Source organism: Peromyscus maniculatus, chromosome 8 (assembly GCF_049852395.1).
Source record: "Peromyscus maniculatus bairdii isolate BWxNUB_F1_BW_parent chromosome 8, HU_Pman_BW_mat_3.1, whole genome shotgun sequence".
Classification (NCBI taxonomy): domain Eukaryota; kingdom Metazoa; phylum Chordata; class Mammalia; order Rodentia; family Cricetidae; genus Peromyscus; species Peromyscus maniculatus.
Genome location: NC_134859.1, coordinates 10,466,762 through 10,576,933, shown reverse-complemented (window position 1 = coordinate 10,576,933; position 110,172 = coordinate 10,466,762). Strand labels below are relative to the sequence as shown.

The 110,172-nt window shown below is 50.2% G+C and overlaps 5 protein-coding genes across 31 annotated transcripts; 3 read left to right on the top strand and 2 right to left on the bottom strand.

Moving 5' to 3' along the window:
• Window positions 1–2,332: 2,332 nt before the first annotated feature.
• On the bottom strand, window positions 2,333–8,040 carry Ubald1 (UBA like domain containing 1). The gene is made up of 3 exons (XM_006984683.4): window positions 7,811–8,040; window positions 3,894–3,953; window positions 2,333–3,421 (listed from the first exon to the last, which is right to left on the bottom strand). The coding sequence occupies exons 1-3, from the start codon at window positions 7,928–7,930 to the stop codon at window positions 3,071–3,073; spliced, it is 531 nt and encodes a 176-aa protein (XP_006984745.1). The 5' UTR covers window positions 7,931–8,040; the 3' UTR covers window positions 2,333–3,070.
• Window positions 8,041–13,940: 5,900 nt separating this feature from the next.
• Window positions 13,941–67,759, top strand: Mgrn1 (mahogunin ring finger 1). 8 transcript variants are annotated; one of them, XM_006984681.4, is made up of 18 exons: window positions 13,946–14,157; window positions 34,554–34,672; window positions 37,458–37,546; window positions 38,105–38,251; window positions 40,711–40,828; window positions 46,166–46,232; window positions 46,546–46,595; window positions 48,431–48,478; window positions 49,754–49,822; window positions 51,797–51,956; window positions 54,024–54,133; window positions 56,032–56,097; window positions 57,532–57,758; window positions 60,367–60,490; window positions 60,812–60,854; window positions 61,993–62,091; window positions 64,044–64,088; window positions 66,344–67,759. In XM_006984681.4, exons 1-17 carry the CDS (start codon window positions 14,070–14,072, stop codon window positions 64,082–64,084), a joined length of 1,665 nt encoding a protein of 554 aa, XP_006984743.1. In that variant the 5' UTR covers window positions 13,946–14,069; the 3' UTR covers window positions 64,085–64,088; window positions 66,344–67,759. The 8 variants fall into 8 exon arrangements, with proteins under 8 accessions (XP_006984741.1, XP_006984742.1, XP_006984743.1 ...); XM_016003208.3 differs by having other exon boundaries at window positions 13,948–14,157; window positions 34,551–34,672; XM_006984679.4 differs by lacking the exon at window positions 64,044–64,088 and having other exon boundaries at window positions 13,941–14,157.
• Window positions 67,760–67,904: 145 nt separating this feature from the next.
• Nudt16l1 (nudix hydrolase 16 like 1) lies at window positions 67,905–70,399 on the top strand. 3 transcript variants are annotated; one of them, XM_006984678.4, is made up of 3 exons: window positions 67,905–68,695; window positions 68,777–69,037; window positions 69,577–70,399. In XM_006984678.4, exons 1-3 carry the CDS (start codon window positions 68,270–68,272, stop codon window positions 69,796–69,798), a joined length of 909 nt encoding a protein of 302 aa, XP_006984740.3. In that variant the 5' UTR covers window positions 67,905–68,269; the 3' UTR covers window positions 69,799–70,399. The 3 variants fall into 3 exon arrangements, 2 of the variants coding, with proteins under 2 accessions (XP_006984740.3, XP_015858702.2); XR_001579246.3 differs by having other exon boundaries at window positions 68,130–68,695; window positions 68,777–69,154; window positions 69,577–69,693; XM_016003216.3 differs by having other exon boundaries at window positions 68,130–68,695; window positions 68,777–69,113; window positions 69,577–69,716.
• A 353-nt stretch (window positions 70,400–70,752) lies between these two features.
• On the bottom strand, window positions 70,753–94,088 carry Anks3 (ankyrin repeat and sterile alpha motif domain containing 3). Of its 13 annotated transcripts, none has more exons than XM_016003196.3 (17): window positions 93,960–94,088; window positions 90,555–90,726; window positions 87,639–87,837; window positions 87,311–87,432; window positions 84,890–84,971; window positions 83,569–83,704; window positions 78,953–79,108; window positions 77,121–77,258; window positions 76,596–76,705; window positions 76,216–76,383; window positions 74,955–75,079; window positions 72,808–72,949; window positions 72,289–72,461; window positions 71,902–71,987; window positions 71,489–71,572; window positions 71,196–71,279; window positions 70,753–71,105 (listed from the first exon to the last, which is right to left on the bottom strand). In XM_016003196.3, the coding sequence occupies exons 2-17, from the start codon at window positions 90,722–90,724 to the stop codon at window positions 71,089–71,091; spliced, it is 1,992 nt and encodes a 663-aa protein (XP_015858682.2). In that variant the 5' UTR covers window positions 90,725–90,726; window positions 93,960–94,088; the 3' UTR covers window positions 70,753–71,088. The 13 variants fall into 13 exon arrangements, with proteins under 13 accessions (XP_015858682.2, XP_006984739.2, XP_015858691.2 ...); XM_006984677.4 differs by having other exon boundaries at window positions 71,196–71,284; window positions 93,960–94,066; XM_016003205.3 differs by lacking the exon at window positions 90,555–90,726.
• On the top strand, window positions 94,062–109,581 carry Dnaaf8 (dynein axonemal assembly factor 8). 6 transcript variants are annotated; one of them, XM_076577934.1, is made up of 10 exons: window positions 94,231–94,372; window positions 95,999–96,158; window positions 97,112–97,255; window positions 98,887–98,937; window positions 99,115–99,369; window positions 101,931–102,048; window positions 104,632–104,773; window positions 106,122–106,229; window positions 106,460–106,543; window positions 108,261–109,581. In XM_076577934.1, the coding sequence occupies exons 2-10, from the start codon at window positions 96,051–96,053 to the stop codon at window positions 108,640–108,642; spliced, it is 1,392 nt and encodes a 463-aa protein (XP_076434049.1). In that variant the 5' UTR covers window positions 94,231–94,372; window positions 95,999–96,050; the 3' UTR covers window positions 108,643–109,581. The 6 variants fall into 6 exon arrangements, with proteins under 6 accessions (XP_015858696.2, XP_015858698.2, XP_076434049.1 ...); XM_042283597.2 differs by lacking the exon at window positions 94,231–94,372 and adding an exon at window positions 94,414–94,632; XM_076577935.1 differs by lacking the exon at window positions 94,231–94,372 and adding an exon at window positions 94,419–94,846.
• Window positions 109,582–110,172: the final 591 nt, after the last annotated feature.

The following is a 110,172-nucleotide window of genomic DNA, read 5'->3' as shown; positions in this document are numbered from 1 at the left end:
CGAGACAGGGTTTCTCTTGTGTAGCTTTGCGCCTTTCCTGGATCTCACTTGGTAGCCCAGGCTGGCCTCGAACTCACAGAGATCCACCTGGCTCTGCCTCCCGAGTGCTGGGATTAAAGGCGTGCGCCACCACCGCCCGGCTGCAAATGGCATTTTTAAAGAGAGGAATAAAATGAGTCATTTGGGCAAGCGGGACATGAGCTCTAACAGGGTGGGTTTTGTTGTTATTCTGAGACTGGGAGGTTGTCTGTATCCCAGGCTTGCTTTCAGAGGATGACCTTGAATTTCTGGTCCTCCTGTTTACACATTCTAGAGCTGGGAGATTACGGATGTGTGCTATCATGCCACAGAGTTTATATGCAGGGCCAGGGGTCACAAGCAGGGCCTCATGTATGCCAGGCAAGCACAAGCCCACAGGCCGGTTTTCCTGTTGCTCAGGCTGCTCCTAGGAAGCGCTTGAGAGGTAGCACTACCAAGGATGGCTTAGGCCTTCTCTGAACACAGATCATTGTTGGTCTTCTGCTTCTCAAGCTTCCTGGTGCGGGTTCAGCTACTGGAGGGTCCAGGGGCTTTGTGCTGTTACAAGGTATCACCACCCATACCTAGCTCTCCCGAGTTAGTCCTGCTCACTCTGAGTTGTTCAGACCAGACCAGACCAGCCCTGGAAGTACAGCTGGAGGGGCTTGTGCTTCCACCAGAAGTGAGGTCCTAGGTCCCAGCTCTAGCCCTGTCGCAAGGGTCCCACCTGCAGAAGGGCTCCAGCATACAAATTCAGTATCAGCCTAGGACTCTCATCCAGGGCAGTACTAGGAAGGCTGGAACCAAGGATGTTTGGCAAACACTTAAAATGGGTAAAATGGCTTTTATCTGTAATCTCAGAATTTAGGGAGTCCAAGGCTAGCCTGAACCACACAGCAAGACCCTGCCTCAAAACAAAACCACACACAAGTTTGGAGATCAGGAGTCTGGTAGCTGTGTGCTTAGCTGCTTCATCAGAACCACCTGGTAGAGGGAGCGGTCTATTTTTAGTAACAGCTTTGAAATATAATTGGCACACCAGAAAGCTCACCTTTTCCAAGTGTAAACTGAATAGCTTTTAGTGTAGGCAGAGGGATCATTGTTGTCTACCTGCTACTCTACCCAGCACTGATACAGATGGGCAGGGAAGGCTGGGGTCTGTTTTAAGCTAGGCAGCTAGGCATGTGAACCATGTGACTAGCAGCCACCATCCCCAGAGAGGACGTCAGCAGTGTCTACAACAGAGGGTTTTGATCACCACAATTGGGATGGGTGCTGCTTGATCTAGTGGGCAGGCTTCCAGAATGCTGGGCGTCACACTGCATAATAGGACAGCCCTCACTGTGGGGACACTGTCTGCCCAGATACTAACAGTGCTGAGGCTAGATGCCTTTATGGATGTAACCACTTGAGATCCCCAGGCCCAACTCTCAGCAGCCTCCACAAACAGCTAGGCCCCTGTCAGCCTCAGTTCCTATTAGATTTCTTATGGGGGTACTTCTTAAAACTTCAGTGTTAGCCAGGTGGTGGTTGCACACACCTTGGAGGCAGAGGCGGGTTGAGGTCTTGAGTTCCAGGACATCCAGGGCTATACAGAGAAACCCTGTCTTGAAAAACAAAATGAAACCACCTCTCAGTCTATTTAGTAACAGGGGCTCCTGGTAGAATCTGACTTGGGGTGCGGGCCGGACACTGAGGCCCTCTGTATCAACAAGCTCCAGGGCGATGCCGCTGCCCACTTTGCCATGAACACTATTTTAAGCAGGGCAAGAGTGGCCCACCACAGACCACCCAGGGGCAGCTGAGCACTTAAAATCTGACACTAGACCATGAGGGGCATCATAACACAGCCCACATGGCAGGTGACCCCAAAATAGATCCTTTAGGAACAATTTCCTACCATCCCTGAGTAGAAGATCTGTAGAGTGGAACTCAGGGGCCAACACACCTTCCTTCCTCTCCTGCCTCACTCTCTCCCTCCAGACAGGCGTCCAGGTTGGTACGAGAGCCCCACCATGCCCTAGAGTTGGTGGCTAGGCTAAGGGTCCAAGGAAATCCATGTGAAATCCAGTCAGACAGGTGTAAGACCCACTCATTTCATCAGGAAAAGGGGTAAGAGGTGAGACTCTGGAAATAAAGGCTAAGAAATTTAACAGGGAAAGCCTCTGGTGGGCACGATGATTCCAGACCCCGTAGACAGGACAGCAGACAGTGGTGTGGAGCTAGGGGAGTGGGGTGGCCTATGTTCAGCTTAGCATCTCCTTCCAGCGCCAGCCAGCAACACCTAGGATATATATGAGGCAGAGCCTGGTGGTAGGTTGGAATTCTGTTCTCTTTTGTTAAAAGGGGGATAGGAAATGAAGATCAGGTACCCCTGGGCTCTGGGGAAGAGGCATGCAGGGAATCCCAGCAGGCAGGCGCTGGGGTATGGGTAGAAGAGTCCTGGAGTTTCCCATAATCCTTTGCAGGAAACAGCAATGCTGGCAGATAAGGAGGTGGAGTGAGGCAGGGCCCTTGGGAAGAGGGGATGTCGGGCCAAGGGGCTTGGGGCTCACTCTAACATGCAAAGTCCAGCTGCCCCATAAACTAGGCTGCTTTTGAAGAGCGACATACGTATAAATACATAGACACAGCTACACGCACACATGCGGAGAAGGCTCTGCATTCCCAAGGGTGGGGATCTAGGCCTATCGGCCCCAAGACAGGAGTCAGCCACGTCTCCTCCACCAAGTGATTCTCTGAAACACTCCAGGTGGTGGGGCCAGGCAGGTGAGTCTTCATTGGGATGGCTGCTTGGTCTCCAAGGCGCTGCCCACCAGGCACCCAAGGCACTTTTGAATCAAATCCATGCGAGCTGGGGTGCCTGCGCTGTGAACTTGCGTGCGTGCAGCTGTGCATGCTGGCACAAGACTGCCTGGCTAGAGTCCAGTCTCTCCCCTCCAGGGCTCTGGGGTGTGTGGGTGCAGACAGAGGAAGGGTGAAGGGGCCCACAGAGACATCCTCTCCCCCACCCCACGGGGCCCTGGCCTCCGGGAGGGGGGAGGGGCCTCCCTTATCTCTCTGCCTCCATGGCAGGGTGGGCCCTTGGTTCTGAGGTGGCCTGTTGGGGGGCCAGAGGAGGCCAGTCTGAAGCCGGGGAAGGGGGTGCCGTAGTCCAGAGGGGCGGCTGCGGCTGGTGGTGCTGTGGGCCTCCGGGGGGCGAGGCTGCAGTTGGCCAGCCGGGTGTCGCAAAGCTGCCAGTGGCGTGGGGGAAGTGCGGTGGGGGTGATGTGGCCGACGTGGCCATTGGGCTGCCGCTGCTGCCACCACCGTGGAAGCTTTCAGAGGCCTTGAGACGGGAGAACATGGTGAGGGCGTCAGGGAAGTTGGGGGGCGTGGCAGGGGTGTTGGCGGGAGTGCACATCTGTGGGGGAAGAAATGACAGACGGAGGACTGAGCATCCCTTCTAGTAGGGCCTTGGCTGCCTCTAAAACCCAGGAGTTATTGGGAGTCACGTGGGCTCCGTGGCCCCAGTTGGCCCACCACCCAGCGAATAGATGACAGCAAAAGGCATCAAGATGGGTCGGTCTGGCTTCAGAGACCATACCACCTGGCACAATGCCTCCTGCCTTGGGCGTGAAGCTTCCCAGCCAGTGGTCAGCATGGCAGCCCTGGCAGACAGCCTGGCGGGAGCTGAGCACCAAGGGCCAGTGTTCTTTGGGTCCTAAGGGGCCCAGGCTGCCCACACTCCTGCAGACCTACCTCATGAAAGCCCTCCCCTCCCCAGGCCATGTACCAGCCTCCTCCACCTGAGGTGTAGCCAATAAGCTCGGCCTCCCCCTGCCCAGACGAGGAGCCGCCAGTGTTGCCGCTTTTGGGTCTCCGGGGACACTTACCATCTGGTGGTGGTGGCTGTAGGGGATGTTGGTCTCCTGGAAAAAGGCGCTGAGGGCTGTCTGCAGGGAGAAAGACTGGACTTACCCTCCAACCATCCCAGCGGGACAGGGTGAGCTAAGGTCAAGCAGTATGCTTGTGACCACCACCTGAGGAGGTGTCATGGAATTCACAGCAGTTTGGACAGGTGGTGGAGATCCTTATAACGTTGTTTGCCACCAGTCAGGTGCCTGTGGCTTACTGAACCCCTGCCCCTCACCCCAGCATTGTTTGAATTCTATTATGGCCTGGGTCTGTCACCCCAATCAATGGGTGGCAAACCCTCACACTTCTCTGAGCCTCAGTATCCTCATATGTGAGCCACGAACTCTTCATTTTTTTTTTTTTTTTTTTGGTTTTGAGACAGGGTTTCTCTGTGCAGCTTTGCGCCTTTCCTGGATCTCACTCTGTAGCCCAGGCTGGCCTCGAACTCACAGAGATCCGCCTGCCTCTGCCTCCCGAGTGCTGGGATTAAAGGCATGCGCCACCACCGCCCGGCTGAACTCTTCATTTTTCAAAACATGATTTTATTATTATTTTATTTATTTGGTTTGTTTGAGACAGGGTTTCTCTGTGTAGCTTTGAAGCCTGTCCTGGAACTTACTCTGTAGACCAGGCTGGCCTCAAACTCACAGAGATCCACCTGCCTCTGCTTCCTGAGTGCTGGGATTAAAAGTGTATGTCACCACCGCCCAGTTTAAATGATTTTATTTTTATTTTATGTATGTTGGTCTTTTGTCTGCATGTTGGATCCCCTGGAACTGGAGTTACAGATGATTGTGAGCTGTCATGTGGTTGCTGGGAATTAAACCTGGGTCCTCTGTAAGGGCAGCCAGTGTTCTTAATCGTTGAGCCATCTCTCCAGCCTGAGCCAGGTGACTCTTAAGGAATTATTCTTAGTCTACAGAGTGGAGACCTGCTTCTCAGTACAACTTCCCTCTCTAGAGGGATGTCTCTAACACTCAAAGCTAGAGAGCGACCCAGAAACTGAACCCACCACAAAACTGGAGACAGTTCCCGCGACAGCTTAAGGGACATCTCCCCAAGCCACTTGTCGGCTGTTCCACGCTACAGCCTCTCCAAGCAGGGCTCTATCAAAACAGGAACACTTTATGCACATTTGGGGGCGCACACCTTTGATCCCAGCACTCAGGAGGCAGAGGCAGGCAGATCTCTGAGTTCAAGGCCAGTTTAGGCTACGAAGTGAGTTCCAGGACAGCCAGGACTATTTCACAAAGAAGCCTTGTCTCAAACAAACAAATAAGAATAGGGACAATCCCAGAGGCCAAACTGGTATCACCCACTTTACAGACAGGAAAACTGAGGATGAAGTAACTTTCCTCTTTTTTTTGTTGTTTCTTGGTTTTTGAGACAGGGTTTCTCTGTGTAGCCCTAGCTGTTCTGGAACTAACTCTGTAGACCAGGCTGGCCTTGAACTCACAGAGATCCGCCTGCCTCTGCCTCCCCAGTTCTGGGATTAAAGGTGTGTGCCACCACAGCCCAGCGGAAGCAACTTTGTTAAAACTCCTGTCTGGTATGAGGCAGGAATAGGAGCAGAGCCCTGGACTGAGGCTCTAGGAAACTCTCACGCCTGACCAAAGAGTGCAGAGCAAAATGGACCCGGGGAGGGAGCTCCAAGGTGGCTTCAGGAAACCCAAAGGATGACGTCTGTACTGACCATGTCCTGTCTTGGGCCCCTTCAGGAAAAGAGGAAACTGGCTGCCCTTGTGACAGTGCTGGGTGAGGAAGGCTGTCAGTGGGTGAGGGGTCCCGAGGAGCCTGCCAAGTCCCAGCATTACTACACCTCAGCCGGGTAAGCCAGCAGGGCTCCAGGCAGGCCCTGTGCCGCCCCAACACACCCAGAAACCCAGCCTGACTCCCAGGACTTGCTCTTTTTTTTTTCTTCAAGTATATTCAAATGAACTATCCTGGGGATCTCCTACAGCAATGTCCCCAAACACTGAGTGGAGATGAACCCCGAGATACCCAAGAGCCCATGGCAGGGGCAGCTATCCTCCCCCTGCCCAGGACTCCAACTGTCCTCTAAAGGCCATTGTGAGTTCTCCATTGAGAAACATCTGCCCAGCTACACACAGGTCCCCTCCCCCACAGCCTCTGCCCCCATTAGCACCTGAGTCTCAGAATGTGACCCAGAAACGCTGCCTGGAGTATGCTCAAAATCAGGAGGGAGGGGGAGGGCTAACCATGAGGAACTCCTAGGCAGATGCCTCAGGTTAAGAGGGGGGTGTCTACACCTACTCTTCATTTTATAAATGGTGACAGGGTGACCGTGCAAAGGCAAGCGCACGGAGAACCAACCCCATGTCAGTCAGACTCTGTTTCCAGGCTGCAGGACGCCCCTCATCCCCATGGGGCCAGTGCTCCCTAATCTTTATAGCCATATTTTTCAGTCCATTCCTTCAAGCTTGAGGGACACACTGTTCCACACCGATCGATGGGCTAGGAGTCCTCCACACAGCCCATTTCCCATGGGACACCTGCCTGCCCAGCCTCAGGCAAGGAGGGAACCCCGAAAGCACAGGCACTGGGCTCCAGCAACTGCCATGAATGTGGTTTTACAAGTTTTACCACATCCAGCCCCAGAGACGGGGCAGATTAGGATTGTGGCAGAGGTAGGAGCAGGGCACTTCCCCGGGGTGGGGCTGCAGGGGGAGGGGCGGGAGGGAGACCATTCAGGCCTTAGAGGCGGATGACTCAAACACTGCTACCCTCAGGGGTGTGGAAACTGAGGCTAGAGGATGAAGCCTCCTGTCTCCTGCACAGGGACAATGGCCTGGAAGTCTGGTAGGAAGGAGGTTAGCAGAGCAAAGGCTTGCTTTACAGAGGTGGAAGGGAGGGCACGATTTTGATCCTACCCCTTACCAGGAAGCTAAGCCTTAGTCTGTTTCCTGGCTCTTCCCAGAGGCTTCTCTGGGATGGCTCCCATTGGAAAACCAGGTTCTGCGGTTTCCAACAGTACACAGACTGGCTCTCGCTGTGACTTCACACCTGTGAGGGACACAGCTTCAAGACGTCTGGCCTCATCTCTAGATGCCAGCGAGGAGGAGGAGGAGGTTTGAGTTAGAGGATAAGAGACATCTCAGTAACACAAAAGACTGGGCACACTACTACTCTACAGGCCAAGAAAAACCTGGGAGTAGCTGGGAGCCAGACTGGCATTCCGCCCCCTGTCTAGAATGCCCTAAAATTAGTGAACCGTATGCAGTACACCATCCCAAGGTACAGGGTTCTCTGTCAGGCCCGAGGACAGTCAGGCCTTCCTAAGGATCCCGCCCCAGTGACACCTTTGGAGTGGGTGGGGTACACATACACACATCCTAACAATCTAGTTTGAGGACCCTGAACACCACCCACACGCTCCGTGCCGTATGTGTACACACACCGCACCATACCCAGCATGGCCACCATCCGCAAACCGCCACCTATGCACACACACAAACATGACACACGGTCTCCGTACATCAGGCACGCTCTCGGGCCGGGCTGCGCGTCCACACACGCGCCCACATGCCCACAACCTTCGATGTGCCCTACTGACGCCCAAGCGCGGTGCGTGCGTAAATACAAATGCACATGTACGTGTGCGCACACGCCGCGAGGCGCCCACCGGGCACACCGACCCCGGGGCCGCTTGCTCGGAGCGACTCCACCTCCGGCCCGGCCCTGGACGTCCTCCAGGCGGTCGCCTGTTTCGCTTTCAGCCGTTACCGGGACAAAGGGGAGGGGTCCTCGTCCTGATCGCGGGGTCCCCGGGGCAGCCCCGTTTCCGGGGCTCGGGCCTGGCCGTCGGTGAAGCCCGCAGTCCGCACCCCGGCACGTGTCCACACCGCCCGCGCCCGGTCCCGGTCCCCCTACGCACCTCGAACTGCCAGTGGGCCGCCTGCAGCAGCTGCTTCGCCTGGTCGGCCGCACAGCCGGCCGTCAGCACGAACTGGTTGATCATCACCTGGTGTTTGAGCTCGTCCATGTTCACGGACATGGCGCCGCCGCGCAGCCCGCTCCGGCCTCCCTGCGCGCTCGCGCCTCGCCTCACGCGTCCACCATTAGCGAGCCGGCCCCGGCTAATACAAATATTTACTGTGCGCTCTGACTCACCGCGCCTCGCTGCCCGGCGGCCTGCGGAGCATGCTGGGAGGTGTAGTCCGCGACGCCCCCGCCGGACGGACCGGGGAGGAGACGGGACGCCCTTTCCCGGGCGGATCTCAGTGGGGCGCGCAGCTCCTGCCCCAGGCCGTGATGCCAAGTCTGGGACCGGGACCACAGCACAAGCGTGTCACGTCACGGGCTCCCAGAAGTCCTGCAGCCTGCTGTGCTTAGCATCAGCATCACAGTGTTAGTAGGCACTCTCTTAGGGGACTCTCCGAAAGCTCTGGCCCAACTCCACTGCCCTAGGCTGCAACGCTCCGAAAAGTCCCGAGACTTAGAAGGCGCTCGGTGAACCACAGCATCTGCCTTTCAAGGCGCTGCTTGAAGTCACCACCTCCAAGAAGCCTTCCGGGGCTCGCAGGGCAGCCTTGCCTGGCTCTCGGCCTGTCGCGCAGGAGGAGCGTCTGCAAAAAAAGACAGCCCCCGTGGAACTCTGGCCAGGCCAGCGTTCTCTGCAGCTTTGGAGTCCCTTTCCCTTCGGTTCCCACTGTCCCAAGCAAAAAAAAAAAGAAAAAGGAAAAAAAGAGAAGCCTCCGGAATCTTGCGGGCGCCAGGACCGCGCGGAGCACCTAGGAGAGCGGCCACGAACTGCCATTCCCAGAATGCCTCGGTTTATTTGCATCGTTCGGCCCCGGGTGACGTCACCTGAGTGAGGCCGCGGCGGCACCAATGGGCCGCCGCGGGGTGTTAGGACCTGGCCATATAAGGTAAACAAAGCTGGCCGGCCAATGAGGCGGCGGCGGGGGCGGGCGCGTCACGTGGCGTGGAGGCGGGGTCGGGAGCGGAGGGGTGGGGTGGGGTGTTGCAAGCCGTGTTTACAGCCCCGCACATGCCACTTCCGGCTGGCGTCGCGGGTGGGAGGGTGGCGGGCCGGAAGCGGGGGGGGGTCCCTCGGAGGCTGGGGGCGAGAGCTGGCGTTGTTCCCTGGGCTGAGTGACGCTGGTCGGTCCTTTGCTCTCCCCGGCCTGTGTGCGCTCCTGGCCCCGAGCTACGGTCCAACCCACCGGGACGGGGGCGTTAGGTCAGAAACCCCGAGAACAAATGCGGCGTTCATGACACCCACACTGCCCCGGGGAAGTAAGCGCAGGCCTTGGGAGCAGACTGCGCGCCACTCGGGCATTTTAAGGCACCTGATCCCTTGTTTTCTACCAGGACGGCTGTGGCTGTGAAGGTGTGGAGCCCAGTTGATGGCTGTGGAAGTTTATGAGCTCTACCTGGCTCTTCACGCCTTCTAGGGGCTCCCCCATGGGGGGGGGTTGGAGGAAGGGGAAGGCAGGTGGGCAGGGACTGAAAGGTCCGCAGGTTGGACAGTAAGGAAGAAAAAGAAGTCGGGACCCTGGGAAGACTCCAACACTTAGAGCTGGGAGTTTAGCTTATGGGTAGGTGCGGGACAAGAGTGTCTCCCTTTCTTAGGCATCTTTCCCATCTGTCCACAGGAAGTAGGATTTCAGCCCCTTTTCTGCCTTTTGAGGGTCATTCAGAGCAGTGATCTTTACAAAGCGATAGTACCAAAATATTTTTGCTTTTGCTGAGAACATGCCTTCATCTCTAGGAAGCGTCATGCATGTGTATTGTAGGCAAAGCCAGCATATAAGGAAAGTACGTGGCAGCGCTGCTTCCTTTGTTGCCATGGAGACTGCTACAAAGCCTGAAGGAAGGTGGGCAGGTTGTTAGCTAGACAGACCTGGATGGCATTTTTGACTGCTGTTTCCTCAAGTCCCTCTCTTGTGTGGGAGCTTTCCTAGCTGTGCTGTGTGGGATGGATGATTAGGAGGGGCCTAGCAAAGGGCCTGGTACTCTGTGTACCAGATCCGGCACGCATCCCTTTTCGAATACCGCGTTGGCCACTCTAGGGAGTGCTAGTCTCATTTTTATAGATAAGCAAACTTAAGGTGTATTTCAGCCTTACACTTGTGACATAGAGCTAGACGAAAACAGCAGCATCTTTCTGTTCAAAGATGTCGTGCACGCGTGTATGAACACACCCTTACCCTATCTAGGCATCTCAGTGACTTGATCAGTCCCCCCATTCCCAACACACACACCCCTACCCTATCTAGGCACCTCAGTGACTTCATCAGTCTAGAAAGAACTACTCAGTAGAAAGAACTACTGCGGACCTTACATCTGCAGAACAGAAAGAAAGGGCTGACAGGGGAAGGTCACCCTGCTCCAGCTTCCCCCAGCCAGCATGTCTTCAGCTGGCATTCACCTGGCTGAAGGGTGGGCTTTGGATTTTTTTTTAGTAGGCTGGAATGTGATCTGAGAACAGGGCTAGAAGTGTGTGTGAGGGAGAATAGGGCATTTCCGGGACCACCCTTCTCCTACCTGAGGGCCAGTGAAGTTGAGAACCTTCTCAGTTCCCAGAACTAGTCAATGGAGGATTGTTGCTTCCTCACGACTCCACAGGCTCCTGTATTCTGCCCTTTGGTCTCCGTTGCCTGACTCATCACTTGGCACTTAGTAACCACATGATAAGTGTTTGTTGAATAAAATTAGTCACTCAATATGTTGATAGTGGAGCTTATTTTCCAGCAGCGTGTGAATAAACAGCTGGAGGGGCTTTGAAGCACCTGAATTCAAATTCTAAGAATAATGTTTAATATGATGTCCCCTTGGTGAGACACCTGCCTTCCAGGCTCTTCAGTGAGAGTATCAGAGCCTTCAGGACTTTGCCTGTCCATGATCAAGGCGAGCAATAAACCCAATGCAGTGCGTGCATGTATGTGTGAGTCATATAACACATAGGAGATCCACACACACATGAGTGTCAGGAGATCCACCAGAAGGAACTTTTTTTTGAAGACTACACCAGTTAGTGTGTCTTAAGCTCCCTGGTCTAAGAGCTCAAGATATTTAAAGTAGGAAAGGTTTATCCCACCTCACAGTTGCAGGGGATGGTCCACTGTGGCAGAGAAGTCAAGGGTGGGAATTTGAAGCAGCTAGTCACATCACATCTACAGTCTGGAAAACAGGATCCAGGCTTACTCACCTCCATTTCATTTTATAGTTACTTATTGTGAGTTTATGTGGGTGTGTGGCTGCCATGGTGTAAGTGGAGCTCAAAAAAAATTCCTGGAGTCAGTTCTTGCCATGTGGATTCTAGGGATCGAACCCAGCCCCAATGGCAAGTCCCTTTACCTGTGGAGCTATCTCAGTGGCCCAGCCTTCTGTATTTTATACAATCTGGGATCCCACTGTTGACATCCTAAATGATCAGTACAGCTTAGGAAATGCTGCCACTCACAGGTGAGATTGTGTCTTCCTACATCAATTAATATAATCAAGACAGTCCCCCACCAACATGTCCAGGGGACCATCTCCCAGGTGACTGGAGACTGTCAGGTTGACAACTAACACTTGCTATCATACTGTTTGTCTACTGTGTGACTGGAGTACTGGAGTAGGGGCACTTGACTTGCACGAGCCACCGCCTTCTTCTTCTCCTCCTCCTCCTCCTCCTCTTCTTCTTCTCCTCCTCCTTCTTCTCCTTCTTTCTTCTTCTTCTCCTCCTCCTCCTTCTCCTTCTTCCTTCTTCTTCCTTCTTCTTCTTCCTCCTCCTCCTCCTCCTCCTTTTTCTTTCCTTCCTACTACTATTAGGAGTGAAAATAGAATTTATGCCAGAGAACGAAGTGAGAGAATATGTGTGGACCCCTTAGACAAGATGACAGCGTATAAAAAGTGTTTGGTCCTGGAGTTGGGTGTGGTTGTGCATACTCATATTCCAGCACTTAGAATCATGAATTGGAGACCAGTCTGGGCTACAGAGAGGCATTATCTGGAAAAAAACCAAAAAAGTAGATCTTATAGGGTAGGAAATGTGCTCAGGTTACGTTGAACACCTGGATTCTCTTCATTGTCATATATAGGTCATTTCATTTTGGCTTTCAAGATTCCTGGTGAAATTGAAACCCCAAGTAATTCAGATATCCTGGTGCAGTTGCACATGCAAGCTCAGTGACCCACACTGTCTGTGGGTTCACAGCCTCCTATGGATGGAATGGGATGCCTAGCAAGAGTGTGTTGCTATGCAGCTTTGCAGTGGCCGTCATACTTGAGGCAGGCAGTCATGGTTCCTCTGCAGCTTAAGTTGGTTGCAATAGGTACTATGGTCACAGAAATCATGGTGGAATATCTTCAATGCAGCCTGTGAGGTAGATGTATTGGAATTGCATCCTTGGTGCAATTGGATAATCAGGGCCTTGCTTCGATTAGTCCAGGCACATCTCCATTGTAGTCATCAGTGTGTTAAGCCTTGTGATTCTAAATGTGTTTACAAAGCAATTATGGTTTTCATTCCCAGCTGGTCGGTAGTGCTGATTTGCTGGTGTAGTGTTGAGTGAGTGTGAAGAAATTTGGAGATCTCTGGAGCAGCACCAGCCAAAGGATAACCAACAGCTTGATTCTTTAGGGATGAAGGAGGCTGCTGGGATGGGAGGCACAGTAGAGGTGGGTGGTGGAGCCTGCTCCTGAGGGACAAAGGCAGTCCAGCAGACAGATTGACTTTAGAGTCTGGAGCTTTGGTTCCTCATGTAAGAAGAGTTTCCCACCTAGGAAATGTAGCTTGTTAGGATGTTCGTTCATGCTCCTTAGTTGAACTTTGGAGGGCCCTCCGGTGTCCTGGAGGTTCTCTGCTAGTCTCAGCAACACTGTCTTGAGGGAAGTCTTGTCCTGGTAAATGGCAACCTTGAGCCTGACCTCCAATTGGACAGCTACTCACTCTATCTGCACTGGTTCCAGGGCTAGCCCTTCATCATTTGAATAGTATAGTATTCAATTATATGTGTTATATCTATTATTCCATCATCCAGCCATTTCCATCACCTCCTCACCCTGCTCTCAGCCTGTCTACTCTTGGTATCTGAGTGCTTTTGCTGCCTCCCTCCTCTGGCCACTTGTCTCTTGCCTTCACTCTGCTCCCTTCTTCAATGAGCTAGCCAAGGCCTATGCAGTTGACCTTCTCTGCAAGGGATTGTGGGAGAAACCGAGGACTTTGTGTTCAGCTGCAGTATATTTTAGTGTGGGCTATGGTGATTTTACCATCTGACACTTCACCTGCTGCTGCTATTCCTAGCTGCTCTAGTACAGCAGGTCCAAAGTTGGGAAGCACGTCTAAGAAACTGAGCTCCTTATCTGAAAATCACAAAAACAGATTTGTTGGCATCCTTACAGAAGTGTGTATGAGAGTCAAAAGCCAGGGCATAGCTTGTAAGTTGTAATGTTGCAATCAGTATCCTGATTCTTCTGAGCTTGCTTTACTTGCCGTCACCCTGCTTTGTGCCTCAGTTTCCCTGTGTGTAAAATGGGGAGAAGTGTGTCTTCTGTGGCTTCTGTAAAACTACGTAACCATTGTAAATGTCTTGACCGACAGTGATGACCTGGGTTTTTTTGGCCAAGGCCCAACCAAGTTCTGTATTGCTCTATGAGCTTGAGGTCACCCAGTTGCAGGCAGGTAAAAGGTGTTCCCTTTGCAGCCCAGGATGGGAGACGAGCCTCGGGAAGTGGGGAGACCCACTGTGGCATGTAGAGATTTTCAGACTGGGTTCGCGTGGGAGACGCTGGGGCTTCCGCAGGTTTCGAAACGTGGACAGCAAATGAAGGCACTGAGGCATTCCCGGGTCGACATCCAGCCCGGCCGCAGAGGTTAGCGTCGTCTGAGGGCGACACCCCCTCGCGGCCTGGGCCTCTTGGTTCCTCCCGCCGTGGCCGCTCACGTGAGGGGCATCCTGGGAAGCGTAGTGCGCAGGCGCCCCGTGGTCCGGCGCGCCGGGGGCCGGAGCGGACTCCATTTCCCCTGGAGCTGCGGGACGGGGCGGGGCGGGGCGCCAGGCCTAGGCCGGGGCGGCCGGGGGCGGGGGCTGAGGGGAGGTGCGGCCGCGGCGGTGGACGCGCGTCTGTGCGGCCTGGTCAGGGCCATGTCCGTGTGAGGACGCCGCAGCCGTCACCCCTTCGCTCTCGCGCCGGCCAGCGCCATGGGCTCCATCCTGAGTCGCCGCATCGCGGGCGTGGAGGACATCGACATTCAGGCCAACTCGGCCTATCGCTATCCCCCGAAGTCCGGTGAGCTTACGGGGGCGCGGACCGCGGGGCGCGGGCTGGCACGGGGGCTGGGGACACCAGGAGGCTTGGGAACCGGACGGCGAGCGCCCTGTCCCGCGGCGGGCCGTCCTCCGGTGCCCCTTCCCGGTACCTGTGGAGTCTGAGGCGTGGCGGCGGCCCTGGCTCTCCCGACTGGCCGCTGTCGCACCCTGTGCGGTCCCTTCCTGACTGGTGACCTTGGGCCAGTCCCTTTGCACAGCCTCAGTGTGCACCCGAGCTTGGCATCTCTGCGATCAGAGTGCATTGCGGTGAGGACTGCCTTACCCCCGGGGGTCGCCGGCTTTGGAGGCATGAAGACCGGCCCCGGATTGTGACAGCTCTTTGGGATTTGGACCAAGGCTGCTTCTCCTAGCGTGCGGGTGTGGGTCTTTGACCCAAGGAGATTATTATTATTATCGATAGGGAGCTCCTGGGTTCCCCTGGAGGACAGGATAGTAGTTGGAATGGTTGGAGAGGACTGCCGTACCCTCCCCTCTTGTTCAGGGCAGGCACTCGGGTAGATTATGGGAGCTGGAGGCAGAGCAGGGGACCAGCATCAGATGTGGGCTCCCAGAGGAGGCTTGCTTCTATTCTGTTTCCTTTTGTTTGTTTAAAATAAGGACAGGGTCGTCTTATGTAGCTCAGGCTGGCTCAAACTCATTATATAGCTGAGGGTGACATTGAACATCTGGTCCTCCTGCCTCTACCCTCCTAGTGCTGGGATTACAGGTGTGAACCATTTTGCTCGGTTTTATGAGATGCTGGAGACTTGAACTCAGGGCATTGTGCATGCTGGTCAAGCACTCTTATCAACTTAGTCACATTCCTAAACCTACTCCCCTCCCCCCTAAAAAAAAAGACAAAAGCCCTATTATGTAGCTCTGGATGGCCTGGTACTGTGTGGCTTCTGGTGCCGAGATGACAGGTGTGCCTCACCATACCCAGCAGTGTCTGTTGCCCTGAGGATGGATGATGTGGCTGGGCAGAACTTCAGCTGCATTTATTTCGGTAGAGTTTCCTGGTGGGGTAGAACTCTGAACATCCAATGGGCCTTTCGTTCCAGTCTTCTGAGTGTCCAGTGTGATGTTTGCTCTTCAGATGTTTTCAGACCAGTCAGGCCAGATTTCCTGTGTGGTCCAAAAGTATCTGCTTCCTTAGTTGGACAGCTTGTTAAACATTTCGAGCCATACTTCAAGACTTGTTTTGGCCTAGGGACGTGCATTTTAAGCCTATTTTTTTTTTTTTCTGGTATGTCTGATGTCCACTCAAGGTTGAGAAAGTACTCTGTTTATGTGAGGATCTGGGAACTGCCCCAGTGAAAGAAAAGGAAACGGGCAGTTAAGTGACACTTAGCATGGGATGGAGTCACTTGTTAGCTTTGGGAGACTCCATGCCAATGTGCATCTCAAGTACCGGCTGTAGCTCCCGAAGTTCCCTTGGAGACTTCAAGGCCTGATACCTGCATATCAATTTCCCCTTTTGTGAAATGGGTTGCTATTTTATAGTGCTAGACTCTTAAGAATTCTTCTGCAAACGTTAGCTACTATAACTGCTTCCAAGGTAACTAGGTGACTGACCCAGACCCTGACAGTGTTTGGCAGTGGTATAACAGTTATTGGAAAGCTAGCTTACTGTGGCACTTCCCCTCACCTGACACCTGAGCAGTCTTAATGTCCCTTTACTTAGGCCGTTGGATAAAACAACAATGCGTGGCATGTGCACGCACTACAGATTCGTTGTAGCAGGCATTTCTGATTGCTTAAGACACTCCTCCAACCTGGATCCATCCCAGAATATCCTAGCCAGCTGTGGCTAATCAGTTAGTGCTGGCACAGGAACTGAAATCCATTGGCCACCTGGGATTGGCTGGGCTGCCATTCGTATATTGCTGAGTTCTGGGCGTGCCCAATCCAAAGGTTTTAGTTTGGCATGTTTTTGGTGCTGGGGAGGGCACCTAGAGAGTGCTAGTTTGTTCCTTATCCTCTTTTTTTTTTTTTTTGTTTTTTGTTTTTTGTTTTTTGTTTTTTGTTTTTTGAGACAGGGTTTCTCTGTGTAGCGTTGCGCCTTTCCTGGAACTCGCTTTGGAGACCAGGCTGGCCTCGAACTCACAGAGATCCGCCTGCCTCTGCCTCCCGAGTGTGCCACCACCGCCCGGCCGTTCCTTATCCTTTTAGATAACCATATAGACAATGTGTCTTTCATTGTTCTTCTCCCTAGTTCTTCACTTAACATGGCAGCCTCAAGATCTTGGTGTATGAACTGGGGATGGCAAATATTGAACATTTAAAGGGCACTCTCATGAATTGTTCAACTTTATGAAATTGTTTTTTCAGGCTTCTGCCAATTTTCTTGATTATTTCAAGGAGATGAGTGCTAGTTTTCTGCCTTTCTTTCTCTCTCTCTCTCTCTCTCTCTCTCTCTCTCTCTCTCTCTCTCTCTCTCTCTCTTTTTGGTATTTTGATATAGGGTTTCTCTGTGTATCCCTGGCTGTCCTGGAACTCACTTGGTAGCCCAGGCTGGCTTCGAACTCACAGAGATCCCTCTGCCTCTGCCTCCTGAGTGCTGGGATTAGAGGTGTGCGTCACCACCGCAACAGGTACTCTTAACTGCTGAACCATCATTGGAGCCCAAGCAATTAAAAAAAATTATTAGATGTATTCATTTTTTTATTTTCTTTTTTTTTTTAAATAATTTATTTATTTTTATTTTATGTGCATTGGTGTTTTGCCTGCATGTATGTCTGTCTGAAGGTCCCCTGGAAATGGAGTTACAGACAGTTGTGAGCTGTCATATGGGTGCTAGGAATTGAACCCAGTTCCTCTGGAAGAGCAGTCAGTGCTCTTAACCGCTGAGCCATCTCTCCAGCCCCTCATTTTTTATTTTCTATGTGAATGTTTTGTCTGCATTTATGTGTGTGCACCATGTGAATGCTTGGTGCCTGAGAAGGCTAGAAGAGAGTGTTTGATCTCTTGGAACTGGAGCAAACCTCCATGTGGGGCTGGGAATTGAGCTCAGGTCCTCTGGAAGAGCAACAGGTGCCCCTAACCACTAAGCTATCTTTCCAGCTCCCCGAGTAATGTTTAACATTTCATGCGGTTCAGTTGTCTTAGGGAATTTTCATGTGCTGTCAACAATGCTGAACTTGAATTCAATAATACCTGCTTTGCTTCTGTACTGTTTGTTTTACCCTGAACAGCTTTGTTGAGGTATAACTTGTATACCATATAACTGATCCATTGTAAATATGAGTGGATTTTTAGTAAATGGGTAGAATTGCGCAATGACCATAATCAACTGTGACCTTTCTCACCCCAAAGTTACTTTGTGCCTGTTTGTAGTCAGTCTTAACAGTATAATCAGTGTTCAGTATTCTGTCTTTGCAATTTTCCTTTTCTGGACATTTCATATAAATGGAATCATACAATCTAGATGTATGTGTCATTGGCTTCTTTGACGTAACATAATGATTATGTCTTTTGGAAACTATTGCCCATCAGGTTGGCTTGGAATTTGCTGACTAGAACTCAGGATCCTCCTGCCTCAGTCTCAAGTTCTGGGATCCTTTCCCTTGAAGGATCAGCCCTGTGTGCTGAACATTCCAGGTTCCCCTAGTGCCTGTCTGTGAGCACAGTGATGTTTGTGCCACCTTCAACTGTGTCTTACAGCCTGGAATTCTCTATGTAGCTAGGCCTTGAAACTCACAAAGATCTGCCCGCCTTTGCTTTCTAGGTGCTGGGATTAATGTAATTTTATGTGTATGAGTGTTTTGTCTACATGCATGTCTGTGTACCACATGCCTGCCTGGTGCCCATGGAGGCCAGAAGAGGGTAGCCGATCCCTTGGAACTGGAGTTATGGACAGTTGTGAGCTACCATATGAGTGCTGGGAATCCAGGTCTTCTAGAAGAGCTGCCAGCTCTTTACTACTTCAATTTCTTTTTAGATTGAGTCATTTATGTCAACGTTTTGCCTACATGATGTGTGTACCACATGGGTGTCTGGTGCTCTTGGAAGTCGAAGACATGGGATCTTTGGGAACTGGAGTTAGGGATTGTTGAGCATAACAGTGTGGTCCTCTGCAAGAGCAGCAAGTGCCCTTAACTACTGGGTTCTCTCTCTAGCTCTTTGCTTTGTTGGATACTTTGTTTTTGTTTTCCAACACGTTTTACTCTGTAGGCCGTCTTGAACTAGTGTGTTGCCCACGAGGAAGTCCCTCGTGGACATCCTCCTGCTTCAGCTTCTCTCCTGCTGGGATTACAGATAGGAGTCACCACACCTGGCTCAGTTTAACAGTTAAAGGGAATAATGCTTTTGGATTTAATATTTAAGAAACTTTTGCCTAGCTTAAGATGACAGACTTTTGGGGGAGGGTGGCAGTAGGTTTGTGCATGTCATATGCATGTTTATAAATGTATGTGGGGGTTCTGTCCTTGTCTTCCTTGTTGCTCTCTGCTTGTGTATTGAGGCAGGATCTCTCACTTGAACCCAGAGCTGGACAAATTTGGCTGTTCAACTTGCTCTGGGTGTACCCTAACTGCCTCCTGAAGTTGGAATTAGAGGTGGGCCACTGTGCTCACCCAGCATTTACGTGGACACTAGAATACAAACTCTGGTCTTCATATTTGCCATGCAAACCCTTGGCCCACTGAGCCATTTCCCTAGTCCTCTCCTAATTTTTTCTAGTTTTAGTGTGACATCAGAGAATAACATGCTGGAGTTGGTTCTTACACTGTGTGCGTCCTGGGGTTGAATTCAGCTCATCAAACATGGTAGGAGTTTGAGCCATGCTGCCATGTCTTCATTTCATTAAAGACCACCCTCTTTCCATCAGAATGCCTTGGCATCTTTGTCAAAACTCAGTTTACCGTAAATGTGAGAGAGTTTATTTCTGGACAGCATGCTCTCCCTTCGCTTTGTAATTCTTTCCCAGTGTTTCTCAGCTGAGACAGTTTTGTCACCCCCCCCCTTACACACACACACACACACACACACACACACACACTCACACACTTCTGGGGCTTGTATCTGGCAGTGTCTGGAGATAGTTTGTCAAAGCGCAGGGTGTGTTTATGTTACTGGCATCTATCTAATGGCCCTCAAAACAAAGAATTTGGGGGTCCAAGAACCCACGGTGCTAAGGCTGGGAAAGCCTGGTCTGCTTAACACCAGTAGCAGCATATGGCTGATTAATGGAGGCCAGATAGGAACACAAGTTGTCTACAGTGGTTCTTTCTTAAAATGACTTGGGATCCTTTATATTGTCTGTAGAAATTGTATAGTTTGTCAATTTCTACAAAAGCAGTTGGATTTGGGTAGAGATTATGCATCCATTTGGGGAGAATAGCCATCTTTATGCTGCCTGGTTATACCCGTGAGTATAATAAATCAAGTCTTTTGTATGTGTGTGTAATTAAATTTTACCCCTGAGATAGGCCTTGTAACCCAGTTGGCCTCAAATTCATTATCCTCCTGCCTTAGACTTCTAGGGTTATAGATGTGTGCTGCCATGCCTGGCTTCCCGTCTATTTAAATCTTTAAACATCTTAGCTGAGGCCAGGTATGGTGACCTCTGACTATAATCCCAGCACTCTGGAGGTGCAAGCAGGAGGGTGTTCACAAGTTCGAGGCCGGCTTGGGTTGCACAGTGAGTTTGAGACTAGCCTGGGTTACGTGGTAAGACCCTGTCTCCCTTCCCACCCCCTAAAAGTCTTATCATTTTGTCTTTTTAAAATTTATTTATTTTTATTTTATGTGCATTGGTGTTTTGCCATGGATGTTGGGTCCTCTGGAACTGGAGTTACAGACAGGTGTGAGCTACTATGTGGGTGCTGGAAATTGAACCCGGGTCCTTTGGAAGAAAGTCAGTGTTCTTAACCATTGAGCCATCTCTCCAGCCCCTTGTATTTTTTTTTAAAGGTAACCTTAAAAGTAAGTGATACTTGTTTCTCTGGTCCAGGGATGATAAAAACTCCTTTGTTTACAAGTTAATTTTAATGAAAATTCTAGTTATTACTAAGTATGTAAGTACTAACACAATTTTTGCAGCTTGGGGAACACTGGTCTTGTCACATGGCCACAGTTGTCTGAGGACACTAAGGCATAGAAATGTAAGTGTTCGTCAGGGTTACATGGTGAGCTGATGCCAGGCCAGCCCTGGTTATACCTGTTTGCCCCCACTGCCTGTGTCTTCGTCTTAGGGTTACTATTGATGTGATAAAATACCACGACCAAAAGCAAGTTGGGGAGGAAAGGGTTTATTCGCCTTACACTTGTACATCATAGTCTACCATTGAAGGAAATGAGGACGGGAACTCAAACAGGGCAGGAACCTGGAGGCAGGAGCTGATGCAGGGGCCATGGAGCAGTGCTGCTCACTGGCTTGCTCCTCATAGTTTGCTCAGCCTGCTTCCTTATAGAACCCAGGACCAGGTCTCAGGATGGCACCACCCACAATGGGCTAGGCTCTCCCACATCATTCAGTAATTAAGAAAATGCTCTACAAGCTTGCCTACAGCCTGGTCTTATGGAGGCATTTTCTTAATTGAGGCTCTCTCCTCTCAGATGATTTAGCTTGTGTCAAGTGGACATAAAACTAACCAGTACAGCCTGCTTGTAAGGGACTTGGTAGCCACAGCACACCAGCCTTAGGTCCTGCAGCTCTTCTTGGCAAATTATATAGAGTATACAGAATGACCAAGCCAGGTTTGCAGATCTGTGATCTTACTGACAGGCCTGTGTGCCCTTTCTGCTATGGGGTGGAGAGGACAGGGTGACACAACAGTCCTGTTGTGTGTCCCTGGGGATTCCCTCTGAGGAAGTGAGTCACACAGGAACTCAGCTGAGGACACCCAAGTCTGGGAATACTTTAGGAAAAGTATGGGGTCTCTGGGACCCAGGGATCTGGTTCTGACACAGGTTCCCCCTTCTGTGAAGCCCCAGGACTTAGGTCAGTGTGGTAACAGTTGCTGTGAGGACTCTGCACTGAATTCATGTGCCTGCTTACTTGGAGCCTCCTCTCAGCGGCTTGCTAGTCAAACCCTGTTTCCTTCTTGCAAATGCAGAGAGAGGCACAGCCCATTTCCTCACACAAATGGCTGTCTCCAAGCTGAGGGCCAAAGCAGGTGTGGAGGCATTCTAACCACAGACGTAAATGACTGGCATGTGGAGCTGTCTGCCTTGCCCTACTATTTGAAGAAACCACAACATACCAGGTCACTCAAAAGAAGCAATGGAGGAGAGGTGGGGGATCACCTGTGACCTACCTGCTGGTGGTGTGTGAATTCCATTCATCACGGTAGCTGAGTAACCATATTCTCTTCCCTGTCACCAACCTGGAGACACTGGGGCAGTTTCTGTAACAGTGTCTCCATTTACCCAGAGAAGATGTTCCGAAGGAACACCTGGGCCTGGCATGTTGCAGGTAGTTTTGGAGCAGTTTACATCTTCATTTGATTGGAAATCTCCTGGGATGGATATAGACTAGGGACAGAAGGTGAAGTGAAGGAGGAGAGAGGAAAACCTTTATCTTGGGTGTACACTTGAAGCTTCCGGCCCATCTTGGTAGTTTGGGGAGGGGAGGAGTTCCAAGACCAGGGGAAGGGGAAGCTGCTCTCGGGCGGGCAGTAGAGGGAAGCTTAGGCTGTGGCTGAATAGGCGTACTTATCTGGAGTCCGTTTGACCGATGACAGGTCGACCCAAGTCGCAACTTGCTGTAAGAATTTTTTGTTTGCTTTTTTTGTTTTGTTTTGAGACAGGGTCTTCCTGTATAGCCCTGGCTATCCTGGAACTTGCTGTGTCGACCAGGCTGGCCTCTAACTCACAGAGATCCACCTGCCTCTGCTTCCTGAGTGCTGGGATTAAAGGTGTGCACCACCACTGGCTTGCTTATAAGAATTTTTTAAGTTTACAAAAAAAGATAAAAGTTTTAGATATATTAGCATAACTACTGTTTGTAATCTGTACTGAAATCCATGTTGTAGAAAAAGCAGTAGATTCATACCTTTGAGTCATAGCAAAAGCTATGGTTTTGGGTTTAATGTCCAGAGTGCTGGATATATAGATTGGATATATAGTTTCAGCATGCTGAGAAGCACCGTAAGTTTATACTTAGATAATAAACAAAGGAATTTTGGAATTTTGAACTTGTGGCTATGATAGTAAGTGCTTTACCAGGTCTAGATTAATAGGTTATCAGAACTCCATTGATTTTTGTTTGTTTGTTTGTTTTTTGTTTTTTGAGACAGGGTTTTTCTGTGTAAAAAAAGACTTCAAATGTTCAGAATTTCAATATCAATCAATGGAGTTCTAGCTAGAACTTACATAAACTTCAAACCATTTCTTTGCATCCAGTCATTTACTATGATACACAAGTGGTTGATCACTGACAGCAGTCATTGCAAAGCAAGTTCCGTTAATAAAGAAATAGTAAAAAGTTACATTGAAATCAGTTTATCTCTTTCAGAGTGAAGTCAGCAGGAGACCTAATGGCTCTAGAAAAGTGAGGCCTGATTTTACATAGGATAGGAGCTGACCAGGCAGCTGCAGCCTTGCAGGGAGGAGCTGGCTGCTTGCTGCTACCAAACTGATAGAGCTGCAGCCATCAACATCATCAGAGATCCGAGAAGATAAATTATAGCAGGAAGTATAATCCAAATGGCCTGTGTATGTATCAGTCACAACCTGGACAGTTACCCTAGGCTTCTCGTGGTAATCTCGATGGTTTCACTGGGGGCAGTTTGTAGGTCTTCAGCTGTCATACAGGACACCAATAAATCTTCAGCTGCCACACAAACAGCATGAGCCTGTAGTGGTCAGACCCAGAAGGTCCAGAGATTTTCCTATAGAGGAGGAACTTGGGAAAACTGACCTACATTAGCCAGCAGAGCAGAGCAGTCAACCCAACAGTGTCCACAGTTTGGGCAGGGCCCTGGCAGTTCTTTGCCCAGTGGTTAGCATTACCACAATCCAGGTGGAGTTGTCTGTGCCACACTGTCTTAGCAGACCTTAGGGTTGCTGTTAGGAGCTGGCATTCCCATGGGAAACTTCTTCATTAATCACTTTAAATGCCATATCCGGCATATCTCTGAGGAGTCTGAGGACCATCTATTAAGTGTATCTTATTTTAAACAAACTTTACTTGTTTTTAGTTACTTGCTTTTAGGCTTAACCTTGAAAACACGTACAGGAGACTAAATAAAGCTTGTCCCTGTAAAGGAATTACATTTGTACTTAGCATGACTATGAGCATAGTTCTGAGCACATTAAAGAATTTGATTTTTTTTTAAGCTGGGCGGCGGTGGTGGTGGTGGTGGTGGTGGTGGTGGTGGTGGTGGTGGTGGTGGTGGTGGTGGTGCACACACCTTTAATCCCAGCACTCAGGAGGCAGAGGCAGGCGGATTTCTGAGCTCGAGGTCAGCCTGGTCTATATAGTGACACCCAGGGCTACATAGTGAAATCCTGTTTTGAAAAACAAAAAAAACAAAAACTTTAAACCATAAAAAAAGTTTAAACCAGAAATGCAGTCCATACAGAGACTGGAAACTTCTGATTTAAAAAAAAAAAAAATAGTATACCATTACAGAATATCAGTTTTTTGTATGACTCAGTTTATTCAAGTAGTTAAAACTTAGCAAAATTACAAAGACAGAGAGACTAGACATATCTTCGAGTCAATTAATGTTGAGTAGATCTTGGGAATTTATAAACCTTATTTATTAAACATACCTTATTCATCAGACATATGTTCTTATTTAAATTTTCTAGAAGCCTGTATTGCACAGTTAACGAAGATGTAATAGTTAGCATACATCTCTTAAGTCAGTTTCTGTTAACCTGAGTAGACCTTTATAACCTTAGGAATTTATAAACCTTATTTATTAAACATAACTTACTCATCAAACATATGTTCCGTTTTTAAATTTTCTGGAAGCCTGGTGTTGAATACAGTTGGCAAAGACATAAATAGTAAGACATACATCTCTAAGTCATTATAACCTGAGCATATCTTTATAATCTTAAGAATTTATCATAATACAAAATCCATAGTAATTCAAAATATTTTGGAGACCGGCTTTTAGTTTAAAAGGAGACACAGTGATAAGCAGAGGACTCAATAGGACTGTGTTTCATAATTGTTGCTTTAGTTGGTTTATACCACACGGCCGTCTTAATTACAGTGCGTGTACTCTTTTTAACCTCAGTAAAGATGGCCGTGAGCCACATGGTCGCTTCTATCCTGATGAGGTCATCAGCCAAGATGGAGGTGAGCCACATGGTTGCTATTTAAAAACAGCTATTTTTCTTTGTTTTTTCTGAGACAGGGTTTCTTTGTGTAACAGCTCTGGCTGTCCTGGAATTTGTGCTGTAGACCAGGCTGGCTTCGAACTCACAGAGTTCCTCCTGCCTCTTTTTTTTTTTTTTTTTTTTTTGGCCGGTGGGGGTGGGGGGAGTTTTTTTTCTTTTTTTTTTTTTTTGTTTTTGCTTTTGAGACAGGGTTTCTCTGTCCTGGAACTCACTTTGTAGACCAGGTTGCTTCTTCTGCCTGCTTCTGCCTCCCGAGAGCTGGGATTAAAGGCGAGTGCCACCACACTGGCTTTTGTTTCAGATTTTTTTAACCATACCCAATGAACTTACAAATCCTAAGATCGTTTACAGCATGGTCTTAAGAGATGTTTGGAGAACAGAGAGCAAAGAATCTTAGAGGTAAAAGATTTTTAAGAGTGGAAAGTAGAGAAACCTTAGACTTAAGAGACTTTTAGAAGGGTAGAGCAGAGAAAGTTTAGATAGAAGATATTTGCAGATCATTTGTTTATGCAGTGGCAGGCGTTGTTACCATAGGAGAGAATCTGAAAATTGAGTGTGCCGTCTTTGGTCATCCAGTTGTACTGAGGTCAGGTCATTTTCAGTAAGACAGTGAGGCTTTGAAATCTGAGTCCGAGGAGGAAGAGAGAAGTGGTCACCTAAGGCCCGGGAGGTCTAAGGTGCAGTGGGACTTCCAGGAGGCAGCTGAGAGACAGAAGGCCAGGGTCACAGACAGGAGCTCCAGCTGAGGGTTAGGGTTACAAGGACTGAAGGAAGCTGTGGGACTGACCGCAGCTCCTGGGGAGGCGAGGAAGCTCCAGGAAGGAGCTGAGAGCAAAGGGAGCAGAGGGGTAAGTGTCACAGTGACAAGAATTTCAATCCAGGACATCCCCGAATGAACTGAGAGACTTGTCACAGAGAAGCGTCCCAAATCACAGAGGACAGATGTCCTTGTCCACATGATAGGGCCCAGGAGGGTGAAAGGAGCTTTCTGGCACACCAGTGTGGCTTTTGTAGTAACAGTGCACAAAGCAGGCAGCTCCAGGGTGACAGACACCTGGTAGAGGAGGAGAAATGAATGGTTAGAACATGGTGTTTTTGTTGTTGTTTTGGTTTTTTCGAGACAGGGTTTCTCTGTAGTTTTTTTTTTTTTTTTTAATTTTTGAAGATTTATTTATAACATATAATGTGTTCTGCCTGCATGTCTGCCTGCAGGCCAGAAGAGGGCACCAGATCTTGTTACAGATGGTTGTGAGCCACCATGTGGTTGCTGGGAATTGAACTCAGGACCTCTGGAAGAACAGTCAGTGCTCCTAACCTCTGAACCACCTCTCCAGCCCTCTCTGTGTAGTTTTGATGCCTGTCCTGGATCTTGCTCTGTAGACCAGGATGGCCTTGAACTCACAGAGATCTGCCTGGCTCGAATGGTTAGAACATGTAGAGGAGAAAACAGCCAGAGGTAGACTGGGAGAGGCTTTGGGGAAAGAGAGGTTTCCAACAGAAGGAGAGGAATAAGTGTCTTAGTAGAGAGATACCTATGAGGACATAGCAGGCCAGAGAGAAGGAGAGGTGCAGGTGATGGGCGCCCAAGGAGGGCGTAGCAGGCTCCAGGAGCCAGAGAGACACTTATGAATAGATAATGAGAGATGGTTGATAAGAGCAGGTGGAGGGAAGAAGTGGCTGAAGAGGCAGACACTAGAATTTGGTGGATGGCAGAAGCCAGCAGAAACAAGTGATCTATACTTATCTTAGGAGAGTCAAATTAGCAGCTTTGTTTAGTTAGGAGACTAAGTCCCTTGGAATGGGGCTCACATATGCTCCTCCTGGTTCAGCACCAAATAAAGGAAAATGAGGACATGACCTCTCCAAGGTATGGTTGAGGAGGTTTTTATTGTAGATTCAGGGAGAATTCAGCCAGAGGCATGGAATGAACTGAGCTGGAGGGTGGGGAGCGGGTGGGTGAGAGAGGAAGAGAAGAGAGGACCAGGAGTCAAGAGTGGAGGACCTAGAGAACCAGGAGATTGTGTGGCCAAAATGGCTGGGTTATATAGGAATCAGAAGCTGGGGAAAGGAAATGAAGCTGAGGGGCTGGAGAGGTTTAGGGTGGGAGGTGGGGATAAAAAGAGCCATTTGCTCTGAATTACTTTGGGACCTGACACTTGTTTCTGGGTTGTTTTGTTACTTGGGATGTTGAGTGTTTACCTCCATACCCTTGGTGTATCCTGCTGACTGCTTTCCATAAAGAACTAAAGAATTAGTCCATCTGCCCTGCACTCAGCCACCTCCTGTGCCCAGCAGCTAGGGCCATCCTGGAGGCTGTGGAAGCTTTTTCCAGAAAAGGCCTCTATAGGCTAAGCTTGTGTCGACACAGGAGCTAGAATCTTTGGTGGTCACTGCTGTGCTTAGCTTGATTTGCCATTGTTCTCCCTCCTCTGCACTTGGAGTGGGAGTGGGGAGACACGGGTATCCACAGGCAAACGCAGTGTGGGTAACATTACCAGAAGTGTTCTCACTTGCCAGAGCTTTCTCTGCATGTTCACCCCTGCCTGTCCTCAGGGTGTCCTGAGTGAGGCAAGGTGATGGCTGGGCCTCTTCTCTCTAGTCTGCAGATAAGTCAAGATTCCATCTAGGGTGACTTCCTTCATCCTGCCAGTCCTGGCAGACCTTCCTGTGGCAGGTCACATAAAGGTTTGAGCCCTAGAGGGGAGTAGACTGGGAAGCTCCGTGTAGAGCAGAGAGAGGTGCTGGTCTGTGCACACATACGGACTCAGCTCAGGGTTCAGTGAACGGGTGACTAGAGCGAGTTGGCTCTACCCTTGACAACTGGCAAGCTGTGGGGCTGCTGCTCTCACTGCCTCCCACTTAGCCTGGGGCTGGGGTGGCTTTCCTGAGAGCAGTGTTTTTCTAGGACCTATGATGTTCCGATCTTGCAGGTTGCCCCAGTTGCCTCATGGAGCTGGGTTTAGGGTCAGTATGTCAGCACTTTGTGAACTGGCAACACCTGTCCTTTGAGGGGTCAAGAAGAATTTTTATCAGGTACAATTAGTGTACTTTCCCATGTGTGACAACCACCTTTTTCCTGCCTTTCTTGCTCCCTTCTCACAGGGGGTGATGATTGAAACCACCCAGCAAGCTGACTCTCCCTCATTGGGCCTGAGGGGCTGCTGTGTTTCTTAGCGGATGCACACTAAGTGGCTTTGTCAGATCACTTTGCTTGGTGTGGTTGAAGGACAAGGACACAGGGGGACAGTAAGCATATCTCATTGGCTATATGACCTGAACTTGTGACCTCTCTGTGCCTCAGTTTCCTCTCTTGTCAAACACTGGACACAACATTCTCTGCCTTCCCTCATTTGGTGTGTGTTAAGCTCTAACTGAATAGGCCGTCATAGCAGAGATATGCTGTGATTCAGGGTGGCTTTGACAGTTGAGCAGCCTCTAGGTGGTTGAGGCTGACATCACTTGGGAGTTCAAGGCAGGTACAGCCTGTTGGACTAGAGGGCAGGTGGAAAGCTGAGTAAGTGGGTGGAGGGGAGCATAGGGCTAGGGCATAGGGCTAGAACATAGGGCTAGAGCATAGGGCTAGAGCATAGGGCTAGAGCATAGGGCTAGAACATAGGGCTAGAGCATAGGGCTAGAGCATAGGGCTAGAGCATAGGGCTAGAACATAGGGCTAGAACATAGGGCTAGAACATAGGGCTAGAACATAGGGCTAGAGCATAGGGCTAGAGCATAGGGCTAGAGCATAGGGCTAGGGCATAGGGCTAGAACATAGGGCTAGAGCATAGGGCTAGAACATAGGGCTACAGCATAGGGCTACAGCATAGGGCTAGAACATAGGGCTAGAGCATAGGGCTAGAGCATAGGGCTACAGCATAGGGCTACAGCATAGGGCTAGAGCATAGGGCTAGAGCATAGGGCTAGAGCATAGGGCTAGAGCATAGGGCTAGAGCATAGGGCTAGAACATAGGACTAGAACATAGGGCTAGGTCAGGGGAAGGCGCCACAGGACCAGGTGTAGTGGTGTTTATTCCACCGGGGGGGCGGGGGTGGAATATGAGGAGAAGGGATTGAACTGGAATCTTTGGAACCCATGAATCAGGAGTCCACACTCCTTAGACGTGAAGGTCTCAGGCAAGGTGAGAGGTACCTCACACCCAGATGCAGGGCCTCTGCCCTCATGCTCTGGAGGGTATTGGGTATTGAAGTACTGAGAGAAGGCCCTTCTGAGTAAGTTGCTTTCAGCCCAGGTCTGATTCGAAGGCTTAGTGGATTTGGTTGCAAATGTTTAAGGGTCTGGACCAGTGGTTCTCAACCCTTTGGGGTCAAACAACCCTTTCACATATCAGGATATCCTGCATATCAGATGTTTACAGTACAGTTCATAACAGTAGCAAAATTACAATTATGAAATAGCAACAAAAACAATTTTACGCTGGGCAGTGGTGGCGCACACCTTTAATCCCAGCACTTGGGAGGCAGAGCCAAGCAGATCTCTGTGAGTTTGAGGCCAGCCTGGCCTACAGAGGGAGTTCCAGAAAAGGCGCAAAGCTACTCAGAGAAACCCTGTCTCAAAAAAAAAAAACCAAAAAACAGAAAAAGGGGGTGGGGAGTGGGATTAGTTCAGTGATAGAGCGCTTGCCTAACAAGCGCAAGGCCCTGGGTTCAGTCCTCAGCTCCAGAAAATAAACAAACAAACAATTTTACAGTTTGGGGTCACCATGCAGTTACACATGAGGTACGGTTAGAGCTTAGGAAGGTTGAGAATCACTGGTCTAGAACAAGAACCTCTTACCTAGTCCCAGAGTCTCCTGATAAATTAGATTAAAACAGCAACAAGAACCAGAATGAATGGGTGAGAATCAGCAGTGTCGTTGGTTTTGCAAAGGGTATTGAGATTGTTTCCCACTTCCATGTCTTCTGACTTCTCTGAGATTTGTCAACAGGGTTTCCCGTGGATCCTTCCAGATCTTTTTTCTCAGCTCTCTCCAGGTTGCTCTGTGCTTTTCCTTTTTTTGTTTTTGAGTTGGTACTGCCCAGATTGTCCTAAATTCCTGGATGGGACTCCAGGACATGCTTTGCCTTTTCATTCTCTTTTTATCCTTTTTAAAAATTTTCCTTACATTTTATTAATTCATTTGTGGGTGTGTGCATATGCAATGATGGCAGTCAAAAGACTCTTCTTCTACCATCTGAGTCCTAAGAATAGAGCTCAGTCATCAGGCTTGGTGGCAAGTGGCTTTATCCATTGAGCTGTCTTCCCAGTGTCAGTCCAAAGGAAACTCCCATTTCCCTAAATTCCAAAAGGCAGAAGGGACAAATGGCTAGCTGTGACTATTAGCATACCAAAGCACATGCTGGCCTCTAGGCTCCCTCAGCATCTCAAGTACCTGTTACACATTTCAGAGTCCAGGCTAGCATCCAAGCTCTTCTCACCTCCTCCCCTACCCTGAACTTCCTCAGCTCATGGGCTTCCCTCCTTCCAGGTGCTCATTCTCCTTATAATCCTGCTATTTTGGCTGTGCTCACTCTTAGTTTCCTTCTGCTCTCTCACAGTCCCTTTTTCTATGTCCCTCTCTCTGTTCTGCTCTTCCTCCTCTCATGGCCAGGTTCATCCAGTCTGCTGCTCATATTCACATATTCAGTCTACTTTCTCTCTCTGCTCCAGACTCTTCCTGATGCCTCTGACTGTTCTCTCTCTCATATCTACACTAAAAATTTTCTTGTTAACAACACCACAAAGCAGTCATGTCCTCAGTTTTGTGGTGTGTGTGTGTGTGTGTGTGTGTGTGTGTGTGTGTGTGTGTGTGTGTGTGTTGGTGCAGAAGATGAGGAGATAAACCCCTGGTCTTGAGGTGCTAGGCAGATTCCTGCTGAGCTCCCTCTGCAGCCCAACAGATAGCATCTAATTGCTAGTTATTGTCTTCTTAATGGTTTTATTGGGACGTTACCCACATACCAAGTTCCTAAGTTTAGTTGGTGGTTTCTAGTGTATTCAGTTGTATGGTCATCACCATTATCTCACTCTAGATAGAAATTGGGTCATTCTGGGATATTATTATTATTATTATCATCATTATCATTATTATTATTATTATAGTTGTTGTTGTTGTTATATACTTTTGGGTTTTTTTGAGACAGGGTTTCTCTGTGTAGCCCTGGCTGTCCTGGAACTCACTTTGTAGACCAGGCTGGCCCTGCCTGCCGAGAGCTGGGATTAAAGGCGTGCATCGCCACTGCCTGGCATTCTGGGATATTATAATCACTGCTGTGACAGACATATTTTCCCATATCTCAGATCATTTGGAATTTTTGTTTTACCAGTTATGTTATTTGTAGGACAGTGACAGAGTATAAATAAAGTAAACTGTGTACCTTCTTACTTTATGCAGTTAATGGAAACCTAGAACTACAGGTCTTTGGAGCCTCCAATATAGGGTCCATTTGGACTGAAGACATTGTGGAAGGAAGTACAGCAAGGGGCAGGTGGGTGGTGGAGGCTGCAGTTTGAAGGGTGTGGGTGAAGGCCGAGCTCATGGGAAGAACTCCGTGAGCAAAGGGAACTGTACATACAGAGGTCTTGAGGTGTGAGTGGGGCTAAGAGTGTTATAGAGGAGAGCACGGGGCTGGCACTGGTGTGATGTGGTTAAAAACCATTGGAGGTGCTAGGATATGGGGAAGACTTTGTGGGTTAGTGGTAGTGTGGAGCCCGGAAGGTAGGAGATACTGGTGGCCTTGATCAGGTTAGTGACCACAGAAATTTCTTAGGAGTCCCTTTGTGGGAAGAACCAGTCTTCTCTGCCAATGTAACAGTAACTTCAGAGTTCAACACCTAGACTGTAGAGATGGCTCAGTGGTTAAGAGCATATACTGTTCTTCCTGAGGACCAGGTTTAATTCCCATCACTCATGTTAGGTGGTTCCAGGAGGGTCTGACACTTGGCTTCTACAGATACCTGCACATACTTACACACATACACATAATTAAAATAATAAAATTTAAGCCAGGCAGTGATGACATATGCTTTTAATCCCGATATTCAGGAGACAGGCAGATCTCTGAGTTGGAGTCCAGCCTGGTCTACAGATCAAGTTCCAGGATAGTCAGGAGTACATACAGAAACTCTGTCTCAAAAAACAAAAAGAGTTTAACAGCTTATAAGAATACTCAGGAGTCTGGGAACCACCTGGAGGTGGTTCTGCCTTGGATCTCTTGCAGGCTGCCATGGAGTTGAGGGCTGGCGGCTTGCACATGTCCTTCAGGTTAATATGGGTCATTAGCAGGATTCCCCACTCCTTGCCACAGGACCTTTCTATGGGCTAGCTGCTTGAATGTGCTCAAGTGTAACATCTGCCTTGCCTGGAGTCTTTGAAATCATACTCCACCACTTCCACAAGAGCTCCTGGTTATGTGCTCAGCCTTTTCTGTTTCCTCTGGGGTTCTATTGGAGGTCAGAACCCTTAAAGCCATCTTGGAGGCTGGCTCCTATACCAATTTTAGAGTCTGTGGCTTCACAATGTGGTTGTTTCTTAAAGGACCCCTGGAGGAAGTTGGAGCAGGAGGTTTCCCAGCCAGGTCCCTATATCCTGCTTGGGCTCTAGGGCATTTCAGCTCCCATGCTCATTGTGCCTTCTCTCAAGCCTTCCTTTCAGGCCGAGGCTACCCTTGCTGTGGAGTGTGCCCCAAATGAATAGGTATCGAAAGGGTACTTCAGTGTTGGGTTGGAGGTTCTGTGTGGTATCGGTATGCTTCCTTGCATCCAGTTGCATCTTCCTTATATTTCCCTGTTGCATCTCTTGCTGCCCAGCTAGTGCAGTGCCAGCCTATCAGAAGGATCTTAGCACAGGCGAGTTTCCTAGCAGCCATTCATTTGATGTACTGTGTATGTGAGGACAGACTAGGCTGTTTTGCAGTTGTTGGTCAAAGTCCCACTCCTCTGCTCCATGGTTCAGACTAGATGGATAGAGGTTGGCTAGGATTGAAGCCAAGGCCAGACATGATCAGAAACCACCTGTGCCTTGAGATTCTCTCCCCATAAGTGCTCATATATACCAGTGCTTTTCTGGTAGCAGGGCTGCGTGTGACTGCAGGTGATTTGGGAAGATGTCCTTGTACTTGTCTTTGTTGCAGTCATTCTCTTTATTGACAAAGCCACCATGGTATGTGTTTACTACAAAGACCCACCGCAGAGCAGAAAGCCAGGGCTTTGGTCCTTTTCTTGGACTTCACATGGCTTTGTTTAGTAGCTTTTCAGACATATCTTTTTGAGACCATTCTGTTTGTTCTCATATCTTGTTTTGTGTGTGTCCAAACAGGATCTAGGAGTACATGCAGCATGCTTTTCTGACTTCACTAGCACATATCATTCTACAGATGTGCAAGTCGTTCTGTTCCATGCCAGTGTGTGCAGGTCTTCAATGGAGCACTTGAGGCAATCGATAAAGCCCAGGGAGTATATCTTGAACTAGTTGTCACATTGTTGTTTGTTTGGCTGTAGCTGACTGTCTGGTACACACGGTAGGTTAGCACTAGAGTTGAGGTTAGGCCCTGCCTTCTGCTCCCATAGTCAGAGACAGCTGAGCTGGCTTCTTGGCTCTGGGCAAGAGCTGCCTAGCCTTATCTCCTGGGCCCTGATATACCTTACTGGCCTTGTCTGTTCCTACTGCAGCTGGGATTGTGATTCTCAGGAAAGTCACAGGTTCATGTTGGGTATTCCTGGAGCCCAAAATGCCCACTGGGACTCGTAAGAAGAACTTTTGGATTTAGGGGCCCAGAAGTTCCTGATGCTCATGAAGTTGAGGGATATATAGTCTGAACAGCCCTAACATCCATGGGTCCATGGTCACCTAGGCTTCTGCTTAGGTCATCTGTGCTGGAGAGTACTGGGGTGTGGTGGGCCAGCCTCAGGCTGGATGTCTGGGAGAGGCCTGGCTTCTGGTTTTCTTCAGGGGTATGTGTGCCCAATTCTTTCAACATCTGAAGAGTTTCATCTTTTTCCTCAGGAGAAATGAAAGCTTGGTGGTTTTTAATTTTTTTATTTTTAAGATATATTTATTCTATATTATGTGTATGAGTATTTTTGCCTACATGTATGTATATGCACCACATCCATGCCTGGTGCACACAGAGGCCAGAAGAGGGCATTGGATCTCTTAGACCTGGAGTAAGGGGTGGTTGTGAGTGCCATGTGGATGCTGGAAACCAAACTTGCTCCTCTTCAAGAGCAGCAAGTGTTCTTAACCACTGTGCCACGTTTCCTGAACTGTAAGTTTAGTGTGTTAAGTGTTCTGGGGTCTAGGTAGAAACCACTTAAAAGTTTCAGTACTTGTGAGAAAGAATCCAGATTAACATCAAATTTTAAACTTTGATCATCACTGATATTAGGTTCATGGGGCTCAGATTTGGAAGGCAGAGTACAGACAGTATGAGGGCAAGAATTATGCAAGGATTTCTGGAGAAACGATGACAAGTGACCATCAACAGTGACTTAAAACCACTGCTGTGTGTCCCCTCGCAATTCTGGAGGTCAGGAATCGGGAATTGAGATCTTGCTGGGCTGTGCTCCCAGTGAAGGCTTCAGGAGAATCCTTCCTTGCTGCTCTCTTGGCTTCTGGAGGATCCATCCTACCCCTGATCTGGTAGCTGCTTCCCTCCAGTCTCTGCTTGTATCTTCACCCACTTTCTTTCCTCCTGTACATCTGTGTCCAGATCTCCCACTTTCATACGTGTGTCATCACTGGGTGTAGAGTTTCCCTAGTCCACTGGGGTTTCATCATAACTAACCACACCAATAGAGAGCCCAGCTGTTTCCAAGCAAGGGTCCAGGGTAGAACTTGAACACGTCTTTTGCAGTTAGGAAAAGTATGGCTTAACTGACTCCTGGGCAGTGACGTTCAAATCCAGAATCTGCTGTCATCTGTGAGTAGGGAGAGGCAGGTTATAGAGCCAGTTGTTTATAGAAGGCTGGTGGAGAGCAGAACCAGAATAACATGAGCCACTTAGAATGGCTTCTTGGTTGTCCCCACAGAGTTGTGCTGAGCGCTGTGTTCTATGGACAAACATGTTTCCTTTTTTAAGCAGGAAACTACTTTGCTTCGCACTTTTTCATGGGAGGCGAGAAATTTGACACCCCCCATCCTGAAGGTTACCTCTTTGGAGAGAACATGGATCTGAACTTCCTGGGCAGTCGTCCAGTCCAGGTGGGTCTCAGCAGGGCTGGCACTTGTGGCTGGGGTGAGTAGTGGGAAGACTGTCTCAGTTGCTTCTGTACAGCTGTGAGGACGAGCAGGCACCAAGTTACCCCTGATCGGACAGAGTACCCAGCATCTGAGCAGAACTGGAAGTAAGCATGTGACTTGGAGTGTGTCCTGGGGCTGCCTCTGAGAGACAGTCAGTCAGGATTGAGTCACTGGGGGACAGAACAGCTATTATTGAGCTAGTGCATCCAGGCTGCACAAAGTTAGTGATTTCATTCTAAGCCTTTTGTATGAGCAGAAAGAACAGCCATATTCTGTGGAATGGTGGGAAACAGCCATGATCCCACCAATTGCCAAAGAAACACATATTTAAGCATATCTGTCCATTCTTTCACTACGCCTTTGGCAGCTAGTGTATGTCTAGGGCTTTCCTGTAGGAACTGAAGACTGAAGTCAGACCCTTTCCCCATTTCTCAGGCAGTAAGGATCATACAGAAGAAAAGACAGGAAAACAACAACAACAAAACAAAACAAAAGGAGGGACAGAAGAAGAAACAAAAAGTGGGAGGAAAAGATCCTACTGCAGAGCCCATGGCTGGGCTGAGTTGTGCTGCATGGAGAGGAGGAGCTGGAGTGGCCTAAGGCAGGCAGGCTCCCAGCAAGCAGTGGGTCTGCACGGTATGGGTCTGCAGGCTAGTTGGAGGGCAGTGAAATGGGTGAGCGGTTTATTAGGGCTCCCTAGAGAAACAGAAGGTCTAGAATGAATCTCTCTCTGTAGAAAGGAATTTGTTGGAATGATTTACAGGCTGTGTCCAGCTAATCCAACAATGTCTGGCTGTGAATGGAAAGTCCAAGAATCCAGTAGTTACTCAGTCCACAAGGCTGCATGTCTCAGCTGGTCTTCAGTATATGCCGAATCCTGAAGAAGTAAGCTCTAATGCCAGAGGGTATGCTTCTTGTTTTAGTTAGGGTTACTATTGCTGTGATGGAACACCATGGCCAAAAGCAATTTGGGGAGGAAAGGGTTTATTTGGCTTACATATCCTGAATTATAGTCCATTGAGAAAAGCCAAGGCAGGAACTCAAACAGAGTAGAACCTGGAGGCAGGAGCTCATGCAGAGGCTGTGGAGGAGAGCTGCTTAACTGGCTTGCCCCTCATGGCTCACTCAGCCTGCTTTCTTACAGAATCCATCCTACAGTGTGCTGGGCACTTCCACATTATTGCTAATTAAGAAAATGCCCTACAGGCTTGTCTACAGTTCAGTCTTCCTGAGACGTTTTCTCCATTGAGGCTCCCTCCTCTCTGATGACTCCAGCTTGTGTCGAGTGGACACAAACTAGACAGCACACCTCCTGTGAGTTAGAATCAAGGTGCTCAAATGGACCTTTCAGTAAGCTTTCAGGAGGTGAGGGAGGCTCAGCCCAGGGCAAGAAAGGTATTGGGATGGGTTGTGGAAATGTCTTAGGATGGATGATGTCAGGTGAGGATGAGAAGGAGCAGAGGTTTCCTATGGGAAGTATTCAAGAAAGAAAGTGTGCAAGAGCAAGGAGCACCAAGAGGCCGAAGATTTGCACTGATGGGCAATGTCAGTAAGACTAGGTCCGAGTGTGATGCCTAGGAAGAGGGTCCAGTGGAGAAACAAGGGCCAGGGAGGAAATCCCTGAGCAGAGGTTTTAAATGATAGGCAAGACAGGAGGCCCTCTAAGGAACACTGAGCTCCATTCTCCAACATGCAGCATGCCTGCATCTGGAACATGCTTCAGGCCTCACGAGTGGCCTTCACACCAGAGGCTTCTAGGTGTATTAGTCACAGAGCAGGTAGCTGACACAAAATCTTGACCTGTAGTGTATATCCTGTAGGCTGGGGACCGGGCAAGTGTTGTGCTCTCCTACCTGGGAACTAGCCTGGGACTTTTTCTTTGTCACATTTGTTACCTCAACTCCCAGAGTCTTAACTTTTGCAGGCTCTCTGTGAATCTTTTTAATTTTTTGAAAAGATTTATTAATTTTGTGTGTATATATCTGTGTGCCTGAGTGTGTGTGTGTGTGTGTGTGTATGTATATATATATGAGGTGTGCATGCAGTACCAATGGACACCAGAAAAAGGCATCATATCCCTGAAACTAGAGTTACAGGTGGGTGCTGAGAATGGAACCCAGATCTTCTGGAAGAGCAGCCAGTATGCTTAACTGTCGAGCCATCTCTTCAGCTTCCAGTTCTTCTATTTTTACTTCATGCCGAGAGAGTGGGCATCCACTTGGGTTGTGGTAGAGAACATGTACAATCCATGTGCCTTTACCCAGCTTAATCTCTTCTTTCAAGGTCCAACACAGTGTTGCTGGCAGAAGATACAGCCATAGTTTCATGTCACCAGTTATATGTATTTTTATATAGGGGCATAATTATAAGCATGTAAACATGTACATGTGTTATCTTCCCAAATACTTGCTGGTTGGTGTGTTATACAAACTGATTGTCTTTGTGGGCAGCAGTGAGTTGTAACCTACTACAGGAGAAGACCCTAAGAGCCTAACTGGCGACTTATGAGCATCTGCATAGAGCTGAGGACACTGGCTGATAACCAAGTCACTTGGTGTAGGGTCAGTCCTTGCCTACACCCTGGCCAAATGGCCAGGGTCTTCTGAGCAGTGTGTCCAGTATCAGTTCAACCCCTCACACGGGGACCAGAGACCAAGCATACCTGTTGGGGTCTCCCTTGGCTTCTATCTCCTGTTCTCTGTTGCTTCTTAGAGAGTCATCTACATTACTTGTATTTCTCTCCTAGTTTCCCTATGTCACCCCTGCCCCCCATGAGCCAGTAAAGACACTGAGGAGCCTGGTGAACATCCGCAAAGACTCCCTCCGGCTTGTGAGGTAACTCCCCTAGTGCTGCCCTCTGGGGACCCTGTGTGGTGCAGACGCTCTGGTTAGTGCTTGGGGAGGGGGGCAGGGATCTTGAAAGGGCCCAGGCTCTGTTCTCACACGCTGTCAGACTCTGCACCAGGACCCTGGGCCGTCCAATCAGGGGTTCTCCCACTCCTGCAGTTGTGCCTCTGTATTACTGGCCTGAGTGTGGAAAGCACTGGTTCCTGGGTGCTGCTGCATGTAAAATGTGGAACCCAGGGAATACGCTCAGTTTCCTACTGTGCCTGGAGCGGGTACCCCTGGGATGAGTCGACTAGTCCAGTTGTCGGTAGTATACGAAACTGCTTTAAACCTAAGACATCCACATCAAGAACACTTGTCCCTTTTTTTCTGGGGGCAGGAAGAAAGGGGAGCAGACTGTGGATTATAGGTCTTGTTGTATCACAGGGAACAGGCCTCCTTCTACCTTGCTAGCAAAGCAGCTGCATGTGTCCCGCAGCTGTGTGGGCAGGCCAGTTCCTGGGGGCTATGACTCCTGACCTGCCCTCTTCTGCCCACTTTTGGTAGGTACAAAGACGACGCAGACAGCCCTACCGAGGACGGTGAGAAGCCCCGTGTGCTCTACAGTCTGGAATTCACCTTTGATGCCGACGCCCGCGTGGCTATCACCATTTATTGCCAGGCAGTAGAGGAGTTCTTGAACGGCATGGCAGTGTGAGTCCTTGAGTGCAGCACTTTGGGCTTTGTGTGTGCTTTGCAGTATCCTGTGGTGTCATTGTTAGTTCACTCTGCAGCCTTCCCCCTTCCTGGAGAGCGCCTTGGACCAAAAGCTCCCTGCTGCTGATGGTGGTCTTTCTGGCTACCACCCTCCTCCAAAAGCCTCCATAGAGTCACCTCCTTTGGATAGAGGGACACCCAGCACCCAGAAGACTTGAAAAGGTTGTGAGCTCTATGTCAGGAGTTTGGGCAGATACCAAATATGTGTATTTTGTTGTGTCACAATTACAAATTTGAACTTTTGGAGATTTTCTTTAGAATATGAGTCTTGACAGACCCAGGAGTTTGCAGCCTGCAGTCACAGCATGACCGTGGTTGGAAAGCCAGCCCTGGCCTAAGCAGCTTCACAGATGGGCAGAAACATGTCTGTGTCCTTTCCAAGGCTCAGATCTAGCATTGGGGTGAGGAGGACCGAGAACACTGGCTTTGAGTGTTTCTCAGCTCTGTGTCTGCTGATGTCATCAGAGCACGGAACCGCTTCCACCTCGGTTTCCTCACCTGGGAATGAGGGTTGGGGAGGTCATCTCTCACAAGTGGTGTCTTTAATCAGTCCCCCATACAGAAGGAGGCATAATAGCTGCTCTAAACTAGCTGCTGGTTGAGAAAAGGTTTCCCTCTAGGACTCAGGACTTGGCCCTGGGCGACCAGCAGACTCCCTCCTGAGTAGCAGTGGGCAATTAGGAAGCTAATGCCTTTTCCACAGTTGGTTCTTTGAGGATTTCACTGTGGCTTAAAAAGTGGGTTACTTAGTTACATTTACTAAGTTACTGACTTGACAGTACTCCAGTGTGTGTACTGACTGTCAGCAGGGAGTGTACAGAGTGGCCAGCACAAGCCCTCTCCCTGCACAAGCCCTGGGTTAAGCTACTCACCAGCTACAGCCTGAGGCAGTATACCCTCGTGGTGTGCTGCCCTCCCTGGGCCTCCAGTGTGATGACAACTGAGAAGAAGAGCTCCCGTTTCTGAGTTGTCCTTGGGCACAGCTGCCATAGCAGATGAGCCCTGGATTCTGGGTAGGTGCCTTGGAGCTGCTCCAGAGAAAGTGAGGGCCACCATCCAGTGGGCTCCATTCCCAACCCATCTAGATCAGCTGTTCTCTGTTGTGTCCTGTGAGATATGTGATAACAGGGTCCTGCTGCCACCAGGTGAGCTAGGATGGCCAACTAGCCATGGCTGCCCAGAGATGCATGCTGGTAGACCTTTCCTGAGACCTGCATGAGGCCTGTTTGCCTCCCAGTTTGCTGGTCTGTACGATACTAGTACCAAGTCACCAAGACAGAGAAACAGGAGGCTCCAGGAGCCAGGCTTTAAAGGCTGTGCTGGGAACCTAAACCCAGCCTGCAGGAATACTGTCCTGAGTTGCAGGGCAGGCAGTCCTCTTGTTCCTTTCTTGTTCCTTAACTTCTTATCAAGAAAATTGAAGTAGGGTGGTTCTGGGTTCCACAGCTTATGACTGAAGGCCCAGGCTGCTGAGATTCCTCTCCTGGGCTGGCCTTTTTACTATACCCAGGCTGGCCTCTCTGTGGGGTTCCCTCCTACACTGGCACTGACAGCAAGGACAGCAGGGACATCCCTCCCCCACTCCCCCCACTCCCCAGGCTCTGATTGTGGCCTTTGTCCTAGATACCCAGAGAAGCCCTGGGACAGTAAGCACGGGTGGGGGTGGGAATAGTGAGTGTCATGGCTTGTGTTCATGAATGGGGACACTGGCTCAGCTCTTGTTTTCTAGTGGTCAGCCTGGGGGATGAGATGAGTTTCTGCATAAATACAATGGTCCTTGGAGCTCGGTGGGGACCAGCAAGGCAGAGAGAGCTGGTCTCTGGGTCACTAGAGCAGAGCTGCAGTAAAAGAGCATGAGGCTTCAGTGAACATGACCTCCTGAGGGTGGCAGCATGCTTCGGAACATGAGCAGACACTGAAGTGAAGGCCTCACCCTGTGTGGGCATGCATGTGCATTGACTCTTCGGGAGCAATGCCTGACTGGGACTAGAAGCAGGCAGCCAGGAGCAAGCATCGGGACAGGGAGTTCTTCACTGTGATCGTGATCATGCCGGAAAAGTAAATGCTCTAAATACCTTGTAGGCATGTTCTGGCCATCCAGAGGAGAGCAGAGGTATTGGGCTGGCGTAGGTTCTTGAAGAAATGGTTACTTGGCAGGGCTGGGCAGCATCATGGTGAGCAGAGCTGGTAGTGGGAGGCTCCTGTAAGAGCAAGGGCCACCTGGCCAAGTGGGCTGCTTCCTGTTCCCATCTGGAGTGACTGAGGCTCTCAATCCCTGTAGAACAAATGGCTGCCAGCTCAGCTGGCTGTCAGATGAGTAACAGAAGGAGGTGGGAGGCTGGGTGCAGGGAGCCTCGGCTCCACAGGAGTCAGGTGCTGCCTCCCTCGCTGTGCAGGTACAGCTGTAAGAACCCTTGTCTGCAGTCTGAGACCGTCCACTACAAGAGGGGCGTCAGCCAGCAGTTCTCCCTGCCCTCTTTCAAGATTGACTTCTCCGAGTGGAAGGATGATGAGGTAACTCTGGGGGAGCCCCTGCTTTCTCTTGTTCCTTCTCTGGTTTCTCTGTCTTCTGGCTGGTATGTTGTACTGGGGCCCAAGGAGATTCCTCCTGGTGCTGGCAGCCTGGGAATGGCCAGGTCTTGGTCTTGGGTCATAAATGCAGAGGGACTAAGGAGTAAGGTGTAAGTGAGGCCTAGTGGCCACAAGTATGGTGGTCACGGAGGCTGTAGTGCAAAGATAGAGGTCCCCACTGTCACTGTCCCCGCCCAGCAGCATGACAGTTTAGCTGCTGTCCCTCGTTGCCTTTCCTTTGTTTCTGAGTCACACAGCGCCGCTTTGCGTGTCACAGCACAGGTCTTCCTCACAGGCCTCTTGTGGGTTACAGCTCGAGTAGATTTTCTGATAGTTTTCCCTCCTCCCTCTGGCTCTGCCTGTGGTGTCTACTTAGTTCTGTCAGAGCCTTTCTTCTCTGTCCTTATTTCCCAGCAGCCATCTGCAGAGACCCTTGCCTGGGAGCCCCTGTGTGGAACCCCAAATAAAAGAACTTGGGTGTGACTCATGCTGGTGGCAGCTGCCTGGCCTCTTTCCTATCCCACCATCCTCTTTTCCTATGAAGGTTTCTGTGTTAAACATAAAACAGGTGGCCAGATGGCGGTGGCACACACCTTTAATCCCAGCACTTGGGAGGCAGAGCCAGGTAGATCTCTGTGAGTTCGAGGCCAGCCTGGTCTACAGAGCAAGATCCAGGACAGGTACCAAAACTACACAGAGAAACCCTGTCTCGAAAAACCAAAATAAATAAATAAATTAAATTAAATAAAATAGCTGGGTGATGGTGGCTCACACCTTTAGTCCCAGCACTCTGGAGGCAGAGGCAGGTGGATCTCTGTGAGTTTAAGGCCAGCCTGGTCTACAAAGTGAGTTTCAGGAAAGCTAGACCTGTTACACAGAGAAATCCTGTTTCAAAAAACCAAAATAATAATAATGATATAAAAATAGGGGTTGGGGATTTAGCTCAGTGGTAGAGCGCTTGCCTAGCAAGCATAAGGACCTGGGTTTGGTCCTCAGCTCCGAGAAAAAAAAAAAAAAAGAAAAAGAAAAAAGAAAAAAAAAACAGGCTTAGAGAGATGGCACAGTGGTTGAGTACTGGTTACTCTTGGAGAGGACCTGAGTTCAGATCCCTAGACTCCACATGACAGCTCAAAACAGTCTGTAATTCTAATTCTTCCTTCAGGCCTCCTTGAAGACCAGGCACTCAGCTGGTACACATGGGTCAAACACCCATGCACAGAAAATGTGAAAATAAAAACAAGCAGCTTCCTTAGGCTCTGTCTGGTGGTGGAAACCTGTCTTCGCCCATTGTCACTCCCTTGGTCCAAGGCTACTACATGTATGTGTTGTTGCATGGCTGTGTGCAGATTTCAGGAGTGGGAGTCTGAGAGAACAGTGATATGTGAAGTGCTCTGTAAGCCCTGGGATACCACAGGGAGAGGAGGACAGGACCAGAGTCACTGAACACTTCCCCAGACTATTGTTTTCTGTGCCAAGTTCACCCAGCACAGCTGGCTCCTTCCAGGATGCAGAGTGCAGCTGAGAACAGCATAGGATGCTTGGAGGCTACTCAGAGTGTAAAGGACCCCAATGCACTCAGGCTTGGTGCCCTGTCAGCTTTCAGCCTAGGGTGGGTGCAGGGCTCTGCTCTTCCTAGCTAGCTCACCTAACTAATGCCCAAACAAGCAGTTCCTGTGTGAGAGTTCCTCTCCTTGGGCTTAGTTTATGGACCTCCTCGTAAGGGCAGCATGCAGCCAGCATCATCGACAACAAGATCACTCTGGAGTGGCTCTTCTGCAGGGTGCAGGCTCACAAGAAGCCTCATCACAGAGCAGAGCACTAGTCCAGGAAGGCCACTTACTTTAAGTCCCAGTCTGTGGGGAATTCTGCTCTGGGTAAACGCACAGGCTTGTCTCCATCTTGCTGTTCCATAGTGCCCCTGCCCGGCCTGGTGCTGGAACTGCCCTGCAGGACTACCTGCTACTCCCTGTCTACTGCCCGTATCTTCCTTCCCAAGGACCAGAGCAACTCCTTCCTGCTCACAAGTCTTCCTTGACTCCATAGACTCAACACAAAAGGAATTGTGTTGAGTTAAACTTGTTGCCCAGACATTGTGCTCAGCCTTGTGCTGACTGGCTTCTGTTCCTCTAGAGATGAGAAACTGAGGCTCAGGTTGAGGCTTGTTCACAGTGAGTGAGCACAGAGCTGGATTGGAAGCCAGCAGTCCTGAGTGTGGCTTCATTCCTGCACTGTGATGAAATGCAACTTTTTTTTTTGGTTTTTCAAGACAGGGTTTCTCTGTGTAATCCTGGCTGTCTTGAGATGTACTCTGTAGACCAGGCTGGTCTCGAACTCAGAGATCTGCCTGCTTCTGGCTCCCAAGTGCTGGGATTAAAGGTGTGCACTACCAATGCCAGGCACCAATGCACCTTTTTTTTTTTTTTTTTTTTAAAAAAAAAAAAAAAAAAAAAAAAACTTTATAGTAAACTCTTTCTGAGACCATAACTCATATTTTTCTTGATTTTTTGTTTTTTGGAGACAAGATTTCTCTATAGCTTTGGAGCCTGCCCTGGAACTCGCTCTGTAGATCAGGCTGGCCTTGAACTCACAGAGATCTGCCTGGCTCTGCCTCCCGAGTGCTGGGATTAAAGGCATGCGCACCCGGCACCAATGCAACTCTTAAAGCATTTATTTGGCTTGCTTTCAATTTCAGAGGGTTAGTCTTTGACCATCATGGTGGGGATTTGCAGCAGCAGGCAGGTATGACCCTGAAGCAGTAGCTGAGAGTTAACATCTTACCAAAAGTTGCAGACAGAAAGAGACTGGGGGAGTGTGGGTTTTTTGTTTGTTTGTTTGTTTGTTTGTTTGTTTTTTAAAGATTTATTTATTTATTATGTATACAGTGTTCTGCCTCCATGTATGTCTACAGGCCAGAAGAGGGCACCAGATCTCATTACAGATGGTTGTGAGCCACCATGTGGTTGCTGAGAATTGAACTCAGGACCTCTGGAAGAGCAGTCAGTGCTCTTAACCGCTGGGCCATCTCTCCAGCCCCTGTTTGTTTGTTTTTTGAGAGAGGGTTTCTCTGTGTAGTTTTGGTGCCTGTCCTGGATCTCGCTCTGTAGACCAGGCTGGCCTCGAACTCATAGAGATCTGACTGCCTCTGTCTCCTGCCACCATGTCCCAGCGGTGGGTTTTTTTAACTTCAAAGCTCAGTGGCATACCTCCTCCAACAAGTCACACCTCCTAATCCTTCCCAGAGAGTTTCATTAGTGGGATCAAGTATTCAACTGTATGAACCTGGGGGGTGTTCTCGTTCAAATAACTGTATCCTCCTGAAAGTTTTTTGTAGTGTTTTGATTCCTTTCTCACCATATTTGTAGTGGGAAATTCCCTGCGTTGCTAACTTTTTTTGAGACAGGGTCTCTTTAGATCAGGCTGGCCTCAAAGCCATAGAGATCCATTTGCCTTTGTCCCTAGAGTGCTAGGATTAAAGATGTGTGCTTAATGCCCCCACCCCACCCTGGGTTGTTGATAATGATTAGGAAGAAATGTTTTTCCTGTTTTATAAACAGCACTAGCATCCATGGCCTTGGCAGCAGTGTCCTGTGCCGAGCTGCTGAGAGGATTTCCATGCCTTTCATTGTAGAAGTCAGTGTGACTGGTGTGGCAACCCCATTTGGAAACACAAAACTGAGGTTCGGGGTGATAGGGCTAAAAATGCAAGTGGGCCGAGGCAGAGCCAAGCGTCGAACTTCTGTTCCTGCTGCACACTCCACGAGAGACCGCTCTTCTGATGACGAAAGACAGGCCTGTCTGTCCTGTGCTCCATGCTGATCTTGAGGAAGAAGGGAGCTCTGTGTTCTGCTGAGAGATGTGCCTCTGGCCAGTGAGTCTCTATTCACAGTGTGTGCTTAGTCATCGGCTCAGGGTTCTAGGGCACAGACCAGAAGCAGCTCTATTATGAGCCTGTGGGACTCCTGGCTAAGGTCTACTTGTGAGGCAGAGGGCACTGTCCGAGGCCCCCATGAACAGGGCCTAGGCTGGGGCTACTCTTCCTGACCCTATCTCTTAGGTGCGAAACATGTTTTGTGTTTGGTCTTGGTTTTAACTTAATTGTGCTGTGATTCACATGCCACAGCTTACTCATTCTAAGGCGTTCCTGGTTTTTAGTATGTTCACAGAGTTTACAAGGTTTTTTTGTTTGTTTCTTTTTTTTTTTCTTTGAGACAGGGTCAAGTGTGTATCTCTGGCTGGCCTAGAACTCACTATGTAGACCAGGTTAACCTTGAACTCACAGAGATCCTCCTGCCTAGGATTAATGGTATATACCACCATTGTCTGAGACAGGGCCTCACTGCTGAGCTTACCACCCTTCTGCCTCTGCTTCCTGAGTAGTTGGAATTAGATTTGTGTACTACCACACCTGGCCCATTGACCATTCTTTGAGTAACTCCTTAGTGAGAATAATGGAAATGTGTGCTGCTTCCCTGAGACACCAGGAGGGTTCTGGAGACTGGGCAGGCTGGATTTTGTCTATCAGGTAGTTGGGGACAGAGGACAGCTTAGTGACAGGAAGAAACAGGAGCTGAGTGTTTACAGGGAAGAGCTCACAGATGTGGGTAGGTGCCTCCCAGACTACTGCACTGCTAGCAGGGTGCAGGGTGTGAGGGCCAGGGCAGCAGGTAAAGATGGAACCAGGAAGGGGGGTGGTAACTGGTGCTCTCACTCTCATTCTATCTGGGGTGGGGCTTAAGCCAGATGCTTTTCATCAAACAATTGCATAGCTAAATTTAACCCAAAACATGGGGGAATATCCCCAGGAGACTGGATGGCAGAGGCTAAGCAGATACATGATAGCATTGTCCACAGTGGTCACAATGTAGAAACAGTCTGGGATCAACTGGTGATTGGGCAGACACAGTGTGGCTTACCCAACCCCTAGAGTAACTATGCAACCACAAAAAAGAATGGGGTTCTAACTGAACTTAGAAAGCTTGCTCAGTGGCAAAAAAAATCTAGGTACAAAAAGATAGACATTAAATGATCAATTATAGAACTGTCCAGAGCAGGCACACCTTCAGCTGTGGAAAGCAGATGAGTGGTTGTCAAGGACTGAGGGAATGGGAACTTAATGACCTCTTGAAGGAGTTTCTCTTTGGAGAGCCAGTCAGGAACTGTGTGGCCTACATGGTTTAGTGTCACTGAGTGTCCTAGATTCCGTCTGTCCGCTCCAGTTCAGGCTGACCAACTCACTACTTGATGTCCATGAGCCTGACCATTTTTGCCTCCTTTCCTCAGCTGAACTTTGACCTGGATCGGGGTGTGTTTCCAGTAGTCATCCAGGCTGTGGTGGACGAAGGAGATGGTGAGCATTGTTGGTCTTTCCTTATCTTCCTTTCCAAGTGTGTGGGACCTCTGGGGACGAAGTAGCTTCCTTCTCCGAGAGTTGTCAAAGGGCCTCTTTCCGGAAAGGGAAGGTGTCCATCATGGCCCACAGACAGGCTCATGACAGTGGCATTGCCATGTGGGCACCTTCAGAAGAGGAGGGTGAGCTAGGGCAAGAACAGGGGTGGACTCTGGACTGGCTGTGGCACCTAGAAATCATGCCTGCAGGGGGAGGGAGAGAGTCCCAGCATGACCTCACTTTTGGCCTCCTCTCTTATCTTTCCCTGTTTCAGTTGTTGAAGTGACTGGCCATGCTCATGTGCTCTTGGCTGCCTTTGAGAAGGTAAGTGCCATCCTGGCCACCACCTGTAACCTGGGAGCTGGGGCAGGGTGAGGTTTGAGTAAGGGGGTCAGGGCTTGGTGCAGGGACTAAATGACAGATTCTTAGTTCCCAAGACACTGGTCCTAAGGCTGATCATCTTGGGAGCTATTAAAAGAGTTTTTGGAGCGGTGAGGCAGAGTGTTCTGGACTGAGGCCAGCCCCATAGGACCCTTAAGAACCTGCCAGCACAGGCTAGGATGCCCCCATGAAGACCCTGCCACAGACTAACTTTCCTCCCTCCAGACATCACTTCTTTCCACCAGTTCAGTATCCTCAGTTGCCACCCAGTACTGACCATACCTGGTATGTGTGTCTGCCTCACTTATGATCTGCTCCCTTTTGCCCCTCCTGCTGGCTGCAGCTTGCAGTCCAGATAGGGCTGGGCAGGCTTCATGCCCACAGGAGGCCTTCCTGACTCCTCTGGGCAGTTGTTTACTGTTCTTACTTGTGCCAGGGCAGAAGTGGCCTTTGATTTGTCATCTCAGAGCTGGCATGGTACCTAATTTGCACTATAGATGATCAGTGAATAATAGTGAGGTGGATGAGAGTCTGCTACCTGCTAGTGCAACCCCAGGCATGCATATATGTATGTATGTATGGATGTATGTATGTATATATGTATGTATGTATGTATGTATGGATGGATGGATGGATGTATAGATGGATGGATGGATGGATGGATGTGTGTTTGTGTATATCCTCCCTTGTCAGAGATTTGGGTGTTACATGCCTACCTGATGATGTTCCCAGAGACCCCCACCCTCCCTCAGGCCCTTTGTTATTTCTCAGCACTGCAACTAAGACAGCTTCAGGTTGGAGCCCAGGTGACAAGGACCCCACCAAGAATGGCCTGGGATTACTTATTTCCTGCTGACTCATCTGGAGTCCTGCAGTCTTGGGGTCTTCACCAAGGTGTGCTTTCAGTGCAGAGCCCATTCCTGCTGTGACCCAGGTCTCTGGACCACGCCCAGCTCTGTACAGCTGTGCCCATCTGTTCTGTAATAAGCCTAGGCCTGCTCTTCTGGGGCCAGGAGTGCGGGTGACAGGAGTGTGCTGAACAGAGGCCAGCACCTCTTGAGCACCCTGTGTTTGGATCTTGTTGGGAGAAGTGCTCACAACAGGATCTGGTGAGGCAAACGGGCTGTCCCCAACAGGCATTCCATTTAGTGCTTGCAGTTTAGAGCTCAGTGAAAAACTGCTTGTTTTTATAGTACCACATTCTAGAAATTTCCATAAGTTCCCATCGACTTTACTGGACGATCCTGAGTGCTGTCTTGGTTGGCTCAAAATATAATAACACTAATTATTACAAAAATCTCAGCTCTAATACTTTAATAAGTCTTTCCAACTCTGACCAATCTGTTTCTCTGGATATCATTAAACACATTGGTTCTCTTCAGTTTTTTTTCTCACATTTTAGCTCTCTGAATGTTTGCTTATATCATCTTCCTGATAGCCAAACCTAAGAACCTTTGTGTATTCACTCCTACTACGTAAATACTGCTTCTGGGTACATGGGAGTGGCTAGCCAATATCAGAATGTAGGTAGGTGAGCGGCTTCAGTTTGTGCATGCTAGAGACTACCCAGGATAGTTGGATTCTGTGGGAATGTTTGAAGAAGATGCTCCAGGAACTGTAGAAGGCAGGTATGAGGCCACGAGTGAAGACTTTGTGGCCTGGCTCCTCGTCTTCATCTTTTTCTTATTTTCAGCCATGAATGTAGGTTAGCCTCCACCTGGCTGGGCAAGACTGCTTGGAGGGGCCAGTTTGAGATTAACTGTGTCTCTTCCCTGCAGCATGTGGATGGCAGCTTCTCTGTGAAGCCGTTAAAGCAGAAGCAAATTGTAAGTGTCAGACATCATGGGCCCTTGGGTTGCAAAAAGCACACACATAATGCATGTGTGAACACGTGCCCAGACCTCATGGGCTGTTCTTTCTGGCCATGTAGGAGCTGCTTGCCTGAGTCTACCCTCTTGTGCTCTGGGCTGTTGGGGTCTGTCTGTGTTTTATGTGCATGGGTTGTATAGCTACCCTGTGCTGCAGCAACCAGTGCAGGTCCCTGAGTCCTGCCCAGTTTGAACCATGGTGCATGGAAGGCAGTTAGTTCTTGGTGAGTATTTTCTAAATGAATGGGCAGAGGAAGTAAGGAAAGTCAGGATACAGAAATATGGCAGCCACCTCTTGCTTACAAATTACTGGAAAGAAAGCAGCCCTGGGCAAAGACTCAGTTGACTCTTGTAGCACCGGAGAGGGGAAGAATCCCAGGGTGCTGGGGAGACTGGGAAGGCTTCTCTTGGGAATCACACATTCTGGGATTCTATGTAGGGCAGTTACTCCTGCTGGCCTACTCGAGCAATATAAGAATTTAGTGGGATGCCTACCTAGAACTGTTTAAGACCTTGATCCTGAGACTGACTAACAGGCAGGAGCCTGTGTTCTAAGGCCATGGTGAGTAGTTGTATTGTGTATAGCTACCCAAGTGCCAGAGACCGGCTTAAGGTTCCAGTGTGGGGTTATAGTTTGTTAACCTTTTAAAGGAGAGAGAGAGTGAACCCTGGCAGGTTCAGACCCTGATAGTACTAGTTGGGCAGAAGAGCCCGTGGGCTATGGGTGGGGGCACTTGTTTCCTGAAAGCCAGCTAGCAGGATCCTGGCTTTCTGGAGGCGTGCTGTGGCCCATGGAACTTTGGAACCAATAACTTAAGGCGCTTCGGGACAGGTCAGCATGAAGCCTTTTGGTTCTGTGTCTAAGACCAGATATGGCTTTTGTGTGGAAAGAACGGTTGCATGGCTTCCTATCTGCTGCATACAGACAACAGCTCTGTCCCTCTTGTGGGTGACAGAATGGGTCCAAAGTGTTTGTTCTTTGGTAGTGGGGATGATTGTGGGGAGCTTGGAGCCAGGCCTCCTGGGATAGAAGGATGGGGGGCCGCTGGCTTCATTCCCTGCTCCATGTGTTGCTTGCTGAGCTCAGCACAGGGCGGGGTTTCCTGCCTCTTGTTCCTGGCATTTGCTCTTCTCCAGGTCCCACAGACTTCCCAGGCACACTTTCCCTGGAACCTGGGGCTCTGGTGGTGGTCTAAACACAGAAGCCCAGCAGCACATCTTTCTGCTCTCTAGGTGGACCGTGTCAGCTACCTGTTGCAGGAGATCTACGGCATCGAGAATAAGAACAACCAGGAGACCAAGGTGTGTCCCTGTGGGCAGCTAACTGGACTCCAGGCTGGCAACATGCCTCAGGTTTCTAACTGCCTTATGGAAGCCCACTCATTGGTGACATGCTAGGCTTTCCCAGGCCTGACCCAGGGCCTACAAGGTTTAATGGAAAAGACGCCTTTCCCTGGAGGTCCAGAACCCCAGACCCCATCATTTTTCCTTAGTCCCTTTTTAGCAGTTAAGCCAACCAGGCTTTTGTGTGTCTCTGACTGACTACCTGAGAAACAGCAATTCAAAGGAGAATGATTTATTTCAGCTCACAGTTTTACAAGTGTCAGTCCACCATGGCAGGAAAAATGAGGTGGAGCAAAGTAGCTCATGTCATGGCAGCCAGGGAACAGAAGAGATGGAAAGGGCTAGACTGCTACCTGCCCCCTGAAGGACCTGCCATTAGTGACCTACTTCCTCCAGGTAGGTCCTCTTTAGAATTCCCAGAACCCCCCCAATGGCTGGGTTTCAGAGCCTCCAACCCGTAAGCCTTTTAGAGGGACAGACACTATACACCCCAACCACAGCAGGAGACGGCAGTGTTGGAAATGTCTTGTCCTTTCCCCAGCAAGCTGTTTAAATCACTAAATTGTCAGATAGTGTTTTTGGCTTTATGAGCCATTTGGTTTATTTGTTTTTCAAGACAGGCTCTCACTGTGTAGCTCTGGCCTTGGAACTCACTATGTAGACCAGGCTGGCCTCAAGCACAAAGAGACCTGCCTGCCTCTGCCTTCCAAGTGCTGAGCTTAAAGGTGTGTGCCACTATGCCGAGTTAGCCATCTGGTTTCTAGGGCAGCTACTTTGTGCTGCAGCCATAGCTCAGAAGCACCCCCAGACAGTGCAAAGATAGCTAAATGTGGCAGTGTTCCAGCAACCAAGCAGGTTCAGTTAACCCAATTCATGTTTAAGACATTTGCTCACTCACTTTCCAGGCCCTGGTGTGGTTTCTGAAAGCTGATAGAAACGAAAGTGTTTCCAAATGAGATCTGCTCACTGATTGTGGTTGAAAGACACATGGTTCAGTACTGTCCTTCCTTCTTTACAGCAGAAGGCGTTGTCATGTTTGGGGTTGGCAGGGGCAAGGGCTCTCCTCTCTCTGTGTGAGCCTGGTGCTCTCTCTCTGTGTGAACCTGGTGCTGTCCTCCCTCTGTGTGAGCCTGGTGCTCTCTCTCTGTGTGAACCTGGTGCTCTCCTCCCTCTGTGTGAGCCTGGTGCTCTCCTCCCTCTGTGTGTGTGAGCCTGGTGCTCTCCTCCCTCTGTGTGAACCTGGTGCTGTCCTCCCTCTGTGTGAGCCTGGTGCTGTCCTCCCTCTGTGTGAGCCTGGTGCTCTCCCTCTGTGTGAGCCTGGTGCTCTCCTCCCTCTGTGTGAGCCTGGTGTTCTCCTCCCTCTGTGTGTGTGAGCCTGGTGCTCTCCTCCCTCTGTGTGAACCTGGTGCTGTCCTCCCTCTGTGTGAGCCTGGTGCTGTCCTCCCTCTGTGTGAGCCTGGTGCTCTCCCTCTGTGTGAGCCTGGTGCTCTCCTCCCTCTGTGTGAGCCTGGTGCTCTCCTCCCTCTGTGTGAGCCTGGTGCTCTCCTCTCTCTGTGTGAGCCTGGTGCTCTCCTCCCTCTGTGTGAGCCTGGTGCTCTCCTCCCTCTGTGTGAGCCTGGTGCTCTCCTCCCTCTGTGTGAGCCTGGTGCTCTCTCTCTGTGTGAGCCTGGTGCTCTCCTCCCTCTGTGTGAGCCTGGTGCTCTCCTCCCTCTGTGTGAGCCTGGTGCTCTCCTCCCTCTGTGTGAGCCTGGTGCTCTCCTCCCTCTGTGTGAGCCTGGTGCTCTCCCCATGGTGTTTGAAGAGCTCTGCTGTGTCCCTGACACTTCCTACTTCCTTTGCCACACATAGACACTGGAGGGCATGCTCCAGGCCGCATCAAGCCACCCTCAGGCTCTTGTGAAGACACTGACACCCAGGCCCTTGTCTCCACAGCCGTCCGATGACGAGAACAGTGACAACAGCAGTGAGTGTGTGGTGTGCCTGTCGGACCTGAGGGACACACTGATCCTGCCCTGCCGCCACCTGTGCCTCTGCACTTCCTGTGCTGACACGCTGCGGTACCAAGCCAACAACTGCCCCATCTGCCGGCTGCGTGAGCATTACCCAGGGCTCTGTTTGTGAGAAGATGCAGGAGAATTGGGGCTGCCCGTTCCAGGCAGTCTGGGGACCACCACTCCCTATTACACAAGAAATGGAAAGTCCATGAGCTTTTCGTGAAAGGCATGATGTTGATCCCCTGCCTCCAGGACAGGGAAAGATTAGAAGGAAGACATGCGATAACACTTGAACCAGGCCGATTAATCTCTGAACAAAATCTATTGTCAAGGTTACATAGGAACTATTTTTGAAAATCTTAAAGTGAGTCAAAAGCAGAACATTGTGCTAGGTGGTAGTCAGGTTGTCTGCCAACATTTGTAGACTCTGAGAAACTCACCCAAGCTCATGGCTAGTCAAGTGTCAGAAATGGGTTTTTCATTCAGACATGGAAGGGTTTTGGCTCCTGCTTTTTTTTTTTTTTTTTTTTTAAAGATTTATTTATTTATTATGTATACAGAGGAGGGCGCCAGATCTGGTTATGGATGGTTGTGAGCCACCATGTGGTTGCTGGGAATTGAACTCAGGACCTCTGGAAGAACAGTCAGTGCTCTTAACCTCTGAGCCAACTCTCCAGCCCCCTTGCCTCCTGCTTTTGATCCCATTGTCTGAAAGTAGCACATCATGGTGGCTGTCCGCTCAGAGTCGGGTGTGTCCATGCATTGTGTGAGTTTACACTGGGGCAGCTCTGTGGAGTCATAGGACAGGCTGCATGTACAGACAGGGGCATTGTGGTACCTGGTCTGGGTCTCCCAGTGTCCAGGGGAATCTCAGCTGAGGTAGAACAGGAAACCACAGGTTAGGGCTGGCTTAGGTAGTTCATAGCCCTTTTTGCAAGGGAAGCAGACATTGTCCCAGCCTGGATTTTTGCAGGCTTTGGTGCCCACATGTGACAGAGGAGAGGTCCTTTTCTTACATAGGTGGTCTCCAGTCAACAGGGTGGCCAGGACTTGCTATCTTTCTGGAACAGTCCTTTTAGCACTGTCCCACTGTGAACTTACGTTCTGAATCTACACAGCTGCTTAGGGTGTCCTAAGACCTCACTGCAGGCCTTAGCCTGTGAGACTTGATGCTGTCAGGGAAGCTGAGCACCAGTGTCCCCAGCTGTCCCGGCCTCCTCGAGTGGTCTGGGAGTGTGCTGGTGGGACCCAGAGGTCAGAGCAGGGCTGGAGCAAGTGTGTCTAGGCTAGACTGCAAATACAGAGCCACAAACCCCAGTTCCGTCTCTCAGTGCATGCCCTTCCTCACCTGGTTGCTCTGTATCCAAGTATGGATGGTTGTGGAGAAGTGAGGCTGTTGTAGTGTGGCTCTGATTCCTCAGCACCAGAGTGCACGTTGTTGATGGCGTATCTTTTTCGTTGTTGTTGTTTTGGTTTTTTTGAGATAGGGTTTCTCTGTGTAGCTTTACACCTTCCCTGGAACTCTCTGTAGATCAGGATGACCTCAAACTCACAGAGATCCGCCAGCCTCTGCCTCCCAAGTGCTGGGATTAAAGGTGTGGGCCACCATTGCCCGGCTGTTGATGGCATATCTTAGTTGATAGTGATTTAAGACACATTTGTCACAGATTCAGGGGTTTTACCTCCACTTGCTGTGTCTTAGGAATGTAACCCTGTCTCCTGCTGGGCCACTCTTGTAGGCAGAACTGGCACTAGGAGATGACCTTTATCCTAATTTGTCCTTTCTGGTACATAACCAGTGTCTGTCCCAGTTGTCTATGTGGTAGACATTGCACTTACCTGTCCTGCCTTCTGAAGAGCTCACAGGCAGGAGCCTGTAGTCCGGAGATCTCTGTGGTCCCCACTGTTTGAGTCTACTGGAGTGAGTGGTGGCCACAGCCACTGTGACTTGAATAGAGGGGTCCTTAAATAGTTGTTGGTCTTTTAGCTGCCTACCCTTGGAAAGTGTCCAGGATTCCGTCCGTTAAGGATCCCCTCTGACTGATTTAGAAACATGTTCCTTGTTTCTGGGCACTGTGAGTGGTAGTGTCCACAGTCTAGAGTGTCCGTCCATGCCTCTGAAGACTCTGCTCTTGTTCTTATGTCTCTCTTTCTTTCTGCCACAGCATTCCGAGCTCTCCTGCAGATCCGGGCTGTTCGGAAGAAGCCAGGGGCCCTGTCTCCCATCTCCTTCAGCCCTGTCTTGGCCCAGAGTGTAGACCACGATGAACACTCTGTAAGTGCTTTCTTCTCCTCCAGCTTGCCTCCTAGGCAGGCATGGCCCCCACAGCGGCCTGTGAGCTGTTAATCAGGAACCAGGCTCTGCTGGGCAAGGGTGGGGCCTCCTCGGAGCTCTGCTGAGTGTTTCCACCATCTCCACTGTTGCTTTAGGCAACGCTCTTTGAAGGCCACCTGTGTCACTGCCCGTGGGCTCCTTCAGTCTCAGCCTGGGGTCCCTCTGTAGACTGACTGCCTGGGGAGGCCTGGCTTCAGGCAGACCAGGAAGGTCTTGTCAGTTAAAGGACCTAAAGAGCAAGACATAGATGAAGAGGTAAGACTCCTACAGAAGTGCTCGGAGACAGGAGAGATGCCTAGAAATGGGTGGGAGTCTGCAGGAGTTGCTGAGGTAGTTGGGGAGTGAAGGAGAGCTCAGTCTAGGCCAAGGCCTTCTTGGGTTCCCATGTGCATCTGTTGCAGGAACTCCTGGCTTTTGAAGACCTTGCCTCCACTTTAAGAGGAAAGAGTAATGAGCCCCATGGCCTGGGCATCCAGAGGGCATAGCTTTTGTTCCTAGAAGGCCTGCTTTATTTATTTACAACTAGGAAGCTCAGTAGATGTGATATACTCTCACAGAAGACTTCTGGAAACTGGGCCAACAGTTTTGTTTGGTTTTCTGAGACAGGGTTTCTCTGTGCAGCCCAGGCTGTCCTGGAACTTACTCTGTAGACCAGGCTGGCCTTGAACTCAGGGGTCCTCCTGTCTCTGCTTCCTGAGTGCTAGGATTAAAGACCTGTGCCACTGCATCTAGCCTAGGCCAACATTTAAAAACCTAGACGTGTCCCATGAAATGCAGATTTTTGGCCTTTCTTTTAAAAACTAAGGTTGTGTTCAGGCACCTGGACTAGAGGTGTAGCACACCCCCTCCAATGGGTCATGCCCCCCCAACACACACAGACACACATACACACATATGCGCGTGTGCACATGCGTGCGCACGCGCACGCCCCTGAAATACCTTTTTTTTTTTTTATTTTTGAGATAGGGTTTCTCTGTTTGGCTTTTGGTGCCTGTCCTGGATCTTGCTCTATAGCTTAGGCTGACCTCAAACTCACAGAGATCCGCCTGGCTCTGCCTCTCGAGTGCTGGGATTAAAGGTGTGTGCCACCACCGCCCCCCTAAAGTACTTTTGCCTTCTAGCGGACTGTGTGGGCTTCCGTTGAAGAGCCACACACTCACCAGCCTTGTGTCTGCGGGTTGCAGGAGAAATGACTCCGAGGTGGGGCTGCCCAGTGACGGAGGTCCGAGTGTCAGAGGGCTTGTGCTCAACAGTGCTGGCCTTGATGTAGCTTTTGTACGGGTGGTTGAGGGTCAGGTGGGTCCCTTCTGTTTGCCCTCTTATCCTGAGCGAGCCAGTTACGGGGTGAGTGTAACCTTGATTTGTAATTAGCCAGAAGCTCTAATCTGCCCTGGGAACCACCTGCCTTTTGCAGAGTTCCAAGTACCTAAGTGGGTTCTTATTCTCTGCTCCCTGCCCTGTGAAGTGCCCAAATGAGGTCTCCAGAGAGTCTTTAAGGTAATGGTGAGCCTCAGTGCCCAGCCACTCTCAGGTCACCTTGGCCAAGACCTCTTGCTCTGGGGAGACCCAGACTATGAGTAGGTTAGGCTGAGCTTAGATTCCTCTCTGAGTGAGACCCACTACAGGGTTCCCAGGAACTGGTTATGTATGTGCAGGCAGCCTGTGCAGGGCCCTGATGCAGAATTTTTCTTGTGTTGAATGTCGTCTTACGGTCAGCTATAGTTGTAGAATTCCTGGGCGTGCATGGAGGGCAGTAAACCAGAGGCCCGCCTCGCCCCACCAACTCCCATGCCATGTGGAGGTAGAAGTTGTAAAACATGTGATTTTTATTTTGACAGTGTCCCTTTAAAAAATCAAAGTCGCACCCTGCCTCCCTGGCCAGCAAGAAACCTAAAAGGGAAACAGTAAGTGTGTTCGGTCATATAGCTCTGTTTTTGCCCCAGACCCTTATTTTTAAACCAACAAGTGTGGGAGGTCATTTTAACCCCAGGCTAATATATTTAACACACTTTGTCAAATCCGCTCTCCCTAGTCCCGGTGTCCCTGCCCAGGAAGGGAATTTTGTGGAACAAGCAAAGCTGAAGGTCTGTTGGCACAAAGCCCGTTCTTTGGTGTTGGTGCCAGGTGGTAGTCAACCTCAGGCACCGGCCGCCTCGCCAGCTTTGCTCGCCGTGGCTTCTGAGTGCCCTGTTTCCCTTTTTTTTCTTGCTGGCAGTGGAATGGATGTTGAAGGTGGAACTGACATCTCTGCTCTTTTTGCACATGGCGTCCCCGCATGCTTGTTCGTCTTGCATCCCTGGCTGGCTGTCCCTTCAAGTTTGACTCTTTGGGCCAAGGACTCTGGTTTTCTGACATTTTCCCCTGCACCCCAGGGACCAGACAGGGAGAGCAAAAGTTGGGTAGCAGCCAGACTGGACCTCTTGCTGGAGTTTCACTGGCTTGGCAAAGAACCCATTGAAAGCTAGTGTAACTAAGGGAAGCAGTTTGGGAAACAGCTGAGTTTGTCCTTTGTGGAGGGTGTGGGGCTGGGGGCAGTTGTTCACCTCTAAGTTGAAGGCAGGTGGGGATAGGTGAGAGTTAGCCAGAGGACTAAGACCCACCACCAGTCTGGTGCACACCCCATTCTCTAGGGGTGCCACCCCATCCCGTTATCCACAGTGCTGAGGGTGGGCAGGCCCAGCTTCCTGCAGGAAGCAGCATTATGAGCACTGTCTTGTACTTGGTTGTGAGAGCCTGTGGGAGCAATGCAGCACAGTCCTACAGCACTCCATGGCCTGACTGCTCCTCTCTGCAAGCTGAGCACGCTCCTTCTCCTTACCCCTGCCCAATCCATCTGCTCCTAATGAGGGCTGCAGTAGCTAGTGCCCGTCCACACTCCCACTGACCCCTGCTGGGGTCGCCGGAGGCCATACTTCCCTGGTCCAGAGAGCACTGGCGATGTTCTCCTGCCTCTGGCCTGGCTCCGCTCTGCCTGCTCCCGAGTGCTCCTGCTGTCACTAACCCTCACCCACACCTTCCACTCCTGCAAGCTGGGAAGAGCAAGCCATGCAACGACTTGGCAATGATGGGAACAGTGGCTTTTCAGACCTTGCTGATCATTCTGGACATCTGGGTGTTGGGTGTGTGCTGGAGCTGGTGGCCGAGAGACTCCTGAACAGGATAGCTTCCACTCGGCAAGGTAGCTTTCGCCAAGAGTTGGGGCTTAAATCCCTGGAAGGTGGCATGAGAAAGACACAGTCAGCAAAGCAGGTCTGGGGAGGAGAATGTCCCATTTCTGGGGCCTTATGGCTGTGACAAGGATCCTGGCTGGGCCCTCCTCACCGGCTTTGTCTCCACAGAGTTCGGACAGTGTCCCACCTGGCTATGAGCCCATCTCCTTGCTTGAGGCACTGAATGGTCTACGGGCTGTCTCCCCGGCTATCCCATCAGCCCCCCTCTATGAGGAGATCACCTACTCAGGCATCTCGGATGGTCTGTCCCAGGCCAGCTGTCCTCTCGCTGGACTCGATCGAATCATAGAAAGTGGCCTACAGAAGGGGAAGCCACAGAGCAAATCTCCAGACAGGTGAGGCCAGTGCCCCGCCTCCCTTGGTGAGGTGTGTCATCACATGGAGTGAGAGAGGGTGTCAGAAGATGCGCTCAGTGTGCACGTGCGACTTGCAAGGTCTCTCTGTGGTCTTGCAGAACTTCACAATGCATTTTGTTTCTTGATCACCAGGACTCCAAAGGTCCAGCAACAGGTCAGACTCTTCTCTAGTTGATCACAGCCAGCAACACTGAGCAGAACAGCATGTCAGGAAAGGCGCTGGGTTGAGACTCCCAGTGCCCCCAAAGCCACACCAGCTGCTTGCTGTCAGTAAATTGTACAGGCCTGTGCCATGTCCCTGCCCAGGGAGCTGATTTGAATCTAGGAGTTTTTGGCAGCTGGTCACATAAACCTGTCTCACCAATGAACCAGCAGTGACAGCAGAAACTGGGACACTGAGGTGTGAAGCAGATATACCTTGTGTCTTAGGATTACTGTTGCTGTGATAAAACACTGTGACCAAAGGAAGGATGAGGAGGAGAGGGTTTATTTGGCTCACACCTTCTCTTCTTACTGCGTTAATTCAATTCCCTGGAGACAGGGACTGATGCAGAGGCCATGGAGGAGTGCTGCTTCCAGGCTTGGTTCTCATGGCTTGCTCAGCCTGCTTTCTTACAGAACCCAGGACCACCAGCCCAGGGATGGCACTTCCTGCAATGGGTTGGACCCTCCCCCACCAATTATTCATTAAGAAAATACTGGACAGGCTTGCCTGCAGCCCAGTCTACAGAGGCTTTTTTTTTTTTTTTTTTTTTTTTTTTTTGGTTTTTCGAGACAGGGTTTCTCTTGTGTAGCTTTGCGCCTTTCCTGGAGCTCACTTGGTAGCCCAGGCTGGCCTCGAACTCACAGAGATCCGCTTGCCTCTCTGCCTCCCGAGTGCTGGGACTAAAGGCGTGCGCCACCACCGCCCGGCCTACAGAGGCATTTTTAAGGTTTATGCTCTCTGCTCTCAGATGACTCCAGTTTGTATCAAGTTGACTAAAAACCAGCCAGCACACCTTGCTGCCGCCGCCGCCACCATGTCTATTGAGCCAAATGTGTGTTCCCTCTCCAGGTTTTGAGTAGTGGCTCTTTCCATTGCTTGTGTATCTATTTGTATTGGCTTTCTACTTCAACAGGTTGTAACCATTGTTTTGTTTTTATGATAGCATGAGAACTTAAATGGATATTTTTGCTAGGTTGTCCTTTTTTTTTTTTTTAACTGTTAATAGAGTTAGCATACAAAACTGTGCTAATCACTGTGACATTTTCTTACATCTATATCATTACTGTGCTCATACACCTCCCGCACACCCCAAACTGGCTCCTTTCCTCTGCCTGAATAGTCTCGTTGCATGTACATCTTGTTACCCTATATTGTCATTGCCCCTTTTTGACCACTTGTTCCCCACACAGTCCCCTTCTGTTCTACATGTTAATATACTTATTTTAAAATCTCAGTTCTGTGTATGAGAGAATCTGAATCTGACTCATTTTCTTTAACTTCTAGTTCCATCACATGCAAATCTCTCTCTCTCTCTCTCTCTCTCTCTCTCTCTCTCTCTCTCTCTCTCTCACACACACACACACACACACACACACACACACACACACACACACTTATTTAGGTTTTTCGAGACAGGGTTTCTCTCTGTAGCCCTGGCTGTCCTGGAACTAGCTGGGTAGACCAGACTGGACTTGAACCCAGAGATCTGCCAGCCTCTGCCTCCAGAGTGCTGGAATTAAAGGCATGAGCCACTATGCCTGGCAATTTTATTCTTTTTGATTCTTCTGAGATGCTCTCATGCACCTTAGGTTGGCTAACCTAGAAGCCTTGATTCTCCTGCCTCTACTTCCTAAGTGCTGGGATTGTAGGCATGTGCCACCACTATGAGCTGTGAGCTACATTTGCAAACTGCCTTGAATTCATTTAATGATTGGATGATTTGGTGTTTAGGGTACAACTTTTTGAGCTTCTATGTGCCCTAGATAATACTTTTCTGTCAGAGGTGGGTTTTGTGTATCTGTGTTTCTGGAGTTTATCCAAGGGCCATGTGCATGCCAGGCCAGTGCCCTACTTCAGAGCTGAGCTCCAGCTTCATCCTCAGTGTCCCAAGAGTCCTCTCTAGCGTCATATTCCTCAGCTGGCCGAGAGTCAGTCATGCTCCCTTGGAGACTAGCATGGAGTCGCTGGCGGGTCTTCCTGTCTTGACTCCCTTAAGGAGAAAAGTAAAAGAAAGGTTTGTGTCCTGCACACTGCCCAGGCCCCTCTGCTTGTCCCTGGCAGAGCAGCTCCAGAGGAACACAGTCCCTCCTGCTGTTCGCCTGGGGCTCAGTGCGTCTCTTGTGGTGTCAGGTGTCACCTGTGAGGGTGGGAGGTTGTTGGGCAGGTCCACCTCTCTGGTTGTTCAGGCCTGTGCTGAAGTACACCTCTCCCTGGGGAGCCTCTGCTGGGCAGGTCTGCTTTTGAATCTTTGCGGAGGAGCCGCCTCTCCCCAGAGGCCTTTCCCAGGTCTCCAGGTGTGTGTGCAGAGGTCCCGGGTGGCTCTTGGTAGGATTGCATTCCTCTTCTAGCCACCTTACAGCCCTTCTTCCCTCCTCTCTCCAGCACCCTTCGGTCTCCATCATCCCCCATCCATGAGGAGGATGAGGAGAAGCTCTCGGAGGACTCCGATGCTCCTCTCCCACCAAGTGGTGTGGAGCTTGCGCTGCGGGAGAGCAGCTCCCCTGAGGTGAGGCTTGCTTCTGATGAGGCCCTGGCTTGCCTTTTCTGGGCTCCCTCACTGATCCCGAGCCCCCACTAGCCCTCTAGGCACTGCCACACTGTGACATCACAGCCAGACAAGTCAGTGTCCTTGACTGTGCACTGGGTGCCCTGTGGTGGAGTCATTTTGAGGGCCTATAAGCAAAATCATATGTGAAGCCTAGCTTCCAGTAACATGCTTGTATCCTTGGTGGCAGCTGCTGCCCACTGCCCTCAGCCTAGTCTCAGAAATTTGGCCCCTTTGGCCTGAGGATGTCTGCACCAGAGGTCTTTCCTCTTTGTCTCCTAGAGTTTCGGAACAGAGGAGGTGGATGAGCCGTCTCTAAAGCAAGGTGAGTCCCTTCTCTCAGGTCTGTCCCCAAGCCCTTGGTAAGCTCTGGATTCTGGCTAGGACAGACCCCCAGCTCTTTCCTTCAGGAACCTGGATGGTCAGTGTACAGGGACGGTAAGGGCATTGTGTCACTGGCCAGCACCTCGTGTGTCCAGAAGGGCTGTCCAGGTGTGGGAGTTCTTTGTCCTGGTGTGTTTTGGAGTTGCCTGACTGTCTAGTTCCTGATGAATTGAGGACAGCTGGTGTCACCTCACCTCCAGGTAGTGGAGGCTTAATGGGTAGTCTAGGAGGCTTGGGTTCCCTGCTCCTCTTGCTGGCCATGTTGGTTAGGGAGCCCCGTTAAGTCTGCCTCTGCTATTCCTTACCATGTCACTGCTGGACAGAAAAGTAAAGCAAGGTTCAGGGCTGGCATCTAGGGGATGCCCAAGACCACTTGACGAGGACACGGCTCTGACTGGCAATGAGGCCCATAGAGCGGTGATGCACTCCCGACCCCTGTGATGACTGGCAGTGAGGCCCATAGAGCGGTGATGCACTCCCGACCCCTGTGATGACTGGCAGTGAGGCCCATAGAGCGGTGATGCACTCCCGACCCCTGTGATAGCAGCTGCTCTGTTGTGCTCTGCATCCCCATGTGAGACCCACTTGCAGGGCCCTGGGTGTGAGTGAGGTGGCATCCTCTTGGAGCAGTGTGCTGTGTCTTCAGCCCCTCTAGCCTAGCCTTGTATTTCCATCTTCTGTCTCAGGTAGGGAGGACCTCAGCTTCCCACCTGGGGCCTACGCTCCTCCCACACTCTGAGAGCTCTTTACCTAGGCAGAAAAGTCACCTACAGGAATAATCAGGAATAAAGGCTCAAGCTGTTGAGGACTTGTGGGAGGCAAAAGTAGCCATGGTCCTCAGGGCTGCTCCAGAAGTCTGCCCTGCAGCCCACTACCACTCAGCTAACGGGGTCAGTCTCTGACTACTTAGTTACAAGGAAAATCAAAAGACAGCTACCACCTGGCACCAGACAGATTGGTTTTGAAATGAAAGAAACATATGCTCATCATTATGGTCCCTGGAATTTATTTGGTCAGAGTGGACCACAAGGACCTGTCCCTACCTGTGTGTCCTGATCTCTTTCCTCTATCTGCTACAGGGAGTCGAGTGCCCTCTATTGATGATGTCCTGCAGGATGGCAGCCCCCAGCACCATGGTTGCAGCCAGCCAGCACCTCCTGCTGACATCTACCTACCAGGTAACCAAGTCCTGTATAGACATTTGGGCAGAGCCTACCTCTGTCTCTGAGGGTAGGGGAAGGGAAGGGGAGTCTTTGAGACCTACTGGACCTCTTCAGAGTCCAGGTCTTCTCTCTGACTCTAAGCTGAACTCTGCTAAGGCCCACAGCAGGACTCAGACCAGGCTTAGTCTGCAGGGTTCTTTTCTACCTAGCTGCACTTGGCTTGAGGAGGGCAGGACAAGCTGTTTGCAGGAGGACAAAGTCCTTTCTCTGGTACTGCCTGCTGAGGCCCAGGGAGGCCAGTCTCACTCTGCTGAGACTGCAGTCTCCATCTGTGGCCCATGCCAGAGAGACCTATTATCCCCTGTGGCTGACCCAGGCCACTGCCCAGGTATACAGCAGCACATTGCCGGTCAGGCCAGAGAGCTGGCTGGGTGTGGGGTATACCGGTTGGGCCACAGGCAGTGGGCCTTGCTGTTCTTTTCTAAAGGTTTGTCCTCTGCTCTGCAGGGATGAGGTCCTCAGCTTCACACTTGGGGTTCACACTTGGGACTCCAAATCTGGGGTATAGAAGTGGGTCTCTCAAACTTAAAACTGCTCTGGTCTTGGGAATTCTGATAAACAGCCATTATACCTTCTAAGACTGGTTCTTAGAAGCAGCTACTTAAGGAGATGGGCTACTCCCACATGTCAGGGAAAAGCCTTTGCTCCCTGCTTGGCCCTGAGGTCAGTGTTGCTCACTTTTCCAGGGCTGCTTGGTATTGGGTGATTGTGACATCCTTTGGTGAAAAGAGCCTCCCATCTGCCCTTTTCTTCTACATGTGAAGTGACCCATAGAGGCTGACTGGGAACACAGGGGTCATCAGGTGGCAGGAGGGTAGCTATGGATCCAGCAAGCTATCGTCTTGCTGGATCACCATGACCTAACCAAAACAAACCCATAGGTGAAGCATGTTTGGAACCAGCATGTCCTAAAGGGTACAGTTCCAGTGTGTTCTTGGAAGCACCTCAAGTACCCATCTTTATTGTAAACTTGGCTAAGCAGGGAGTTGGGTGAGGTCCCTGGGTCTCTTGAGTCACCAGTATGAGCTTTGCTCCTGCAGGTCACCTGAAGGCAGGCACCTTTACTGTCCAGCACAGAATACTTAATCCCCTCTGTGGCCTCAGTCCATCAGGACTGGCCACAGAGAGAGCTGTAGGCAAGGGTCTCCGTCCTCGTTGATGTCCACTGAGGGGGTAGGAGGCAGTCACCTGAAGAAGCTAGATTTGCGTGCTCAGCTGGAGAAGAGCTGCCTTTGGCCAGCTTTGTGCGGGGACTGCTCCTGGATCCTAGCCACTCTCTGAGAACCACCCATTATACACCTTGCTCCGTGACAGCAGGCCAGGTTGCTCCCTCTGCACTTCCTGTTGGAGCTACCATTGATGTGTGTCAGCCCTGGAGGGTGGAGAGTGGGGGAGGGGCTTGCACGGTCCTTGTTCACACCTGCATGTTTCTCCTTACATGACGGCACCTACTGTCTTTTCTGCTGGCTCTTGTCAGAGAAGGCTGCATAGCTTTCATCTTTGTGAGAAGCATACATGCAGCTGGTGTCTTTACTTTCTGACAGTGGCACCAGTGACTACCCCCTGGATGCAGCTGAATTCACTGAATACATGTCCCCTGGAGATGGAAAAAAACAAGGCTGGGGGAAGTCCATAAAACAGTGAAAAAGTAGGCCTCTGCTAGGTCCCTGGTCCAGAGGCCTGGCTTCCATAGCCACAAGAAGAACTATGTCTGTTGCCTTCACACATACACATGTCTCTCTTGGTTAGAATGTTGTCCAGGATCTGTCCTGATTGTACTTACTACTACTTGGTTGCAGCAGCCGATGTGTGGGCAGTCTGTTTCTAGGTAGTTCCCACCCTTGACCCTAAAGTCCATGTCTTTCTGCTAACTGAGCTCCATCTGTCTCTCCCTCCTCTCTGCACAGCCCTGGGTCCCGAGTCCTGCTCTGTTGGTATAGAGGAGTAAGCTGGTACGTGACCTCTCCTCCACACTTCCGGTGCCTTGGCTGGGTATATCTACAGAGAAGAGCCCAATCCCCTGGGGGTTCTTTCTGGATTCAGAGTCCAGACCCCATTGGTGGCCACTGCACCTTCGTGTCTGAAAGGTGGCCTCCTGGGGTCCTGGCTTTGGAGCCAGAGGGTCTCCCATCTGGATAGGTTCCCATCCAGGCTCTTCCAAAGTAATAATGTAGGGTCCTTTGAACAGTGACTCAACCCAGGCTTCTGGAGTTGCTATCCCTGGTAGGAAGAAGGAGTTAGAGGATCAGGGAGCCTAGGAACGTGTGGAACAGCACCCTGGGGGCTACGTGCAGTAGAGTCTCATTGTGGTTTAAAAAAAAAAAAAATCAGTACTGGGGATTGAACTTGGGTAGGAGGCACTCTACTGCTGGGCTACATCCCTAGCCCTCTTTCCTTGTTTACAGGTCTCTATCCCTGGAGATAGGGTCTTACAAAGTTCCTTAGGCTGGCCTTGAACTTATTCTGTAGCCCAGATAGGCTTTTAATATACATTCCTCCTGCCTCAGCTATGGTTGTGGCTTTAAGCAGTTGTTGAAATTTGCACAAGCCATGGGAGACTCTAGGTCACCTGTTCCCATCAACACTTCTGTCTGTGGAACATGTATGTTCTCCTGGGTCTGTTGTATCCTGTGGGGCTAAAGAGCACTGGCTGCTCTCCCAGAATACTCCGGTTCAATTCCCAGGACCCATATGGCAGCTCACAACCATCTATAACTCCAGTTCCAAGGGATTGGACACACTCATCTAACCTCTGTGGGCACCAGGCATGCAACTTCTGTACAGAAATATGTGCAGGCAAGACACTCATACATAAAATGAAAATAAAAATAAGCATTAAAAAAAAAAGCCAGGTGTGGTGGCACATGCCTTTGATCCCAGCACTTGGGAGGCAGAGGCAGGCGGATCTCTGAGTTCCAGGACAGCCAGGGCTACACAGAGAAACCCTGTCACCAACTCTCCTGATTCCTGTCCAGGGAGCATTCTTCATGCTTCCCTTCACTTGTTACTGTGGCCTCTGTTCCCTTATCTAGCATACAACTCTCTCATGCACAGCTGAGCTTTCCTGTCTCGAGACCATCATTGTCACTGAGAACCTGTCCATCTTGTCTCTGGAACCTTCTGCAGCACCACACACACACACACACACACACACACACACACACACACACAGTCTTAGGCACCAATGGGATTGGGGCCCTGTTGGATAGGTAGCTGCTTAGCCATAGGTGTCCCAGATTGCTGGTTAGAGAAGCACCCCTGAAGACTAGGCCTATATTATAGGCGGGACTCTTTCTTAAAGTTCTTAAAGAGGGGCTGATAACCTTTCGTGTCGGGGTTCCCCAGAAGGATGGCACGTGGCAGGTTCACACAGCCTGTCTGGGAAGTGCCCAGTTGGGGTCTAGGCTGCAGCTCTCTCCCATCAGCCAGGGAGCCAGGCCTGGTGTGGTTTCTTTGGTTTTGTTGGGGTTTGTGGTTTCCCAGGACTTGCTTGTCCCCCTGGAGCTGTGCTCCTGAAACAAATAGGCTGTTAGTTACAGCTTCTGTAGGAGGAAGGGGCAGCTGTGTTGGGATTTAGGTTGGACTTCAGTTAAAACTTAGGTCACAGCTGGGGACTGCACCATAAAGTTGGCTCTCGTGAAGCCACAGCTCTTAAAAAAAGAGGGTAGGACTGGTTTGTCTGTGTCACCGATGCTGCTGGGATGACACCACACAGCACCACAGAGCTGACATCTGGGACTAAGCAGAGTGGGCCTCTGGAAGACAGACGGGCTCGGGGGCCTCTTCTGCTCTGGTGGAGCTGCCTGCTCAGGTGACCCAAGTCCCACCTGCTCTGTTCCCATCTGCTCACTTTCCCTGTGCTAGAGTTGGCTGAACTCCAGCTAACCCACATGCAAAGCCCTTGGCCAGACTGTGCTGCTGAGGTCCAGGAATGGTAGTCCAGGGCAGGAGACTACCCAGGTATACTGTCCAGTGCTGAAGGGTGATCTGTCCCAGTATAGGTGACAGATGTAACTTATTGCCTAGGACGGAAGGGTCCCTAGCCTTCTGTGATGTCACATCTACTATTCCTGCCAGATGGCATGTACCTGGGTTACAAGGTAGAGGGTGCTAGGTGGTCCTGCCCTCGTGAGGCTCTGGGTTGTTGGGAACAGATATGTGACCAACAGCCCATCATGACCCCTCCTTCCTCTGCTCCCCCCTACAGGATGGTCCATCTCCATGGAGACGCCACACAGCCTTGGCACCACCAGCTCCCCCTGGCCTCTGCTGAGTGGCTCTAGTTCTGAGCCTGGAGCTACTGAGCTGACCCCACTCTGAGAGCCTGGCTCAGCCAGCAGCACAGAGCCCTCAGTATCCCCAGAATTGCCAGGAGGCTTCCCTGGAGCCCAGTGAGACCCTGGCCTCTCCTGTCTGCAAGCCTGATGTGGCCACTGGGCTTTGAGGGGCTATAGTGAACCTTGATCAAACTGCACAGTGGGTTGCCACCCCCACCCCCTCCTTTTCTATGGTCGATATATTTGTAAGTGGTACAAGATGAAGGACAGCTTTCTCCATGGGCCGGAGGCCCTAGAGGGGCTCCCCAACTGCCCAGGTTGATGCTCTAAGCACTTGGCAAACCAGCAGAAGAGAATCTACCCATGGAGTGAAGTTCTGGAAGGTGGGCAACCCAGGTTACGGTTGATGAAGGAAACGGTGCCTGTCTACCTGTCCCGTGTGTGTCCTCCAAGGCAGCCAGGCTGTCGCTGCTGCTGTCACCTTATGTATGTCCTGTCCATGGGTGACCCTCCCTGGAGCCTCCCTACTAGTGACCTCTGGCAGCTGGGGCAGCTGGGGCAGCTGGGGCAGCTGGGGGCAAGGCCTGGGTGGTGAGATTGTGTTAACAGCACAGCCATCTGCAGTGGTTGGTATCCAGTACCCCTCACAGGTCCTGTTTCACTCACTTCCTCACATGCCTCCAAGATGGAGATGTCACGCTTGCAGGGCGCCACTGCCACTGCCCACCACCTGCCAGGGAAGAGCCTGAGCAGCTCCCATAGCAAACCCGTTGGCAGTTACATGTCCTTTTGCGTTTCTCATTGGTTTATTGTCTAAGACTCCTGTCATAGCCCACCTAGGAGCAGGGTCCCAGTGATACTTAGCCTCTAAGGCAAAGGGCCCATGGGTGGCCCCAGGGCAGAGGTGCCTAGGCAGTGCAGCTACCCTGGTAGGCGGGTATGGAGCTGCCCTGCCACTCACCCAGGTGACAACCTGTAGTAATGCATGGAGCCCCCTTTTAGGCTCAGGCTCTTGCTTGAGCTCTGGCTCTGCCTCTGCTCCTTTTTAGCAGTGGCTGGCCTGGACTCCGGTAAGCCAGTGAGCAGAGCCCTGTCTGAACATCCATCAGCCCTCTCCTGCTGAACGCACACATATGCACACACATCAGCATGTGCATGCCCACCCCTCACCTGCCAAAACCCTGGCCTCTGGCCGTGGTACTGGTGCCAGTACTTTGAAAGATGGGATACAGACTACAGACTCTCATGTCTCAGATTCACATGTGCTATCATTTGATGTACTCTGATTGGCTAGTTTTTTGTTTGTTTTTACTGTATATTTATAGTAATAAAATCATGCAGCAATATTCTGCGTGTGCCTTTGTTCTGGCACAGCACCGTGGGCAGACAGTTGTTCCTTGATGTAGTGGCAGGACACTGAGTGGCTTCTGGTAGCTCCTGACAGATTTTGGTGTCGCCTTCATCTGCTTGTGTGAGAGGGGCAGCGAGTACCCCCCTCCAAACACAGGCAAAGGTTCATTGCTATTTGTTTTGTTGTTTGCTCTGTCTGGAGTGAAGCCGGACTTGAAATTTAGCTCACTTCTCCTGAGCAATTGGTGGATTTCAGCCTCCAGGTGGGCAGATTGTCCCAGTTCTTAACGTCCACCCCAGCTCTTCTGATGTCTGCTGAGCACTAGCCACGTGCCAGAGGAGGGCAAAGGGAGTCACTTAGACGCTTAAAGGCGTGGTTTCACAGGGCGCCACAAGCTCGGGGTGGAGGCTCAGGGGAAAATCTGCACTCTAAGAGATGAGGTGGATATTGAAACTTGCAGCTGTCCTCTCAGGGATGTCCAGGCCTCGGAGATTGGCACATCTTAATGCTCAGTGTACCTCCCTCTGGTGACCTGGCTTCCACGCGGTGTTTCTTGGGAATTGTAGTTTTCTCGTCTGAGGGTGAGGTCTCCTGTGCAGCTTGGAGGGTGGCGAACTCCACCCTCTCGCCAGGGGCTCCCGTCTGCTCTGTGTTCAGCCCCAGGCTTTCAGGATTGGTGGGGGCGGGCCCATGCACGTGGATGCACGCGGATTGGGCCTGTGTGTCGTGGGCGGGGTCGCGCATGCTCATTTGGGCGGTGGGCCTGGAGCGTATCAAGATGTCGACCACGACGGTTCCGGAGCTGAAGCAGATCAGCCGGGAGGAAGCAATGCGCTTGGGGCCCGGCTGGAGCCACTCGTGCCACGCCATGTTGTATGCCGCTAACCCCGGGCAGCTCTTCGGTCGTATTCCCATGCGATTCTCAGTGCTGGTGAGGAACTGGGTGGGCGAACGGGTGGACAGACTCGGGACGCCCTGTGGACCCCGCGTCCTGATCTGGCTTGCTTTGCAGATGCAGATGCGCTTCGACGGGCTGCTGGGCTTCCCTGGGGGGTTTGTGGACCGGCGCTTCTGGTCGCTGGAGGATGGCTTGAACCGGGTGCTGGGCCTGGGCCTGGGCGGCCTGCGCCTCACCGAAGCCGACTACCTGAGCTCACACCTGACTGAGGGTCCACAACGCGTGGTGGCACATCTGTATGCACGGCAGCTGACACTGGAGCAGCTGCATGCTGTGGAGATCAGCGCTGTGCACTCACGGGACCACGGCCTGGAGGTGGGACCACCGCCTGGGGCCCGCCCCCATTCCCACTCCTGAGGTTTGGCTCTGGCACCACAGAAGGCACCGATGGGTAACAAGTGCCCCTCAGGGTCCCCACCCTGGCCACGCTGGGTAGGAAGAGACTTGGGATCTGGGTCCGGGGTTGTTTACATTTGCCTTGCTGCCTGCCATTGTCAATCCTGGGAGTGGGGCATGGGATCACTGGGAAGAAGGGATGGTCAGGGCCCGCTTGGGAAATTGAGGACAGACCAAAAAGGCTAGGTTGTAGGGTTTGGGTTGTCTCCTGAGAGGTAATGTGGAAGCTTTCGGGATCTGTGGATTCTCTGGCCTAAGGGGTTTGGAGTGAGACCAGGGATGGTGGGTGGTGGCAGACAGGGTAGGGAGTGCATAGGCTTTACCGCTACTCGGATTGCCTGGCCAGACCCTGCCTGGTCTCCCCATCTCTTTGGCAAACTGGTGGTGGACAGGCTTTTCTGCCAGGTCCTACCTCTCTAAGGAGAGCCCAGCCCCACCCCATGCCCTCTGTCCCACAGGTGCTGGGCCTGGTACGTGTCCCGCTGTACACACAGAAGGATCGAGTAGGAGGCTTTCCTAACTTCCTGAGCAATGCCTTCGTCAGCACTGCCAAGTACCAGCTCCTGTTTGCCCTTAAGGTACTCAACATGATGCCTTCGGAAAAGCTGGCTGAGGCCTTGGCCTCAGCCACAGAGAAACAGAAGAAGGCCCTAGAAAAGCTGCTCCCGGCCTCATCCTGAGGAGGTTCCTGTGGGGGTTCTTGCCCTCCCTTGGCCGTCTTTGCCCACAGGCCCAGGAATTCCCGAGAAGCGTGCCTTCTAGTGTGTTTGGTTTTGCTCCCCTTCTGACTGCAAGGGACAAGCCGGCAGCTGTTCATCTTTACTGTCCCAAGCCGTCCCTGGGACCTCGCTACCCTCTCAGGTTGTTCAGTGGGGTGGCCTGGCCTGGCTTTTTAAGCTGAGGATGTTCTCAACCATCCTAAGGCTCAGACTGTCCTGTGTGAGTCTGTTCATGATGGGTGGAGGCCCAGCTAGAGCCCACTTTTCCAAGGTAACAACCACTTGGTTGGTACATGGCTCCTGGACTGGTCAGAGGTTTCATTCAATGGAGGTGACCCTTGGTAGATCACTCTCCCTTAGCCCAGAACCTGATCCAGCTTGCCATAGGCTGTTGTTCATTTGGGTTGTTGTTGGATTTCTGTTAAGAGTTTTCTTTCTTGGTGTGTGAACTGTGGGTTGGTTGCAGAGTGGCTGTGCCCCACATGGCTTGGTTCCCCAGGAGGGCTTTGGCTCAACTCTGGAATTGAGGAAGCAGGAAGACAATAAAGCCATTCCTCTGGTACTCGTGTTTGCTTCTGGGTGGCATGGCCACATCTTTCTTTGAGGTGTGTGGAGCCTCTGAGCACTGAGGATAACCAGTCTGGCTGGTAGCTTGAGTTCAGCCCTTGTCGTGGTGGCCTAGATGGAAGCACCCCGCAGGACAGGATGTCACTGCTGGCCGACTTACAGACTGTCCAGAACCACTGCTACACTAGAAAATTCCCACAGCTCAGGAAAAGCTGTCTGCCAGCCCCACTTTAGGCTTGGAACAGTCACCAAGCAGGGGAAGAGATCAGAAGCGACTATAGATGGGTTACTAGGGTCTGTTGGTGACAGCCAGGGTTACATGTCATATGATCAGAAATGAGCCTCCACCAACTTGCAAGTAATTTTATTTTCCAACAAACAACATTTTCTAAGTACCCCAGACCTCACCTTTAAGACCAGACAAACCTCAGTGTGGCACCTGCATGTGCGGGGACACACTCTTTTCACACAGTCTTGTCTAGGCCAGAGCTGCCCACCCACTTATCCGGGTGCCGGGCCTTTCATCCCGCCTCAGGGCTGGCCCAAGCTGCCCTGCCAAGGACTGAAGTCCTGTCCTCCTGTCCACAAGCTGCTCCCTGGGCTGGCTTTCCATCCCCTGGGCTGCTGCAGCCATCTGCTCACTGCCCTGTCTTGCATGGCACATGTAACTTCAGGGTGGATCCATCACCCAACGTCAGAATCTGAAGAAAAGAAAATTTTAAAAAACCTGGTAAGAAGGGACAGGAAGGTTAGGTGGTCCAGGGTGCCCATGGGCATGTGGGTACTCTCACCATCCCTCCTGGCTACGGTTCCCGCCATTTCTTCCCATTCAGCGTCTGTAGCTTCTCCAGGCTCTGTGTTACAGAGCATAGTGCCTGCCCTAAGGATAGGGCCAATTAGTGTTCTGTGTCAAGTCTCAGCAGCAGGGAGAAGGGAAACTCAGGGCACTAGGAATAGGTGGCCCTGGGGTCAGACTACCCACGGGTCTGAGCTGACTGGGTATGGCCAGCTCTCAGCCTCAGTCCTCAGAAGAGGGTCTGGGAAACGGTGAGATTAAAGCCCTGCTGCCTTCCTGGAGACTTACCCATTTCATGGACACAGTCTTCCAGGGCCCCTGACAGCTCAGGGAGACTCAAGGCCTGCAGGGGAATAGGCCAGCCTTTGGAATCTGTGGTACAAAAGGGCAAGTTGGCCATAGGTATATCCTCACTCCCTGCTGATGCATGAGTGACCACCCCAGGCAGGGATGTGCCCAGCTACAAGGTTTAACAACTGCCACTGAAGGCGCAGGCCTGGGTAGAGCTCAACCTTGGGGGCCCCAGCCACCCAACTCCACTGGAGGCCTTCAAGACAGTGGAGTCAGCCACCAACAAGCCCTCCCACTTGCCCTAAGTGCGACAGTGCATCTCTTCTCACAAGTGGGCTTGTTCTAGGGTTGCCACTGTACCAGCCAGGCACCCCTGGCCTAGTCCAAAGCCAGGCTACTGCTCTTCTCACCTGCTGAGAGAAAGGGTGGCCTCAGGGTAGCTTCGCTGGGGGACTGGTCCTGCCTTACTCGAGCTGACAGCTCAGCCTGACAGGCCCTGCCGGACATATGACTAAGTTTAGTGTGGAAGAGGCCCTGCTGCCAACCTCTACCCAGACAGGACAACGAAAACCACCTCAGCCCTGTGGTCAGCCCTGGAAGCCCCACACCGGTCGGTCTTGCTGATCCCCAGCCTGCTTTTAGTCAAGCCTGCGTCTGTACTGTTGGGGACGGAGCCCCAGGAAAGTTAGGTGCAGGCACTAAGGTTTCCTTCCCCCCACTAACCACCTGCTTAGAGGATTAGGAAGGGACAATGACAAGTGTGGGGGCTGACCACCTGAGTGTGTGAGCCCACTTACCGCAGCTGGTCCAGGACAAGGGCAGCATCCTTGGCCAGGGTCTGGGCCTCCTGCAGCTGGGCATAGATGTCCTTTCGGGCACTCTCCTGTTCCAGGAGGCAGCTCTCTACTACAGCCCGCAATTCCTGCTCTTGGGACACCTGGCCACGGAGAGCCTCTGCCTCCTCACAGCACTGCAGGCAAATACCAGGCTAGAGGGCCTAAGCCAGGGGGCTGGGGGCCAAGACCCAACGCTTGCTGATCCCCCAGAGGGCGGCCAAGTCGGTTAGGATGCCTGTCTGCTTCTCTGCAGCCCATTCTAGGAACTGCTCCTTTGGCTCCATCCTACAGATTCGAGGTTCTGCGTGGGCTACTTGCTCTTCCCTCCTACATTCCTTTGACTTTTGACTGTTCCATCCGCCCCCTCAAGTTTCCTGTCTCTAGTCCCCTGTTGACACTATCTCCTCTGCTATAAAAGTGTAACTCTGTAGCTGTATCCTGCCTCCTGTGTCCACAGCCCGCCTGGACCTCTCCACTCACTTTGTGCAGCTGGATGGCGAGCTCCTGCATCTCAGCCTCTAGCCGGTCAGCATAGGCCAGCTCCAGTGCATCACTAGGAGGGCGGGCACTACTGTGCCAGCGGGCAATGGCAGAGGTCATCTTCCTTTTAGGCCCAAACAACCTGAAGGAATGAATCAGAAGGTGAACGTCAGCTTCTGTCATGTGCGTGGACCTTGGTACAAACCTGCCACCACGGCCAGTTGCTAGGGAATACCTAACTCTGAAGGAAGGAGGTTGCAGAAGATCCTGGGGCTGAGGACAGAAACAAGAGTGTCCAAAAAGCCTCCACCATCACTGGCTCCAGGCTTGGACAACTATGTCTGTGCTCTTAAGGGAGATCTCCAGGAATCTCTCCTCTCCAAGACAAATGCACTGGCAGAATCTGTATGGGCCACCTGGCAGCCTGGAGGTCACTGCAGGCTTTGACTGTGAGTACAGCGAGCTTAGTCTAAGCTCAGCTCTGGCAGCACCCACCCAGACCCAGCATGCAAGAAGCAGGGTAGGCAAGGCAGACCCTGTTCTCCCCGTAGCAAGCATGGAATACAAGTATAGTGGATTCAAGTATAGTGGTTACTGAGGGCCACTGCCATCAGCCACACTCACTCACTCTAGCTGAAAAGATGAGGTAGGGGATGAGCAGTAGGTCTAAGGGGCAGCGCCTTTCTCCACTCTCCTGTGTAGGAGCCAGACAATAACAACTAGGACATGAAAAGCACCTGCATGCTAGAACATTGTGCACTTGGAAGGTGGGTACAAGAGTTCAGGATCACCCTTGACTACATAAAAGCGGCTTGTCTCAAAGTAACTACAGATGGGTGGAAAGTTAGCGTCGTGACATGTGCCTAGGGAAAGGTGCAAGCTCTGAGGGACCTATAGGCTTCAACTTCTAGCTAGTCCTCTGCACAGAGGCAGCCAACAACAAGTTCAAAACAAAACCAAACCTGCAAATCCCAGGGAGAGGGGAGGTCCTGACTTTGATGCTTACTAAATATCCATTTCCAGTAATAAAAGACAGGTAGAGTATGGTTCGTTTAGAGGAAAACCAACCACAGAAGTTCCAAGAAAGCTCTGCAGCAGATCTGCTAGACAAAGGCCTTGAAACACCATCTTAAAGATAATCAAAGACCTAAAAGACGGTGTGGAAACACTCAATACAAAATGGAAATACAACAGAGAAAAATGTAAACATAAGCAAAGAAGAATGGTAACTGAAGTAAAGCCTAAACAGGCAGGTGCAGCCCAAGGCAGGCAAAGGAGGGACCAGCAAACTGGAGCACAGTGGATGAGACTGAAATCCACAAGGACAGCTTGAGACCACGTGGGGCCAGGTCTCTCCTGTGAGTACCTCAGGGAGGCAGAGGGGCAAAGAATGGTCTGAAGAGCTAGCAGCTGGAAACTTCCACAACTGATGAAAGACATGAACATCTGTGAATGAGCTTCACAGATGATGGATACCAGGACACACAGCCAAACTAAAGACATACAGAATACTGGAGCAAAAAAAAGCAGCCTGTTCCATGCAGGGATCCTCAGTAAAAGTACCTAGATATTCAAAACTCTGGAAGGCTGAGGCAGCCAGAGTGCCAAAGCAAACAGCTGTCACCAAGAAACCTTTACCTGGCAAAACTGTCCTTCCACAGTGCAGGAGAGTTTCAGACATTCCCAGATAGGCAAACACTGAGGAAGCCCTGCGTCACCTGCTGCACCAGAGCCACCTAGAGGAGAGCACTTCAAGTGTGAGAGTCACCTCTGAGGAGTTACAGCCAAGACAAACTACAGTTTTGTACATGGAATGTTTGGGACAAAAGACATATTGCATGGTTTGGACTTTATATTAAAAGATTTTATATACAAGCGTTTAAGAAAGAAGAAACCTGTGCTATAAAATACTAACTCTAGAAACTGTGACAGGAAAAAACTAAAAACCACCCAAAAGTGAACTGACAAAAACAGAGTCCAAAGGTCCAGCACACAGCAGGCAAAGCCATCTTGGAGCTATGTGGGCACAAAGGCCAACTTGGAAGAAAGCCTCTTGTCTAGACAGGCTGCTCATCCTACCTGCTGGAGGACAGGCTGGAAGGATGGCTGAGATGATTGGGGGTGGGGGACGGCACTAGGGGACTCACGTGATGCCAATTTCCTTCAGGTCACTCTCGGTGAGGGTCAGGAAGATACGAAGGTCCACATCCTGCTCCTCAAACACTTGCAGGTACTTCAGACACCCAATCTGCTCCAGCAGTGTGGCAAGGTCCTGAGGGGAAGAGACAACTGGGAGGCCTGGGGCCAGGAAGGGAGAACTGGTCTCTTCCCAATTCCGACCCCAAGCCTGACTAGAGCCCCTACACTGCCCTCTTCAGGGTTAGTGCCTCCACAGAGGAGAATGAGTGCTGATCCAGCTAAAGGCTGAAGAATTCAGGAGGGGCTCAGGACTCCGGGCTATTCTGCCTCCTGGTCTTAAGGTCTGTGTCCAGAGACATCCGATCCCCTCAGAAAGGCCCTACTCAGCCCCTTACACTGCTGAACTTGGGGCCAGTTTGATCCCATGTCTGAGTGGCCATCCTTGTGCTTATCCTGATTCCACCTAGCACTCAGCACTACTTCCAAAACACCATGTGAGGAGGTGCTTGGTGATGGCGCGAGCTTTTCATTTTTCAGACTAGATGGCTACTGACAGCCCAGGCTGCCTGCTGGCCCTGCCGTGTCAGCTACTGCTGAGCTCAACTGCTTGGCCTCTCAACTAGCTTTCAACACCAGAATGTCCAGTTTCCATTTCTGCCCATGCTTGGTTGCTTAGGGTGGAGAAAAAAAGTTCCAAGGTTGCTCCACTTTTCTCTCCTCAGAGAAACAGCCTTAAGACCCCAGCACAGTGGTAACATGCCTGTCCAACTGAGAGGTGTACTAAGACCTAAGGAAAGGCCTAAAGGCAGAAGCCGGCCCAGTTTACAAGCTGTTGGGGAGCAGCAGAGCTAGGACTTAGGCCTATGTGTGTCCCACCCTGAGCTGCTCATCTCTGACCACAGAGGATGCTCCACCAGGGTGGTCTGCAGTGAGGGTATGGCTGCATTTCTGCTAAGTACATACCACAGGCCATTACTTTGTCCCCAGCTCACGAGCATCCTCTTACTGTCTCCCTAAGTTGGGAGGCCCAGAGAGCAGGACAGCAAGGGAACAGACAAGCCCTGCTCCTAGAAAGAAAAGGACACCAACCCCACAGCTGGCCTGCCGCCCAGGAATCTGAGCCTTGTGGGGAGAACCCAGTACCCTCTTCTTTCGAAAGTGCCTGGCCTGTCATACACAGTAAATGACCCAACACCCCACCTCCACCCTGCAGTCATAGAAGTGCCACCTCTCTAAGCAAGCAGCCATCGGGTTCTCAAACGGTCTCACCTGAGGTCCTGAGTAGGAGGACTTCTCAGCTTGGGGTTCAGATCCTGGGGTGCATGCAGTCCCTGTGCTGGAAGGCCACTGACTATCACTGTTGCTGTAACGACTCTTACTCTTCAAATAACTCTTGGTTTGTTTGCGAACCGAGCTTTTGCGGGTATGATCAGAATCCTGCAGTGAAAGGGTGTGTTGGAGCAGCCCTTGCCTGGCTGTAAAACTCCAGCCCCCTTTACTCAGGCAGGGGTAGGATGTGAAATCTATCCTGACTTACCTGCAGCCTGGACCCCCACACTCTAGTTAGGAGTCCTCTAGGCATGGTGTAGCCACATTAAATATTCACCATCTCCTACAACACCAAGGGAGGAAGGAGGAAGGACCTTTACCTCATTGCTTTCTATGGAGGCTTCACTGCTGAGCCCCTGGGCTCTTGCCAGGCCATCGCTGCTGCTGCTCCTCCACACAGGTCCAAGACTGGCACAGAAAGTGGGTTCCTCTGGGAACAGAAAACACCTGATGACAGTCTCACCAGTGAAGCTGCTTGTGTTCTATTAGCACAGCTCAGCACTGCTGGTCTGGCCTGGCTGCCTGTCACAGCCCCACACTGTAGGGTGGGCAGAGCTTCTATTTTTTAATTGTGTGTTCTTAAATCTCACGCACGTACAACAGAGCTTGTCAGGAAGCAGGAACTTGGTAAAGCACTGCCAGGTCATAGCACACACCTCCTGCTGGAAAGATTTCCAGGAAGCCCATGGACAGACCCTGTGAGTACAGAATGCTTCCTTGGCCTGTGGGAACCCTGGATTGGGATGCTTGCCCTCACCTGCCCATGGCCAACTCTGGCTTACCTCACAAGAACTGGGGCCTTCTCTATCTCCTCTATGGGAACCCAACAGGATGGGGGTGCATACCCCGGCTGCTGCTGCTGCTGCTCTCCACATCCCGCTCATTAATGGGGGAGGTGACATCTCGGTAGCAGAGGCCCTCAACTTCCAGGGTGTTCTCATCACTGCTGGTGAAGGTCACATATCCCCGTGGAGGAACTTGCTCTGTGTACAGAATGGGTATGTGACCCCTCAGACATGAGTAAAGACATCACCCCTCTAAGGGCTCCTGGGGTGAGGGAGCCCCATAGCTACCACTTCTCCTTGTACGGTAACTTGGTCATGCTCCAAGAGAAATTATTTTGCACATCACAGAAAATGAGCTTGGTGCAGCCAAGGCTAGCACCCAGAGCAAGGCCAGTCCCCATTAGCACCTGTCACTGCTTTTCTAAGGGCAGAAGCAGACAGTTGTTGTGGAATATTCCTTTACACTGTGTGAAGATATTTCACTGTGATTGGTTTGATAAAAAGCTAAACAGCCAATAGTTAGGCAGGATTTTCGAGACAGAGAGAAGGCTGGAAAGAAGGGTTGAATCGTGAGGAGCTGCCAGCCAGACACAGAGGAAGCAGGAAAGCAACATGGGCAGAGTAAAGGTAATAAGGTCATGAGGCAGAGTAATTAATAGAAATAGGTTAATTTATAAGAGCTAGTTAGGAACAAGCCTAAGCTATCAGCCATGTAGTGGTATTTGCTCCGCCCGTGACTTTGGGCTATACAGCCGAAGGAGGCGGTGCTTCCTGCCATTGTACATGACCTCTTAAAAGGAAAGGAACCCTTCTGCTTCCTGCTTCCTGGTGTGATCAAATTGCCAGGAGGGTTCACTCCCAGTCAGATCAGAGGACTACTTCAGCTGTTTACTCAGTTCTGTATTCATGAGTGTATTTTCTCAATTTATCCTAATAAATTTCCCTAATACTCCTTAATCAGATGCCTGTGGATTTCTTGCATTAAGAAGTCTCTGTGTGGTTATTTGGGAGCTGGCAGGTGGTGCAGAAAAATCTTCCTACAGACAGTAGAAGGCTGGATCTACAGACTTCTCAACTGAAAGGTTAACTGGGCACTTTTAGTAAAAAACCCCAAACTAACATGCATATCCCCATATGTCTTGTAACTCGGGATTTCTCTCTCTCTCTCTCTCTCTCTCTCTCTCTCTCTCTCTCATAGTACTAGGGATGGAACCTGAGGCCTTATGTGCTAGATAAGTACTGTTCCTGAGCTCCAACCCCCGCCAAAGAAAGACCTGCCTGAACAGGGAGAAAGAGACTCTGACCTAGAAAGGGACAATACAGAGTCATAGAATCCCTGAATGTAGCTGCCATAGAAAGCAAAGAGATGGGATGTGGCCCCATGGTGAGGGCATCCCTAGCATTCCCAGGCCTTGGGCTTCCATTCTGCAAACAACAAACTCCAAATCCACCATGCATGACAGACAGCACACACCTGTAATCCAACACTCAGGAGGCAGAGACAGGAGGATGGCAAGTCCAAAACCAGCCCAGGCTATTGGGTGAAATCCAGAAGGGAAGAGAAAGAAAAGGAAGTAGAAGCAAAGAAATAGAACCCACATTTGCAGTCCCAGCTACTCTGGATCAGAATGTGGGCAGAGCCAGAACAGTGAACTAAAATCCTTATACATTACAGTTGCTATGCAGATGGGACATCCACCAAAAAGGGAATCCACAAAATGAAACCAAGTGTCAGGAGTTAGCAGTGACTCCTGGAGCCTGTCCCTGGGTCAGTTCTGAGCCTCACGCCTGTAGTACCCAATCCTATTGTAGCCTGAGGCCAGGGGCCCATGTTCAGGGCAGTCCTGGGATATGATACCAAGGAGCTTTGGGAACTGTGGCTCTCATCTCACCATAGTTGGTCTGGATCTTGCCGCCAAGTCCAATAGCTGTGATCCTGGCCAGGGCACGTGGGCCCTCGTGGATGCTGAGGCCCTTCTTTCGACAGGGCCTCTGGCGCTGAGGAACAGGCCAGGACTCGTCTGATGAGCTCAGATCTTCATATTTTTCTGTAAGTCAGACATGAAAATTAAGAGTTGGTTCAATGATGAGCTCTTTTGCCAACACTAAACTCTAATGGAATATGTCTGTGTGTGCTTTTGAGACAGTGACTCACTATGTAGGCTCAGGCTGGCCTTGAACTTGCTGAAATACACACACACACACACACACACACACACACACACACACACACACACACAACTAAAGAAAATCTTACGAGAATATTAAACTGAGTATGGTAGCATTACACATAACCTCAGTATTAGGGACATAGAGCAGGAAGATTGCAAGCAAGATCAAGGACAGCCTGAGCCTACATAGAAGGGTTTCTCTGTGTGGCCCTGGCTGTCCTGGAACTCCCTCTAAGACCAGGCTGGCCTTGAACTCACAGAGATTCGACTGCCTCGGACTCCCGAGTGCTGGGATTAAAGGTGTGTGCTACACACCTGGCTCTATCTATTGCTCCTGCAGGGTACTTATACAGCTCTTGCAGAGGACCCAAGTTCAACTCCCAGGCCCCACAATAGCAGCTCACAAATACCTGTAATTCTAGCTCTAAGGGAGCTAAGGCCCTCTTTTGGCCTCCTTGTGCACCTGTCTCAAAAACAAACAAATAACAGCCCCACCCTCCCCCCAAAAAATAGATACTCTTAAGTGCTGCTGAGCCATCTCTCCAGCCAAACAGCTTAACAGTATTATATTCAGAAAAGAGTGTGTTGGGCTGGGCATGGTGGTACACACATACCCTTAATCTAAGCACCTGGGAGACAGATCCTGTCTCAAAAAGAAAACAAAGTTCACCAGGACTATACTTGGAACCATCACAAACCATTGGGCCACTGCTCTACAATGGCGAGCTGAAACCTTCATTAGTTCTTACTCTTTACCTAGCTTCAAGAAATGCTTCTTGTGGGGCTGGAGAGATGGCTCAGTGGTTAAGAGCACTGACTGTTCATCCAGAGGACCCGGGTTCAATTCCCAGCACCCCCATGGCATCTTACAACTGTCTGTAACTCTGGTTCTGGGTGATCTGACACCTTCACACCAATGCACATAAAAATAAAAGTGAAATAAGTTATTAAAAAAAAAAAAAAAAAAAAAAAAGAAATGCTTCTTGTAAGCCTGTTTATAATAAAAAATCTTTATGTTGAAGAGATAAATAAGCTGGTGGCTTCATAAAAAAATTGTTAGTCACAACCTGTTAAATAAACAAGTTCATATTTCCAATCTAAATGACTTCTAAGGAAGTAAATGACATCCGTTTGCTATTTATAAAGCCTTTCAAAACTCTGCCACCCAGCTTTGCCAGCTCAGCATGCCCACAGCCTTCACTATGTTAGAACTTTCAAAATGGGTCAAATAGTGATGTGTGTGTGCGCATGCGCACAAATTTTTGTGGGCATGTGTATGCAGGCTTAAGGATACCCAGAGAGGCCAGTAGGAGGCACTGGGTCTCCTGGAGTTCCAGAGGTTTCTGAGCCACCAGATGTGCGTGCACTTTGGGAACCAAGTTCCAGTCCTCTATAGTCGAGCCATTCTCAAGGCTCCCAGAAATTACAGGAAATGCAAGGAAAACTGAAATACAATCAACAGATGAGAGAACACAGTTCCTTTTCCCACACATGGAGTATTTAAAATCACTGACTAGTAGGTGACAAAGAAGGCATCGGTAGGTTCCATAAAGTGCAAAGAGTAATAACTCTCTAGGCAGATAAGTTAGAATAAAATTGAATAGGATAAAATCAGACATTAACCAATTTAAAAAGGACTTTCAATCTAAAAATTTTAAAAACTACCAAAAATATAGCAAAATCTCTATTAAACAACTTTTAAGTGAAAGGAAAAATACAAATAAAAACTACAGATTTCCTTGAGAATAATAATTATATTCTAAACTCCTGCCAATATGGCCAGTAGGAAATGAAAGGTAAACAGTGAAAAAGAAATAAGCTGGCTAGGGAGATGGCTCACTGGGCAAAGTGGTTGCTAGTCAAGAATGACGACCTGGGTTCAAATCCTGCCTCAAAGAATAGCAGAATCTTCTTCTTCTTCTTCTTTTTTTTTTTGTGGCACTCCCCAGGCTGTATCAAGAGGAAGCCACTAGTGGTCAGAAACTCACAGAAGTGGACCGTGAAAGCAAGCTTTGTACTTTCTATGAGATGCGCATGCCCACAGAAGTAGCTGCTGATGCTCTGGGTGAAGAATGGAGGGTTATATGGTCTGGATCAGTTCTGGGAATGACAGACAAGGCTTCCCCATGAAGCAAGGTGCTTTGACCCATAGCACAGTGCGCCTGCTGCTGAACGAGGGGCGTTCCTGTTACAGACCAAGGAGAACTGGAGAAAGGAAGCTTGAGTTTATTAGGGGATGTACTGTGGAAGCCAATCTGAGCATTCAACTTGGTTACTGTTGAGAGAGAGAGAGAGAGAGAGAGAGAGAGAGAGAGAGAGAGAGAGAGAGAGAGAGAGAGAGAGAGAGAGAGAGAGAGAGAGAGAGAGAGAGAGAGAGAGAGAGAGAGAGAGAGAGAGAGAGAGAGAGAGAAGGATTACTGGCCTGACAGATGGCACTATGCTTTGTGAGATGGGGCCCAAAGAGCTAGCAGAATCCGAAAACTTTTCAGTCCCTCTAACAATGATGTCTGCCACTTTTTTGTCAGAAAGCCCTTAAACAAAGAAGGTAAGAGGCCCAGGACCAGAGCACCTGAGATTCAGTGTCTTGTTCCTGCATATGTCTCACAGCTCCATTGCAGATGTACTGCTCTGAACATGTACACTATGAAAAATGAGGAGGCTTCACAATATGCTAAATTTTTGGTCAAGAGAATGAAAGAAGCCAAAGAAAAATGCCAGGAACAGACTGACAGATACAGACTGTCCTGAGAGCTTCTACTTCTAACCACGAGTCCAGTCAATAATAAATTAGACCCTGAAAAATAACTAAAGAAAAAGGAATGCCAGGTGGTGGTGGCGCACACCTTTAATCCCAGCACTCGGGAGGCAGAGGCAGGTGGATCTTTGTGAGTTCGAGGCCAGCCTGGTCTACAGAGCGAATTGCAGGAAAGGCGCAAAGCTACACAGAGAAACCCTGTCTCAAAAAAAACAAAACAACAACAACAAACAAACAAACAAACAAAGAACAGTCAAGATGATAAATATTTCAGAATAAACTTAGTTACAGACAAAAAATATATTAGGAAAAATTTAAGCCTCCCTAAAAAACCACAAAGTATACTAAAAACAAAACACAGCCTGTTTTCTTAGATGGGACAAACTGACACCATAAAAACAGTAAATTCAGATTTCCTATAGTATAGTCTCTTTGACATCTGCTAATTGATTTTTTTGTTTGTTTGTTTTTGTTTTTCAAGACAGGGTTTCTCTGTGTAGCTTTGCACCTTTCCTGCAATTCGCTCTGTAGACCAGGCTGGCCTCGAACTCACAAAGATCCACCTGCCTCTGCCTCCCGAGTGCTGGGATTAAAGGTGTGCGCCACCACCGTCTGGCACTAGTTGATTTTTTGAGACCAGGTCTGTGTTGCCCACCTGGTTTTAAACTTGCATCTCCCTACCTTTGCCTCTCATCCAAAATCCTGGGATTACAGAGCAGTGGTGGCACACGCCTTTAATCCCAGCACTCAGGAGGCAGAGGATCTCTGTGAGTTTGAGACCAGCCTGGTCTACAGAGCGAGTTCTAGGACAGCCAAGGCTACACAGTGAGACCCTATCTTGAAAAACAAAACAAAACAAAAAGGCCTCAGGTCAAACTGTGGTTTGGGTGAATGGATACAGAGACCACCAGATTCTAACTCTAGGGAGATTCTAACCCTAATAAGATAGAAATTCAATGTGTGATAAAGATGCTGTATCTAACCCCCATGTCAATCATGCTGAATGATGCTGGCACAACTGTGTGGCCATTTGGAAAAGAGAATTGGTTCCAGACTTCACACCACAAAAGAGAAACAGCTATCAGTGGGTCAGACATCTAAATGTAAAAAATTAAAACATACAAATGCTAGGAGGGACATGACCATCATGACCAGTGGGGCCCTGAGAAAAACTTGTTATGATTCAACATCCAGAGACAATAAAGGATGCCTGATTTTATAAAGGTAAAGCACACACACAGCACAAGATTGTCAAAACCAAGAACTAAAAGCCAGAGGAGCCTCTCTGGGGGACATGCCTCCTCCCCTTATCCTTAGGCTATACAGCCTGTGCTGTGTGTGGTCTCTGTTGGCAGGGACTGCTGTCAATGGTATAAAGTCTGCTTCTCTCTGGCCCTAGGCCTTGGACCTCAACATCCTCAGCTCCACAGTGGAACTGGTAAGAAGAGAAAGCCTCAGGGTGGGGCTGGTAGAGCGCAACCTAAGCAAAGCAGGGATCCAGAGAGGGGCTCCCCTTTCTCCTAGTATCCCGAATGCTCAGGGCAGCCCTGACTCCATCAGGATACAGAGGCAAATCAGGTACCTGGGCTCCGGTAAAGGCTCTTAGGCAGTGCAGGCGAGTGAGTGTCCATCAAGGCCACTATCTTCATGTGACCATACTGCCTGGCCAGCATCCGGGCCGTGGCTCCACTGTGGTCTCTTATGTCTACTTTGACTCCCTAAGAAGGTTCAGGAAAGAAGAGTCAGAAACTCCTCATCAAATCCCCCAGCGCAGTGGACTGCCGGCTAGGAGGAATGAGAAAACAGAGTAGGTTTATGATCACTTCCTCTGGTTTGAGATACCACAGGGGTAGGAGGGGGGGGGGGGGGCTCTTAGGAAGACTCTTGCTGTGGACACTGGGTAAAAGTTCTATGTGGACACAGGTTCTCCGTTCTCTTGGGTACACACCTGGGAAAACAGGAATGCTATGGTGATTCTAGATTTATCTACTGGAGGAATTACCAGACTGCCTCCTGAGAAGCTATGCCACTTGGAAGTCCTCTGAGGTTCCCAGTGGCCACTGTCACTAACACCTCCCTTTGTGCTACCCCAGTCATGCAGCTTAGCTGGCACAGACCTATAATCCAGCTACTCAGAAGGCTGAAGCAGGAAAATCAGAAATTCATAGTCCTCTTGGGCTAAAGAGTGAGTTCAAAGCCAGTTTGGACAACTTGGTAAGATCCTGTTGTCTCAAAAGAAACATTTAAAAAGGGCTGAGGCCCTAACTCAGTGACAGACAGCTTGCATAGCATGTGCAAGTCAGTCAGGTCTTACTCTCCTGCACCAGGATTGAAAAGTTCCCAAAACTGCTAAAACCTGTCTTCAGCCGGACAGTGGTGGTGGTGGTGGTGGTGGTGCACGCCTTTCATCCCAATACTCCGGAAACAGAGGCAGACAGATCTCTGTGAGTTCAAGGCCAGCCTGGTTTACAAAGTGAGTTCCAAGACAACCAAGGCTACACAGAGAAACCCTGTCTCAAAAAACTAAAAAACAAGACAAAACAAACAAGAAAACAAAGACGTGTCTTCAAAATCATTATAAATACAGAAATGTGTTTATTTTTACTCATCACTGTACATTTTTCAATGAAAATGTACCACCTAAGGGGTAGCAAGACAGATCAGTGGGTAAAGGCATCTGCCACCAAGCCTAAGACCTGAGTTCAATTCCCAGAATCTATTTTATAGAAGGGGAAAAGAGACTCCCACAAATGTCCTCTATTCCATAGGTATATGTGTGTGTACACAAATATGTGCTGACTACGAAGGTTTCCATGTAAAAGAAACCCCAGTTAGAGTTTATAGTTTCATCAATGATTCCCATTTGCTGTGACTAAATTACAAGGTAATAAAAAGTTATTTACATGATTCAGAAAATACTGCACAATTATCTCATGGCCAGAGGCAGCTGCTTCCATCAAAGGAGTGAATCCATATACAGGTTCCCTGCAAGATGAGATCAGACAGACAGTTAGTGGAGAGGAGTGAGACAATGAGCCAACTCTCCTACCAAAAACAACCAAGCAAAGCCCCGGACAGGCAGAGCGGTGGGTGCAGGCTCAAGCCTAGGCTCTCATGCACTTAGAACCGCTGGGGTGTTGGGATTAGGGAGGCAGTTCAGTTGGTAAAGTGCTTGCCACATAAGCATCAGGAACTGAGCTTGATCCCCAGCACCAGGTAAGAAGGTCGGTGTGGTTGTATGTGCTTGTAATCATAGGGCTGAGAGGAAAAACAAGCAGATCCCAGGCCAGGCAGCTAGTTCAAACTGTGAGCCCTAAGTCCTAGTAAGAGACCCTGTCTCAATTAGAAAAGGTGGATGATTCACAACAAATACCATTTCTAGCTCTTGCACACACACCTACCCCCAACACTCGCCCCAACAACTACACACAGATAAACTAATGAGCTGCGATGGGAACAGACAATAAGACTACATGAGCTTTACTAACTCCCTCTGGCTCATTAACAGTCCCAAGGACCAAGCTCTCCCATCTTCCTTCCCTCAAGGCCATTCCTACCTCATTCTAAATCCACACTTTAATCCCACTACAAAAGCAGCTATTGCCAAGCCTGGTGGAACTTGCCCTTAATCCTAGCACACAGAAGGTAAAGGCCGGTGGATCTCAGTGAGGCCAGCCTGGTCTACCTAGTGAGTTCCAGGACATCCAAGGCTACCTAAGAAGACCCTCTCTCAAAAACCTAAGTAAGCAAACAAACATTAAAGCAGCTGCTGTTCACTTCTCACAGATGCTAATGTCTCCTCCAACCTCCCCAAGTCTCATCTTTTGAGTCATCAGTCCATGAATTATTATTTCTGATAAGCCCATACACTAACAATCCTGTCTGTTTTCTGTCTTTTGAGAACACTGTTCTCAAAAAGCCCCTTTATTGTTCCTCATTCCCTGCTGGACCAGAAGCCAGGAGTCACACTAAACCTGGCTCTCAACCACTGTAAGACACATACTCTTCACATCTTAATATCGCTCAAGTCAGAATAGAACTTAAAGTCATTTTAAGATATTGAATTTAGCCGGGTGGTGATGGTGCATGCCTTTAGTCCCAGCACTTGGGAGGCAGAGGCAGGCGGATCTCTGTGAGTTCAAGGCCAGCCTGGTCTCCAAAGCAAGTTCCAAGAAAGGCACAAAGATACACAGAGAAACCCTGTCTCAAAAAGCCAAAAAAAAAAAAAAAAAGATATTGAATTTTAATTAGTAGCTTTTTTTTCTTCCTTAGAGTCACTCAGAATTAATTATATCTTCCAATGGGCACCAAGAGCCAGCCAGAGTTGCCATGCCAACATCAGGTGGGGGCTCAGTTGGTACTTGCTGTGAAGGGGTTCTTACATAATATGTGTCAGACCACAGTAAAACCATCTTATGAGAAGAAGGATGGAAACTGGTGAGATGTTGGGTGGGTAGAAGCACTTGCCATGTAAGCCTGACAACTGTAAAAGTAGGATCAAGTCCTGCAAGTGTCTGCAATCCCAGCACACCAACAGGAAGTGTGTGACACAGAAGGTCACAGGCCAGCTAGCCTGGGGTACCTAGCTTGTCTCCAACAAGGTAGAAAGGCAAGGACTGAGACTTGAAGGTTGTCTGACTTCTAAACACGTGCCATGACACACATGTATCTGCACCCTGAACCATGAGCAGGTGTTCACTCTCTCTCATCGTGGTAAAGAAAGAAAGAAAGAAAGAAAGAAAGGAGGGAGGGAGGGAGGGAGGGAGGGAGGGAGGGAGGGAGGGAGGGAGGGAAAGAAAAGAAAGAAAGAGAGAGAGAGAGAGAAAGAAAGAAAGAAAGAAAGAAAGAAAGAAAGAAAGAAAGAAAGAAAGAAAGAAAGAAAGAAAGAAAGAAAGGCAAGTAGATGGGTTGGTTGGTCATGGTGGGACTGGGTATGACTCAGTGACAGGATGCCTGCTTAGCAAGTATGAGGTCCAGAGTTTTGTTTCCATTAACACACACACACACACCCCTTATGATTGTTTTTAAAGCCTCATCTCCATGATGATAATCAAAAAGACAAGAAAGAAAAAGAAATTAGCATCTAATGTACATCATCCAAATACCACTTTTTAATGCTCTGACATGAGCCTTGCTAACTTCAGTTTTGAGATAAAACAAGGCTCGGGGCCCAGGGATGCACTGATGACTGACAGATATGCACGAAGTCCCATGGACTATCCATTCCCCTCCTTCTCTTACCTCTTAGACTGGGGCAGGATGACCCTGCCTCCTTGCCTATGGTTAGACAAAACCCAGCACACTCCTGAGACCACAATAATCACCTCACGTTGGCATTGGCTCCACTGTCCAGGAGGAACTTGACCATCTGCTGGTGGCCGGCACTGGTGCAGTGGAAGAGTGCAGTCCAGCCCTGGATGTCCTTCATTTCAAGCTCTGCACCTTGCTTCAAGAGAATAGGATGTGGATTATGCCCCATGTCTCCAGGAAAGGTGAGCAGGTGGGTGGGTAGGAGGCGCCCACCAGGCCTTCAGCTGAAAGAATCTTAAGTGATTACATGTGCACACTGTGGCCCGCAGCGCTTCATGTCCTTCCTGTCAGGGCAGCCAGGGAGCCCCTGGGTTTCTGGGCCTATGCCCACTTGTAGCTCACCTGGAGCAGAAAGTAGGCGATGCTCTCGTTGCCACAGCTGGAGGCCAGCATCAGTGGAGTCTGCCCTTCCGGGGTCGGCACATTCACACTCACCCCTGCCTCGAGCAGCAGGTGGACAATGGTATCGTGTCCAATGTAGGAGGCATACATCAGCGGGGTCCAACCACCACCGTTCTTCTTATTCAAATCTAACTCTCTCCTAAACAAATGCAAGATATGCTAGATATTCTCAGCATCCCACATGTGGGCTTCATCAGAGCCAGGTGCCAGGCCTGGTAGGACAAGCTGACCTTCCAGAAAGCAGTAATCACCTGCCCCGGGGCATTCCCAGGTAGGGAGAAGGCAGGCGGGTGTTTCCATCCTCTGCCTTAAACTCTTGCAGAGTTAATCTTGATTTGTCAACTTGACAGGACCTGAAATTGACTAAGAGATAACCCTCTGGGCAGGTCTGAGGAATTTTCTAGACTGGGTGGGTTAATTGATGTGGGAAGAGCCACCCTAAATATAAGAAACATCATTCCATGGGCTGTGCTAACAGACTAAATAAAAAAGAGAAAGAGCAGAGCACTAACATCCATCTCTCCCTGATGCAATGTGACCAGCTGCCCTACTCTTCTGTTACCATGCCTCCCCGCCATGATGGACTGTACCCTCAAACCAAGTTAAAATCAACTCGACCTCCCCAAGCTGCTTTTGTCAGTATTTGTCACAGGAACAAGAAAGGTGACTCTGTGGTGTGGTGATACACACTTTTATTCGCAGCACTTGGTGGGTAAAGGCAGGTGGATCTCTGGGAGTTCAAGACAAGCCTGGTCTACAAAGTGAGTCCCAGGCCAGTCAGGGCTATATAATGAAACTCCCATCTAAAAAAAAACAAACAGCCGGGCGGTGGTGGCGCACGCCTTTAATCCCAGCACTCGGGAGGCAGAGCCAGGCGGATCTCTGTGAGTTCGAGGCCAGCCTGGGCTACCAAGTGAGTTCCAGGAAAGGTGCAAAGCTACACAGAGAAACCCTGTCTCGAAAAACCAAAAAATAAAAAAAATAAAAAAATAAAAAAAAAATAAAATAAAATAAAATAAAAAAAAACAAACAAACAGAAACAAAAAGAAAAGTGACTAATATAACTATCTCTATTTTAATACTTTCATCTTTCCTACCATCTTCTGGCAAGGCCAACAACTCTCCATTTTTGTACCTACAGCAATATCGACCATGCTCAAGTTAGGAGTTAGGCAAGGTCTGGTCATTCCTTACAGTTACCATATCTGGGGAGTAGCTAGTTGTTGGCATACAGGTTAGGACTAGGTAGCTGGCCAAACACCCTACAACACAAAGGACCCACCACAGACAAGACTAGCTGCCTAGTTTATCAGTATAAGCGAGGCTGAGACACCCTAAACAGCAGCCACCAAATCAATAACCAATATCCCAGGAGAAGAGAAAGGAATTGAGGATAACGAACACCACTGTCAGACCTCTCCTTTGCCACCTCACCCTACAGAAAAATCTGTCACCAGAGTATCCTATTTTCCTTACTGCTTTCCACTATAATTATGGAAATGCACTTTCACTCAGGGAGGCAGAGGGGAGGGGCTCTCAGACTTGGGGATGGGCGTCCCATTCTAGAATAACACCCACTACCTACTCCAAAGAAGGTACAGTTAATGCCGCCCTCTGCCTTGCCCTTCATAGTGTCACCTCCAGTGGTGGCTGACAAGTGATAATCTGTTGTATGATCAGTACCTCTTGTGGGATCCATACTGAGCTAAGTCAGGCAGCTACTTCCCACACACTAGCAACTCCTGCTGCCTCTGGTATATGCCATCTGGCCATTCCAGAATGGCCTGAAGCCCTCCTTGCCTGCAGAGTTACACGTAGATACTTCTGAAGTCACTAGAATGACTTGGCATCCAGCGCTGTCTCCACAAAGGGAGTAGTGGCAAGTGCTAAGCTAACACTTCCCTTCAGCCTGTTCTCTGAGACCTCTGATTTCCCTCAGCCCCAGCCTGGACTTCCATGAGCAAGCCTGCATCTCAACTGGCCCCCAACTCCAATGAGGGCACAGAGCTCTTCCTAGTCTCTTCTTTGGGCTGCTATGTTTTTGTTTTTTTTTTTTTTTAAACAGGACACTCAATATGCAAGAACCCAAGACTCCAAAGATTAATGGCAGGATTCTTGGTGATCCTATGAGGACATGTACTGACTACACACCTAGCTACCCATTTCTGAGGCCATTAAGTAAAGGAGTCCTAGACTGAGAGCTCTCATACTCTACTGGCCAAGGGTGATGGATGACTCTGACTTGAAACCAGAGAGCTAGGGCTTTATGAGGCTTTGCTCTGCTCATCAGGAATTGAGAAGGCACAGAGAGGTCTGGGAGACATCATCTCACCAAGGTACCCCAGGAGCACTCAAGGCAAACTAAGTATAAAGTGTGGTGGAGCACAAGGAAGGGAAGGGTCCTACAGAACCTTCAGACCACATAGACTGAGACACAGGCTCTGGGACTAAACACTCCGATGCAGGTTGGTAAAGCTGGCAGGTAGGCAGTGAGGACAGAAGGCCGGCCTCTCACCTCTGTACCAGAGGGGACAAGAGCTGGGGGAACCACAACAAACCTGTGGTCAAAGGCCCAGAGTGCTGGCTTTCCATCCCTGTTTTTGTTTTCTCTGGTTAAGTAAACTATAAACTCGTGTCCATAACATAGACCACAAGGTTAAGTTTTAAGCATGTTTTTCCTCCTCAGAATCAAGTCCTTTTTTCTGAGTCCAACATGAGCCATCAACGGCATCTTGACAATCAGATGAGCCTAATCCATATGTATTAAGGGGCTTGAGCTCTGCACGACCCCAGCCTGTGGGAACTGAGATGCTAATTAAAATGTGAGGTGAAGGGATGCTCCCCAAGACCTCTTACCGCTGCACACATTCCTTCACCACCTCATACTGGCCAATGGAGGCAGCTGTGTGAAGATCCAAGGGGACATCCAGCTCCTCTCGGCTGACCTGTGCACCAAGCCCATACCACATGGACAAGCTGCAGTTCAGGAGCTCCGGCTCGCTGGCTTCATCGCTGAGCTCAGACATGGCTGCAGAGGGAGGCCCAGGGGTTAGTTCTTCCTCCCTGGATGTTCCAAGGATGAAATACTCCTACTAACGGCAGACTATCATCTCATTCCTAAGAAAATAAAGCCACCAAGGCTGACTTAGCTTTCTTCCAACAGCAGCGCCACCACAGGGCCACCAGACAGAAGATGGGAGCATCTGCTTCACACCACAGGCTCCAGCCAGGTTTTGCAGGAGCCTGGTAACCTCTCCACTGATAGTAAAACAGTGCAAGCTGAGTTGTTTAGCACTACTGGCTGAATTTGGGTGTGCAGCAAAATTGAGCTCTGTGTCTAGCATCTCCAGCCCCCAGTTCCTCGCTAATGGACACAGATGTTGTAAAGGGCTGCTGCTACAAATACATGGGGCTAGGTGTAGTGGCATACCCCTGTAATCTCAGCACTGGCAAGGAGCAACAGAGGCAGGAGGATTATGAATTTAAGGGCAGCCTGGAGTACATAAGTTTAAGGCCAGCTTGGCTACATAGAGATCCTCTCTCAGTGAAACTAAGAGTGGGGCCCAGAAAAATGGCCCAGGTGTTAAGAACACGTATTGCTCTTACAGGACCCAAGTCTAGTTCCCTGACCCTATCTATGTCCAGTGGCTTACAACCTCCTGGAACTCCAGTGTCAGGGGATCCAAGAGCTCCTTCTGGTTTCCTTGAGGATCTGCATTCATGTGTGCACACACCACCCCCCAGATACATGCATACATATAATTTTAAGTCTTTTAAAACAAACCAGGGCTGGACATGGCTTAGCAGTTAAGAGCATACACTGCTCTTACAGAGAACCTGAGTTCAATTCCCAGCTTACAACTGCCTCTAATTCTAACTCCAGGGGATCCAACACTCATATGCACATGCCCTACACACACACACACACACACACACACACACACACACACACACACACATACACACACAAACAAACAAAAACAAACAACAAAAAAAAAACAACCCACATACATACACACATAATTTAAAACAAAAATAAAATTTTAAAGTTAAAAAAATGTAAGGACTAGAGATGCAGTGGTTAGACTTCATATCCACAAACCAACCACATGGAAGGCTATGCATGGAGATGTCCAACTAAATTATGACACTTGGGAGACGGAGACAGGATTGTGAGTTTAAGACCAACCTGGGATACATAGCAAGCACTTCTAAAAGAAGAAAAAAAGAAAGCAGAAAGAGGAAGAGGAGGAGAGGAAGAAAAAGTAGGACAAGAAAGGGGAGGAGGAAGAAAGCCCCAGTACAGACTATAGACTGTGATCCCTGATGTTCAGCAAATGTTACCTGACTGGGAATCTACTTATGCAACCCTTTAAGTAGGAAAGATGGACCACGAGGGTAACAAGTGTGTGAGTCCTTTATCCTGAGGAATCCTACTCAAACCAAAGTCAAGCCATTAACTTCCTAGTAGATTCCCAAGTCTGGGGCCACATGCTAGTACAGAAAAGGGGGAGAAGAGTTCTGGGATACAGCTCAGTTGGCAGAGCACTTGCCCACTGCAGAAGGCCTTTAGTCCTGAATCTAATCCCCAGCATGGCAGCAAAGGGCTGGGGGAAATGGGAGAAGATATAATGGCAGTTTACAGTGAACAGGACCCCGGTTTCCTGTTCTACTCTCCCCTGTGGAAATGGCCACTGTTTTGTTTTGAGATAAGTTCCCACTGTGTAGCACAGACTGGTTTGGAACTCAATTTGTAGACCAGGCTGGACCTGAACTCACAAAGATACATCTGTCTTTGCTGAGATTAAAAGCATGTGCCATCATACTCAGCTAAATGGCCACTGGTACTAATGATCCTTGGGGGCCACCTCAGTGTCCCCAAACCACCACAAGTGGCAGAATCCCTCCAGGACCATGTCATGGTGTCCTGGCAAGGTTACTACTCTCAGAGGTTGGCACTGGTCCCAACCTCACCCAACCGAGTTGAGAGCAGCACAAGAGCACGTTGGAGAGACCTGGGGGTCAGGACCACTGCAGGGGAGGACACAGAACACCAACAGCCACACTCAAGAGCTCTGGCAAACCCAGACGGAAGCTGAAGGAAGTGTGTACCCACAAAGTACTAATTCCCTGCTCCTAAACACCCTAGCACTCTTCAGTGCTGGTGACTGCAAAACAGACAGTGTTGGGCCTGGTAGCACACTTCCACATGGAGGCACAAGGGTCAAAATCACAAGCCTGCCTGGGCAGCTCAGTGACATCCAAATATTTAAAAAGCAGAAAGACAGCTGAGGATGTAGATTTATCTCAGTGATAAGAATCACATATAAATAGCTTGCAAGGCCCCAAGTTTAAAAAAAAAAAAAAGGACAACACACACAAACCACCAATCTGGGGGTCAGTTTGCAAACCCCCGATGAGTGATACGTGTGCATGTGTGCTGAGGTGAAAAACAGGACTGCTTTCTGGAACCACTAGCTTCTCACACTGCACAGCCTGAGCTCAAGTGGTACCTCAGGCTCAAGGGGATACTCCTGAACCTGAACCAACAGAGCAGACACGTGCTCCCCCAACGGAGAAACATTAGCAGAATCCTGGCAAGGTTCACACCTCTAATTCCAGCTCTTGGGAGGCTGAGACAGGACTACCTTGGAGTTCAAGGCCAACCTGGGATACATGAAATGCTTATTCAAAAAACACACAATCTGCCGGGCGTAGTGACACACTCCATTAATCCCAGCATTGGAGGGCAGGTCTCAATTGTCAGTTCCAGGACAGCCTGCTCTACACAGAACCCCACCCACCCAATCTCAAAAAAACAACTCCCCAAAATTCGATTCGAGTAAACCAAATGTTTCTATGTCTTCTGCACCTCACTACCAGAGCTTCAGTAGCAGCGATGATACTTGTTACTCTTTATAAAAAAAATTATCTTCTTTAAAACAACAACAACAACAACACATCCTGGTGGCAACTGGATGCCACTCCATTCCTTCAAGAGATCCGTCAAGGACTCGAGGGAGCCCCTGCAGCCCAGGCGCGTGACGCGGTCCCGGCCCTACCGGGTCCGGCGACCGTGCGCGACCACAGGCTCCCGGGTGGCGGAACACCCTGGCAGGGTCGCGCGTGACCCCTCCGCTCTGCAACCAAGGAGCCGGGCCCGCGTCCCCAAGCCCGGCGAGCGCCAGGGCTGGGCGCCGGGGCGGACTCAGGGCGCCTCAGGCAGCGCCTCTCGGAGAGCCCCGCCGGGGCCCGGCCTACCTGCACGGCCTCGGCTTCCCGCGCCACCCTCCAGACAGATGCCGCGCACGTCCCCGCACCGGCCCACGGCCCGCCGCCCGGCCCACCCCGGAAGTGACTGCCGGAGCGCGCGGAGCACCCCGGGAAGAGGCGGGCGTCCTGTTATTGGCCCGCCACAACGGCCAATGAGATGACAGAAAGGAGGAGCCGCGCCTGAGGCCCGGAGGTGGGCGGAGCCCAGTGAAGAAGAGGCGCGACTGGCGCTGCCCGGGCCGGGACCGCGGTCGGTGGCCCTGGTCAGCCCGGAGACAGGGCAAGTGGACAAGCGGAGCGGCCCGAAGCGAGTGGGAGACCGCGAAAACCCACGAGACGCGGGGCTGATCCCGCTGCGGGTGGCGGGGAGTGCGGTCCTCCTCCTGTTTCAGCTCCAGCAGGTTTGTCCCGCCGCCTTCCAGTCGCCTTGACAACGACGCCTGGCGCGGGGCGGAGCGAGGCGGGGCCAACGGGCTTCGGGGAGAAACCGTGAGCTCCTTGGTCCTCCGATCCCGCCCATGCTCTTCCCTCTGTGGTCAAGCCCTCCTCTAACGCCAACGCTTTGCGCACCTAAAGGACGATCAGTAGTCTTGGGTGGCGCTCTTCACCTCCGTGATTCTGTACCTCGCTGCCAGAGCCCCTGTTAGGAAACATCCGGCTAGTGGGTATGCCAGGAGCGGTCCCACCTGCGCTCTCAATTCAGGATCGCCAAACACCTCTCCTTGCTTACAAGATTCAGAGGCTTAAAGCCCCGACTGACCTCCCTGATGCTGCCCTGGTTCGGCACCGCTAGTTGATCTGTCTGATCCGCTTGGCCTTCACCCCACAATCCTAAAGTCCCTTTGTCCACTGAGGGCCAAGCAAATTTTTTTAGGGTGAGATACAAAGGGGGGCGGGGCTGAGCCAGCGAATCATTTGATAACTAACAAAATCTTCTGGATCATGGATCTTAAACCCCTAACTTTTAAAGTTTATATTTTAATTATATGTATATGTGTGAAGGTAGGTATGTATGTACTTCGGTGCAGGTACCAGTGGACACCAGAGACATAAGTTCTCCCTGAAGTAGAAGTTACAAGTAGTTGTGGTTTGGGGCACCGAATTCCAGTCCTCTACAAGGGTAGTAGAGGACACTCTTAACTGTTGGGCCATCTCTTCAGCCCCTAAATCCTTTTTCTCATTGCTGGGGATTGGATTCATGTCCTGTCCATTATATATGCCAGTCAAATGCTCTACCAAAGAGGTGCATTCCCAGACCTTAACTTTGATTCAACCTCTCTTTGGTATTTATCAACCTCTCTATGCCTATAAGATGGAAATAATAATAATAATAATAATAATAATAAATATGTCTTAGTTAGGGTTTCTATTGCTGTGAAGAGATACCATGATTATGGCAACTCTTATAAAGGAAAACATTTAATTGGGCTGGCTTACAGTTTCAGAGGTTTAATCCATTGTCATCATGGTGGGACATGGTGGCATGTAGGCAGACATGGTGCTGGAGAAAGCTGAGAGTTCTACATCTGAGAGATCCACAGGCAACAGGAAGTGAACTGTGTCACTGAGTGTAGCTCGATCATTGGAGACCTCAGAGCCAACACACTTCCTCCAACAAGGCCACACCTACTCTGACAAAGCCACACCTCCTAATAGTGCCACTCCACACACACACACACACACACACACACACACACACACACACACACACATATATATAATCTACTATATATGTCACGTATATTTTATATTTATACATATATCTCTTATCAGTATATGCACCTCTGTTTTCATAGGCACATCATTAAGCACATCACACATACACATACCGACACCATGCTCCTGTGCACTCATCACTGCACACACCCACAGTAATACAAGCTTGCAGAACCAGAAGGAAATTGGTGGAAAATGGAAAGCTACAGATGTGTTTTCATCTTCAGATGATCAAGGCTTTGGGAAGGCTACCCATGCTAGTTTGTCCTTGGACACCTAGACACTGCCACCTCACCCCGTGTGCTCCACAGGGCTCCTCTGATGATGATATACAAAGAAAGGATCCTTTGAGCCTGGTCCCTCATGACATCTAAAGACAAAGACATGGTGTCCTTGCCGGTTTCTCCCTGGGATGCCATCCTTAAGGCTGCCAAAGACCAGCTGCCATCCCTGGATTCAGACTCCTCCCCGGTGAGCAAGCTCTTCTTCCTGGATGTCAGTTGTCCAGCCTGGGCAAGGACAGCTTTGGGCACTCCTCTCTATAGGCTTGGTTTTCATCACCAGTCCCTGGGATTGCTCTTGGGTACCTACTTCCTTCAGGCTTCCGTCTGGGTTTGCCAGAGCTCTTGAGTGTGGGTATTGGTGTTCTGTGTCCTCCCCTGCAGTGGTCCTGACCCCCAGGTCTCTCCAACTTGCTCTTGTGCTGCTCTCAACTCAGTTGGGTGAGGTTGGGACCAGTGCCAACCTCTGAGAGTAGTAACCTTGCCAGGACACCATGATATGGTCCTGGAGGGATTCTGCCTCCTGAGGAACACTGATAGTGCCCGTGGCCACTTGCACAGGTGCAAGGGACCCCTGGTTGTCCACTGGTCAGAGACGCGGCACACAGGTTGGCATAGGACATTTAGGGTGAAGGACAAGGGTTTAGAAGCAAGACAGCTGAGTGTGCCCTACCTGGGCATTTGGAAAGATGAACACAACAGAGCTGAGACTCGGGCATCACCCAGTGCTGCTTGGTGCAGCAGCAGAAGCAGATGATGACAGTACCTCAGTGCCCAGCGCTGTCATCGCTTTGTGAAGAAGTCCTCTGAGGTGGCAGGCCAGTGCCAGCCTCTCTCCATTAGAGACAGCCAACCAAAGCTCCTGTCTTAAGTGATAAGTCAGTGTGAAAGGGAGCTGACCTCCACTGTTAGCTGCCCCTTCACTACCGTCATTCAGTGCCAGCATTAATGCAGTGCCTGCTGTGTGCAAGATCTTGAGCACAGCCTGTGAAAGGGGAAGCTCCCATCTCACCAACAGGAGGTGGTGCTGCTGAGCCTCGTTTGGGCTTGACCCTTTGTAGAGAACTGACCTCCCCAGATGGGCCTGGGGAGGCTGGGCAAAGCATGGCTGCCTTTTCCTCTCAACCGCCCTGGTCTCTGCAGTCTGACTGTGAGGAAGAAGAACCCTTCATCTTTCAACGAAACCAGCCTGTCCTGATTCCAGACCTGGCTGAGGAGCTGGCTGAAGACCCTTTTGGTATTGAATCTGGGACCTGGATTGCTGTAGGGAGGAGTTCTTCACCTGAGGTCTGTGGGACACACGCTTTGGGGACCTACTAAGCTAAGTACCCTGGAGCTGGGTAGGGGTGGTGATTGCAAGTCTCCAAAGGATTCCACCGACAGCAAAGATCTAAATGCTTAGAACCACTGCTTTTGCCTCTTCCGCCCTCAAGGACAGCCTAGTGTTGGGGTATTCAGCACGTAAGCATGGCACCCCCCAACACTGTAAGCACATTTGATTTTCTCTCTGATTTTTGCCACCTGCTACCTTTCTTGTTTTCTTCCAAGACACTTTGTACTGCCTGGCCATAGTCACAACTGCCTTCTCAACTGTCTCCTTAAACTAGGTAATCCATAGCCACTCAAGCTTGCTGAATATTCAGCCACTAAGTGCTCGAGCAGGAAGTGGAAGGGAAGTGTTCCATAAATGCCCTCACAGTGGTGCCCAGTGCTGGCTGCCTAGTAGCGGGGGAGGGGAGGAGTGGAAACAGCGCAGGCTTGGGCGTCCCAGTCACAGGAACTGCCTGCCCATCTCTGTCTCTCAGGTCCCTGGGGGAGACCAGTGCCTCTATCTAAACCCAATGATCCCTCCAGACCTGATGGTATGAGCACGCAATCTGAGCTACTTGGAAGCTGAGGCAGGAGCATCAAAAGTTCGAGGCAGGGGCTGGAAAGGATGGCTCAATAATTAAGAGAGCTGGCTGCTCTTGCAGAAGACCTAGGTTTGGTTTCCAGCACCTACATGGTAGCTCACAACCACATGTAACTTTGGTTCCAGCAGATCCAATGCCCCACCTTTGGCCTCTGTGGACCTGCATACACGGTGCACATAAACACACACACATATGTACATATAAAATTATAAATAAACCCAAACTCCAAGACATATCAGTGACTTGATGATGAGAATAAATTACTAATAGATCCCATCTGCAGCCTTTATCCTTGGCCACCCCAACCTGTCAGACCTGTTAACTCTTCTTGATGTGCTGTGGCTAAACATACCTTCCAATGAAGTTACTACAGAGGCCAATACCCATCTCTAAAGGCCAGGCTAGGATCCAGAAGCCACTCAACCCTGGGTAACCTCCCTCTGTTCAGGTCTTTCTGGCATCACTGTGGCAAACTGGGTATGCAAAGACTGAAGGTGGGAGACCACCTGATCCATCTCCACCACAACACTGTGTGAAGCCCAGCCCTCATAGGAGCAAGTGTAAAATAATACCCCTCATCCTCCCCAGGAGAACCTGAAAGGCAGCTAGGACTCTAGTCAGTTTAGGCAACATGATTTTCATGAGATGTTTTCTCCTTTTCTGTAAGGACTACCATATCCTCTGGGAGACGGGCAATAGGGAGTGGAATCATTTTGGAAATAGTGGTGATGTCTATATGACGGACAAGTTATTGAACTAAAAAGGGTCAAAATGGGGCCCATGAGATTCCTCGATGGGAAAAGACACATGCTGCTCAGCCTGATACTCTTGAGCTCCATACCTGGGACCCACATAGTAGAAGGAAAGTGACTCTCAGCCACCCTCTGACCTCCACTTAATCGTGCATAGTGTGTGTGTGTGTGTGTGTGTGTGTGTGTGTGTGTGTGTGTGTGTGTCTCAAGTATGTCTTTGCAGATTGTCACAGAGGATGCCTTTTTTCTCTAGCCACTTCTGATTCCTGAGAGACTAGCCATAGAACCCAGAAGTGGACAGAAGGTAAGACAGGAGGACTTGGCCCCTCAGGAAAGAGGAGGCCCTGGCTGGTCTCACCAGAGCTGTGTCAAAATCAGCCCTGTTCTTGTGAAGGCTGAGGAGGACCCACCCTGGCTGGAAGGCAACCTTAGAAGCCTGTCTTACCCCAAAGGACCCCAGAGTCCCCCATGGACTTCCCAGGGAGAAGAGGCCACCTTTCCTTTGGAAGGAAAGCTGAAGATAGAGCCCACAAGTACTGACTTTAGAAACTCTACAAAGCTCCAAGCCCTCCGCAGGGAGAGGAAGAGGATGATAGAGAAGGATATCCTTCAGAAAGTGACCCAGACTGCCCAGAACCCAGCCTGTGGAGACCAGGGCCAGGCTGCAGAGTCAGGACCCCGGCCAGAAGCCTCCTCGGAGCAGCCTCGGGAAGGATGTCCAGTGCTCTCACTCCAGGTAGGTGTCTCCACTGCCCAGGCTGCCCTCTGGCCTCTCCCCTGCAGCATGGCCACAGTCCTGCCACACTACTGAGGCTGGAACCAGCGTCTCCTCTAGGACCTTAGGCCCAAATCCCAGGTCCACTGGCCAGCAAGAAGCTGCTCCTGTCACACAGTATGTGGAGACGCTTGCGTGGAGCTCACCCTCAGGGAGAATTGGTGACAGTAGGAAGAGAAGCCAACTCGAACCTTCTTTAGAGAACACAGATGACCCCAAGCATGAATGCTGAATTCACAGTCATGCATAAGACAGAAGCAGGTGCTGCTGAAGTGCAGTCCTCCCCGTGGGCAGACCCTACACACTGGGAGCAGCTGCCCAACTGAATACATTAGTGAGAAGTGGCAGGGAGACAGGCAGGGGTTGGGAGAGGAGAGGATTCTGTGAGCTACTGCACAAGAGGAAGGAGTCTGAAGACTACTGGGAGAGTGGATCTGTAAAGCACAGCAGTGACCCCTGTCCCTTGGTGGTAGGTCTGTTTCCCCCTATGGTGGGTGGGTAGCCTTGGGACAGCACAACTGTGGTCTGTGAGGCCACCCTGCCCACTGGACAGGAAAGAAACCTGTCGTACTTGCCCCGTTTTCAAAGGCTGTGAAGAATACCCTGGTTAGCTGTGCAAGCTCAGTTCCTTCCAGGTGGAGGTGGACATATTGAAAGATGCTCCAGCCTAGCAGGGGAAGGCCAAGCAACCCTGTATCACTTTCTTTAACAACTTACGGAATGTGAGCCCACAGACATGCACAGAATTCTCTATTGCTGTTTATAGAAGCCAGCCATTTCATTCTGTCCACCCTCACATCTTTAATTCTTCCACACCTATGTGGCTGCAGAAATTTGAAAGGTTTCACTTAAGCATCCATTGTAGGTTCCTGGCTTCCTCTCTCCACCTATGTCTGCAGAGCCATCTGGGCCAAGCTCTCCAGCTCCTGCTAGAACCACCAGGTTCTTAAAGTTGCAAAACTTTTTAAACATCTTACATTGGTATGAACCTAGACAGTTCGGACAGAGGAGAAGGCCAGAAAGTGTATTGGCTGGTAGAGTGCTTGCCTTTTGTGCATCAAATGTACGTGGTGATATAGGCCTGTAATCCCAGAGCTTGGGGGTGAAGGTAGGAGAATCAGACATCCAAGGTCATCCTTGGCTACATAGAGCTCAAGGCCAGCCATAATGAGATCTTGTTTGAAAAAAATGGGGTTTCCTCCAGGTTAGTCACCTTTGTGCCCAAAAATATTGACCAACAACAACAAAAAAAAAAAAGCTTAAGGAAGGAGGTGTCAAGAGATGCAGGTCTAGCTGGGCAGTGGTGGCGCATGCCTTTAATTCCAGCAGTCAGGAGGCAGAGGCCAGCCTGGTCTACAGAGCAAGTAGACAGGACAGCCAAGGCTACACAAAGAGACCCTGTGTGTTTATGTGGTGGGAGGGGGAGGGGGAAGAATGCAGGGGAAAGAATGCAGGGCTCACCTTAAAGGAAGGGCTTAGTGTGTAATCATTCACAACAGACAGTGCATTCATATGCCAGATGCACCCAACCTCCAATACCACTCTCTTACGGTGTTTGGAGTCTGGACTGGGTACTTTCAGGTTCTTGGCCTCTTATTCAAAGAATTGAAAACAAGTTTCATACAGATGTGCAAAAGAAGCATGACAACTTTGGTGGAGCTACGTGACAACAGATTAAAGAGCTATATACTGTCGGGATTAATGGGGCTTCATTTTATGGGGTCTAAAGGAAAGGGGCTGGCTACTAAGAGGGCATAATTAGGATGCTTCTCTATTTAGATGGTGTATTCATTTTTCCTACTGCACATGTCCCTTTCCCATAATGCATCAGATTGTAGTCATCTGAGTGCCTAGTTATGCATAGGTACAAGGCTGCAGTAAATAGGGGGTTTCCCTAAAGGACTAGTGGAGACACCGTTCTTCCACACTGCCTGGACACCAACGCAGTTCAGGCAGGATAACCCACTCTTCTTCATACCTAGACACCGTTCTTCCTCACTGCCTGGACACCAACGCAGTTCAGGCAGGATAACCCACTCTTCTTCATACCTAGACACCGTTCTTCCTCACTGCCTGGACACCAACGCAGTTCAGGCAGGATAACCCACTCTTCTTCATACCTAGATACACTGGGAAATACACTTGAATGGCAGCTGTCTAAATTTGATTGTTACGGAGTTGAGAAGGGAAGATTTATACCATAGTCCAGAGAGATGGGAATACTTGTAGCTTAATGCAGGTAGTGGGTTGTCAGGGGAGTTCAGAGGTTGCTAGGTGCAGTGTTTGAAGAAGTGTGTGTCTGTCTGGTACATGCAGGTGAAGGAACTGTACTACCAATTGAATTATTACAATGGGGGTGTGGACAACCCAAAACCAAATGGGGCTGTTTTCTGTGTTTGCCTGCCTCTCTACAGTGGATGATGACTCACGATACCCTCGGCTGGCTGCAGCTGCTGTGAAAGCCGGGGCTCCTACTGCAGGACCCTCCTGCAGCCTCGGAATGACCAGTTTTATCGTTTCAGCAACTGGAAGACTGGGATTTGGATTACATCCTTCAGAGCCTGCCAGGGCGACAAGACAGCCAGGGTGACAGTGCTCCCAGAACTGCATGGTGGTTAGCTGAACGCTACCAAAACCAAGGTCTGACCTTCAGCACTGAAGTCCAAGTGAATCCCCATAAAGATCCCCTTCCAAGTCTCTCAGTGGCAAGGGTATGGGATGGGCAGAGCTCTTGTGCCCTTGCTGTCCTCAGCACACTCACTGCCCAGTCTTACAAAAGACTTCATTTGTTCATCATACATGTGGCTGCCTGCTCAGCCAGGATGTTCAGGCCTTCAGCTGGACTTGCCCTGTGGTCCACCCTTTTTCTTCCTCCAGTTTCCTTCCTTTTCCTCCTCCTCTTCTGGGGAAGCAGAACCTGTCGCTTGCTCCCTTTCAGGCAGCTTTAACACTCATACATCCTTCATCCTATTTGAAAGTGAAGGCTGAGGATATACTGTCACTGTGCTCACGGCCTTGCTACAAACAGCTCTGTTTTTTTATTTTGGTTTTTTTGAGACAGGGTTTCTCTGTGTAGCCCTGGCTGTCCTGGAACTCACTCTGTAGACTGGGCTGGACTCGAACTCAGAGATCACTTGCTTCTGCTCTTAAGTGCTGGGGTTAAAGGCATGTGCCACCACTGCCTGGCTTATGAGCAGCTCTGTAAAAGGCAAAACTTCCCACATTCTCCCCACCCATGCAGGCCCTAAGAGCAGATGGACACATGTCTGAGCTGAGGAGCAAGAATGGCCTAGGTGTCAGTGACCAGTTCCAGACCAAAGACTTCACTAGTGCTGTGGGATGTTCTGTATGTTAAATGTGTTGCTCTGATTGGTTAATAAATTAAACACTGATTGGCGAGTAGCCAGGCAGGAAGTATAGGCAGGACGAGGAGAGAAGAGAATTCTGGGAAGTGGAAGGCTGAGTCAGAGAGACACTGCCAGCTGCCTCCATGACAAGGGAGATGTAAGGTACTGGTAAGCCACAAGCCATGTGGCAAAGTATAGACTAATAGAAATGGGTTAATTTAAGATAGAAGAAGTAGATAACAAGAAGCCTGCCACGGCCATATAGTTTGTAAGCAATATAAGTCGCTGTGTATTTACTTGGTTGGGTCTGAGTGGCTGTGGGCCAGGCAGGAAAACTCTAGCTACACACTAGACTGACAGCCACTGGGACGTTTGAAGCAAGAAGTTTTTTGTTTTTTTATTAAGTTTATTTTTATTTTTCATCTGTATAGTTGTTTTGCCTGTATATACGTATATGCACTACATGCACATCCATGCATGCACCAGGAAAGGGCAGCAGATCTCCTGGAACTGGAGTTAGATACAGTTGTGAGCCACTGTGTGGGTGCTGGGAATTGAACCTAGATCCTCTGCAAGAGCAGCAAGTACTCTTAATCACTGAGCCATCTCTTCCCAGCCCTACCTCTGTTTTGTTTTTGAGATGGGGTCTCACTGTTAAGCCTTGGCTTACCTGGAACTTGATATGTTGGCCAGGTATGTTGAACTCGCAGAGATCCGCCTGTCTCTGCCTCCTGAGTGCTGATATTAAAGGTGTGCACCACCATGGCTTTTGTTTTGAGACAAGGTCTTATATGGTAGCCCAGGCTAGAACTTTTGGCAATTCTCCTGCTTCAGACGTCAAAGTGCTGCCACTAATAAGCATGTGACAGCATGTCCTGCTTAGCAGAGCTTCAGGGTGTGGTGGAGTGGTCCACAAGGTTGGCAGGCTTGTATAATAAGTACCTTCTCTGGTCTCTGGTCTCTGTTGTAATGCTAATGGCTCTTTGATAAGCTATTCCTTTTTGTTGGGTTTTATTTTGTTGAGACATGTAGTCCAGGCTGGCTCAAACTCATTATGTAGCTGAAACTGGCCTTGAACTGATCTTGCTTCTACCTCCCAAGTGGTGAGATGATTGCCACTTCCACCAGACAAGCTGTTCCATTTGGAAAAGCTCTTGTATAAACACATACGCCAGGATGTTCACTGCTGTGCTCTTGAAAACTTGCCGGGCAGTGGTGGCACGTGTCTAATCCCAGCATTGGGGAGGCAGAGGCAAGTGGATCTCTGTGAGTTCGAGGCCAGCCTGATCTACAGAGTGAGTTCCAGGACAGCCAGGGCTACACAGCAATCCAGTCTCAAAAAAACAAAAACAAACAAACAAACAAACAAACAAAAAACCCTTCAAAAAACTCTGAAAACTTGGGAACAGCCTATATTCAATAGGGGTCTAGCTAAAGCAGAGAGTGTTCTCAGCTCAATGAACAAAGTCTATCCATAGAAAGATGTAGTGTGAAAAAAGGTGAATGGGGGGCTGGGGATGTAGCTCAGCAACAGACTGCTTGGTAGCATGCACAAGGCCCTAGGTTCAATCCCTAGTGCCCCCATCCCTGAGACACACACACACACACACACACACACACACACACACACACACACCCCTATATAAGCCTGTTTGCTACTTTTTGAAAGGTACAAACATCTGTTCACTGTGGTCACCTGTGACCCTGTGTCACAGTGTAGTGTATCAGCCTCTGTTGAAGACATGACTACCCCTGACTTTGCCAAGTGCAGCTAGAAGCGTCAGAAGGATCTGGGGTGAGGCACATTGGAGCCTGAAGATTAGCCACTGAGAGGCAGACCCCGAGCTAAGTAACTCCCTCTCCTGGCAATCCCCAGGGCATACCAGTGGACTATCCCAGGACACAATCCTGGAGCAGCTGGCCCTCCTGTGTGCCACTCAATCCAGAGTCTGCAACCATACCTGGAAGGTACCTGTTGACAAGCCCCAAGACCCAGAAGAACAGGAAGCCAGAAGCAGGTGGGACTTCCCACCACCCACACCCCCTGCTTCTCCAGGCCATTAATGACAGGGCTGTGAACTGAGCCCCAAAGCTGTCTCATTCGCTAACATTATACCCACCTGACTTCCCTGGGAACAACAAAATTATCACATAACCCGCCCTTCTGGCCAAGTTGATTAGTCTGACCTCGGTGAACCCAGCCAGGGCAGTGGGAGCCTTTCCCTGGAGCCTTGTAGCTCGGCTTGGGTTGAAGGGCCGTGGCAGCCACCTGTCCTGTGACGAGGAGGAGCGCAGGCTGGGACAGAGTGAGGCTGGGGGGGGGGGGGGGAGATGGAGATGGGGGTCCCCTGAGGCCGACATTCCTGCCTTTCCCACAGTGCTTCCTCCACAGTTTTCAGGAGTCTGGGGACTTTCCCCTGAAGTTGTTGTGGGTTCTGCCTGGCTGGCGGAAGGAACAGACATGGCTAGGCCTGTGCTTCCCAGTATGAGATTCAGCAGCTCCACATGACTGCTAAGCACTGGAAATGTGGCTAATGGGAGGAGAACTGTTGAATTTTATGGATCTATTTGAATGATTTAGCTTGTGCTAAGTGGTCCCCAACTTAGTGGACAGTTTATTTATGATTTGAGGGCTGAACTCAGGGCCTCACACATGCTAGACACATGCTCTACCACTGCGTGGCATTCCAGGTCTTCTTTTTATTTTTTATCTTTTTGGGTTTTTTTATTATTAAGAAAAATTCTATTCATTTTACATACCAACCACAGATCCCCCTCTCCTCCCTCCTCCTGCCCCCCAGACTTCCCCTTCCAACACCCCCCCCCATTCCCATTTATTTTTTATCTTTAAAGTCTTGCTAAGGCTGGAGAGATGGCTTGGTGGTTAGGGGCACCTTCCAGAGGACACAGGTTTGGTTCCCAGCACCCACATAGGGGTTCACAACTGTCTGCAACTCCAGTTCCAGGTATCTGATGCCCTCTCTGGCCTCCACGAGCAGGCATACAAATAGTGGATAAACATGCATGCAGGCAAAACACTCATACACAAAAATCTTTTTTAAAGTACATGTATAAAGTCTTGCTAAGTTGCTGAGGCTGGCCTTGAACTTTCTGTCTTCCTGCCTCAGCCTCCTGAGCACTTGGACAGGCCTGCCCACCAGCCTTGCTGATACACAGCATGTCAGACTTGCCCAGTTCTATGAGGAAGTGCTAGCCTGTCCCGGAGGTGGCCTTGAGAACAGAAGGGTTCCAAGTACCCACCAGCACACAAAAGACACACCTTGAGTAGCTGCCCTGAGCACAGCGGTGGGACCTGCCTAGCAATCGGCAGGAGTCACAGAGGGGCCACCTTACCCTCCATTGCAGAAGTGCTTGGGCAGAGAGCAGGAAGCTGAAGACAGAGCCTCCCACCATCTTCCTTGACCTACGGCAGACGGAGCCGTCAGAACCACAAGCGCGCCAGTCCCGGGAGAGGTACAAAGTGATGCTAAGAACTGCCCGCAGGTGGAGAGGAGGGACACCGGCAAAGCTCATCCGGGTTGAGCACATTGGATTTCCCTTCAGCACATGGCAGGAAGCCCAGGGGCCCCTTAGCTTTGGCTGGCTACCACTCCTCTTGGGTTCCCAGGGAGGTCCCTAGGCGAGAGGCAGGCCTGGCAGGGTGGCGGGGGCGCATCCTGAGAAGCCATTTCTTCCACTTCCAGCCCTGAACATAGCTCCTCTGACAGCGAGGAGGCAGACGTGGAGACAGCAGGCCCAGGGCAGGGGCCATCCTCCCAAGAACGGAGGTAACTACGGGGTCTCCCCTCCCCGTGCTGTAGGCCCCCAGACGTGGGCCAGCAGTGGTGTGGTGAGAATGGGTATCGTTGTTTTATAATCTGGCATAGGGGACGCCGGTGTGGCCAGACCTGCTGTTCCCAGGCCTTGTGAGTGACATCAGGCTTCCCACTCCATGGCATCTTAGTCCAGCCCCTGAAAACAGCTCCCCAATTTGATCTTGTCCCTGCTGCTGGTCCCAGCAGAAGTAAAGAGAAAGTGTAGGGCCAGCTGTTAGCCAAATGTGAAAAGAGCTGGTAAATTAAAGAGCAGTGTCCAATCGGGGCCCCACTGTGGCCCAGGATGAACGGGAACTGTGGGTCACAGCTGCCTGAAGCACCAGGAATGTCAGAGCCAGGCTGCAGGACGATGTAACAGCTCAGGCATAGAATGTGGGCATCCCAGGAAGACAGGGTGGGAAGTGCTGGAAGGTCCCCTGCCATAGCCTGTGGTACAGCAGCACCCCAGGGAGCCGCGGCCACACCAAGTTCTGGCTTTTCCTTTGCACCTGCCCATAGACGTCTCCTTCCTCCTCCCACACACCCCGGGTAAGGCCTTGCTCATTCAAGGAGAGGGAGTCAAGGTCAGTGTGGCCCTTTGTCCTGCTCTGAGATGCTGGCTGCCTGGTTGCCAGGCACCAGGCCCAGGTCCTCCTCTGAAGGCTGCAGCTCCAGCTAGATCTGGGCCACACCCAAAACTGGCCCTTCAGCTTCTCACTTCATCTCTTCAGATACAGGAGAAAACTAGTTCCTACCTCAGAGGACCCCAAGGCAATGCACATGGCAAATGCTGTTGGTGGCAACTGTGGTGGCCCAGGATTTGGATGTTAGAAATGTTCCCTTTTGTGCAGATGGGAAATTAGCCATACATCTGTGGAGAAGGCTTGCCATAAGAACATTTCTGGTCCATGGTTTTGGTTTTTTCTTTCTTTCAAGAGTTTCACTCTAGCCAGGCTGGCCTCAGACTCACAGCAGTCCCCCTGTGTCACATGCCAGCCCACATGCTTTCCAGACATTTCCATCGGTTGGATTTAACCCAGCTGAGAACATTTGTTCGTTTGCCTCTCCTGTTGGGTGGAGTCACTGTGCAGCTGCTTCTGACAAAGGCTTGCTGCCTGTCTTAGGGTTGCTGTTGCTGTAATGAGACATCATGACCAAGGCAGCTTGGGAAGGAAAAGGTTTATTTCACTCGTGGTTCATATAATAGTTCATCATCAAAAGCAGTGAGGGTAAGAATTTACTCAGGAGCCATGCAGGGGCCACGGAGGAGTGCTGCTTACTGGCTTGCTCCTCACGGCTTGCTCAGACTGATTTCTTATAGACCCTAGGACCACCAGCCCAGGGATGGCACCATCTGTAACAGGCTGGGCCCTCCCCCATCAGTCACTAAGAAAATGTCCTACAGCTGGATTTTATGGAGGCATTTTGTTAATTGAGGTTCCCTCCTTTCAGGTGACTCGAGCTTATGTTGACATAAAACTAGCCAGAACAATGCCCATTGCTAAGGGGAAATCCAGAAGGATCATCATCTCACATGCTTCCCAACCAGACTGCAGTGGCTGTAGACATTGCTGCAAGCATGCCCTTACTTTGGAATGGGAGCTGAAACCACATACGATATTCCTCTTTTCCGGGTTGGGAGGTCTGGCCTTCAGGTGGCAGGGGTTAGGTTGGTTTTCCTGTGTCACAGGGACTGTACTGGGAAGAGCCAGCTTCTCCAGCAGCTGAGGGCGTTTCGGAAGGGGGCTGTTCCATCCCATCGGTCCACCAGTGACAGTCCTAGAGGCCAGAAGGCTCAGGCCCCAGAAGATACAGGATCCCACACTAGGAGGAAGAAACACATAAAACTCTGGGCTGGGAAGCAGAAAGCCCTGGATCTAGGGGACCCTCTTGGGACACAGCCCGCCAGAGAGGTGCTGCTACCTGCTACGGGCCAGCTATATTCAACTCAGGTAAAGGACCTGAAAAGCAGGTCGGGTGGCAGATTTCCATCCACACAGCCCTGGTGCTCCCTCTATAGTCAGCCTCTGGAGGCTGAGACCCTCGCTCTGGACCCCACCCAGCCAATTTAAACATATGTAAACTTTTTTGTTGTGGTGGCATTGGGAACTGTATCCAGGATACTACCAGAAGTTCCAACACCAGAAGTCACTCTGTGTGAAATGCAGTGGTACCCACTCTCCCTCCCTGGTATCCAGTGAAAGCTGTGTGACCAGCCAAGGCCTGACCCCCACAGGGAACACCTGAACTTCCTCCACCTGGTTACTTGCAAGCTTGCCCCCCTCCCCCATCTCACCCCCAGACTCCATCTTTAGGGTCTTTTGTACCTGCTTTCTCAGCCCCTTTGATTTCATGCCACCTCATCTCTCCTGAGTCTTCCCCACCTGTTCTGTGGATGAGCAGAGAAACCATTACCAAGGCAGGGCTTGGGTGGCATGGCAGAGTTCAAGTCACAGGGCAGGCAGGATACTTGGCATCTGACAAATGTTTTAGCAGTCAGCTGTGGTGGTGGGGGTTGTCACTGCCAGCTGCCCTGCTGCTGAAGATAGGCAAGGATCTTAGTGTCAAGTCCTGAGCCACACAAAGGACAGACAGGTCCTATGGCAGGATCACAAACGGATCACTGTTGTCACTGGTAGCCAGCATCAAGCCCACAGTATCCTGACCCACAGACCCTGTCTGATATGGCCATAGGGACTGCACCATTAATCCCAACCCCAAGACATATCCTTTAGAAGCCACATGCAGGTCAGGCCTCCCCCAAGGCCACAGGCAGCCTCCCTGTGCGGGGTAGGCTGCCCTGTCCAAGTGCAAAGGTGCCTTGCTTGAACTCCAGGGCAGCATGGCTCCCCGCTGTGCCCAGCAGCTTCTGCTTCAGCCACTTAGCCATCAAGAACAAAAGTGCCTCATTGTTCCTAACCCTGCTTTCTCCCAGCCCCACCCCACTTGATGTTAGAAAACCCGCTGGGAATGAATCCTAGTGATAGGAAATAAATTCTGCTGCAATTCCACTGTGCCTGTCAATCACTGGCTTTCAAGGAATGCTGGAGGGTGTGGGTGGGCAGGCAGACATAGGTCCAAAGCCAGATCTACCACCTGGGCAACGTCATCATGCCTCAGAAGATCATGCAGGAGATGGCTGAGAAAACAAGTACAAAAGGACACCAAAGGTGGGAGTCTTGGGGGTTATAAAACAGAGTCAGAACTGGGCGGTGGTGGCGCATGCCTTTAATCCCAGCACTTGGGAGGCAGGCGGATCTCTGTGAGTTCGAGGCCAGCCTGATATACAGAGCGAGATCCAGGAAAGGCGCAAAGCTACACAGAGAAACCCTGTCTTGAAAAACCAACCAACCAACCAACCAACAAAAAACTGAGGTCACCTATAGGACCAGGTGAAGTGTCATCATGGAACACACCTAGCACCTGAAACATCAGGAATGACAAGGCCATGAGGTGAAGACAGGATCCCAAACAGGAAGGGCCCCGTTGGTGGTGTGTGTGTGTGGGGGGGGGGGGGCGCTCCATATGAGAAGCCCAAGAAATGCACATCAGGCTGCGGCGGCAGCAGGGACAGGAACCTAGGGCTGGGGCTGCGCGTCTGC

Excerpts from the sequence above, each read along its gene's own strand:
- Ubald1 (XM_006984683.4), bottom strand. The coding sequence starts at position 7,930 with ATGTCCGTGAACATGGACGAGCTCAAACACCAGGTGATGATCAACCAG. Across the intron at positions 3,954-7,810 it reads CGGCCCACTGGCAGTTCGAG|ACAGCCCTCAGCGCCTTTTT; the intron begins GTGCGTAGGGGG and ends TTCTCCCTGCAG. Across the intron at positions 3,422-3,893 it reads ACAGCCACCACCACCAGATG|ATGTGCACTCCCGCCAACAC; the intron begins GTAAGTGTCCCC and ends CTTCCCCCACAG.
- Mgrn1 (XM_016003206.3), top strand. The coding sequence starts at position 14,070 with ATGGGCTCCATCCTGAGTCGCCGCATCGCGGGCGTGGAGGACATCGAC. Across the intron at positions 34,673-37,457 it reads TGGGCAGTCGTCCAGTCCAG|TTTCCCTATGTCACCCCTGC; the intron begins GTGGGTCTCAGC and ends TTTCTCTCCTAG. Across the intron at positions 38,252-40,710 it reads TTCTTGAACGGCATGGCAGT|GTACAGCTGTAAGAACCCTT; the intron begins GTGAGTCCTTGA and ends CTCGCTGTGCAG.
- Nudt16l1 (XM_006984678.4), top strand. The coding sequence starts at position 68,270 with ATGCTCAGTGTACCTCCCTCTGGTGACCTGGCTTCCACGCGGTGTTTC. Across the intron at positions 68,696-68,776 it reads CCATGCGATTCTCAGTGCTG|ATGCAGATGCGCTTCGACGG; the intron begins GTGAGGAACTGG and ends CTTGCTTTGCAG. Across the intron at positions 69,038-69,576 it reads CACGGGACCACGGCCTGGAG|GTGCTGGGCCTGGTACGTGT; the intron begins GTGGGACCACCG and ends TCTGTCCCACAG.
- Anks3 (XM_016003196.3), bottom strand. The coding sequence starts at position 90,724 with ATGTCTGAGCTCAGCGATGAAGCCAGCGAGCCGGAGCTCCTGAACTGC. Across the intron at positions 84,972-87,310 it reads GGAGCCAATGCCAACGTGAG|GGAACCTGTATATGGATTCA; the intron begins GTGATTATTGTG and ends CTCATCTTGCAG. Across the intron at positions 71,573-71,901 it reads GCCACCCTTTCTCTCAGCAG|ATTCCAAAGGCTGGCCTATT; the intron begins GTGAGAAGAGCA and ends TTTGTACCACAG.
- Dnaaf8 (XM_016003210.3), top strand. The coding sequence starts at position 96,051 with ATGACATCTAAAGACAAAGACATGGTGTCCTTGCCGGTTTCTCCCTGG. Across the intron at positions 97,256-98,886 it reads GGAGGAGTTCTTCACCTGAG|CCACTTCTGATTCCTGAGAG; the intron begins GTCTGTGGGACA and ends TTTTTTCTCTAG. Across the intron at positions 106,544-108,260 it reads CCATCCTCCCAAGAACGGAG|GGACTGTACTGGGAAGAGCC; the intron begins GTAACTACGGGG and ends CCTGTGTCACAG.